At 36.9% G+C, this 144,179-nt stretch overlaps 1 protein-coding gene across 8 annotated transcripts; it reads left to right on the forward strand.

The window, feature by feature from the left end:
• Positions 1–16,277: 16,277 nt before the first annotated feature.
• Positions 16,278–117,785, forward strand: IL15 (interleukin 15). Of its 8 annotated transcripts, XM_033215340.1 has the most exons (9): positions 17,082–17,553; positions 18,679–18,742; positions 38,357–38,478; positions 103,698–103,808; positions 104,822–104,919; positions 106,280–106,364; positions 112,295–112,339; positions 114,182–114,319; positions 117,068–117,785. In XM_033215340.1, exons 4-9 carry the CDS (start codon positions 103,797–103,799, stop codon positions 117,176–117,178), a joined length of 489 nt encoding a protein of 162 aa, XP_033071231.1. In that variant the 5' UTR covers positions 17,082–17,553; positions 18,679–18,742; positions 38,357–38,478; positions 103,698–103,796; the 3' UTR covers positions 117,179–117,785. The 8 variants fall into 8 exon arrangements, with proteins under 8 accessions (XP_033071232.1, XP_033071230.1, XP_033071229.1 ...); XM_033215341.1 differs by lacking the exons at positions 17,082–17,553; positions 18,679–18,742 and adding an exon at positions 16,278–16,347; XM_033215339.1 differs by lacking the exon at positions 18,679–18,742 and having other exon boundaries at positions 16,457–17,553.
• The last annotated feature ends 26,394 nt before the right edge of the window (positions 117,786–144,179 follow it).

The raw sequence follows: 144,179 nt of genomic DNA on the forward strand, positions 1-144,179 counted from the left end.
AATTTTAGCTACAGACTTATAGCAATCAGCTATACAAAACATAAGCATTTTGTTAAAACCATTTTAGCTAAGGAAATTAGAGATTTTTGTTATGCCACTGTGCTTTTGCGGTCTTTTTAGTTATTTGTCCTGAGGTGACTGAAAACATTTTTTATATATATTTGCATAAATGTCATAACTGAGAGCACTACACCCAGGAGACTTTATTACCAGGTATCCGGATATCCTCTCAGTAATTTTTCTTCTAATTCAATGGGAAGCAGTGAATTCTTTACAATTGGGATGAACGGAAAGGGCCATGAAATATCCCAGGAGGTAAAGTCCCTCGTTTTGCCAGCTGTTTTGGCATCTGTTTGTCCTTGATTTGGGGGGCCTGGACTAATTCTGTCCCTCAAAATCGGCCGTTATGATCTCACATGCCCACATTTTCCATGACAGTTCCTGGATTTAGAGGGAGGGTGCTCAGATAGTTTTAGCAGCAGGGTGCTAACAATGAAAACAGATAAGGCCCAGTGGGATTTAAAAAAAAAAAAAAGGTAATCTTTGTTGTATTACCCAATTTTGCAGGCTATATATAGAATTAGCAACATTTTAAACAGAAAGGACATGACATAAGCCCTGCCTAAATCTGACAATGACAGGAAAAGGAAATACACGGGTAGCTAAACATTTAAATGATCTAATATTAAGGCATAAACAAATTATATTAATTTAGATAGAGGAAAAATTATTAAGTAAGTACTTATGTCTTTGCATATAGTTCTGGTCCAATGTCATATGGAAGCAAACTATTTTGACTGCCATCTTTTTCCCGGTTTGAAGATGAGGCTTTTGTAAACTTGAATTTGGTGCCAGGTACCAGAGTTGATGTTTGGGATTCAGTAAGGGTCAGTGCTCCCTTTTAGAGAAGATAGGGGTACCCAGGAATTAAAGTCCTACAACTTAGCAGCACAAAGGTTAGTTAAAAATATTTGATAAAAGAACCTTTTTATTGGAGCTGGAGAGAGTCTCAACTGATAGCTAATCATCAGTCTGGAAGTGGTAATACTGGAGTTAATGACTTAATTGGAAGCTGTAGGAAGATTTTATAACTTTCAGGTGATTAATTTTTATAGTTTCGATAAGTCTCCAACAATAAATCTAAATCAGAGACTAAATTTAGGATTTTCTTTTGAGGATGTTTGTTAAAGATGTTTAAAGGCCCAAAACAAATTTATTAAAATAGGTCATTGTAGAATAATAGCTATTCATTTAACTAAATGGATAATTGAAATACTTCAAAAGAGATAAAGGAAGTTCACATGGATATAAAACTTTAATCCTTTTAAAGTTTAGCTTTTTAATTAATTTTTAAAAACCTAATGAAAACAATACAGAAATTAATTTGATAAAATGTGAAATATTTCTTAGGCTAGTTACAAACAAACAAAAACCCTGCTGCAGTGATTGTTTTTCCTTATGGGAAGCCCATTTGGATAACCTGAAAGCCAAACTTGCTGAAAAGTAGGTAGGTTTGTATTTTCGTCTCTATTTTTTAAGTGGACCACTGAGCTCAGGGCAGAGCCCACAGAGAATTCTGGGTCACCCAAAAGAGAGAAAATGCCATAAGACCCGGCCATGTTATGTTCTTACAGTGCAATTTGTTATGAAGACATTTCTCTAAGTGTTTAAACTGCACCCTTTTTTTATTTTAAACATGCAAAGGGTACCCCCTGTAATAATAACTAAGCAATTGCCATTAGCTGTCTCTAAAAGCATATTTCTTACCTAGTTATTACACACACCAAGGTTAAACATTCTTTCATAATGCAAAGTAATTCCCAGTACCCTCAAAAGTAAAAATTATCATGTAATGCAGTACAAAAAGAGAGAAGTTTTTCTGTTTTGTTTTCTGTTTTTTTGCTTTTTCTGTGACCTCAGTGGAAATCTGTTTGCTTATAACTCTTGGTATCCCATGAGGAAAAACAGATTTCTCATAAGTAGAGGTGTCTAGCCGCCCACTGCTCCCACTGCCTCCTTTCCCTCCCAGCCCCCAAGGGATCCCAGGCTGTCAGAAATTCCTTTCTTCTTTCTAGAGCCCTCATGGGGTAGAGGTGGCAAGAGGGAGGAGAGACAGGTGGAAGTAAAAGGAAGAAATGGAGCCTAGTTGACTGAGATAAAAAAAGACCCAAGGAGACAAAAAAAGCATAAAGGAAAAAAGCATACACACACACACACACACACACACACACACACTGGATATTTGCTATTAATTAAGCTGACGTTTAACCCTAGAGCTCTTAAAAATAATCCTTTTAAATCTGTTACTATCTTATCTTAGCTGGGACAAACAGCTGATACTTCAAAAGTAGCACAAATATCAAACCAGCAAGGACTTGATGTAAGAACCAAACCTAGGCTGTCAGGGTGAAAAGGGCAAATCTTAGCTATTGAACTACAACATGAGGTGGCTGCCATTGCTCTTTCAGTTTAGGCTTGGCTAGCAAAAAGTGGCCTTGTTGGGTACATGAAGTCCCCCATGTAGTCTAATTTTTCTTTTTGCTGGACTTTTTTTTCCCTTCCCCCCGCCTTTGTTTTGCAGCTGTGGGAATGTCAACCAATTTAGAGGCCTTGTTCCCCCTAATTTGAGACTTTGCTTCAGATATGACCAAACCTGGTACAGTTGGTCAAACCCAACGAGAGAAGGGCTGAAACAACAAAAGGCAACAACAAAAACGGAAACATACAAATAAAAAATTTAAACTAAATAAGCAAATGATCACACAATGTATACAATTACTGAGCACTCTAAAAGTGAGGGAAAATTAAGACCCACTGATTACGAACCTAAACCTTTAGTCATTAAGGAGAAATTTCAAGCCCAGGTCCCAACTCGGCAACTTATCTAGGAATGGAACACAGGCTGAAGACTGCTCTCTACAATCTTAGAAGCAGGAAAAAAACTCAAACTTGCCTTCCTTGGTGGAAGCAAGTGGAAACTCCAGAAAAAAAGTTAAACTGCTCGTCATTGTCACGGAAGCAAGGACATTTGCTTTCCTTATTGGAAGATAGCAGAACTCCAGAAAAGGAGGGTTTTTTTTTTTTTTTTTTTGCTTTTCTATACAGCAAAATGAACCTTAGATTTCACTCCAAATTCGAGAGATTCTCTGGAGTGGGAAAGCTCTTTCATCCCAGCAGATTGTCCTCATGGTTTGAGCAATGAGGAGCCCGAACTGGTAATAAGCGGTGATAGAAGATTTGTGAAAAGTCAGGGCACCTCCACCCTGGGTCCCTTTCATTGATCACCAATTTGTAAACCAAAAGGTATCAGAGACAGGTCTCAAGTTAGAGATTTATCTGGCCAAAGTTAAGGACTGTGACCTGTGACACAGTCTCAGAAGGTGCTGAGAACCTGTGCCCAAGGTAGTTCAATTACAGCTTGATTTCATGCATTTTAGGGAGTCTCCCAACTTGAATAGATGCCTCTCTCTGCCTAGGGGTTTTCCAAGAAATCTGAAAAACTAGTTTAGACCATGATGGGATGGGAACGGGGGTTGGACATGCCTCATTATACCCTCTCCCTTTTGGAGTCTAGGTAAAACTGACCAATCGTTAACATTACAATAGAGATCCTAAGATTGTTTCCATGACAATGGAGAGCAATTTAACTCCTTTGTGGAGTTGTCACTTACTTCCATCAAGGAAGGTAAACTTGAGGTTTTTTTCCCTGCATCTAAGATTGTAGAGAGCAGTCTTCTGCCTGTGTCCCATTCCTAGATAAGTTGCTGAGTTGGGGGTTGGGCTACTCCAACCTGACTCTGGTATAATGTCACATGACAGATAGTGGGCCCTGAAGGAAATCAAAGTATTTTAATCCCAAAATTTTTTTTGGGATTAAGTTTGTTGATAAAAATCAACATATTTTTTAATAGCCCTGAAAAGCTATCTTTCATGGGGGAATTTACATTTTTTAGAGAATCTTCCTTAAGAAGTTCTTTCAAAGAGTATGATACCTTTTAATATCCAATAAAAGGCATGCATGTCTATCTTTCTGACACATGCTACTTGGAGGCTTCATCTACATGACAAGAATCTTGGCCTCCATAATCCCCTACTTACCTTTACTCAAGCTGACCTCATTTCTTTATGGAGAGCTTGAGCTTTCCAATGAATTGCCAACCAAGAAATCTTTAAATCCACCTATGACCTGGAAGCTTCCTGCTTCAAAATGTCTCATCTTTCCAGGCCAAACCTATGTAAACCTCAGATTTACTGATTTATGTCTTTGTCTGTAACTTCTGTCTCCCCAAAATGTATAAAATCAAGCTATAATCATATAGCTTTGCCCACATGTTCCCAGGACTTCCTGAGATTTTGTCACAGGTCATCATCCTTAACCCTGGCAAAATAAACTTCTAAATCGATTAAGACAGATCTCAGATACATTGTGGTTTACAATATAAATGTAAACAAGTGTATATTTTAAAAAGACCTTTATATATGTGGTGAGATGTGCAAATAAAATACCAAGGCTTTCAATATAACTTATATACCTTATAGTTCATTATTTTTGTATGAATGAAAGGATGTTCAAATATCATGCATGGCTATTTCCAATACCTTTTCAATTTTCACTATGCTTGAGCATCAAAGTAAACTTTGCAAACATAAGATTTTCCCTGCCTGCTCAATAATCTCATTTCTTATTCATGTTTCAAATAGAACAAAACTGCCAAACCTTACCTTTGAAAGCCATTTTTCAGAGAAATGGCCTTTCAGTATTGTGTGAACTTCTAACTTTATGCAATCAATAATAAACCTTTATATGCTTTCTTGGAATATAACACATTTTCCTGTTGTTTTGGATAAGAACCCAAATACTATATTACGTTCACCTAAAATTTATTTACTCTTTCAACTGCATGAGAATGGTTACTTCTGTGGTGTATTTTATTAATACACTATTTATTGACAACTCTTTCTTATGCTGGTTTTTGATTAATTCGTATTGGAGATGTATTGAAACTTAATCTTTATTGTCTCTTTTAATTTAACATGTACAGCTGAGAAACTTTAGTGTTATCCCCATCACTTGTCAAGACATCTGTTCTGCATTCTGCCATTACTTGAATTTTTCATTAGGTATGAATCACCTCGTTCCCCTATATTCCAGTTTCTCTCAAAATAAAGTGAAATCAAATAAGTTTCTTTCTAGGACTTTTAGGACTAAGACCTCTTCCTGGCAATGTCTTTTAGACCACTTTAATGAGTGTGACCTAAGTTTAAATTTTCAGATTCTCCAGCTGAATTTTATATGAGGATGTCTTGGTTAGAATAAAAAGTAAATAAAATTGTAAACACCTATTCATAGAGCAAGTGAATTAAATTGTACAGCTATTATAGAATGCTGTTTTAAAAAATATTTACTGCTGTTAAGAAATGTTTAGAAGCATTATAGTAAAATGTAAATGCATCAAATACAGCACATTCTGTGGTAAAAATAACTATTTGGCTGTTTTGGCTCTTCGCCCCTAAATTAGCCTTGCTAATAGTTTATTCCAAAAGAAAAGAAAATTTGTTTTCAATACCACTTTCTAAGTATGTTTTCTGTAATACAAGTTCTATAAAAGATTAATTGGTGTTCTGTTAAAGGGTTCTAAGGCCAATAAGTTTGAAAAATAAGTCAAATAAGATCAAATAGGATTTTTAAATTACATGAGACTCCAAAACTTTTAATGTATTGGTAGTCATTTTGGACCTTAAAGAGGGTAAAACAGCTTATATTGTGATGAAACCCAATTTTGTCATCTTTTTTTTCTTTCATCATTAGTACATTTTGTGTTCTGTCCAAGAAATCTTTGCCTACTCTAAGATTGTGAAGATTTTCTCCTATGCTTTTTTTAAAGAAGTTTTATCATTTTTAACTTTTGCATTTAGGTCTCTGAACCATTTTTAGTTAACTTTAAGTATGATGTAAGTTGGGGAATTTAGAGTATTTTTTCCACCAAAATACCAAGTTGTTTTTACATCATTTGTTGATAAGATTATTCTTTCATTCTCTTACCTAGGCACAATTGTCAAAATCAATTGGCCATATATGTGTGGGTTTATTTCTGGACTCTCTAGTCCGTTCTATTGATTTGTCTCTCTTTATGCCATGAATATACTACTTTGATTATTAAAGCTTCATATTAAGTCTTGATATCTGGTAGTACTAAGGGAGGAGACCACCCCTCATATCATCTTATGCCCGATTTCTGCCTCCAAAGAAAGAAGTAAAAACTAAAAGGCAGAAATGAAATCCACAGGCAGACAGCCCGGCGCCACACCCTGGGCCTGGTAGTTAAAGATCGACCCCTGACCTAATTGGTTCTGTTATCTATCGATTGCAGACATTGTATAGAAATGCACTGTGAAAATCCCTATCTTGTTTTGTTCCCATCTAATTACCGGTGCATGCAGTCCCCAGTCACGTACCCCCTGCTTGCTCAATCAATCACGACCCTCTCACATGCACCTCCTTAGAGTTGTGAGCCCTTAAAAGGGACAGGAATTGCCCACTTGGGGAGCTTGGCTCTTGAGACAGAAGTCTTGCCGATGCCCCCAGCCAGATAAACCCCTTCCTTCTTTAACTTGGTGTCTGAGGAGTTTTGTCTGTGGCTTGTTCTGCTACAGTACAGGTCTTACAACTTTGTTCTTTTTCAAATGTGTTTGCCTCTGCTAGGTTTCTCATTTGCATTTTACTTTTAGTATCCCTCCATCAAGTTGTACAGGAAAGCCTGCTGAGATTGCACTGAATCTACAGATATCTTTGGGAAGAACTGACATCTCACAGCATTAAATTTTCTAATTCATAAACATGGTATATCTCTCCAAGCATTTATGAGGGGTTGGCACACACTTTCTGTAAAGAGCAAAGCAATAAATATTTTAAGTTTTGCTAAATTATTTGGTCTCTCTTGCAACTTCTCAACTGCAAAAGCAGCCATAGCCATATGTAAACAAATGAGTATAGATGTATTCTAAAAACAAAAGCAGAGCATGAACCACAGGCCATAGTTTACCAATCTCTAATTTATGTCATCTTCAGTTTCTCTCACCAATACCGTAGTAGTCCCTCCTTACCTGTGGAGCATACATTCCAAGACCTCTGGTGGATGCCACAAACTGCAGATAGTACCAAACCCTGTAGATACTATGTTTCTTCCTATATATACCTATCCATGATTAAAGCTTAATTTACAAATTAAGCATAGTAAGAGCTTAACAATAATAACTAATAATAAAATAGCAAAATTACAACAATATGCTGCAATAAAAGTTATGTGAACGTGTTCTCTCTCAAAATATCTTATTATACCGTACTCACCTATTTTAAACTGTGGTTCACCTCGAGTAACAGAAACTTTGGAAAGCAAAACCACCAGTAAGGCAGAGGACTTCTGTATTTTGTAGTTTCAGTGTACATGATGTTAACTTTACACTTAAGTATTCTATATTGGATGCTTTTGTAAATAGTGGTTTTTAAATATTAATTTCTTATTAATGGCGTGAATAAGAAATTATCATTGATCTTTACACACTTATCTTGTATCCTGAGACACTACTAAATTCACTTATCATTCCAGAAATTTTTGGTAGGTTCCTCATAAATTTGTTGTCTGCAAATAAAGACAGTTTACCTATTTTTTCCCCAATATTAGTTATTTATTTAAATATTTATTTATTTTTGTTACACTGCGTTGTCTAAGATATCCAGTTCCAGTTGAATAGGAGTGATGAGAAGAGACATCTTTGCTTATAGCTAACTTTGGAGAAAGCATTAATCTTTCTCTATAAAATAAGGTGTTAGCTGTGACTTTATGTGGATGCCTTTTATCAGGTTGAGGGAGTTTCCATTTCTAGTTTGCTGAAATGTTCTATCATGGCTGAGCACTAAATTTTTTCAGATGGTTTTCTTCTTTATTCAAATAATATGGAAAATTACATTGACTGACTTTCAAATGTTAAATCAGCTACACATTGCATGGAAGATCTCTAGCTGCTCTTATTCCTTATGATACATTTTTGGATTAGATTTGCTGATACTTTGTTAAGAAGTTTTGTGCAATGTTCAGAAAAGATGTAACTATATCTGTAGGTTTATTTTCATGTAATATCTTCAGTTTTGGCAGAATAACTCTGGCCTTCTACATTAAGTTAGAAAGTGTTTTTCTTCTATTCCCTTAAAGAGTTTGTGTATAATTCGTATATTATTTTTTCCTTAACTGTTTAATAGAATTTGCCATTGAAACCATCTGGGCCTGGAGTTTCCTTTGTGGGAAGGACTTTAATTATAAATTTAATTTCTAAAATAGATATAGATCAATTTAAACTTTTTTTTATTGTGAGCTTTCATAAATTGTGGCTTTCAAGTTTGCCCTTTTTTATCAAGTTGTCAAATGTATTGCCATAAGGCTGTTTTTAATATTCCTTATTATTCTTTCATGTGTACAGTGTATTAGTAATGTCTACTCCTTCAGTGCTCATGCTGGTAATTTATATTTTCTCTCTTTTTCATTAATCAATTAGCTAAAAACAATTTAGCTAAAGATTTTCTAATTGTGTTGATCTTTTCAAATAAGTGACTTGTTTACTTTCCTTTTCTTCTTCCATTTCACCTTTTGTTTCCTGTAATTTGCTTTGTGTGTATTTTTCGTTTTCTAAAGGTAGAAGCTTATTCTATTGATTTTTATCTTTCTGTAAGGTATTTATAACTATAAATTTCTAAAAGCTGTTAGCTGCATCCCTCAAATATTGGTATGTTTTGTTTTCATTATCATTCAGTTCAAAGTATTTTACAGTTTCTTCTGTGATTTCTTCTTTGGTCCGTTGTTTATTTAGATAAAGACTTGTTGTTTATCTTGGAAACTTGTCAGAACATACCTTAGGAAATGTTAAGCACTGTTCTTGCTTACATTTAGAGTATAAGGCATGTTTAGAATATAAAGTATGAATAGAGAATAGACTCAGGATTGAATCTACGTATACACATGATCTATATTCCCCTACAGGTTATAGCAGATTTGATTTCATTTCAGAGATTTATTGAGATCCAAGATAGTATTACATTGGAGGGAGTGGCATAAATATGAAGGAGAAAGTTTCATTATCAGAGCAGACATGATGCTACAGGTCAGGAGAGTCTTGGGTTGAGGACATCAAGCTTGATGCATAACAAAAACTTATAAACGCAACAAAGTCAAAAAGCACACGTCTCAAATAAATAAAATAAGTAATCACAAAGAACTTCTATAATATGACTCTGCTATATAATTAGAGAATATTTAGCAAAAAATTATAGGATGTATGTTAAATATAAACAATGCAAAATTGAGTAGCTTATGTGGTATGGCAAAATTCATTAGATGTGTTAAAAATAGATGGTAAGTTTGTAGCCTGAAAGACATGTTAAAGGTAGAATAAATGAAATATATACTAGAATGAACAAGAATATTACATATAGTAGAAAAGGCTAGAAAGTTGTAGTTATGATCATGCCCTTTTCAGGCAGGCATTTTTATATATAATCTTTAAGTTGGCCATTATCAGTGACATCCAACATGGTCCCATTATAACTCATTCACGTGTTTTGTGTCTATGAGGTATGGATAAAACCCATAGTTGTTTAGGAGGCTAATTGAAATAGAATTTTGCTTCAAATTTTGCTCCTATGTCTCTCCGATATGGTTTGGATTTTTGTCCTCTTTGAATCTCATGTTGAAATGTAATCCCCAGTGTTGGAGATGGGTCCTGGTGAGAAGTCATGAAAGTCAAAGGGAAACCTTTGGGTCATGAGGCCGGATCCCTTATTATCGGGAGAACCCGTTCCCGATGTTTAACGTGGGTTCTTTTCTATTTCTTAAGTGTCTCAGCTGGGTTGAGAAATAAAGGGAAAGAGCACAAGAGAGAGAAATTTAAAGCTGGGTATCCAGGGGAGACATCACATGTCGGCAGGATCCCTGATGTTCCCCGAGCTGTAAAACCAGCAAGTTTTTACTAGCGATTTTCAAAAGGGTAGGAAGTGCACGAATAGCGTATGGGTCACAGAGATCACATACTTCACAAGGTAATAAAATATCACAAAGCAAGTGGAGGCAGGGCGAGATCACAGGACCACCAGAAGAGGAGAAATTAAAATTGCTAATGAAGTTTCGGTCGCATTGTCATTGATTACTCTTATCAGGAAACAGGGTTTGAGAGCAGATAACCTGTCTGACCACAATTTATTAGGTGGGAATTTTCCTCCACCTGATAAGCCTGGGAACACTATAGGAGACTGGGGCTTATTTCATCTCTTTGGCTTCCACCATAAAAGACAGGTTGCCTTAAAAGGGGCCGTCTATAGGCCTACCTTCAGGGCGCATTCTCTTTCTCAGGGATGTTCCTTGCTGAAAAAAAGAATTCAGCGATATTTCTCCTATTTGCTTATGAAAGAGGAGAAATATAGCTCTGTTCCGTCCGGCTCACCAGCGGCCAGTTCAAAGTTACCTCTCTTGTTCCCTGAACATCGCTGTTATCCTGTTCTTTTTTTAATATGCCCAGATTTCATATTGTTCAAACACACACGCGCTACAAACAATGTGTGCAGTTGACACAATCACGGGGTCCTGAGGTGACCTTCATCCTCCTCAGCTTACAAAGAAGATGACAGGATCAAGAGATTAAAGACAGGCATAGGAAATCACAAGAATATTCATTGGGGAAGTGATAAGTGTCCATGAAATCTTCATAATTTATGTTCAGAGATTACAGTAAAGACAGGTGTGAAAAATTACAAAAGTATTAATTTGGGGAACTAATAAATGTCCATGAAATCTTCACAATTTATGTTCTTCTGCTGTGGCTTCAGTCGGTCCTTCCGTTTGGGGTCCCTGATTTCCCGCAACACCTTATGAATGGCTTGGTGCCCTCCCCATGGTAATAAGTGAGTTCTCCAGAGTTCGTGTGAGATCTGGTTGTCTCAAGAGCCAGGCACTTCCTCTTTCCTCTCTCTTGCTCCTGCTCTCATCATGTGACACTCCTGCTCCCACTTCACCTTCTGCCATGAGTAAAACTTCCTGAGGTCTCTCCAAGAGCTGAGTAGAGGCCTTTGCCATGCTTCCTGTACAGCCTGCAGAACTATGAGTCAATTAAACTTGTTTTCTTTATAAATTACCCAGTCTTAAGTATTCCTTTATGGAAATGAAAACAGACTAACACACTCTCTGGTAGAGTGTGTGTTTTGGCCCCAGGTAACTTTCGTCCATGCATTCCATTCTTATTCAAACTTCAGCCTTGGTCCCCATCACAACAGCATCAGCAGAGAAGGTTGATATGGCAGAGACTGAGAAACATACAGAGGGAGATAACTGTGTTTATGTGAAAATTATATAATTCAGGATTTGGGTAGTGTGATCCTTTCACACACTTGTACCCTACACTTTGTGTTAACCTGGTGCCCCATTTCTTTTACATCTCATTGTGTGTTTTAGATTCATTTAATATATCATGTTATTTGGGCATCTTAATTTGGTCTGTAAGTTTTTCTATTCTGAGACTTTTCGAGTAGTAACTGGAGGCTACCATTTCATCAAGGTAATTTCCCACACAACCATAATAACAAAATCAATATTTAAACCAGTGATCAGAAACTTATATTGATATTTTACCAGTGATTACAGCTAATTTTAATATATATTATGAAGAAATTTTAGTTGAAAATTTAATAAAAAGTGATTGTAGGATTAAACACACATTAACCACAGAATGAAGTTACATAAATAAACAAATTATCAAATTATTTCATGAGCTTTTTTACATACATATATATACACATACATATATATACACATACATGTATATACACATACATACATACACACATACCTGTAAGTTCCTAGATTTTGATTCTAGCAAGTATTTAAACTATGAGACGAGGTGATTTTTATTTATTTATTTATTTATTTATTTATTTATTTATTTATTTATTTTCTGAGGCGGAGTCTCGCTCTGTCACCCAGCCTGGAGTGCAGTGGCCAGATCTCAGCTCACTGCAAGCTCCGCCTCCCGGGTTCACGCCATTCTCCTGCCTCAGCCTCCCGAGTAGCTGGGACTACAGGTGCCCACCACCACGCCCGGCTAGTTTTTTGTATTTTTTAGTAGAGACGGGGTTTCACCATGTTAGCCAGGATGGTCTCGATCTCCTGACCTCGTGATCCGCCCGTCTCGGCCTCCCAAAGTGCTGGGATTACAGGCTTGAGCCACCGCGCCCGGCCAAGAGGTGATTTTTTTTAACCAAGATTAATATAACAAATATTTATTGAAGGCCAACTATTTGTCAGCCATAGAGTCAAAACCAATGCCAGTTTAACTTTGTTGACATAAACATATTATTGGTATTGACTTGATTTACACTTTTTGTAAAGGTTATTATGTGTGGTAAAAAAATGTATGAATTTTAATCATAGAACAAATTCAAGGAAGGTGTATTTGCCATGTTTTAGCCAATGTATGTGAAGAGAAGTAAAATTCCTTTTTATAATTTGTCATTGAAATAAATGCTGACAAGATCCATTATATACATTTATAATAAACTCTCAGATTATAAATCTAAATAGGTTTATTAATGTTTTGTAACTTAAGATCAACATTAAATGACTGTTCAGAATAGTACTGTTAGCATATGAACCTGTCATTTCTTTCTACGTAAGCCCCTTTCCCCCACATTAAGTACCAATGCATTTAGGATAACATGTACTTTTAAATATATCAAAAATTAAGTATGTTATTCTGATGGTTAATATTGTCAACGTGATTGAATTGAAAGAAGCAAAGTATTATCCTTCTGTGTATCTGTGAGGGTGTTGACAAAGGAGATTAACATTTGAGTCTGTGAACTGAGAAAGGCAGATCCACCCTTAATGTGTAGGCACCATCTAAACAGATGCCAGCACAGCTAGAATAAAACATGCAGAAAAACAAGCAAGGATTATACTTGCTCAGTTTTCCAGCCTTCATCTCTCTCCCATGCTGGATGCCTCTTGCCCTCAAACATCAGACTCCAAGTTTTTCAGTTTTTGGACTCTTGGACTTACACCAGTGGTTTGCCAGAGTCTCTCAGACTTTTGGCCACAGGGTGAAGCCTGCACTGTTGTCTTCCCTACTTCTGAGGTTTTGGGATTTGGACTGATCCACCACTGGCTTCCTTGCTCCTCAGTTTGCAGACAGCCTGTCATGGAACATTACCTTGCGATCATGAGTCAATTCTCCTTAATAAACTTCCTTTCACATATACATATATTTTATTAGTTCTATCCCCATAGAGAACCCTGACTAATACAGTTATTATTGCTCTTAATCTCCAGCTTGAAACTAGGCGTCTTTTCTCCTTCTTTGTCATGGGTACACTCTGACATTTCAGTTCAAAGTCACCCATGTCTATTAGAATCTGCCAACTCCTAGTTCCTCTGTTTCAGACCTGCAGCAATGTTCTGCCAGCCTTTTGTCAGTCACTTTATTCAAATAACTTATGTTAGTAGCAGGTATGCAATACCTATTGCAGTTTCATTACAGAAACATAAGATGAGAAAGCAGAAATTCAAGGAAAACTGATGAGTTTCCTCCCTGGTGGTGACTAAATTTACCCTGAAGCAAACAAAATTGGACCAAGACATACTGTCTGAGGGCCCATGGCTTCTTTCCTTATGAACTCTGTTTTAGAAACAGTGGAGAATGGTTGCCAATTTAGAGGCACCGGAGAGTAGGAATGTGTATTCAAGCCAGACTGTTTGAGTTCAAATCCTTGCTGGGTTAGCCAATTTCCATGTGATGTTAGGCAAGCTGCATAATCTTTTGGGCCTTGGTTTTCCCATTTGTAAAATGGAGATAACAATAATTTATATCTCATAGATTTGCTGTGAGGATTTAATAAGTTAACATTTGTGTTTAGCACAGCACTGGAGAAATAGCAGATTGGAGGAACTACAGAAGTCCTAACTAATATTGCTGTGGTTCTGAAAAAGCAGAAACTTGAGGAGCTCTTGAAAACCTAAATAGCATTTAAGGCCAAGAGTATCCGTCTATTGTCAGGATCACCAGAAAAAAATGTGAGAAACAACTTCAAGGTAATGCTGCATTTCAGCACGCTTTACCCTGAATGGAAACATAGAGGATCCAGGCAGGCCATGTTTTCCAAAGAGCAGGGGATCAACTTGTTCTTGATGGGTGGTTTAAATATTAGGAAAACCATAAATAAGGCCACAGTCATGGACTTTGAACACTAAATCAGATGAAATAACTTGTAACTTCTTCCATGTAATCACAAAAGTTAGAAAACATTTATTAGTAATTTATTTTAAAGAAGATTACCCAATTGACATTGTCTTTGAAAAAAAGATATTAAAAATTTACTAAACTGTAATTTTAATGTTAATTATTTGAATTCAAGAAGATTATTATGGTCACTTCTGTGAGGTTTAGTTAATTTTCACTTCTTTCTACGTTGTAATTTTATTAGTCATCTTAAAGCAGTTTCAAATCATTTCATCAATCTTCAACTTTGCTTTTAATTTATGTAGTGGAATTTACTTGTTCATTGGTATGAGTAATTTTCAATATTTTGCCAAACAGCCTGTGGCAACTGAAAGCACAAGTTGCATACATTAGACTTTTCTGTTTGAGTGCAATGCAACAAAAACAAATTACGTGCAAACCCAACTTCATTGAACTGCAGGCACTCATAACTAATTAAAAATACTTTTAAAATATCTGCATTTACGAAAACAAATTTGACCAACATATTTGGGAGGCAAATAGTAGAGCAAAGCATATCTTATGATTATAACAATTTTTAGTTGTACTTTATTGTTATTTATGATTTTTATCTCCCTACTCCGACAAAATGCTTTATATATCATTCAGTCCATCTTGTTCTAGAATCTACTGTATTTGAAGCCCAATAAATAGTTGTAGACCAATTTTCTTACTGTTATATACTCAGATTATGCCTGGAAATTCACCCTACAAGTAAACTTTCCATCAATTTCATAGTGTTGTGAAAACTGTCTAGTAGCTCAGAACATTCTTGGTGGTCTCAATGTATTAAAAGTATGCAGTCAGATACTGATATCCCTCAGTCCTGCAGATAGCTAACAAAGCTGAAGTCCACAGGCTAGTGAGCACCAGCTGAGAGCAACTTTCTACAGATTTCGTGAGCAGCCCAAGAGGGACAGGATCTGAGATGTGATGATATGTCCTCTGGCAGCAGCAATATCTGATATCGAGCTCGGCTAGGTGGTGCTGAGTGTGGCCTCTGAGGTGTCTTATTGCCTGGGACACCTGCTTCCTTCACCGGCTGCAGAGAACACAGTATCCATTAAAGGAGCTGAAGGAGGTGCTAGAGGAGTTTACATGGCAGGAGTCCAAGAAGCTCTACAGCAGTCCAAAATGAGGTTGGGGCACACTTGTTCATCCCTATTCTCTATTTTCACACATATGCATGTCAGTCCTTCTGTGGCTGCGATATCCTTGTGATGGGATCCAATCCAGCTGCAGTCTTGCTCTCCCAGTGCATGCTCATTCTGCAAATCAGAGCTTCAATGTATTGCTACGAAAAATTCTATCTGGTCTTAAAATCCATTGACACCATCACAAGAAAATTCCACATGACATTGTCATGAACAGAAATAGATGATTGCTTCATATTCTTACATATAATTTCCACCTATGGTGAAACTTTGAATGATTGTAAAAACTGTTTTTGCATGTTTATACCTCACTTATTTTGTCGATGGAGACTATCTAGAGTTGGAATTCTCATCAAAAAGTCCATCAGTAATTATTTTAAATATAAAACTGATATCAAAAAATTGAGTTAATGAAAATAAACTCAAATTTTTCATAAAAAATATGAAATGATATTATATGGAACTTTATGTACATGGAAGTTGAATAATTGCTATTATTTTTCTATTTGATATTTATATTTATGTAATTAAAAAACATAATTAAATTTTAAACTAAATTAAACTGAGCTCCAGGAAGACTTATCATTTTCTCTGAGCCGTGACTCTGAACATTTGGAAAGCACCATACAATAGGGATTTTCAGTGATTCAGGGATTTCAGTGATTTGCAAGATTCTGCCAAGTACTTTCAAAACTGAGCATGAGGTCTTTGCTACTGCCTTTATGGCATGCAAATCACTCAGCCTCAACTCAGTTCCTTCCTCCAATGTAAAAAATACTACAAGAACAACATCTCACGGTTCCATCAAATGGGACCATGTGTGATATTTTACACTGGACTACACAACAGACTGGAAAAGTGATCCGCAGAGAGGCTCATTGCTGTAAGTTCACTCCATGTACGAACTGTCTTGCACAAAGCTGCCACCTTGGTGTCTTCTTCCAACTTTTCCTCTATTTGGACCTCAAAGTTTCCTTCTTCCAGTCTGTGCAGGGACCAAGAGGCCTGTCTAGAGTAGCCGCCCAGCATCCGGCTCCGGCACCCTTTCCCGTTCCTCTAGGAGACTTGGATGCGTGCCAGCCCAGCTCAGGTCTCCAGGTTCTGCTGCGGAAGCTTCCCACATGGTGCCCGTCGCTTGGGATGCGGCTGGTGAGCTCCCTCCAGTGTCCTTGTGTCTTCTCTACAGGTGTCCCGGCAGGTAGAGGAGGAGGCCGGTGGCTGGTGTTCCTGCAAGGCGGGGCTGGGACTCCTCGATGTCCTTACGCTCGCCCTGCAGGTTCTGCGCCCCAGGACCCGGCAGGGACGGCAACAGGCCGGGAAGTAGTGACACCTGGGGCAGTCAGTCATCCAGGAGCCGCCGCCACCCGCCCCACCCCCAGTCTCTGCAGGAGGTGTTTGTCTTCGCCTCTGCTCCCGGCTCTTTCTCTTTCACTTTTCTTTTCGCCAGTGGTTGGGACTCCGGGTGGAAGGCGCCCGGGGGAATCCCAGCTGACTCGCTCACTGCCTTCGAAGTCCGGCGTCCCCCGGGAGGGAACTGGGTGGCCGCACCCTCCCGGCTGCGGTGGCTGTCGTCCCCCACCCTGCAGCCAGGACTCGATGGAGGTACAGAGCTCGGCTTCTCTGCTTTGGGAAGGGAGTGGTGGTGGTTGAAAGGGCGATGGTATTTTCCCCGAAAGCCTACGCCCGGGGCCCCTCCCAGCTCCAGAGGTACCCTCTGGTCTACCCAACTGGCCCGGCTGCCCCGCCCTCTCCTGGGGAAAACTTAGTCGCAATTTCAGTTTTTGGTTTTTCCCCTAATGACACTTTAATGACACTTCCGAGGCTCTCCTCGCCATCCTCCCGCTTCCGGAGGAGCGCAGATCGCAGATCCCTTTGCCCCTGGCGTGCGACTCCCTGCTGCGCTGCGCTCTTACGGCATTCCAGCCTGCTGGCTAGCGCAAGGCGGGCCGGGCACCCTGCGCTCCCCTGGAAGGGTGAGGGACGCGCCTCTGGTGGCTCCAGCCAAGCTGCCGGTTTCTGAGAAGACGCTGTCCCGCAGCCCAGAGGGCTGAGTTCTGCACCCAGTCAAGCTCAGGAAGGCCAAGGAAAGGTACCACAGCTCCCCGCTTCTTAACTGCTCCCGCCCCAAACTCCCTGTGGGCCGGTGCAGATGTTTGTGCGTGCGCGTCTATCTCTACCTTTGCAAAATCAAATTATCGCCCTCTTCTTTGCTTGCACACGTCTTCTGGGAGAGAAATTTGCAGGAATGGATAGTGCTTGGCAGTCAGGCCTGGGTCTGTATTGGTTCCAACTCTGCGCCAGCCAGTTATCTATTAGAGAAGCAATAGTGTATCTAGAATGCCAAAGGAACTTGGAAAAAATACGAGCGAGCGAATTTCACTAAAATAAAATCGTTGTTCACGGTGGCTTTTAAATGAAAATCCAGCTAATTTTTTCAAGTGTTATTAAGACCGCATGTTACTAGGGTATACAGTTCATTTGACTTTATGTAATTCCATGCATTAAAAACTATGTTGACTTCAAAGTATGTGTAAACCAAACTAATTATTAAATGACCCTTACAGCAGATTGTTAAATAGGATGAGTCAGCAATTTCAAAACTGGAAGTGAAGTGGTGGTCACCAGCTAGTTTCCTTCACATATTTTAAAACTACTTTCTAATATTATGATACTGGTGGTGGCCAACTAAGTGGTCGTCATCCTTATCTTGTCAGTGTGGTGAAAGAGGCCATATTAGCTAGACTGAATTCTTGCTCTAGTATTACAGAATAAACTGGTGATTATGCATCCTGCCACGTAGAGGAGGCAAGGTGAACCACTCTACTGAAAGTATCAAGATACAATACACTTCTGGAAGGCTGAGGCGAGAATATAGCTTGAGACCAGGAGTTCCAGGTTATAGTGAGCTATGATCTGCCACTGCACTCCAGCCTGTCAAAAAAATAAATAAATAAAAAAGATATAATACAGGTTAAAAATTTAAACTCCTCTTGTTTTCGTGTTAAATAATGTGATCAACAGAGAAAGGAGATACAAGATACAAGGGAATGAACATAAAGATATATAAAAAGAAGAACTGAAAACACAGCGAACGCCATTTAGATTGAAAAAGTGAAGAAAAAGCTAGTTTTACTTAGAGTTAACAAGTATCGTAGTCTTAAGCTTCGTTATGATTGTCTTAGTTTCATATCCTTACGTTTCTGTTTTCTCACAGAATTTTAGTCAATCAGAAGAGCCTCTCCTGCGGTATCATCTGCTTTGCAACATGACAGAAAAGGGTCAGTTGGCCATTGGTCTGGAACTTCTGATAGGCAGGTGTTCCCATACTTTTGGTTTCACTGTTCCCTGCTGATTTGGAGTGGCAACTCCAGAACCTGATGGGAAGCTATAGTTCTGGTTGGAATTTTCCTGCAGACTACTGGTGATTAAAATGACGCTCTTTTGTTTTAATCCTTGAAATTAATGTAGCAAATATCAACAGCTATATTGCAAGGCACAATGTTTGTCAATGAAATATTTGTTTATACATTTCCTTGGGGGATGGAGAAAAACAGTGCCTTAAAGTTTATTGAAATAGCTTTTGGAAATGGAAGGTTTTAAAGCCTACGGGATACTCATCTCAGATTTGCTACCTCTGATGGATTTCAGAATAGCTAGAAAAGGAGCCCTGAAATGCTGGGTACATGTGGATTTTTCTCAGGAAAATATCCGCAACTTTGGTCAGCTTTTTAAATGCATCTCTGACCCAAAACAGTTTTAAATCTTTCAGAAATAGAGACTACTGTCCTTTTCTCCTCATCTCTCCTGGAGTTTAATGTTGAGTTCTGCTCATTGTGTTAACTATTTTTCTGAGGGTTAGCTAATGATAATACAGAGTTCTGTCTTCAGACCCATAACTTAAGTTATGAGAAACAGTATGAATAATAGCTAACGTTGAGTTCTTACTATGTATCAGACATTGTTCTAAAGATGTATTTTTTAAAAACATCATAATAAACTTATGTGGTAGGCAATATATTTTACAGCTGAGGAAATTCTCAAGGTCACAGAGCTAGAAAGTGGTAGAGCTGGAATTCCAACTCAGACAAGTTTAAGACTGTTGGTATTTATGGAGGATGGTATTATCTACATAAAAATATTTCCTACAATTTGACAGTGATAATCAATCCCTATGTATTTTCAGGCAGCGTTGTAATGGTAGAATGTTGGTTGTAAAATAATGTTTGTATGGTACTTGTGCAATTGACATTATTGTGTATTTAAGGATTATTTTTCTAATCAAATAATATTCATTTTTGTATCAATATGTGTTTGGTTCATTGGAGAAATTTCCTTTATGGTCCCCGAATGAAAACATTTGTCTGATTTGCATCACTTTTTGCTGAGAGAGCTTGACAAATAGTAGGCAAATGTGGACTGATCTAGATATCTGTCTCCGCCTATCTATGTATCCATTCATCCATACAACTAGAAGACTGGGATTCATGGAGAGGTCAGAGAAGACGAGTTTTCCATAATATCACAACTGGTGATGATAAGGTTAACCATTTGGGACATCCTCTTTTCAGAAGGCGTTATGGTAGAACGGTTGGCAAGAAGCCAGTTCTTTTACTCAATATTAGCTCTTTTATTTACTTACCCAGTGATTACAGTAACTGCATGAGACTACTGACACTAAACATTGCTTAAATACTTGCTGCTGTCCTATAGGAATGGGTTGGATGGAAACATTCCATAGAGGAGTTGAAGGAAAAATTGTTGTTTTAGTGAGTACTGGAATGCATTAACTAACACCTATTTGATGGTGAATTTCACTAATTAAATACTATCAAGTATATGTCTATATGTGTGCATATATGCCTATATATGTGTATATATACTGTATATGTGCATATATGTGTGTGTATGTATATTTTGTACTGTACCATTTGTTAACAGCTGTGGGCAGACAAGGGCTACTTTTTACTCAGCTTCCAGACTGTATTGACTAGGTAAACATAAGTAGCTAAGAAATCTTGACAGAAAGCCTGAAACACAAATTACTGTTATTAACAGTGCCATTCCAGCAGGAACCTAATGTGAATTTGAAAGTTACAAAGAGGAAGCCTGTGCTATGTTTCAGGCACCATACTGGCCCTTCATCTGTATGTCCTCACTGAATTTGAATAACCATTGCATTTTTATCCTGAATTTGCAAAGAAAAAAAAGGCATGCAGAGTTTCACTTGCATTAGGATACAACTGGGTAAGACAGACACTCCACTGAGATTTATCTTGATTCTAATGTTAATGCTCCTTTTCAGATATCATATGTATTCTCGTCTAAGAAAACTCAGGTGTTCAGTGTACTGAAAACTAAAATGCTGCTATCCTTACCTTGAAATAGACCCTGGTCACCATTTGGGGTGATTTAATGGTATTTGTTAATTTGCCTATGTAAAAGAATATTGCCTTATTTATTTATTTATTTATTTATTTTGGACACAGTCTTGCTCTGTCTCCCAGGCTGGAGTGCAGTGGTGCAATCTCGGCTCACTGCAACCTCCGCCTCCCGGATTCACGCCATTCTCCCACCTCAGCCTCCTGAGTAGCTGGGACTATAGATGCCTGCCACCAGGCCTGGCTAATTTTTTTTTTTGTATTTTTAGTAGATATGGGGTGGTCTCAATTTTTAGTAGATTTTTAGTAGATATGCCAGGATGGTCTCAATCTCCTGAAATCGTGATCCGCCCATCTCGGCCTCCCAAAGTGCCAGGATTACAGGCTTGAGCCACCGTGCCTGGCCAGAATATTGCCCTTTTTTAAATAAAAAAAAAAGTTGTTTAGTGCTGGAGTCAGAAAGAGAAGAAAAAGAGGCTCTTTGATCTCAGTTTAGTTCAATAATATTATTTGTCCACATTTCACATCCAGAGCCAGAGTATTTGTATGCACTTATTTTATAGTGTTTCATCCCACTGCAGGGGCAGACGACTCTGTGTAGACCATATAAAATTGGATTTTTTAAAAGTCTGCATGTAATACACAGTTGTTTCTTCTCTAAATGCTAATGGTTCCTCCAAGTGCTGACAGGATGCAGACAAGATGAGGAAAGTGACAAATTATTTTGTGAAATGAGGGAATTGAAACTGCAAATGGTTCTAGCACAGGAAAATATGATGGTTGTAAGGTTGATGGGGGGGGTGGCAGTGGGGGTGAGCTCTGCTTGCCATTGTGACACACCAAAGGAGGCCAGGGAGGGTCTTTGGTCCTTTATATCACTGAATGCTACTTCTCCTTCCCGGGTATTTTGCTCATGTGCCTTCTAATAGAAATTTGACAAAGTAGTCCTTTCACACTGTTAGCACTGACCTCTAAAATTATCAGATAATTATTTATTAATTGAACATTTGATAAAGATTTTATATTTTTAGGTCATTTGCTCTCCTGACTCATCTGCAACAAAAATAAGTACCTAAAACTTGATCTTTTATTTGAAGGATTTTTATTGTGAAAATTATTCTTGCTTATGTTATTTAAAATACTATCATTACAATATTAATCAAAGGAACCATTAATTTTTGGTCAGTGATTATTAAGCATAAAACTAAAACAACATTGGAAATACGTATCATACAAGTAGATATGTCAATGCTTTGATTAAAGATGTATCTTATATCAACTTTTCAGATCGCCCCTTTATTTGGCATCCTGGTGAGGCAAGACACATGTTAAGATTCTGGATAGGGAGAGATAGGCATTTTTTTCCTAAAGTGGGAGAAGGGTAATTATGAAAGAGGAAGTGAGGAAGGAGAACTTGCCAGAAATCTGCCTGCTTTGGGCACATATCAGGCATATCTCTGGTAAAAGGGGCTCCTGTGCAAGTAACGGATCTTGAAATTGGTTCCTTTAGAACCCTCTATGCCCACAAACCCCCGGGAAAGTTGTAGGGTACGCCAGAGGTGTGTGTTGTTCAGTTGGGATATATAGTTCAGCCTTCTTTCCCACACCCTCCCTTTGGCTTCTGGATTTCCATGGGTTACTGTGCTTAAAGCAAAGCACAGGGAGTTGGATGGGGAGCAGTAAAGAGCCTGGGCTAACTTCTGTAGAGGTTTCTCACTGGGGACTAGTGGGAAATAAGCTCTAAAAGGGCTTGGGTAGTCTCTGCAGTGAAGTCTCCTCTTCAGCTGCAGTCACCCTGCCTCAGTGTTCCAGACACACTTGCCAATCTTTGTCAGCCTTCCTGGGTCCTGCTCAAAATGTTAACCCTCTATAACATTTTCTGTCCCTACCTACTGCCCAGGGAGAATTATTTTCTCCCTAACATGAATTCTTCTGGTGCAGTCTGCATTCCCTCATAACAACTTTAATGTCTGTAAACTCATTTTTGTGTATCTGTCTCTACACTTACATTTTGAGTAAGGACAGTGTGCTCCATGTGCTTAGCAGAGGGTTGGTCAGAGTCTATTAGGATTGACTTCAGTAAGAGTCAGTCATCATTCAGGTGTTTGACAGCTAAGCAGACAACTGTAAAAGAGGTAGGAAACATAAGTAATATGGCAAAATAATGTTGGAATACTGTAATAAAAATAGCATTTTAGGGAAATTAGTTTGAGGTAGAATTTATTGAAGAAAAGACAATTAGAGATAAGGAAACCAGCTAAAAATCTCACAGCTAATTCAGGAGTGTAGTTTCATTCTCATTATCTGCTCAAGGACATGACTCTGGTAATTCATTCTTTCTCTCCATCACCATTTTTTTCTCTCTCTTATGGGTCTTTCCCAATACCATGTAGCCATACTATAATTTCTACCATTTTTAAAAAAGACTCGTGTTTTTCTCCTTATGCTTCTCCTCACTTCTGTATCTGTTTTTTTCTGCCCACATTTTACAGGAAAACTTACAGCATTGACTATATTCTCTGTTTCCAGTTTTCCTCTGTCCATTCTCTCTTGAACCAGGCAGGCTGTCATGTCCAGTGCTCCACTAGAAAGACACTGGTCGAAAGTACCAAGAACATCCCTTTTATTAAATCCAGTGGTTAGTTCTTGGGTCCCTTCCTATGTATCCTTTCCGCAGGACCTGAGAGATCTTCATGTGGCTTCCAAGCCACTCCCCTTCTCCTTATTTTCCTTTTACCTTACCAGCACCAATTTCAGTCTCCTTTTACTTTACCAGCAATAATTTCAGTCTCTGACTGGTTCCTAATTTCCCTAACATGTAAATATAGCAGTCTGGGGGCTCAGTCCTTAGGCCTGTTCTCTATCTGTACTCTCTGTCTTGGTGATCTCATCTAGTGTCATGGTTTTTAATCCCTTCTTACACTGATGATTCACAAATGTACATGTGAATCTAGCCATAACCTCTCCCCTGAACTCCAGACTCATTTAGCAGTCTATTTATCTGTTATTCACCCATCTCTGATTGGATGCCTAATACTCACTGGATTCCTGCCTTTACTGCCATATCTGCTTGCTCCGCCTTCTTCTTCATCTTACTTGATGGCAGTTTCATTCTCTTAGTTCCACAGATAATCAATCAATCTGTCTTGGATTTGTCCTTAACGTCTCTTTATGTCATATTCCACGTTGAATCTGCCACCAAATTATTTAGCTAGGCCTTCAAAATATATGCCACATCCTATCTCTTCTCACCCTTTTTTTCACTACTGTCACCTGGGTTCAAGTCGCTGTCATGTCTCACAGTATTATTGCAAAAGTGCCTGCTGCTTGTCCCCTCATCTCCACTACAGCCTGTTCTCAACGTGGCAGCCACAGTATTTCAGTTACCTGTCCCTGCATCAAAAGGATCAATAACCATAAAACAAGAACAAAACAAAACAACACCCCCAGAACTTAGTGACTTGAGTAACAATAATTTGTTGTTTATCATGATCTTGTAATCTGGGCTACTTTCGGCTGCTTGACTCCTCCTAGGCTGCTGGAGATGAGACATTCAAGAAGGCATCTTCCTTCACATGTCTAGAACATCAGCTTGGATAGCTGGAAAGCTCATGCTGGCCAGGCATCCATCTCTCTTTATGTGACCTCTATTCATGGCTAACTTGGACTTTACATCATGTTGGTCGCAAATAGTTGTACCATTGAACTAATTATTGACTTTCAGGATCCCCTATAGCTTGTCTTGTTATGGCATCAAACTCAGACTTTGAGTCTCTAAACTGGATCTCCAGATGAGGATAATATTTCTCTGATGTAGTTTCTTGAGTGCAGAAACCTGTAACTAAAAAGATAGGTTATCTGTGACCTTCCCCTTGTCCCAACATACAACGGTAAAACAAAAATAGGACAATTGCTTTAAACAATACAATTTCAAAACAAGACAATAGAAGGCATGTAACAGTCGCTAGTCCATAGCAAGTCTAAATAGAGCCGGCATATGTCCCAAGTTCTCGCTCTGGAAGCAATACATGTTCCTGATTAAGGTTTAAATTTGTTCCCTAGGAATCGTTCTCTGTGGCTTTTAACTTTACCTTTTGTACTTTGGGCTCCTTTTCTCATTCTTTCTTTCTTTTCTATGAGAAATAATTTTTGCGATTCGTTGCAGTGGTGTAGCCTGCTTCCTGATGTTAGAGCGTTAATAATTTAGAGACTTTTGTATACTCACTTTTTTTTTTAACTGCTTTTTGTTTTTAAGTTCAATGATATTTAAAATTTGGGGGGCTTCCTATGAATTTTATTGAGATTCATTCACTTCGTTAGATAAAAGACATAACCAGCAAATCCTTGAGACAAGTTCCACTTTAATTTGTTGGGAAATCGAGATGCCATAGAAACCCTTAGTATTTTTAGAAGCCCTTTGACTAGTTAGAAAGGTCTATGAGGCACTACTTTAAATCTTTCAGAGTTCTTAATGAAGGGCCTCCTTGCCATACAACTGATTTGATCTTCAACCTGAGAGCACATATAATAGTACACCATGGATTTGATCTTTGCCCTGAAACTACTTATTTCTTGGAGAATCTTTTACTGCCTGGAAAGGCAAGAATGAGAACAGTTGTTATTTTCCAATCTAGCAAGTCTTAGGTTGAACTATTTCATCACTGTGTTTCTGGCCTTCACTGACAGTGTCCTTGCCTCTCTCCAGGTGTCTTCCCACCACTCAGTCTCATAGTAGTTTCAATGTCGATTACTAATTTCCATATAATAAACTACTCCAAAACTTAGTGGTGTAAAATAAGAACCATTTGATTTTCTCAAACCTAAGAATTAGGAAAAGTTACAAAGAGAATGACTTGTATCTACACTGCAATGTATATGGCCTCAGCTGGTATGACTCAATGGTAAAGGGATGTCTGAGATGGCTCAGACATTAAGTCACATATAGAGAGCCTCAGTTCCGGCTGTTGTATGGGCCCCTTGGCTCTCCTTCTCTTAGTCTTGCCACATGGCTAAACTGGACTTTCTCACAGCATGATAGTTTCAGGGTTGTCAGACTCTTCACAACTTGACCAACTTCTATAAGAGAGGAAGTTGGAGCTGTAATCACTTAAGGCTTGGATATGCAATTTCCAGACTGTAACATTTGTTTTATTCTTTTGGGAAAAGTAAGTCAGAAGACCACCCAGATTGAAGGGGAGAGGACAAAGATTCCACCTCTTGATGAGTAGAGTGTCATGCATGTTCATGGGAGGAAGACATTGATTGATGGCAACTGTCTTTGGAGATTATCCACCACAAAGGATAATCTTGTTAAAATATTAATCAGGTTATGCCGTTCCTCTATTCCAACACCCCCATGGTTCTTTCGTCTCACTCTAATAAAAGCCAAACTCTGTTACAGTGGATATTAAGTCTCTAAGTGATTTGTACCCCTGATGTCTGCCATCTACTACTCTTTCCTTAGCTCACTGAGTCAGTTACACTGGCACCTTTTCTATTCATCAGCCATACCACTATGTTCTTGTCGAAGAGTCTTTTACCTTGCTGTTCCTTCTTCCTATAATGCTTTTCTCTCAGATATCACCCTCTTCCCCATACCTGCTTTGGAGTTTGGCTCAAATATCCCTGTTGCAATGAAGTAACCCTTGACTGATGTACTTCAAATTGCAGCCTCCCCAGCACTCCCTGTCCCAATCCTGTTTGGGAATTCAATTTATTTTTCAGATTTTGGAAAGTAATATAGTGTGTTTACTATATATCATGTAATGACCAAGCTTATTCAGGTACTTCCTCAAAAGGGAATAAATACAGCTTATACATAGTCTAATGTTAGTTCAGTTTGTGTTTTGTTAACCAGTGAATTAAGGAGAAACTTTCAGTTTTTAGAGTTTTTTTGATTTAATATTTTCATATAAGGAACTATGGACTTATATGTGTTATTGAATTATTTGATTATTAACATCTCCCTTCATTAGAATATGAATATGAAAGTCCAATTTATGCAGTTTTGTTATTTTATTCATTGTTATATCCCCATCACCTATTAGTGCCAGGCATATGGTAGTCTCTCAACAAATATTTGCTTGAATATTTAAAGCAATATTTAAAGCAAAAATGAATGAGGGAATGAATGGATTAATGGATGCTAAGTAGTAGGGTACTGTAAATAGAATGGAGAATAGAAAGACAAGCTAATTTCAAGGAAGATTTGATTTACCAGTGTTCTATTTATTCATTGAATTGATTCTGGCAATTCAGCAGTTAATAATTTTGAGTGCCTAATATGGGTTGGGCACCTACCTAAATACTTGACTGGTCTGGATTGAGTGGGAGAAGCAGAGCACAGGGAAGAGTCAGAGGATGCCCAAGATTTTAACCACGAGAGTCAGGAAAGATAAACATGTTAGGAACAGATGTATATTACAGCTAACACATGGGGCAAGGTAGGGGAATGGATGAACTTGATTTTAGAAATATCACAATAGAGCTAGAAGTGGAGCAAACTACTTAAAATGTCCTGTAAGTGACTAGAAGTGCTAGATTGAAGATTGGATGAACTAGTTGTACAAGAGATTTGAGTTTGTGAGTTAAGTAAAAATTATTGGTTAAGACAAGTGGTCAGGCTTTTTCCCCAGGAGGTAAATGTATATATAGATGGTTTAGGGTCACATAAGACAATCAGAAGGACTGTCACTGAGCTAAGCACCCTGAAAGAGGAGATGTTCGGGAAGGCCTTTGAGGAGGGATTGGCCAGCTCCCAGGTCTTCAAAAGAGAAGGCCAGGCTTTTTACACCTCCTATCCCTTGCCTGCCTGTCGTACTTGCTCTGCCTGCTGCTATCTAGAGGGATTTTAATCCCTTATGTGATTATTCTTACATATTCCTCTTTAAAGACTCACTTCCTCTGTGACATTTTCCTGGCCAGATGCCATCTTTACCTCCTGTCTTGCCTCACACATTTTCTTTGTGAGTTCTCCACCTGATAGATATTTCTCTCATAGTATCTGCAGTGTTTCACTGTATTTACCTGTGTTCATATTGCCTCTTCCACAGGTATATGCTAAAGGTCATAGATGACAAGAGTTGTGATGGTGGAGTTGGAAGGGCTGAAGTTTGAGAAACACTGCATCCTTATGTGTCACCTTGCCTGGCACAGAGTAGACCTATAATAACGTTATTCTTGTTGTCAGTGATCCAACATATATTCCCAAGGGGTCAAGTTAGATAAGGTTCTGAGAAAATGAGTTTGACTATATTTGACTCATAGTATATTACTGGTGATCACATGGCTTTTGGGAAACTATTCCCAGCATATTTCTTATTGTCAGGGTCAGAAAGGGAAATAGAATTTTCTGAGTGTGTACTTTGGCCAGGTAACAAATAGAATCTTTACTTTCCTTATTAGGAGTATGAACTTTAGAGAACTGAAAACAAATAGGTTTGTTTAATATTTTGTGCTAGTTTTAATATGGGGGGATAATTTTATAAATTTGCAAAGTAAATGCTTCAGTAAATGAAAGAAAATTGAAACAAGTCACACCCTATTCTCTAAATTCCTTCAAACAGAAATCCTTTCATTTTCTTAATTTTATTTTCTGAATATTTTGAGAAGTTATTTCAGTAGGACAAAAAAGAGACGAGAAATTGTGTGAAAATAATAGTATCGCTGAAATTTAATTTATTTAGTATCTCTTTTCCTGAGGGTTTAAGAGAAGAAATAATAGTTTCTTCTCTTGTTATGCTGTTAAAAAATTTGTAGTTACCTCAAATATCAGATTAAAATGTATTTGGTGTCTTTCGACTCTACCCCTGAAAAGCAAGATCCTTGCAAAGAACCTCTAAAACTGGAAAGATGTGGTTATGCTGATGGCTTATTTGACTTGATATTGAGGCATTCATCTTCTAAACCTTGACCTTTCTTAAGTCAAGCCATATTACTCTGAGCCACTGCAATTTATAAAACATGGCTTCCAGGCTAAGGTGTTTAATCCGAAGAAGCTAACAGCACACCAAGAGTTCTAAACAATAGTGGATACTTACTGTTCTGTACATGACTCCCTGCCAAGTGCTGTGAAGGATAAAAAGATGCAGCACACATGATTCTTTTTAGCAACTTATTATCTAGTGCAACAATTATTGTTTGCAAGTAAAGAGCTGAGTGTCCAGGGTACTGAACTACTGTCAGCCCCTGAACACAACACACTTTCTTTCATAGCTAAACATCTGGACACGTTTCTCTTATTGGAAATGCAGTACTTCATCCAGTGTCTGTCTCTTCCTTGCCCCCTTCTCCTCACTCGCCTCATCCAGAAGTCTCAGTCTGATAATGGCTTCTTTGGGAATATTGTCCTAAATGTCCGGAGTTGGGTTAGGTGTCTTTGATTCTTAACTTCACACCATGAATATTTAAATAGTTAACATTTATTTTCATCTATAGTTCCAAGTACGTTAACATATGTAGCCTTCTCAAACTCATGAGATACTTTCCTTTGCACTTTTCAGATAAGTAAACTGAAGCACCAGAAAGGGTGGTGACTGGTGCAGGGACTACCAGTAGGAAGTGGTGGAACTGAAGCTTGAACTCAGGTTTCTCTCCCGAGCATGCACACTTCCTATAGAGCTACCTTGCTGGTGCAATTAATAAGAATTATAAAGATTAAAAGAGAGGAGGTAAAATTTTCATTATAGATGAAAGCCATACAAATTAACAAGCTACTAAAACAAATGAGTTCAGCAAAGTTGCCAGACCAAGATTTTTAAAACTCAATAACATTTTTCAATACTAAGTAAAGCATTAGCTAACATAACACAACAGTAAAACAAACCAGCAACACAACCTTCCCCAGCAGGAGCCTGCTTGCTGCAATTAAATATGGTTTATTTGAGGATTGTCTAGATGGCTCAACATCAGAAAATCTATCAAAATAATCTTGACGATAGAGGAAAAGTTAATGTCAAGTTCTGAGAAGAATAAGAATAGATGGGATTTTCCAAAACTGACTAAAGTATATCTATGAAAAATCTATAGTAAACATCAAATTTAATACAGGGCTCAGAAAAACATTTTTTTGTTTTAAATTTTGGGAGATGATGAGGATGCCAGTGTTGGCACAGCTATTCAGTAAAGTAACGAAGACAAAAATAATAATGACCATTCATTTTTATTGAGTATTTACCTATGTGCCAAGCAGTATAAAAGCAAAAGTGTGATGGATTCCCATTGGTGCAAGGAGATGGTGAAACTCCCATCTTCTTACTCCTCCAAGGTAGAGGTGATAATTGAACTACAGTGAGCCAGGATGAAAAGGAGTTGTTGCAGAGCAATTGTAGGTAGGATGTTCAATTTATTGTTCTGACCCAGAATGTAGCTATTTGGACATAATGGAATGGAGCAAATTACAATGTAGTAGAATTTGGGTGGTAGTAGTGATGGTGTAGGATAGGTAGATCTAAGCTGTGAAATGAAAAAATCCCTCAATATCTACTAATAACTGCACTTTAGATATAGTCAATACATATGGAGGTGCAAGTACCAAACATACTGTAATCATGGATTTTTATGATTGAAGCAGAGCCCTTTTGAAATTAATATGGAGAAGCAGCACAATGCATAGCATATGCCTTGTGCTATGTTAGCTGAATGAACTTCTGGTGAAGAATTAAAGTGGGGATCCAAAACACATTGTTATATCTCAATTTAATCTCTTTATGTAAAATTGAATAATACATTTAATTTCTCTGCACTTATTATTCTCTTCTTGGAAATTAAGATGATTAGACCAGAGAAATTTCCTTCGGTGTTGAATCTGGTGGTTCAGGGAACCAACATAACATGGATGGATTCTATCATATGCTGAGGTTTTCAACCTGTGATCTTTATAGATGTTACTTAGGCACTGGAAAGGACTTTAGACACCTCCAATCTAATCTCCTTACTTTAAAGACAAGGTAACTAACACTTAAAGACATAACGTACTGTGCTAGTGTCACATGGCTGTTTAATGACAGAATCAAGCCTTGGGTCCAAGTCTCTAGACCCCAGTCCATTCCATGGTTCTGTTAAGATTAGGAAAGCTCCAAATTTCATTAAGAAGTTCTCAATCTGAATTTTACATGAACTATAGTTTTGGAAATTGTAATATGTTAATGATGAATAGATGGGAATGATGGTAGTCTGTATGGAGTATAAGAAAAGAATAGATGGTGAACACTTCCACCGTTATTTACACAACACATCCAAAGAGAGAGATTCTATGGTGTGCGTGTGTATATATACACACCATATATACATATACACACACACCATCTATATATATATATAAACACACACACATATATATATATACATATACACAATGAAATTCTATTCAGCAATAAAATAATAAAATCATGTCTTTTGCAGCAACACTGATGGAATTGGAGGCCATTATCTCAAGTGAAGCAAATTGAAACAGAAAGTGAAACGTGGTATATTGTCACTTAGAAGTGGGGGCTAAGTAATGTGTACACATGGACATGGAATGTGGAATACTAGTCATTGGAGAATCCCAAAGGTTTGGAGGATGGAAAGAGGTTGAGGGATGAGAGATTACTTAATGTGTACAATGTACATTATTCTGGTGATGGTTACACTAAAGGCCCAGACTTTACCTCTATGCAATATAGCCATGTAACAGCACTGCCTTTGTACTCCTTAAATGTATATTTTTTAATGAATGTTTGTGGTCCCACCACATGGCCACATTTAATGTTAATTGCCTAGAAGTATGTTTTATAACTGAATGGAGATAATTTTCTATATTGTATTCTAACCTAGATGATATATATATTCTGTAAGATTTTTCAGTTTTCTTTGTTCTCACTCTGTATTTGTCAAAAAAAAATTACTGGTAATTTGGTCATGTAAGCTAATAGTGCAGGCTTAGTTACTCAGGGACTGCTCTGGTGCAAGAAAAAAGTTACTCACTTCTGCCTTCTATACCGCTTCACTTTTCACTCCGTCACTGCCAAAAAAAGCCCTCCAAATAAATCTGACCTCTTAGACTACAAAAAATGCAGCATTCTTGGGAAACCTGCAACAAGTACACCCAGTAGAAAGGGTCAAAATCTTAAAGATTGTGACAAATCTGTAATCCCACAGAAGGGATGAGGCATGCCAAGTGTTGGATGATGTCTACAAAACCTATTTTCCTTAGACAAAAGCTGAAAGGTATAGAAGTGATATAAAGCAGAGAAAAATGAAAAGCAAAAATTATAAAGATAAGTATGGCAATCTATTTATAATAATGGTTTTGATAACTACCATTTAGATAAGAATAGTTCATGAGGCCAGTGAAATAGGAGATACAGTACTAAAACTGACCATTCTCCTATCGTGAGGACAGGATCTCTGTTAGCTCTGTCTCAGATAATTTGTACAGCCCAAGTGGAGAAGAAAGAACCAGCAGTGCTATAAAAGATAAGTTCTGTCCAATCTAGGGAGAAAAAAGCAACTACACTGACCACATTAAAGCTCAGGAGTCCAAACACTGCTAGTTGCCAAATAAACTTTATTAATAGAGACAACTTCCCCCTTAGCAGTTTTATAAACACTATTGCTTTTTCATATAGACTTGAGAAGGTTAGTTTACTTGTCAGAAAGTAGACTGGAAAGCAATGTTTTAGAAACAAGACGTTTGGGACTGCTACAGGGATCCAATGTTCAGGCTAAATCACTTGATACATTTCATATGAAGCTAAGTAGTTGGAACAAGAGATGCTAGAGGTCCAATCAGCAAGAATAATAAACAGAAGAACGACAGCCAAGTCTAGCGAAACTGTCTGGAGAAAGAGTACTGGAGGATTTGTGGTCTAATGTGCATTTGTGCTTAGTAAAAGATAAGCTGTTCCTCGATTTTTAAATTTAAGTGTTATTCCTGAGGATTATGGTCATCGCATCTCTTTGCTTCTGTAAGGGGCTGGTGAGATGCAATAGCAATGTTTGAATCCAGTTATTTGTGAGTGGGAGATGTGCTCTATCATTAGGCGTCCTTCTCACCGAATAGGTTATTATCAGCAGGTAATAAGAAATGTGCATCATTACAAATTCTCATGTGGTATTTTGTTCTAAAACAGACAAGGTATGTCTTCTGTGGCAGCGCTGAGTGAACACATAGAGACTGGTGTCAAAACGGCTGTTATAAATTACAGGATACATTTTAATAGTTAAACAATTATCTAAAGAGGCACCACTGGAAAATTGTTTAGTAATAATTGGCTGATTTTTATGATGAAGGATAATTCTTATGCAAATCTTTTTATATAAATACCTGAAGAATTCAAAAGAAGGACATTAATTTAAAAGCATTTCTGGGAACTTTCTGTTGTCTGGACTTATTTATCTTTAACTGCAAATGCTGGAACTATTCAGAAAACCATCAAAATAGCTTTCTATATCTATTTTTAGAGTTTAAAAGTATGACATACATATGTAGTCATAAGTAATTAATATATTTATAATATAAATAAAATATAATTTCTACTATATAATAATGGGACTTGAGAGGCCAAAATTGACCACTACTAAATTCAGGCCTAACAAATTCTGTTGTTGGAAGCTACCACTAAAAGAGAATGCCTTGGCCTATGGAATGAAAGGAAAATATTTCGTTATTCTTGAAGGGTTAAAGCTATAAGGCTTCTTCTCCTTCTTACTCTTTCCTTTGTCTTGGTATTATTTCTTTATCATTCTTCTTTACTTATCTTTCTTTCCCCATCATGGTTTTTATGTTTTCAAAACTTTGCTCAAATTTGCCAGCTGTAGAAACCTCACCTTGACTACCTCAGTTTGTCTCTGCCCCTTCAATGCTACTGTACTAGGCTTTACCCTTTTCATGGCAAAATATGACAGCCTTCCTTTTTGTGAAAATGTTCAAATCATATCAAGGAGTATGTCTTCCCAGTAAGACCACTACCATCCAAATATAAAAATGTTTGTTGCTAGTATTTGGCCTGATAAAGAGCTTGTACCAGAATATAAACTAGCCACATCCCTAACACAGGTTTAGTCCACGTGACTTTTTTTTCTCATAGCAAGACTTTCCTGAAATAGAAATTAGGGCAAGCTTTATTAATTGCAAACTGGCACTTTAATGAACTAGACTATAGGGATGTTAGTGGATACTTTTTTATCTTCCTGTGAGAAGAGTGAGTAGGATAATTGTGATAGATGAGGTGACTGGTTGGTAGTGAGCTGTGACATTCACAGTGGTGGATAATTGCTAATAAGAGGTGACAGTTTTGAGTGTTCACTGTGTGTCAAGGCCTGTTCTATGCAGCTTTTATGAATGAGCTCACTTACACCTCACAATTGCCATTTTCCCCATTCTACAGATGAAAAAAGTGTGGCCCTTGAGGCCAGGCACGGTGGCTCACACCTGTAATCCCAGCACTTTGGGAGGCCAAGGTGGGCAGATCACTTGAGGTCAGGAGTTTGAGACCAGCCTGGCCAACATGGTGAAACCCCGTCTCTGCTAAAAATACAAAAAGTTGCCAGGTTTGGTGGTGCACACCTGTAATCCCAGCTGCTTGGGAGGCTGAGGCACAAGAATCGCTTGAACCTAGGAGGTGGATGTTGTAGTGAGCCAAGATTGTGCCATTGCACTCCAGTGTGGGTGACAGAGCAAGGTTCCATCTCAAAAGAAAAAAAAAAAAAGAAGTGAGATCCTGAGAAATTAATTTGTCCCAAACCTTTCACTTAGTAAGGGGCTAATTCAGATTTCAAACCCAGATTTGTCTGAAACCAGAGTCTATACCTGGATCTATTCTGTCCCACAGAGCTTTCTGCAGTGAAAATGTTCTGTCTTCTGTTTTCAAAATCATAGCCATTTACCACATGTGGTTTTTGAATACTTGCAGTGTGTCTGGCTCAAGTGAGAAAGTGAATTTCTAGTTTTATTTTAGTTAATTTACAGATAAATTTAAATAGCCACATGTGGTTAATGGCTATTATGATCAACAACACAGGTCTGGAGACTTTAAAATGTTGCTAACTACAGGCTAATCACAGGAAACCCAGTCTAGGAAAGTATACTCATGTAAGGTCTAGTTTTTCTCCATTTCTAGAGTTTCTTAGACATTGTAAAAAAACAAAAAAACAACAACAGCAGGGGTACTATCTTAAATTGTTGCTGCATTGGAGGTAACAGAATTCAATTAAAAAAATTATTTACAGTCTCCTTTGGTTCAGAAACTGTGTCATGCTTTGGGCATTCTAAATGAATTTTGTCTTCCAAGAGTTCATCGTCTAAGTAGCTTTATAGAGAATGTCATAGTTCTTTTCCCAAAATTTCTTCATAAATGATTAGACAAAGTATTTAAAATCTGTGCTATATAATATTTTGTGGTATTTTGATTTTAATTTTATGAATAGATAATACATTCCCATGGTTTAAACTTCAAAAGGTTCAAAGCGCCTTCCAATTCCCTTCTATAGGTGCAACCAGTGCTGTCATTTTCTAGTGTATGTCCTTACAAATAACTGTTTTGTGCAGACACACAAAAGTGCACATATGTACTTAACCCCTTTCTGAAACCAAATAAACACTGTTGAGTTACCTTGTTCTTTTTACTTAAAAAATACACCTTGGATATATTTTCATGCTAGTATTAAAAAAAACTTCCCATTCTTGTCTATGGATGCATTATATTACATTGCATGCATGTATTATAATTTACTTAAACATTTCCCTACTGATGGACATTTAAGTTTTTTCCATTCTTTTGCTATTACAGAAAATATTCATATGAGTAATTTCAATACTTGTATTCTAAAGTGAGCTAGAGTGACTGCATTCCTGTTTCCCAGACCGTATTCCACAGAACACAAGTCTCATGAGATGTTCAATATTCAAAAGGGTTCTATAGCTAAGTAACTTTGGTTAACTCTGGGTATTTGTTGACGTTTCGTAGTGTACACTGTCAAATTAAAAGAAATCTTGTAATAATCTGCTTCGATGTAATCCAAGTGTTTCCCAACCTCATATTTTCTCAAGGAACAGAATACACTATTGTTTTGGGTCAGGTTCCTGGGAAGCAGACTGAGATAGAAATGTTCATGCGAGAGGCTTACTGGGGCATGTTCTAAAGAACAACACCTGGCCGGGCGCAGTGGCTCAAGCCTGTAATCCCAGCACTTTGGGAGGCCGAGACGGACGGATCACGAAGTCAGGAGATCGAGACCATCCTGGCTAACACGGTGAAACCCCGTCTCTACTAAAAAATACAAAAAACTAGCCGGGCGAGGTGGCAGATGCCTGTAGTCCCAGCTACTTGGGAGGCTGAGGCAGGAGAATGGCGTAAACCCGGGAGGTGGAGCTTGCAGTGAGCTGAGATCCAGCCACTGCACTCCAGCCTGGGTGACAGAGCAAGACTCCGTCTCAAAAAAAAAAAAAAAGAACAACACCTGATAGAAGTGAGAGCAGATCAAAACAGGGTGGGCAGAGGGAGAAGTTGGACTGTGATGCAGTTGCAACAGTGGCCTCACAGGATCCCATGGGGAGCCTTCTAGAGGCAGGATGTCCCTTTGGAGATGTTCCAACTCTGGAAGGGAAGCAGGCCAGATTCCTGGAAGGGAGAGCCACTCCCTGATGCTAGACAGCTTTCTTCCATTGGAAGCATTTCTCAGGAGGGGCTCAGCTGTGAGCTATCAACTGGAACAATGAATTTCATTGTTCACTACAACACTGTATAGAATCTTCAAGTTTTTAAAGGAAATGTTTATCAGTTCCTAGAGTATCTTGCTGGTCACAGCAAGTCATTCGGTCTCCCGGGACTCAGTTTCTTGCTGTATGAAATATGTATACTGAACTGAAAGTTCTTTAGAGTTTATAACATTCTTTGCATCTACTTCCATTTCAGTATGTGCTAATTAAATTCTAAGGTCAGACATAAGTTTTCCCAAAGACATACTTGGCCATAGAGAGGCCAATAATGTGGATAGATAAGCCCTAATTTTTTAATATTTCTGCTGTGCAGTGATGGAAAAAACGTGCATTGTTATAATGCTTTCAAGTATATGTTACTTAACTTGGGGCAGACTCTTGGGGCAAAATTGAATAAGAGAGCTAAATTAGAGCTTATTATTTTAAAAATATTTTGGTTACCTCTTGTTAGGTGTTTGCTGAAGAAGCTAGCCTGCTATCTTCCTAGGAACATTGGCCCATATTGATAAAATTGAAGGAATATACTGGCATGAGGTGTAAAAGAGAGAGGAGCGTAACTAACTTTAAAGCACATTCTTAGAAGCTCTTATTTATTCTCCCTTTAGAAGCTCAGGAAGCAAACAGGTGTAGATAAACAGCGATAGCAATTTCTCAAGGACCATCTGTTTGGGAATCAGATGGGTCTAAATGCCCATCCTATGTCTTTTACGGTACTTGCGAATTTCATTCTCATGCTCCTGCAGGATTCATCAATTGTGGTTGTTACTGATGGAAGCTTGTTTCCTGGCAGGAGAGGGAAAAGGGCTCAGGGAATGGGCCTCTGTTAAGTGTGCCTGGTAGAGTTGATGCAGGTTCATAAAGAGGATGGAAAATATATCCAAGAAAAAGAAAATGTTCTTTTTGGATAAGGAAATGGGAAGTGAAATCAAATTTAAAGCAGTGGGTATTATACAAATATGATGCAGAGAAGCAAACAAAAAGGAAAAAAAAGAAGAAGCAATTTTAAGATTGGTGGCTGTATGGGTGTAGGATCAACTTTTAAATTGAATGTAAGTTTTTCTAAAAAACCTTAATCTTTCTCTTCAACACAAAGCTTCACAAGGATTCTTGGATCATACTGAAATTTGGTTAAGATGTTTCTTAATTTATTTTATAAAATAAAAGTTATACTACTTTACTTTTTAAAATGGCATAAGTTGGATTACCCTTATAAAAACAGAAGTTATACTGTTTTTAGGTTTTCCAATCATATAGTCTGTTGACATGCTTATACCCCCCTCAAATCACATATACCTTAAAATATTATACTATATTGTGATGTTGTGGTTTACTACTTCGTATTTGAGTGGAGACTTTGCCACTTTACTTTTAGAGTATACGTTTACAACTCATTTTCAACACCTTCTTTAGACTTGGTCAGTAACTTGATATCAAACAAATACATTTGACATCACATGTGCTTTGTGATATCTTGTGATAAAGAGAAAAACATTTTGCTAAAGAGCTATATGAAGCATTATAGGTTTTAAAAAATGATATATGATTTTTTTCTCCAAAATTATATAAGATATGTTTTTCTCCAAAATGATGTAGTTCTAGTCAGCAAGGACATAAGTTAAATTGTGGGGAACTCTGAGGATTGTAGAAAAGATTTCCCTAAGAAGTTCAGTCTTGACTTATGTAGTTTTCTCCGTATGAGTCTTCCTGTTTTTTTATAGCATGATCAGGTATGTAGGTAACCATAAATCTGAGGAAGGGAGGATTACTCAATACATAATTATTAATCCTTTTATCCCTACCTTTGGCTCTTACAGAATCCATTCCAATATATGGCCGTGTGGCTCTTTGGAGCAGTGTTCCATCACGTTCCACGATGGTGACATCATACAGAGCACAGAAATCAATGTTAGCAGATAACCAGCCCATATAAAATCGAGTAAGTAAAGTTTTAAAAATTGTATCATGCAATATAGATACTTTTATGTAATAGCATAACTAAAAATAAGGAAGATGTGGAAAAACAGGTGAAGTTATATATACCTAGAACTTTTAAAATGAGCATCTTGGTTTAAAAAATATACCGTTTGTTATTGCATGCTTAAAGCATATATTTGAGGGCACAGAATATTGCACATAATTTTTTTTCTGAAAAGAGCCACTTAGTAAATATTATATGCTTTTGAGTCAAATGATCACTGTCACAACGTGTCAACTCTGCTCTATTGCTTGAAAGCAGCCATCATCGTGTATGGGCATGGCTGTGTCCCACCGGAACTATTTACAAAAACAGGCAGCAGATGGTGGTTGGCCTCTGGGTCATAGTTTGTCAATTCTAGGCATATAAAATGACAGAATTGTGCACATCACTTTCTGTATATTACTGGATTAATTTTGAAAGAACTTGGGTGCTTAAAATTAAATAATAAATGTAATCAAACCATCTAATTTTTGAATTAGTTTACTAATGTAAGGATATTAGAAGGTAATGTAGATTAGATTTTTAAAAAGACTAATTGAGACTTTTGAGGAGTATTTTAGAGAAATGTAAGGTCAAGTTCAATCTCAATAACTAACAAAATATAGTAAGGTATAACTTGATGATGGAGATATGTTCTAAGAAATGTATCATTGTGCAATTCTGTTGTGGGAACATCCTTGGCTGTACTGACACGAACCAAGATGGTATAATCTATACATGTCCAGTCTATATGGTATAGCCAATTGGTTCTAAGCTACAAACCTGTACAGCATGTTACTATACTGAATACTGTAGGCAATTGTAACACAATGGTATTTGTGTATCTAAACATAGAAAAGATACAGTAAAAATACGGTATAAAAGATAAAAAAAAATACCTGCATAGGACACTTAGGATAAATAAAGTTTACAATACTGGAAGTTGCTGTGGTTGATTCAATGAGTGAGTGGTGGGTGAATGTGAAGGCCTAGGACATTACTTGACACTACTGTAGACTTTATAAACACTGTACACTTAGGTCATGCAAAATTTATTAAAATATTTTTCTTCTTTTAATAAATTCACTTTAGATTATAATTTTTTAAAGAAACAAACATTTTCTTTAACTTTTTGACTTTTGTAATAACACAGCTTAAAACACAAACATATTATCCAGCTGTACAAAAATGTTTTTCTTTATATCCTTATTCTGTAAGCTTTTTCCTGTTTTTAAAATTTTTTAATTTTTACTTTTTAAATTTTTTTGTTAAAAACTAAGACACAAACCCACACATTAGCCTAGGTCTACACAGAGTCAGTATCATCAACATCACTGTCTTTCTCCTCCATATCTTATCTCACTGGAAGGTCTCCAGGGTCAGTAACACACATGGAGATGTTATCTCCTATAATGTCAATGCCCTCTTCCTGGAATATCTCTGGAAGGAACTTCCTGAGGCTGTTTTACAGTTAACTTTGTTTTATATAATGTTTTTCATTATACTTTAAGTTCTAGGGTACATGTGCACAGCGTGCAGGTTTGTTACATACATATACATGTGCCATGTCGTTGTGCTGCAGCCATTAACTCGTCAGTTACATTAGGTATACTTCCTAATGCTATGCCTCCTCCCTCCCCCGACCCCATGCCAGGCCCCGATGTGTGATGTTCCCCTTCCCTGTGTCCAAGTGTTCTCATTGTTCAATTCCCACCTATGAGTGAAAACATGTGGTGTTTGTTTTTATTGTCCTTGTGATAGTTTGATGAGAACGATGGTTTCCAGCTTCATCCATATCCCTACAAAGGACATGAACTCATTCTTTTTTATGGCTGCATAGTATTCCGTGGTGTATATGTGCCACATTTCCTTAATTCAGTCTATCACTGGTGGACATTCGGGTTGGTTCTAAGTCTTTGCTGTTGTGAATAGTGCCACAATAAACATATGTGTGCATGTGTCTTTATAGCAGCATGACTTATAATCCTTTGGGTATATACCCAATAATGGGATGGCTGGGTCAAATGGTATTTCTAGTTCTAGATCCTTGAGGAATCGCCACACTGTCTTCCACAATAGTTGAACTAGTTTACAGTCCCACCAACAGTGTAAAAGTTAACTTTTAAGAAAATATAAGTAAAAGGAGTACACCACACATAATGATTAAAAAAGTATAGTATAATGAATACATAAACCAGCAACATAGTTATAATCAAGTGTTATGTACTGTATATAATTTTATGTTATACTTTTATTTGACGGGCAGCACAGTAAGTGTGTTTCCACTAGCATCACCATAAATTGAGCAATGCACTTGTTATGACGTTATGATGTTGATGTGGTTTGGATTTGTGTCTCCATTGTTGGAGGAGGGGGCTGGTGGGAGGTAATTGGATCATGGGGAGAAACTTCCTCCTTGCTGTTCTCATGATAGTGAGTTCTCATGAGATTTGGTTGTCTAAAAGTATGTAGCACCTCCCCCTGCTCGCACTTCTTCCTGTTCTGACCATGTAAGACATGCCTGCTTCCCCTTCACCTTCTGCCATGATTTTGTTTCCTGAGGCCTCCCCAGTCATGCTTCCTGTATAGCCTGCAGAACTGGAGTCAATTAAACATTGCTTTTGTTTATACATTACCCAGTCTCAGGTAGTTTTTTATAGCAATGTGAGAATGGACTAATACAGACATCTTTGTCACCAGATGCTAGGAATTTTTCAGCTCCATTATAATCTTATGGGACCACTTCATTGTATATGCAGTCTATCATTGACTGAAACTTCCTTATGCGGTATGTGTGGCATTAAAGCCACAGAAATAAATCTAAGCATCTGGCTTCTTACTGGTAAAGTGAATCTATACATTTTATTTTCACTTCCAGTTATAATTTCTAATTAACATCCTCAGATAGAATTCTGTAGCATGTATAATAGATCAAGATAAACAGTAAAATAAGTAAAAGTTTAAGGAAATTGAAACATTTTATAAGAACTCTAAGAGGAAAAAGGCAGTTTCTTTATTTTTCCATCATTTTTAGTATGAGAAAATAAAATAACTATAAATTCAAAGAAGAAACACGGAAATCATGTTCTTTGACAGTAATTATTTATAAACTGAAACTTACCCCTTAACTTCATGAACTTCCTAGAAATTACTGTTTCTTGGAATTTTCATTAAGAATTCCCCAAACTCGGCCGGGCGCGGTGGCTCACGCCTGTAATCCCAGCACTTTGGGAGGCCGAGACGGGCGGATCACAAGGTCAGGAGATCGAGACCATGGTGAAACCCCGTCTCTACTAAAAACACAAAAAATTAGCCGGGCGCGGTGGTGGGTGCCTGTAGTCCCAGCTACTCAGGAGGCTGAGGCAGGAGAATGGCGTGAACCCGGGAGGCGGAGCTTGCAGTGAGCCGAGATCGCGTCACTGCACTCCAGCCTGGATGACAGAGCGAGACTCCGTCTCAAAAAAAAAAAAAAACAAAAACAAAAAAAAGAATTCCCCAAACTCAAGAACAAATTTACTGGTGGGTTTTTTTGTTTGTTTGTTTGTTTGTTTTGAGACGGAGTCTTGCTTGTTTGCCCAGGCTTGCATGCAATGCCATGATCTTGACTCACTGCAACCTCCGCCCCTGAGGTTCAAGTGATTCTCCTGCCTCAGCCTCCTGAGTAGCTGTAATTACAGACACATGCCACCATACCCAGATAATTTTTGCGTTTTTGGTAGAGACGGAGTTTCACCATGTTGGTTAGGTTGGTCTCGAACTCCTGACCTCGTGATTTGCCCACCTCGGCCTCTCAAAGTGCTGGGATTACAGGCGTGACTCACTGTGCCTGGCCGGTGTCTTACTGATCCACACAAATTAGGTATTGCTACCACTGAGGGGTTAAAAAAGAAGCAGGGGGAAATTTTGGGTATTGAGTGATAATATTTAAGACATTTTTAGTAATAACAAGGTAGTTGTAAAGTGTCTTGTCACTGAGATATTGATGGAATGAATAAACATTTTTTTTTAAAAAAATTATTCTGATCAGTTCTGTGGCAAATAAGCTATGGCAGGGGAATTTTGCTTAAATGAAATTACGCTTGAAATATGCAAGAGATTTAAACAGAGATCTCCCCTAGTATGTGAGTAGTAAATAAGTGTTTCAAAGTCATAAGAAGAGTGTAGTGTGCCTTCTGCTTTTCTTTTTATGAATTCTCTTTGATTCCTAGATTTTTAGGTTCAGCTTCCTTTGTCAGGATACTTAAAAACAGGGGCACTTTGATTGGTTATTTTTTGGTGGCCAATAATAGTTATTCATGTCAGGATTTAGGTTAGATGGAATTAAAGACCTCAAGTATCTCTTTCAATTTGCATAGTAAAACAGGCAAGTAAGTGTAATTTGTTCCTTGGTGAACTCTGCTCTTACTGTAACAAGAACCCAGAAAAGCACTATTTGTATCAGTTAATCCCTTGAAGTTACCTTTTATTTTGGATAGTCAACTGGGGTGTGTAATGGGCTCAAGGCTAAAGAAACTTTGAAACATTTCTGCCAACCGAATCTCACTTGTAGTCTTTATTATGATTTCTTTGCTATAATTTTTACATTCTGAAAATAAACACATTTATAAAGCAGAATTTGGGTATCAACTAAGTTACTAAAAACTTCACCAGTGCATGTTTTCACTCAAGGCCCCTCCTCTTTTATTTTAGCTAGGGATGCAGCTGACAAGCTGGGGTGGCCTTGAGTCACCGCTTTTAACTCAATTTAGTTAAAGTTTTTAATTTTATTTCTTCTTATCTCTTTGATTATCAGGGTAATATGTGCTCATTATAGAAGACTGAAAACTACAAAAAAGTTTAAAGTGGAAAAAATATCACCAGTTGCCGTACTTACTAGAAGGCAGCTAAACGCATGACTGTTAACAAGGTTATTTTGTTTACGTGATTGCTATAAAAAAGATTGAAAAATTGCATTGTGGTTTTGCTTGTTTAATGGGAAATTGTGACATTTCTCTGTGACATTACATAAGTAAACATTATTTTAATGTATATATAATACTTTAATTCAAAACAGGCTCCAACCCATCATTCCTTTCTCTAATTTTTGATTATTATAAATAATACTTCAGTGAATATGTTTTTGAATAAATTTTGTCCATATTTCTGATAATTTCATTAGGTACATTTCCTAGGAAGGGAACTAAGATGTCTAAAGTAATAAATATTTTAATGGTGCTCAGCTCTTATCCCAAAAATGATGTACAGATTGACACTTTTGTCATCCCTACACCTTCATCATCTCTATATGAGTCTTGGTGATACTGCATCCTCACCAGTGCTGATGTTTCACAATTCTTTCTGGTTCTATGAAGAATAGGGGCAGCAGTTTATGCCAAATGTAATTCTCATCTTAGAAACCACAGAGAAAATTATGAGAATGGGATTGAAGGGAATCCCACAAACTAGGTCTAGCAAAACCCAGAGACAGTGAGTAACCATAAAATCTAGAACATGTTACTGTAGATAGGCAAAAGCAACTGGAATTAGCAGAATTTGTGCAGGAAGCACTGCCAGGAGGAATGAGAGTGTGGAGGGGCCACAGTGATAGCAGATGTTGCTGACTGCCAGCAGGTAAGAAGGAAAGAGCCCTGTTTTGAGTGGGAGCTAAACTTAAATAGGGAGTCATCCCTGGGAGAATTGGAGAAAGATGTTTTTGTCCCCATAAGAGGCAGATCTCAGAAAGCACATCTTTTAAAAAGGAGAGAAATGCATTGGAAGGAAGGGGTTGTATCCCTTGGTGGCAGCTTCTAGTGAGGAAGCTGGAGGGAGCTCAGAGCTGGTGCATGTGCCTTTCTCGTAAGATCCAATGGACTTCACAAGGTGCATCCTGACAGGCAGAGTTGGATTCCTGCCTGCATTGTGCACTTAGTGCCTGGGACTGTTCTCCTTGTACGGAGATGTGGACAAGTTAATAGCCTATGTGGCTCATCTTTGACCAATGGGATACAGAAGTCAGCAACACATTCTTCCCCTTTTCTCTGCCTGGGTGTGACCTCTTAAAGTACAGTTTCTGTACCGCTGTGCACTTAGAAATGACGAGCTCTGTTGCATACCCTTATATTGGCTCCCTCCATCCTTCGTTTCTGTTTTGCTATTGTTGTCGTGGTTATTATTTTTTCTCCTTATTTTCACTTCTTTCTGCTTTCCTGGAATCATACCCCTCAATAAAATACTTTTTTCTGTGTCTAATGATGATGTCATACCCATCATACCTTTATTGTTTTTCTGATTTCTATTGGGATTTCTTTTTCTGTTCCATGGATTATTTAAAAATGTATTGCTTAATTTTCAAGCAATTGAAGATTCCCTAGTTGTCTTTTTCAGTTTTAGATTTCACAGCCAGGTTTCTTTTAGAGAATAAAACATTGAGTACTTTTAGTCCTTTTAGTTTTGTCATGACTTGCTTTAGGCCCAACATATGGTTAATTTTGGCAAATGTTCCAAGAGGACCTAACAAAAGTAAGTTTTGCCATTGAGTGCAATGCACCTTAGAGAACAGGTAGGTCAAATTTATTGTTTTGTCCACATCTACTCTGTCCTTGTTGACTTTTTCTTTTACTGTGTATTCTATCAGCTTTTGAAAGAGATGTTTTTAAATTACCCACAATGACGGTGAATTTGCCTATAAGATTTAAAGCTGTGATTTTAGAAGACTATAGATTCTGCAACGTGAGACCTTCCTGGTAGTTTGACCTTTTCATAGTTAAGAAATGCACACCATCATCTTTGTAATAAGGCTACCTGTCTTAAAGTCTGCTTTGTTATTAATGTAGCTTATTTCATTTAATATTGCATGATATATATTTTCTCATCCACTTGCTTTCAGCCCGTTTTTTTCTCCATGTTATACACGTGCATCTCTTGTAAACAGCAGGTAGCTGTGTTTTATGTTGTTGTTTTGAATTCAGCCTGACAATCTTAGTCTTTTACAGAGTATTTAGTTCATTTTTATTTAATGTAATTTGTGTTTGTATTCATCAACCTATTTTTTTTCTGTTTGACTCAGCTTTTATGTAGCTTTTCCTTCTTTTGTTGTTATTACTTAGCTATTACAACATGCATCCTTTGCATATTACATTCTATTTAATGATTTGTTTTAAGAAGAGATGCAGTTTGATTTAAACTCTTAGAGAAGAATACAAACTCCGAATTGTTTCCATGAAGTGAGAATGCCACTGATATCTAAGCTTGATACAAATTTCACAAGAAAACTATTTCCCAATTTTATTTATGAATATCAGTGCAAAACTCTTCTATTATTGGCAGAAAAAAAAATCCAGCAACTAATTAAAATGGTAATCATTAAAAAAGTAACTCATTAAAAAAGTAACATCATGACCAAGCAGGCAGGGTTCATTCTAGGAATGAAATATTATGAACTCTATGAAAATAATTTATCACATTAATTGATCTAAAAATCATATGCTAATTTCTATAGATGCTGAATATTTATTCGACAAAATTCAACAGCCATTGTGGTTATTTTTTAAAAAGACAACTCAATAAAATAAGAGTTAAAACATTTTATGAACATGGCGAACTGACAAACTATTTATGCTGTAGGGGCAGAAATGGGGTGATCCCTTCCTTCCCCATTATAAAGGTCACAGCCTACACCCTTCTAACAAAAGGCAAATTAACAAGAGAAATGCATAACACACGTATTTGATCATAGTTTCATGTGACACAGAAGCCTTCAAAAATGAAGACCCAAAGACTCAGGGTAAACTATCCATTTTCATACTTGTCTTTTTGGAACGTTTACGGAGACTTCATTAGCTAGGCATGATTGAAGCATAAACAGCTAATGTAGAACTGTACTTGGACACAAATGGCATGATCTGATCTAATGTTAATAGACCTGGTGGGGAAATCTCAATAAAGCCTGTTCGGATTCTTCTTGCCCTATCTATGCAGCTTTCCTTCCTCCCAGGTATGGGATATGGCCCCTCTGGAATGAGAGTCTTAATTTCTTTTTGGCCAACTGTTACATGGAAAGGTCAGGGAAGTTTAGAGTAATATTTTTAGGTTTTATGCCTGGCTTTGGTGAAAAGGGGTTCTGGCTCCTATGACCTGCCTTGAGGAAGAGGGCTTCTAGTTTCTATAGCTCTCCTTGGGGAAGAATGAGGCTGAGAGACACGAGAATAGAAGATCAGAGAGAAACTTGCTTCTGAGGCTGCTTCTGAGGCCTTCATTTTGAAATATTATGTTTTGAGCCCTAAGAATGCACACAAACAAACACAAACACACATGCACACAAACACACCATCTTGTCTCAAAGCCATTATTGTAATGAAAACAAACAAACAAACAAAAAACACTAGAGACATTTCTGCTTATTCAGTTAAAAGTATAAATCAGATAAGGATGCACAATTCTCAACCCTGCTACTAATGCTGTACCAGAGATTTTAGCCAACAAAGCAGATGCAAGAGACAAGTTAAGTCTTAAGCTCTAAGACCTAAGCAGGTGGAAGTAAAACCTTTATGTTTTTGTGACTTAATATTTAGAAAACCCCCAAATAACCTATGAAAGTTTCTAACCATTACTCAATTCCAGCATCTAAAATAGGAAAAACAGAGATACATCTGACTCATTAAAAAAATCCTTTGGTTGGAAGCAAAACACACACACACACACGCAAAAAGAACCAACAACAAAAACACCCTCTGGGGAAATTCAAGAATGATAAACTGAGAAAAATATTTACTTCTCCAATCACCAAGCACTTCCCCCCTAATATATTAAGAGCTTTTAGAAACTGGGGCATTTGGGGAAATATAAACTGTAGAGCTGTTGGCAAAGAACATAAATGAACAGTTTACATAAAAAGAATTGCAAATAGCATTTCAACTCAGAAAAAAGGTGTTCAACTCCACATAAGACGCTAGTTGTCATTTGATTTTATTTAAGAAATGAGAGAATATAAATATATATTTCTAAATTTGCTTGCGTTTTATAAAGAAACTTTCAAGGAAGCATAAGAATTAATAGAAATGGTTGCCTACAGAGACCAGAGTGGAGGGACAACAAATAGGGTGAATGAGACAGGAATCGAAGCCTAATTTTTACGTAAATACTTTCTCATATTGTTTTGTTTTTTAGCCATGTGAACATATTACTTTTATAGAAAAAAAATCAAAATACAAATTTGCAATTCCTTTATGTAAGGTGAAAAATTTCACCTCTTTCAATTACTGTGTAAGTTGAGTTATTTAAAGCATTCATGTGCTATTTGTATTTTTATTTCTTAAAATTATCTGTTCAAGTTCTTTAGAGATATTTTTGTTTTGTAGTTTTTTTTTAACCAAACTTTATAATTCCTTAATATATTAAGGAACAAGTACATTTTAATATTTTTATCTCACCTTTTAAAAGTCTGGTTATCCCATCATTTTGTTTATTATACATTAACTTAGAGAAATTAGTAATTCTTATTTTGTCAGATCTATCAATCTTCCTGTGCTGACTTTTAAAGAAACATTACTTTATTTTATTTTATTTTATTTTATTTTATTTTTTTTTATTTTTTTTTTGAGACGGAGTCTCGCTCTGTCGCCCAGGCTGGAGTGCAGTGGCCGGATCTCAGCTCACTGCAAGCTCCGCCTCCGGGTTTACGCCATTCTCCTGCCTCAGCCTCCCGAGTAGCTGGGACTACAGGCGCCCGCCATCTCGCCCGGCTAATTTTTTGTATTTTTTTTAGTAGAGACGGGGTTTCACCGTGTTAGCCAGGATGGTCTCGATCTCCTGACCTCATGATCCGCCCGTCTCGGCCTCCCAAGTGCTGGGATTACAGGCTTGAGCCACCGCGCCCGGCCACTTTATTTTATTTTTGAGATGACAACCGAATGCTAAATGTTTAATGAGAATCATATCCATTTTAAGGAAATTGATTATCACTGGCTGACCTTTCACTTCAAACTGCCCTAGTTTTAATAAATGCATAAAACATTTCAAAGGAATCATGACGGTGTATTTTACTTAATGGCCTTTAATCTTCTTCATGAAACCTTCATTTTGATGAATGACAAAAGGAGAAAATACAGAAAATGATTCTGGGTACTTTAATGACATCTCTTTGCATGAACTATGAGCCACAGTTACCAGTGCTATGAGACTGGAGGGTGTTGCTTGTTCATTAGAGATTCTTACAGTGATTAGGAAACAAAGACTAACTGTGAAATGATACTTCATGGTTTGGAAGATCTGGAAACATCAGGTGAAACTGAAGTTCTCCCACATGAACAAAACATTGTTCGTTAATTAGGACATCTGTAACTACTATTTGCTTTCTTGAAGGAAAGTATATTAGGTTGCAAACACTAAAGGGGAGATAGGTGGGCATGTTCCTTAATCTTAGGTGGAATTTAAAGACTACAAAGATCTGAATGTATGTGTGTTGGGAGATGGAGGAACAGGGAAGAAATGAAATGGGTTTAGATCATCCAAGATTTTAACAAACAAAAGTTTGAAATTTTCCAAGCACTATATTTACCTATGTTCCAGGTGCTCAGATTGCATAACAAATTATTCTCAGACTTCATGTAATAAAGACACCATTTATTATGCTCATGAATTCTGCAGATCAGGAATGTAGACAGGGCACAACAGGTATGGTTGTTTCTGCTCCAGGTGCATGGGGCTTCAATGGAAGACTTGAAGGCTGGGAGGCAGGAAACAGGACATTTTTCTCTAAAGAGCCAGAGAGTAAGTATTCTTGGCTTTGCAAGATTTAAGTACAGTCCCTGTCATTACTACATATTTCTGCTGTTTCACGATAGTAGACACCATTCATAATATATAAATGAATGAACATGGGTTCCAATAAACTTTATTTTCAAAAACAGGCAACTGGTTGGGTTTGGCTCCCTGAGGTACCTGAAGGATAATTTGTTTGCATGTCAGGTTGATAAGAAGTGTCAAGTGGAGGTGTCAGTTGTTCTTCATGTAGACCACTTCATGTAGGCTCATTCCTTTGGGATAGTTTGGGCTTCCTGTCCTCATGGAGGCTGGGATCTAATGATGTAAGTCTTCAGAAAGAGGCAATTAATACATACCCCAAATCCTCCTAAGAATCTCCTTAATGTATCTATGACACTTCCTCTTCTTAATAAACAATGGAAAAATGAATGAATGGAACTCAAGACATTGCCTCAAATGATTCATCCTTGCCCAAGGGTGTACTCACAGAGACTTGGCACATCAGGTAGGGCAGGTGTGTGAGTCTTGAATGATACCAGTTGATCTCTTTGCCACTGTAGTTAAGATGGGCTTCTGCTGTCACTGAGAAGTTCTAGAAATATTAGCGCTCATCTAGAAATTACGTATTTACTTTTTTTCTAGATGTCTTTTTTTAAACTAGAATTTATATGTCATAGGAGGTGAGATGAGAATATAAATCTCTTAAAGACCTAGATGAATGCTTCACAAACCCTTGTTAAGTAATAACTTGTCCCTTACCTGCTGCTTCAAGATTTAGACAGCGCTTCATTGAGTCATCTGTCAATACGTTAGTATTGATAGAACAAACTTGTTTTTATTTTGTGATAAATTTTAACATCTACTAGGTCTAGTTCCTCTTTATTCCTTTTCTATTTAAAAATTATTTTCACCAGTAGATGTATTTGGATGAACTTAAGGATCATAGTGTCAAGTTCGCTTCTTATGTCAATTCTTATATGTTAATTTCACTTCCGAATTTATTTCTTATGAAATAATTTAGAAAAATGATATCTCTGTAATATATAGTTTCCATCTAGGAATAAAGTATGCTTATCAAATTACTTAATTGTTCTTTCTGCCTTTCAATCTAGTTTTATTGATTTCTTTATATATTTCCATACATTACCATATTCATTCCTAACTATTGTATAATTTTGTTGCTAATATGGATTAGGTAATTTCCCCTACATACCGCTGAGACAAGTAATGATGAATATAAGAGTTGTTGATATTATGAGGTATATATTTTGGTTTCTGTCCATGGTTTCTGTCTCATAATTCCCATAGATCTTGTTTATCCTAGGTGACTAAAACAATAGGTATGTCTTTTGTTAAAGTATTTAGTCTTTTGTTCTTGATTTCTGAAGCAGCTCTAAACAGCTTTAGAGTAATAAAGGTGAAAGACAGCCTTTTGTCATAATGTTGGGGCTGCTTAGGGCTCAGAAGCAGGACTCAGAAAACAGAATCTCTCTCTGATCTTTTCCTGACACTTCCCTCCTTTTTTTTTTTTTTTTTTTTTTTTTTTTTGTGGCGGAGTCTCGCTCTGTCGCCCAGGCTAGAGTGCAGTGGCACAATCTCGGCTCACTGCAAACTCCGCCTCCTGGGTTCACACCTTTCTCCTGCCTCAGCCTCTCGAGTAGCTGGGACTACAGGCGCCCACCACTACATCCCCGGGCATGGTGGCTCATGCCTGTAATCCCAGCACTTTGGGAAGCTGAGGCAGGCAGATCACAAGGTCAAGAGATTGCTCCCCTCCTTTTAACTTAAAATTTTCAATTTTATAAGACAGGGTCTCACTCTATCAGCCAGCCTGGAGTGCAGTGGCACAATCTTGGCCCATTGCAACCTTGACCTCCGGGGCTCAGGTGATCCTCCCATCTCAACCTCCTGAGTAGCTGGAGCTACAGGTGCACACCATGTTGCCTGGCTAATTTTTTGTGTTCTTCTGTAGAGATTTGGTTTCACCGTGTTACCTATGCTGGTCTCAAGCTATGTATCCATCTCAGCCTCCCAAAGTGCTGGGATTACAGGCATGACCCACCCCACCTGGTCTTCCTGCCTCCCCTGCCACTTTTTTAAAACTTTCTCCTTTTTCTCCCCAAGGAAAGCTATAGAAATTAAAAATATACTCTCATCTTCCCTCCCTTTGTGTCTTGGAGCTGGCCGTAGAGAAGTTGTCTGATTGTAAGTCATAAGATCCCCATTTCTGAAGGGGTCCTCCTGCACCATACCCAGGAAGAAGGAATGCTGCACAGAGAGGCCAAGAAAAATCTCAACAGTCCTTGCTGGGTTGCCCCACTCAGTCTATTCATATTAGGCCATACTCTTTGTCCAGTCATATTTTTACATGGTTGTCCATGCTTCAATCATTCCTATCCAATGAATTTTCCATAAGAGGCCCAGAAAGATAGAATGTGGGGAGCCTCTGAATAGCTGAACTTGTGGAAGCTTGCAGAAAGGTAAAGAACTCATCCACGTGCCGGTGGGTGGCACATCCCACTTCCACAGGAATGGAAGCGCTTGTGCTCAGGACCCTTTAGACCTCACCCTATGTATCTCTTCATCTGACTGTTTATTTGTATTTTAAAAAATATCCTTTATAATAAAGTTGTAAATGTGTTTCTCTGAATTATGTGAGCCAATCTAACAAATTAATGAAACCCAAGGACCGGGCTATGGGAACTCTCATTTATAACTGGTCGGTTAGAAACCCAGGAAAAATAACCTGGGACTTGTAGGGACTGAGCCTCCAACCTGTGTGATCTGATGCTGTCTCCAGGTAGATAGTGTCAGGAGGCTATTTCCAGGTAGATAGTTGGGTGTCCACTGCAGAACTGACTGCTTGCTTGTTGGTTGGGAGAAATCCCCACACACTTGGTCACAGAAATTTTCCGTGTTGATTGTTGTGGCATGAGAGTAGAGAAAAACTGTTTTTCCCACCCAGTACCTATGGTTTAATTCATACCTTCTTTTTTCACTCTGTATGCCACTTACTTTAAAAAAATAAAAATGTGGCCAGGCGCGGTGGCTCAAGCCTGTAATCCCAGCACTTTGGGAGGCCGAGACGGGCGGATCACGAGGTCAGGAGATCGAGACCATCCTGGCTAACACGATGAAACCCCGTCTCTACTAAAAAATACAAAAAAAAAAAACTAGCCGGGCGAGGTGACAGGCGCCTGTAGTCCCAGCTACTCGGGAGGCTGAGGCAGGAGGATGGCGTAAACCCGGGAGGCGGAGCTTGCAGTGAGCTGAGATCCGGTCACTGCACTCCAGCCTGGGCGACAGAGCAAGACTCTGTCTCAAATAAATAAATAAATAAATAAAAATAAAATAAAAATGTGAGTTTTTTGTCTAGTCAGCAAGACTAAGAAATAAGTTTGTCTTCTGCTTTTTGGGGCTCTGTTTTTTTCAGTTATAGGAAGGAAGGGTAGAGTTGAATCAAACACTAATTCTTAAAGCATCTTTTTTTTTTAGTTCTCTTATAATGTGAGGTAATGTGGGGTGTATTTATGTTTTTCTTGGTATCCTAATGTATATAATACTTAGAAACTTGTCAGAACCCTCTAGGGATTAGATATATATGCATAGATAAATAAGCATGAACCTCACTGTCAGCATCTACCATTAGTGAGCTTATTTATTTAATTCTTTCTCTTATTTTAATTTTCTGGTACAATAGGTTATGTTAATATTCTGTGAAAACCAACCTGACATTGTTAACCTTTTCATGGGACATTAAACTTTGACTACTGTCACAGTTAGTAAAGTTCACTTTACAGAAATTTAATTTGTGCATTAAAAATGTATATATACAATTACCTTTTATTAACACATATTTTACAGTTGTGGTTAAATCACTGTATAATTTTATTAAAACGTATGAAATGATTGATTTTGAGATAGAGATCATACCTAGTGCCACATATGGTGGGAAATACATGCACATCCTTGTTGAGAGGTATTTTCTTTAGGATGGAAGGCCTTTTGAGAGAGACACTGCAGCTCTCCTGTGCATCAGCCTACCTCCCTGGGCCAGGCCTTTAAGCTGTCTCTGAGGTGGAGGGTTCAGCTGCCTTTATGCCATTTGGCCACTGCCTCTTCATGCAAGCCTCTGACTCTCTCTTCAGCTATCTTCCATGTTCCCTGTGGGTTTTGGCAGAAACTTCTGGATTCCTTCCAGAGAAGATGCTTAGATGAGCTGCCCAGGGTATTTCTGAGCCAAGGATAATGGCTGCATCATGTTGAATTTAGCAGAAATAGAGAGTTAAAAGAAGAGAATGTTGTCTGGGTAGAAAAGTTTTTATTTTAGATTTATTAAGTTTGAGGCAATAATAGGCTATTCAAGTGGAAGTATCCCAGGGGACAGGATTGGCAAACTTTTTCTGTAAAAGGCCAGATGGTAAATATTTTAGTTTTTGTGGACCGGATGTGATCTCTGTCACATCTTATTTTTTGTATTTTATTTTTATTTTTTTACTATTCTTTTAATATATATTTAAAACGCAAAAATGTAGGACAACAACAAAAAGCTACAATGTAACTTGGTTCATGACAGAGCCTTGACTGAGATATTGGGTCTAGAAATCTAGATTAATATTCACCATGTGGATAATTTGAAAACTCATGAGTAAGCATAGAGGTACAATATTCTAATTAAGATAGATTATTATTGTAAATTATATAAGTATTTACATTGAAAGTGTTTTGCCCAGAAATAGATTTTATAAAATCATGTCTTATTTTTTTGAGCCATGTAAAGTTACTAAGGACTTCCATCAACTAGATATAAAAATAGATTCAATAAAATTAATAAATTTTTTCAAATATTGATTAGGATTTAAGAAAAATCATTTCAGAAAATTTCTAATTTCATAATTCTGTGGAAATTAATGCAAAATAACATTTAGCTTACTGGATGTCACAGAGGCTAAAATTAATCTTTGGTTTATGAGAATATCATGATACATGATAGAATAAGACAGGCTATAAGAATTGTAGCCAGTTGTGTTGCCATCAAGGAATTATAATATTTATGCTTTAACTGTGGGATTAAAGGGGGTTATATCCTTTCAAATTTGACTGAAATAAATGCATTATAGGTAGAATTAAATAAAAACAACATGAGTTCTTTACTTCTGTCCAAATTAACCAAATGAATGGCACAAATTGAAGAAGTCTTTTAAACTAGCCATAATTAATGAGTTCATTTATTCCCTTAATTCAAGTAGATCACTAGAGTTTAAGTCTATTTTCCTAATGGAATTTTATTGATTGTAAGTTTAACCAACATGTTTTGCTTTTTGCAACAGATTTATAGAAAGATTCAATATTTTTACTAGTACAACCTAGAAATTATTTTACTTCTTTATTTAAGATGATACAGTGTTTCAGATAAACTTTTGAAATCTATAGAGTATGACTTTCACATATTAAATGCAGAGTGCAGAATACAGAAGTTAGTTTTAGATTCAACATTATGTCCAAGTTCCAGTACCTTTATACCTGAAGTGTTTGAGAGAAACATTGGCAAATTGGAGCTTACGTAGAAAGACATACCCAGGAATGTAACACATCTAAGTACTAATTCAAGTGAAAAATAGCTAAAACAACTAGTATGGAGAAGAAAGACCTTGGAGGGTCTGACCTCATGTATGCATTGCACAATGGGGTGTATATCACAGTTGTCTTAAATATTTAAAATGGCAGAAGAAGGAGCAGACTCATTTATCTATCCATTCATCCATCCGTCTAACCATTCACCCATCATTTCATATAGAAATAGCCTTCTATATGCTAATCTTAATGTATATACTAGAGACAGAAAGATGAGTAATATAACCCTTACCTGAAGTAGCTCATAGACTAATGAAGAAGCTCATATTTTGTGGGAACTCTTATTAGTTAGGTAAACCATTAGCTTTCTTTTCCTCCTCTATAAGTCCAGATAATAATAATAATAATGCATAACTCAGAGGATTATCTATGGGGGAAAATGAAATTGTGAAAAGTACTACAAAATGCTATAGAATGTTAGATGACATATTATTGACTGAGGAATTTCTGATAAGAGATTACTAACTCATGTTTTCTGAATCTCGTGATTTAAAATTTTATAGTAAATTAGTTATGTGTGGTGTGATAAACCATATAAAATTTAGTGTCTTAAAATCACAACACTTTATTATTTCTCATTATTTTACTGGTTGACTGAGTGATTTTCTCCCTGTCTTGTTTGGGCTCATTCGAGATCTCCTCACTCACCTGCCTGGTGCCTTGGTGATGGCTGTTGTGTGAGCTGCTTTCATCATGCAGTTTCTTCATTAGGTAGTCCAGCTGGATTTTCTTACATGACAGCAGAAACAGTCAAAGATGTAACAAACAGAATGGCAAGGCCTCTTGGGACCTAGAGTTGGAAGTCACACATTATTTTTGCCATATCCTGTTGGTCATAGCTAGTTATAAAGACATAGGACATAAATCATAGCTAGGACATAAATCATAGCTAGCCCAGATTTAAGGGGAGGGAAGATAGACTCCACCTTTCAATGGGAGAAGTGGCAAATTCACATTGCAGAAGGGCACATGGGATGGAAGAGGCTGTTGTGGCCATCTTTGCAACTATGTACTACATGTACACATGGCAGGTTTTTATTTCCCATTTGGTAAAATGTAAGTAATCTATTTTTCTGTGTACAGTGGCTAACAGTTGTACTTAGTTTTTTGTATTTCAATCATCATTGCTAGCAAGGAAATAATAGTATGAAAAGGCACAGTTTGAGTTGTCCTATATAGTTCATTCCATCATTGTTGTTTGTAATTAAAGAAATATTGCAGCAACTTCTAACCAATAGGTTATGAGTGAAGGATTTATCTGTGAAAAAATCTAGTAGTTTGAAGGTTCTTACTTCTTGTTACTTTATTATTACACTATCGTCAATTTTTTTAGCAATAAGAGGTCCATTTTTACTTTACTGCTTAATATCTGTCACTTTTATTCCTCCATAACAAGAAGATAAATATTTTAAGTCAGTTTTCCTCTTGTCTAAGTATATAACCAGTGGTTACAGAGCATGGAGTTGGGGTGAAGTGTGACTTTGTTTTCTTTTTATTTTAATCTAGTAGTTTCAATATCATTTCTAAGTAGATAGCCTTACTTTTCCAATGCCTCACCACAAAGTATTATGTTGCTGCATTGATTTATTTTTGTTGTTTTGAAGTCTCAGTGAATTTATAATTTATATCCCACACTATTTTGAGGGTATGTGTGCTAAAGCAGAAAACACGAACTTGTCCATTTTGGTGAAATAAAAGTATTCCAAACTTTTGACAGTTGCAAGAATCTTACTTTGAAAAATATTCAGTCTCCAGATGAACTGTAGACTTTAAATACATAAAAGCAGTTATAACAAAGAAAAATATACCAGTTTATAGCCAATGATGTATGTTGATCATAGACTCTAGCTATAGGAATGCCCTTCATTTTCTTGAAAATACAAGACAATTTCTTATCTTTTAACTTATAGATATGTTGCCCTCTCAGGTTGAAACACACCCTACTATTCTTTTGATGAGCGTCTCCCTACCCTGTAAGTCCCAGTTTCCATGTCACTTCCTCCAGAAAGTCTTCTGGCCAGGCACCTCTCTTGCATGTTTGCATAGCACCCTCCTCTAATGCCTCCCATTATCATCTAGCTGCTGTGGACTTTTCTTTCTTCCCACTAGATTATTAGCTCAATGAGGACAGGCATGATGCTGACCTTGAACATGTTTATGCCTTCACTTCTTAGCACAGCAGTTAGAACATTGTAGTGGGCAATTGATATTTGTTAAATGAATGAATTTGGGGTAGACCATAATAAAATTTCCCACTTTGTGCATTTTCATTCAGATAAAAATACAATAGAAAATCTCTTTTTTGAAGCAGGACTCGTAGTTGTTTGGCACTGAAATAGAAAAAGCATACAATGATCTATCTTTTCATTGTGTACAACAGATCAAACATTATGCCTTGTAAGTGTCTACATAGTCTCTCATTAAATGATTCTTTATATAATCAAAGATATGATTTTTCTTGTTACTTTTATTTTGTGGTTCCCTAGCAAATTACTATGGGAATTAAGGTCACACAAATCAAATACCGCAATTATGCCTTTGGTATCTTACTCATCACTATCCTACCTACTTTGCCTGTATCTTTCTGCTTCTTAAAATTTTCTACAGCTTCCTTTCACCCTCTGAAACAATAATGACCTCATTGCTCCACTGTTCTCAGAGGGCTCGCTATTAGATACAAGTTATTTGACTGTATCTGCCTCTTGGAACACATGTGAAATAATGTATTTATACTATCTGACAATATATTTCAACTCACCTTCTGTAGTTTGCCACCTTTCCTTAATTTTTCTCCATTTATATCACACATACAAACTACTTTATTCATTCTGACAGCAGTAGCATAGATTTCATTCTCTTTTAAATTCATTATATGGTTTGCTTCCTCTAAAAACAAACATTCTAATTTTTTATACCATTTCTAATATTCCAGCATAATTAATGATCTGCTCTCTTCACTCAACTCATATTTGTACTTTGATAACTATGAATTATTTGGGCCAGCTAAACAATGCAAGCAAATTGAACATTCACAGCATTTGATCATTCATAGCATTTGATCTGTTTTGTCTGAGTCTTGATATTTAGAAAGTTCAGCCAAAGTTGATATTAAAGTGTTACATTTGCAGGAATTTCAGGTAACTCTTCAGTTGGTCTTGATTGAAATAATGAACCACAGCCTAGAGCCCTTGTGCTTTTGTATGCTTACTAGGATTCCATAATTTTTAAGGATATCTAGTTGGAAATTTTGGGAAGTGGGGATTTGACTTTTGGTTTATTCTCAACTGAAGTGTAGCATGGATAGGATGCAAATACAGATCAACCAGACTGAACTTTCTGTGTGCTTTGTGAGGTCATTTGATTATTTGTGTGATATCTCACATGAGACTTAATTTTAATTTAAACAAATCTGTAAGTCTGTTCAAGGTACAGGGAAACCCAGGTAGAAGTAATACCCTAACATTTTGCAGAGAATTTCGGAAATATAAAATGTGTCAATACAAAAATTAGCCAGGTGTGGTGGCGCCTGCCTGTAATCCCAGCTACTCAGGAGGCTGAAGCAGGAGAATTGCTTGAACCCGGGAGGTGGAGGTTGCAGTGAGCCAAGATCACGCCACTGCACTCCAGTCTGGGTGACAGAGAAGACTTAGTCTCAAAAAAATAAAAAAATGAAATAAAAAATCTCTGAAGTTTCATAAAATAAAGAATTTAAAGGTACAGTAACAGCATAATAATTTATTACTGTATGCTAAATAGTGTGCTAGGCACATTACATACAAAATTATGTATGCAATATGTATGCAATGTACCTCCTAAAATGTGTTTATGATTTGTATTATTATCTCTGTTTTTTGGCAGCTCTGGAAGTTAAATAAATTGCCCCATGTATTAGTTTTCTATTGCTATGTAACACATCACCACAAACTTAGAGAATTAAAATAACACCATGACTTATATCATGGTTCTGTAGATCAGAAGGCCAAGCAAGCTGGACTGGATGTTCTACTTAGGGTCTCTGAAGGTAGAAATCAAGGTGTCAGCCAGGCTGGGCTCTTAGTTGACAGCTGGAAAGAATTCATTATCAAGCTCATTCAGGTTGTTGGCAGAATTAAATTATAATTGAACCTCAAACAACATGGATTTCAGCTGCACAGTTTCACTTACACTCGTATTTTTAAAATAATTATATTGGAATTCTTTTGGATATTTGAGACAATTTAAAAAAAACAAAAACAGATGAACAGTGTAGGCTAGAAATACTAAAAAAATCGGAAAAAGTTAAGTGTGACACTAACTAGTCTGGAGATACTAGTCTATTTTATCATTAGCTACCAAAAAATATATACAAATCTATTATTAAAAGTTAAAATGTATCAGAACTTACACATATAAGCACTTAGAGTTGACAGAAATGTAAACAAATATAAGGAGGCATAAAATTAATTGTGGAACATACTAAGCTACTGTAATCATTTTGTAACCCCCTCCTGTTGGTATTGAGGTGAACTCCAGTGCTGTGAGTCTCTGCATAAAATGCCCTGTGATGCTAATCAACCTGTGTGAGCAGTTTATTTCCAGTAAATTGCATACTGAAGTAAAAAGTTACCTTTTGCAGTTTTCGAGTATTTGTCATAGTGTTTAGTGTACTACCATAAACCTTGAATAACACCCATAGGAAGTGTCACTAGTGATGCTGGAAGTGCTTCCAAGAAACAGAAAAGTCATGACATTACAAGAAAAAGTTGGATTGCTTGATATGTACCATAAAACGAGGACTGCCACTTTGATTGCCCATCATTTCAAGATACATGAATCCATCCTAGGAAAAGGAAATTCCTGAAGTTGTAGCTGCAGCTACAACAGCAGGTGCAAAACCTTGCACATTTTGTGAAATATCTTTGTATTTCATATCAAAAATGTAGCTTTTATGTGGGTACAGGATTGCTATGAGTAAGTCATAGCTATAGACCAAGAGACAGCATACTAGTTTCCTAGACACCATTAAACAATAATTAAATAGAAAGGATATCTGCCTGAACAGGTTTTTAATACAGACAAAAGTGTCTACTCTGGGGAAAAAAGCCACAAAAGACATTTGTTAGTAAAAAATAGAAGCCAGCACCAGGAATTAAGGCAGGAAGGGATAGGCTAACTACACTGTTTTGTACAAATGTAGTCGGGTTTATGATCAACACCGCCCTCATCTATAAAGCTGCTAATCCAAGAGCCTTGAAGGGAAAAGATAAACACCAGTTGCCAGTCTTTTGCTTTTACAAGAAGACCTGGACAATGAGAAGCCCTATTCTGCATTTGTTTTATCAGTGCTTTGTCCCTAAAGTCAGGAGGTACCTTGCAAGTAAAATTCTTTTGATTTTGGACAATTCCCTTGGCCACCCAGAACTCCATGAATTCAAGATCGAAGGTGTCTAAGTTGTCTACTTGATTCCAGACACAACTTCTCTAATTCAGTCTCTAGATCAAGAGGTCACAAGGACTTTAAACTCATTACACATGGTACTTCATGGAAGTGATTGTCAGTGACATGAAAGACAGCCCTGATAGAAAGGACACCATGAAAGTCTGGAAGGATTACACCATTGAAAATGTCATTGTTATTGAAAAAGCCATGAAGGCCACTAGCCCAAAGCAATAAATTCCTACTGGAGAAAACTGTCCATATGTTGTGCATGACTTCACAGGATTTATGATGGGGCCAATCAAGGAAGTTATGGATGAGATTGTAGGTATGGCCAAAAAAAAAAAAAAAAAAAAAAGATGGAGTAAAGGATTTCAGGATATGGATCTTGGGGAAATTCAAGAGCTAATAGAAACCACACCAGAGGAATTAACAAAAGACAACTTAATGGAGATGAATGCTTTTGTACCAGTGCCACACTATGAGGAAGAAGACATATTATAAATGAAGCAGTGCCAGAAAACAAATTGACATTAGACAATCTGGCAGAAGGGTTATTGTTATTCAAGACCGCTTTCAACTTCTTTCATGACATGGACCCTTCTATGATACAGGCACTGAAACTAAAGTGAACAGTGGAAGAAAGATGCTACCACATAGAAGTATTTTTAAAGAAATGAAAAAGAGGCCGGGCGCGGTGGCTCAAGCCTGTAATCCCAGCACTTTGGGAGGCCGAGACGGGCGGATCATGAGGTCAGGAGATCGAGACCATCCTGGCTAACACGGTGAAACCCCGTCTCTACTAAAAATACAAAAACTAGCCAGGTGAGGTGGCGGGCGCCTGTAGTCCCAGCTACTCGGGAGGCTGAGGCAGGAGAATGGCGTAAACCCGGGAGGCGGAGCTTGCAGTGAGCTGAGATCCGGCCACTGCACTCTAGCCTGGGTGACAGAGCGAGACTCCGTCTCAAAAAAAAAAAAAAAAAAAAAAAAAGAAATGAAAAAGTAAAAGAGTCAGAAGTTACAATGTGTTTCCTCGAAGTTACACCAAGTGTGCCTGCCTCTTTCTCCCCTTCCACCTCCTCCACTTCTTCTGCCTCTGCCACCTGAGACAGCAAGACCAACCTCTCCTTTTCCTCCTCAGCTTACTCAGTTTGAAGACAATGAGGATGAAGACCTTTTATGATGATCCACTTCTACTTCATGAATAGTAATTATGTTTTATCTTATGACTTTCTTAATAACAATTTTTTCTACAGCTTGCTTTATTGTAAGAATACAGTATCTACTACATATGGAATACATTCAAAATATGTGTTAATTGGCTGTGTTATCAATAAGGCTTCTGGTCGAAAGAAGGCTATTAGTTTTGGAGGAATCAAAATTTATAGGTAGATTTTTGACTGTGCCAGGAATCAGTGCCCCAACCTGAGTTGTTCAAGGATCAGCTGTACTTGGAATTGTAGGAGTGAGGTACCAGTTTTCTTGCTGGCTGTCAACAGGGGCTGCTCACCACTCTGGGAAGCTACCTGTGCGCCTGCTCATGTGGCTCACTCGTTTCAAACCAGCAATGGCATGTTGAAACCTTCTTATGATTTGAGTCTTTCTGGGTTTCCCTTCTCCTACCAGCCAGATAATGTTCTCTGCTTTTAAGGGCTTGTGTGATTACATTAGTCACCCCTTCTACGTAAAATCTCTCTATGTTAAGGTTAACTATGCCTTGTAACATGAAACAGTCACAGGAGTGATACATTGTCACATGCACAGTTAGTGTGAGATATTCTGGGGGAGAAAGGGCACAATTCTGCTTACCATATCATATTGCTCAAAACAGAAATTGGCAGAGCTAGAGGTCAAGCCTGGGTTTGGTTGAACTTCAGAGCTTTTTTCTATACCACATTCATCAGAGGGCCTAATTTTATCTGTGGTGATACGGAAACCAGTCTTAGTCCTATATACCCAGGCTATGTTGGCTCCATATAGTGCTATAAATGTATTGCCTCAGAGGTCTCCAGCACAGTTTTACATACACACTGGTCCTGTAAAATAGGAGATCCAGATGGTCAGAAATGCATACATTAGGTTTTGTTATACACCTTATATTTCTGTGATTTGCACTTGTGTGTGTTTGTTTAGTCTGCGCTATTTTATTACAAGCTTTGATTTCTACTTTCTACCCTTTCTCCCTTCTGCTTACCTTATGAACATACTTTAAAAACTTGGTTAACTAAGAGTCAGGTTCATTGTAGTTTCTTTTGGAAATTTGTAGTCATATATGTATTTTTTCTGTTTAGTTAAATCCTTTCCAGAGGTGATTGAGTTGAGTGACCATAATGTGCTAAGGGAACTGCAAAAGATACAAAACCAATCAAGAGAAATCCCTTACTTGATCATACAAAGCTATCATTTAACTAGGGACCCCACAGATTTTTATGAAGTGGAATATTTGATCCGGTGCACACAATAGGAAAAAAAAAAAAAAAGCAAACGTGTGATTTCGTTGTTTTTTTTTTTTTTTTTTTTTTTTTTAAACAGAGTCTTGCTCTGTCACCAGGCTGGAGTGCAATGGCATGATCTCGGCTCTCTGCAACCTCTGCCTCCTGGGTTCAGGCGATTCTCCTGCCTCAGCCTCCTAAGTAGCTGGGACTACAGGTGCCCGCCACCATGCCCAGTTAATATTTGTCTTTTTAGTAGAGATGGGGTTTCTCCATATTGGCCAGGATGGTCTCGATCTCTTGACCTTGTGATCCACCCACCTTGGCCTCCCAAAGTGTTGGGATTACAGGTGTGAGCCACCGCGCCTGACTTCAGTGATTTTAAATAACATAAACAAATATATGCCGTATGTTTCTTAGGCTGTTAAGTGTAACATATTTTGAGATAACTATTAATTTCTTTGTTAACAGCTTTTGAATCTTGTTTGCTTGCCTCCATCAAGAAAATGACACAATCTTCTTTTTCCTCATGACTCACCAAGTCAGAGACAGCCTCCCAGATTACAGCTAGCTCAGTGGTATGAGGAGCAGTATGGATTGTGTATGAAACAAAGTCCAACTTTTATTTACTCAATGACTAAGTAATTTGGGACAAGTCATTAGATACAGCTGGACCTCATTATTCTCCATTATAAAAATAAGCAAACAGTTCCACAATTCTATTATTTTAAATGACATCTGCTGTGATATACTTTGCTTAGTATCCAAGAGGCTGGAAATATTTAATTTATTTCAGTTTGACCGCTAAAAAATTTGTTCTCTAGATCTCATGAAGACATGGAAACATTTTACAGGTCAATATATGTAAATATTATAGTAAAATTAATTTGAATATACATGGGGCTTGTCATACTTAATCAAGTTATAAGATTGTTTTTCCTTCTTTACACAATAAAATTCTTTCTTTGGTTTCAATTTTTTGTATACGCTTGTGTTCTCAAAGGTGTTCCTTTTATTCTCTTTCTTTTATTTAACCAGAAATATCTTTTATTTTGAATGTTATTTTGTCATAATTCATGCATGATTGTGCTTACTTTAAATGAGATATGATTATTTCTGCTGTCTAGGTTACATGACCAAAATATTAAAAAACAGACATGATGATTGCAGACTATGGCCAACATGGCTACACAATGTCTTAGAAAAGTTAGTTTTGCCTTTCTTTGTGAAATATATTGCATGAAACACTGATGTTATCATTTTGATGGATTCTCCCCAAAATTGATGGTCTGGTTTTTACAAGTCAAAGCATTCACATATTTTAAAGTGTTAAAGAAAATTAAATGAACAGTTAAATTAGAAATAGAGGATGAGCTATAACTTCTCTTCCTAGAAGGGAGGACATTATGAGCAACATGCACATAGAGAATGATTTTTCTGGTAATAAAGTTTGGAAAACAGCAACCAAAACAACAAAACTCTTCATGTTGTCATTCAGTACATAGAGAACAAAAAGGGTTTCCACTACACAAGAACCTATACTACTATATATTTGCAATGATGCTTAAATGCAGGGGAAAACAGCTGTTTATCTGTTTTTCTTTTGGTTTTATTTTCTTTTTACATTGCCATCCTATCAGTACATGGCTTCATAAAGCTGTAGGATTCTGATAGAGAAACTACCGATTCCATGTGCTTTGGAAGCCAATGCGCTGATTATCTAGCTTGATAGCAGTATTTTATTATAGCTGGAAGGAAAGTATGACTCTGTTTGTGAGAGGCAGGAAGGCAAACGCCACCAATACCATGTCCAGAAGTGAGCTATCCCCTGTGTTTTATGCATTTCATTCTACTGAATGAATATTGTATCACTGTTTTCATTTTTTTGTTTGAGTATCAGAGACTTTTCCAGTGGTTCTGTTTCTGTCGAACTCTTGATGGAAAGCCCTATTGTAAAGCTTCCTTCATGGAGATGGCTTTATGACTTGGCAATAAAGTTCCATAAAATTTGATCAGAAATTGTCTTTATGGGTTGCCATCCTGTGTGCTATTAAAAGCTCAGAACCTGGGTGTTAGTTTTCACTCAGAGCTACGCTTGCCTTTTGTATTTGGCAAGTGCAGCTCTGAGTTAAACACTTTCCTTCATTTTATCACTTTCTTCCTACGGAACATCTCTCCCACAAGCCTCCCTTTTGGGGCTCAATGGTCTTGTTCAACCCATCTTTACCGTACACTAGAACCAAGTTCTTTGGATGTTTTCCTAGGATATTTGCGACACCAAGGTCAAAATATTCTTTATGTTCAATAGTTCACCTCTTTCATTACCCCAGGTATAGCTCCTAAAAAGTACTTCACACCAAGAAGTCCTCAATAAATATTAATTATACATTTTTGAGAGATTTGTATTGCAATGAGCATGCTTCAGTGCCAGTTCTTCCTTATTAAAACTTCTTGTTCTCCACTTATATTTTGTGGCCATGTCATCCTGGTTTTGTATCCTTACCTGCTGACGTCTATATAATTCAGCCCAGCCAGTATGCATTTATATTCTCTCTGTAGTTCTGAGACTTATTAATGGTCCTCTTTTACCTTAATTGAGTACGGTCTGAGAGAATGCCTGTCTTCCATTACTGTACATTTTTCTTCTCACAGAACATCTTTTGATTCTTGCTCTGATCTCTTATATGAGATGCACTATGAAACACAATTTCTTTCCTTTTTTTTTTTTCTTATGAGTTGGTATGTTTAATTAACCTGTGTAAAAAAAAAAAAAGAAAGAAAAGAAAGAAAGAAAGAAAGAAAGAAAGAAAAGAGATGACTTTTTTTAAAGGGTAATAGAAGTCATAGTAATCTTTTGCTTTGCCTGGAAACAGCTTTCTCGGTGTCCAAAGGGATTCTAAACTATACATGTATTTCTTCACGTGCATTATTTATTTAAAAATAAATAAATAAGAGGGTAAGTGGCAGTCCAGACAGGCTGCTTCACTGTGTCTTGATGCCTCATGGTAGCACAGGTGCTAGAATGCTATGAGTGGGAAAACAATTTCTTTCATCTTCCTTTCTGATAATGTTGTTTGCATGATGTAAATATTCAGTTCTAGCATGCTAATGGGCACCTGAGGGAATTTAAAGTGAAATAACAGGATTGTTAACAAATTTTCATTCCCATATAATTTATGTTTCATATATTTCTACTGGAAAACTGAGAAAATGTTTTCTCCCAAAGGCAATTATTTTGCAAGGCCTTTTTACCCTATTATAAGACTGTCTTTCTTTTCAGTTAATAACCCACAGTATCTCTTCAGATACTCAAGTCAAGTCGTTAATTGGCTTGACTAAGTGGTTGTTGGTGCAGAAAGTTTATTCTCTCCGTTGGTTGTATATAACTCATAGACATTAAATGACCCACTTTGTTGTTCCTAAGGCAAAGAATCATTATTTTCTTTTGGCAGTATACTGTGGACTTTTAATTCACAAACTTATAGCTCAGGTTGAAGTAATTTCTGCTGAGAAGTGATGTTTCTAAACAATTGTTTAATGTTTTTGATTAGAAGTAAACATTAGATGCAACTTTTGAACTAGTATACTCTACTATAGAGATCACTAATGTAAGCTTTTGTTTTTGTAGTGTACCTGTCTCCCTTCAAAAATTGTTTATTCTAAACTGTGATCTTTTTTTCTAAACATTTGTTTAGAGTTAACAACAAGGTAAGTATAACCATTAAGTTCACATATAAATGATAAATACACAAATATTCAGCTTTGTTCTCTGCATAAATATCTCCCTCTCCTTAAACTAAAATTTGTAATTGTTGAAAGAAAATTTGAATACTAGGAACATTTTACTTAATTATGTCTGTGAATTTTATTTGCTGAGTGGGAAATAGTGATAATTGAATCTCATAAATAACTTTACCTAGAGTTACATAAACCTTTTGACCAAAATTATTTAAAAAATAAAGTACTAGCTAGAATATATCTGTCAGAAAGTCACTACTACTTACCTCTGCATGTCCATAACACACATAAGTAATATATACAGTCATATTTAAAAATGTGTCAACTCTATAAGAACGGAGACTTTTCTCTTTTGTTCTTTCAGTGGCACATGCACACGTATACATACATGTGTACACGTACACACACAATGGAAAGCCAACATTGGAACCTTCTCTGGGGAGTTGGGGAACGACGAGAGACAATGTGGTATAATAAAAAAAATAGGGGCTGGGTGTGGTGGCTCACACCTGTAATCCCAACACTTTGGGAGGCTAAGGCAGGCAGATCATGAGGTCAAGAGATCGAGACCATCATGGCCAATGTGGTGAAACCCTGTTTCTACTAAAAATACAAAAAATTAGCCCAGTGTGGTGGCTTGTGCCTGTATTCCCAGCTACTTGGGAGGCTGAGGCAGGAGAATCACTTGAACCTGGGAGGTGGCGGTTGCAGTGAGCCGAGATCATGCCACTGCACTCCAGCCTGGTGACAGAGAGAGACTCCATCTCAAAAACAAAAACAAACAAACAAGAAACAATAGACCGAGTGTGGTGGCTCACACCTGTAATCCTAGCACTTTGAGTGGGCAAGGTGGGTGGATTGCCTGAGCTCAGGAGTTCAAGACCACCCTGGGCAACACGGTGAAACCCAGTCTGTACTAAAATACAAAAAATCAGCCTGGCATGGCAGCGTGTGCCTGTAGACCCAGCTACTTGGAAGGCTGAGGCAGGAGAATTGCTTGACCCCAGGAGGCGGAAGTTGCAGTGAGCCAAGATCACGCCACTGCACTCCAGCCTGGGTGACAGAGCGAGACTCCGTCTCTGAAAAAAAAAAAGAAAAGAAAAAAGAAAGAAAGAAAAGAAAAACAATAGTGGACAGTGTCTCCTCTTGGTTGTTCTAGTAACTGCACTGTGGGAACCTGGAACGAGTCGTTGAATAACTTTTAGCTCACTTTTATCTTGTCCATATATTAGGAAAACATTCTCAAGTGTAATTTCACATTATTATTAGAATGACAGTTATTTGAAGATGGAGAAGATGATGTTAAAGATACAGAAAAGAGCTTTAGGTTGGAGAGCGAGCAGTACAGATGTTCTGGGGGAAAATGGCATTGCTCACATCTACTTTTATCTATCGCAAGGATTCTACAGGGATTTATAACCCAAACATACTGCAAATGGATTTGTAGAGAGATTAATGACTAGCGTTAGTAGACAGACTGAAATGTAGACACAATATGAATACTTGATACATAGCAGGGTTTTCTTCCCCAAAAATACACTTATGGAAGCAACAGTAACAAAGAGTGCTACAGTGCAGGTGAAAGCCCCTGTTGGGGATATGTGTTGGAGAAGCTGGGAGATGTCATGCTATGACCTCAACTAATTATGACCCAGCCTGTACCCAGACAGCTGAAAATTAACACAGAAGTTTAGCATGTAATCCACTATAAATTCTCACTCCTCAGTACTCAACAGTCTTTTTTTTTCTGTTAAAGGAATGACCACTGATGACCAGGAATTGTAAACGAATTTATTCAAGTAGAAGGGCTATTTATCAGATTAGGGTCTTAGTTTATCTAACAGGTAAACGACTGGTCTGAGTTTTCACACTAGCTGATGTTAAAAGTAATGTGTAAATTTTTTTTCTCTTCAGTTATGCATTTAATTACCGACTAATCTCTGTCAAGTATAATTATTAGGCAGCACCACTGTCTAAGAATCTAAAGTGATATCCCATTGCTGAGCAAATCATATCAGATTCCTCAGTCTGGCTTTGAAGGACGCATGCAATCTGGCTTCAAGCTGCCTATCCACATGTATTTCCTTTGCCTTCCTTCAATACTTTTCATTCAGTGGCACCTCTTAGGTTTTCTCATACCTGCTATTATTTTTTATGCTAGGCCTATATTAGCTTGGAATATCCTCCTTCTTTCTTTCTTTTTTTTTTTTGAGACGGAGTCTTGCTCTGCCACCCAGGCTGGAGTGCAGTGGCCGGATCTCAGCTCACTGCAAGCTCCGCCTCCCGGGTTTCCGCCATTCTCCTGCCTCGGCCTTCCGAGTAGCTGGGACTACAGGCGCCCGCCTCGTCCCCCGGCTAGTTTTTTGTACTTTTAAGTAGAGACAGGGTTTCACCGTATTAGCCAGGACGGTCTCGATCTCCTGACCTCGTGATCCGCCCGTCTCGGCCTCCCAAAGTGCTGGGATTACAGGCTTGAGCCACCGCGCCCGGCCATATCCTCCTTCTTTCTCTTCAAACTTTATCCACTCTTCAAAACTGACCTCAGTTACCACCCATTCCAAGACCTTCTCCATTTGCAGCAGTGTTTATTCAGTATTATTTATTATTCATTTTTTCATATATTCACAATAACTCAACAAATATTTATTGAGTGACTTCTATGTTACAGATGCTGTCCTCACCTAAACATGAATTTTTATTTCATGTAGAGTCATAACCAAGTAGTATACTGAGTTTGTAGTTTAATATTTATTGTGTCACCTCTATAAAACTGAGCCTACAGTGGCAGTGATTATGTCTTTTTTTTTTTTCTTTAACAAAGAGGTCATGAAATAGTGTAAGACAAAACCAAGTAGTGAATTATAAGGCTGATTTGTATTTCCTCTTGGCTACTACTTAGTCATTGGATAATTCAAATCGATGGACATTTATTAAACTTCTATAATATAAATTGCAATGTTATACACTATAGGAGATATACAGACAATCACTTAATAGTCAGTATTCCAAAAGAGAGAGCCTCTATTTGAGGTCCTAAGACCCCCACAGAGAATTCTATATTTTAACTTCAGAGGATTGTATCTAAAGTTTGGATATGTGCTTATATTCATTTTTCTGAGGAGAGGGCACGTGGTTTTTAGATGTTAAAGATGTAATTGATTATTTTTTAAAAAGGTTGAAGAGCTCATGATCTCAGTATGTATGAAATAAGTACACAATTAAAGAACAAGAGTCATGAAAGAGCAACAAACCCTACGCTGCGTTTAGAGAAAGGTAAACTGATATCTGACTATGGTCATTTAAGGAAAAACTTCTTGAAAGAGATGACTTTTGGAATATATGCCATGCAGTTTTTGACCTAAGCTCCCTCATGAAAAGAAAGGATAGATTATAAAATCTCTGCTATTTTTCCCAGATATAAATTTATTTCTTGATTCAATCACCAAATGCTCTTCAGAATGCCAGTGACATCATAGGCACTCAAAAAACATCTGTTAATTGGTAAATCTGAAATTAAACTTTAAAATTTTATAGCCCCAAATATATCTATTATGTTGAGTTGAAATTTTAGAATATGATTGCATTAGCTTCCTAATGTTTCATGAATGAATAGATTTATCAGATGTTTATATACCATTAATCACAATCTTCCACTTGGCAGATCAGAATGTTTAATTCATTATTTCTCTTTCATTTCTTCATAACATTAAAAAAACTTTGTATTTTGTTATTCTTACTGTTACAGCCATTGGGGTCTCCTCATTAGTCTTTATGATTTGGAGGGGCAGGAACTCTCTTAGACCTGTTTGATATTATTTAGAACCTAGCACATCCCCCTAATCAAAAAGGGACGCTGTAGGCTATGCCTGTAATCCCAGCACTTTGGGAGGTCGAGGTGGGCAGATCACGAGATCAGGAGTTTGAGACCCGTCTGGTCAACATGGCAAAACCCTGTCTACTAAAAACACAAAAATTAGCCAGGCATGGTGGTGGGCACCTGTAATCCCAGCTACTCAGGAGACTGAGGCAGGAGAATCGCTTGAACCCAGTAGGCAGCAGTTGCAGTGAGCCGAGATCGTGCCATTGCACTCCAGCCTGAGCAACAAGAGCAAGAGTTCATCTCAAAAAAATAAAAATTAAAAAATAAATAAAAGGTGGGGGAGGGGCACAGTAAATATTTAATCATAAATGAAAGGCTGCATATCAAGGTGCATCAAAATAATAAATTTCCTATTTCATTATCGCCCAGAATTTAAAGAGCATGAGCCCAGGAGTGAGACCACATGTTCAAATCCTGACACTGCCTGGTCCTCTGTGAGTCACCTTTGACACGTTCCTTAAATTTGTCACTCAGCTTTCTTGTCTGTGAAGTGCAGTAATGGCAGTGCCTACCTCATAGGGTCATTGTGAGCATCAAATTTAGCACTTGGCAAAGTGCCTAACACATCATAGGGAAGAGAGAATCCAGGTTTGTAGGGCCTTAAGCTTTTACAGTGTCTGAGCTCTCTTTAAGAAAATGAATTTCAATCTATGAATTCAAAATTAGTTAATTAGAACATTTTAAAGGTATTTCTTTGGAGTGGGAAATTATAGGCAGCAAAGGTCTGAAAAATACCCCAGTTATCATCAAGTATTATTGTTACTAGTAACTTCCTGGCTCATTATAATACTTTATTTCCTATATATTTTCAGAGGCATACACTCAGATTTCCTTTTTCAATTAATTATTTTAAATAATTTCTATAAAGAGAATAGAAAGAAAATTCATTCTTTAGCAAAGTGGATTGTTATTTATTTATTTTTTATTGTTGCTGGTTTAGGAAGTATTCATTTACTTAATTCATAATGTATTACTGGAAATGCCACATTCTGACTTCCTCCATGGCTTTTTGACCAGTAAGTTCTTGTTTGGAAGGAAGCCTCAGAGAAGTTCAGGTTATGGGTCTCACTTGGCATCGTCTCAGACAGGCCAGTGCCTTGGCAGCGGCTCCATCCTGGCAGCCTTCTCTTGATTCCCCATCTTCATCCCTGTGAGCAGGGCAGGTCTTTCTGTGAGAGATGAGGGGAGGAAGTAGAAAGTAGCCAAGAGCCTGGGAGAGAGTGGTCACAAAGCTTTGCATTTACATTATTAGGGTCACTAAGGTAAGGTCCAAAATCTCCCTGAAGTCCATTGGGGTTAGGTTGTCATTGAAGTGTAGATAGATTGAAGGAAATGCTGGCAGCCTGCCTCCTGATAGCATCTGCTGCAAACCCAGGATGATTTTCAGGAAGTAGAAGGTGAGGACCAGCCTAGGACCACTCTCCACACCTCCACTACAGGCCTGAGGCTATTACTTCCTCACTATAGAAAATGCAGATGAGGAGCTCTGAAGCCTCAACTCCATTAATTCCCTAGTAAATCTTCTTCTGACTCTTAAGTGCTCAGTAAATTAGCACTTACCCAAATTATTTTACTGTTTCATTGGCAAATTATTTTTCATTAAAACCCTAGGAATTTTGTAATGAATGCCTTTTTTAATTCTATTTTATTTTTTAAAAAACTTAGCATTAATTGTGTTTCTCCACTTTATTCCAAACAGGACAGAATTCTAAATAACTCAGCCTTTTACTAAAGTGAATTTGAAATGAGTTGTGATAGAGCAAATTTGTTTAATACCTCATGATCATGTTAAGATCTAATCATATTGAGAAAAAAAATGCCGTATTCATTTCATTCTTTTTTTTTTTTTTTGAGACGGAGTCTCGCTCTGTCGCCCAGGCTGGAGTGCAGTGGCCGGATCTCAGCTCACTGCAAGCTCCGCCTCCTGGGTTTACGCCATTCTCCTGCCTCAGCCTCCCGAGTAGCTGGGACTACGGGCGCCCGCCACCTCGCCCGGCTAGTTTTTTGTATTTTTTTTTTTTTTTTTAAGTAGAGACGGGGTTTCACCATGTTAGCCAGGATGGTCTCGATCTCCTGACCTCGTGATCTGCCCGTCTCGGCCTCCCAAAGTGCTGGGATTACAGGCTTGAGCCACCGCGCCCGGCCTCATTTCATTCTTAAATATCATTTGTAGTGGACACCGTTCTGTGTCCATAGATCCTTTCAGAGATGAAGAATTTGTTATCCCAGTTGTTGGGAGTGCTGCTTGCTACTTGTTAAGATGACAGTTCTCTCTGGGACAAACTCTTTTTGTGCAAGATCACAGCCACTCCCTAAGGGCAGCTAACACCCAGTGTTTCTTTGACAGGAGTGGGGTAGGGTTGTTTACAAAGACCCTGGTCTAGTTCACCCAACTTGGCATAATTCTGAAGGATCATCCTAGCTTCAGAGCTCCACAAGGTCTGGCTAGTGACAGAATAGTGACTTTACTTCTCCTCCCTCTGACCGATTTACCTATCCTCCCTTCCCTGACAGGTAGTGACCCTGAAAACATTTTCCAGTATACCTTGTGTACGTAAATCATTCTCAGAGTCTCATTCTTAGAGACCACTACCTGAAGCATTTTCACAATTTTTAAGAGGCATCATGTGTTAAATAATAGCTTCTCTGGGGACAAGGGTGGAGATTGATTTGTTTTTCTAAGACCACCAGAGAGAGCACAAAAGAACCAGCGAGTAGGCAAGGCTAAAAGCAAAACTGCAAATTTATTCTTTGTTCATCTAGCTCCAGGGAAAAAGGTGTGTAAGGTGAGGTCTGTTGGCCTCCGGCAAAGGAGGCCAAGAGAGTCACCCAGGCGGAGTTCCTAATGCAGTCCCGACAAGAGTCGGGGCTGAGAAAGCCCACCATGCGCGTCTGCCAGGAGAGGCTTTTCTAGGAGTGGAAGGGCAATAGACGGGGCACGGACGTGTCGGGGAGGGGGAGGGGCTCCGCAGGTGCCACCAGGTAAGTATTGGTCTCTTCGGATTGACATCACCTGGCGCATGTCTGGTTGATCTGCACCTTCCCGGGCCCCAGCTGCATTTTCGCCCACACGGGAAAAGTTGGTGATGAAGAACCCGGAAATGCGCCATCTTGCCTCCGTTCGTCCAAACAGAGATCACTTTAAAAATGTGATCCAATTCCAAAAACGTTCAAGTTGAAAAAAATCTTACATTCAAGACAGTGTGCTATCAGAGTATACAGGAGTGCTATAACTGTTTGCTGTATGTTAGCTGTGACCAATAACCTGAAGCAATGAGAAGCCTTTCACTGAAGCCATTTTCTATAGAAAGGTTAAAGATTGTTGTTCTTTTCTTTTCCCAGTGCAATTTTCTCTTTATATGCTCTCTTGGCTTGATCTCTTTTGAACTCATGGTTTTTGACCATTGCAGTACATCTCTAGTTCTGCCATCTCTTGAGCTTCCGATTTACATATTCATCTGTCTGCCAGAGCCCTTTTGTTGATATCTCACCAGCCTCCCAAACTTAACATGTCCAACATTGAGTTAACTTTCCCTCAGATCAGTCCTGTCTTGTTTACAGTTTCAATTAGTGGCCCCACTACCCTGAGATTTCAAATAATAAAACCTATTCATCATCCTAGATTCTTTCTTCTCCCTTATCCTGCATATCCAGACAGTCAACAAGACCTGCTAATTTTTCTATGAAGTATTATTCCAATCAGCTTCCTCTTTGCAATTCCTATTGCTACTTTCTCGGTTTAGGTTCTTATGAGGACTACTACAATAATAATTGACTTGTTTTCCTACCCTAAGCCTGGCTTCCTTTAAGCCCTCTGCATAGTGGTCCAGATACTCTACATCAAATACAAATTTGATCATGCCATTACATTCATGAACACAATGAACAGCAACTTCTCCTGTCAAGAAAGGCTCTCTATGACATACTCCTATTTTTTTCATTTTCCATATTACCACCACTCCCTTTGTCCAACTTTATGTACTAGTAAAATTGAACTGCTTGGAGTCTACTGGTGTGCTTCATATTTCATGCCTCTGTGCCGTTGCCCATTATTTCCACTCTTCCAGGAAAGCACTTTTCTTCTTTATTAGATTAACTAATTTTAATCATTCTTTAAGATGATTTATTTTTATTATCTCTAGGATGTTTCTTGCACCTCAAAATCCTATAATACTGTATTAATCCATTTTCTTACTGCTATAAAGATACTACCTGAGACTGGGTAATTTATAAACTTAAGAGGTTTAATTGACTTGCAGTTCTGTGTGACTGGAGAGGCCTCAGGAAACTTACAATTATTGTGGAAGGTGAAGGGGAAGCAGACACCTTCTTCACAAAGTGGCAGGAGAGAGAGAGCATGCAGGAGAAACTGCCAATTTTAAACCATCAGATCTCATGAGAATTCCATCACTGTCATGAGAACAGCATGGGGGAAATGGCCCCTATGATCCAGTCACCTCATACCAGGTTCCTCCCTCCACATGTGGGACTTATAATTCAAGACGAGATTTGGGTGGGGCACAGAGCCAAACATTATCATTCTTCCCCTGGCACTGCCCAAATCTCATATCCTTTTCCATCTTGAAACCAATCACACCTTCCCAACAGTTCCCCAATGTCTGAACTCATTCTGGCATTAGCCCAAAAGTCCAAGTCCAAAGTCTCATCTGAGACAAGATAAGTCCATTCTGCCTATGAGCCTGTAAAATCAAAAACAAATTAGTTATTTCCAAGATAAAATGGGGGTTCAGGCATTGGGTAAATGTTCCCATTCCAAATGGGAGAAACTGGACAAAACAAAGGGGCCACAGGCTCCATGCAAGTCCAAAATCCAATAGGGCAATCATTAACTCTTAAAGCTGCAAAATGATCTCCTTTGACTCCATGTCTCATATCCCTGGCAGGCTAATGCAAACGGTGGGCTCCCAAGGCCTTGGGCATCCCTACCCCTGTGGGTCTGCAGCATACAGTCCCTTTAGTTGCTTTCATGGGCTGGCATTCAGCGCCCGTGGGTTTTCCAGGATTATGTTGCAAGCTGTCAGTGGATCTATCTTTCTGGGGTCTGGATGTCAGTGGCTGTCTTCTCATAGCTTCACTAGGCAGTGCCTCAGTGGGGACTCTGTGTGGGGGCTCCAACTCCACGATTCCCCTCCACACTGCTCCAGCAGAGGTTCTCCAGGGGCCTTGCCCCTGCAGCAGACTTCTTCCTGTATATCTAGGCATTTTCATATATCCTCTAAAATCTAGGCAGATGCTCCCAAAGCTCAACTCTCATCTTCTGTGCACCTGCAGGCTCAACACCACATGGAAACCATCAAGGCTTGAGGCTTGCACCCTTTAAAGCATGGCCCAAGCTGTGACTTGGTCCCTTTTAGCCCCAGCTGGAGCTGGAGTGGCTGGAACACAGGGTGCCATTTCCTGAGGCTGCACAAAGGAGCTGGGCCCTGGGCCTGGCCCACAAAACTGTTTTATTTTCCTAGGCCTCCAGGCCTTAATGGGAGCGGCTGCCTTGAAGATCTCTGAAATGCCCTGGGGACGTTTTCCCCATTGTCTCAGCAATTAACTTTTGGATCTTTGTTACTTAGGCAAATTTCTGCAGGCTTGAATTTCTCCACAGAAAGTAGGTTTTTCTTTTCTACCAAATGGTCAGGCTACAGATTTTCCAAACTTTTATACTTTGTTTCCCCTTGAAACATAAGTTCAATTTCAAACTATCTCTTTGAGAGCACTTAAAAACACTTACAGGAAAAGCCAGGTCACCTTTTGAATGCTTTGCTGTTTAGAAATTTCTTCTGCCAGATACCCTTAATCAACTCTCTCAAGTTCAGAGTCCCACAGATCTTTAGGTCAGGGGGAAAATGCCACCAGCTTCTTTGCTAAAGCGTAGCAAAAGTGACCTTTACTCCAGTTCTCAACAAGTTCCTCACCTCCATCTAAGACCACCTCAAGCCTGGACTTCATTGTCCATATCACTATCAGTATTTTGGTCAAAATTATACAAGTCTCTAAGAAGTTCCAAACTTTTCCACATCTGCCTGTCTTCTGAGCCTCCACACTGTTCCAACGTCTGCCTGTTACCAGTTCAAAAGTCACTTCCACATTTTCAGATTATCTTTGCATCAGTACCCCACTCTGCCAATTCTCTGTATTAGTCCATTTTCACACTTCTATAAAGATACTACTTGAGCACCACTGCACTCCAGCCTCAGCCAGGGCAACAGAGCAAGACTCCGACTCAAAAAAAAAAAAAAAAGAAAAGAAAAGAAAGATACTACCTGAGACTGGGTAGTTTATAAACAAGAGGTTTAACTGACTCCCAGTTCTACATGGCTGGAGAGGCCTCAGGAAACTTACAATCATGGCAGAAGGCGATGGCAGAAGGCGAAGGGGGAGCAGGCATCTTCTTCACAAGGCGGCAATAGAGACAATGCAGGAGAAACTGCCACTTTTAAACCATCAAATCTTGTGAGAGCTACCTCACTATCCTGAGAATAGCATGGGGGAAACTGCCTTCATGGTCCAATCACCACCTACTGGATCCCTCCCTCCACACATAGGGATTACGGTTCGAGATGAGATTTGGGTGGGAACACAGAACCAAATCATATCAAATACTATAACAGAAGTATGTGTTGTTTTTCTATAAATTCCTAAAGGACAGGAACCATGCTCATTCACTTTTGTAACTATAGTGCCTGACAGGGGATACTCAGTAAATGTCTGCTGAACAGTTCTGGATAGTTAACACTAATAGGTCCCTAGATCTCTTTGCACGTACTGACTTATTTCTTATTTGGTATATTATCAGTTTTTCCATGATTGTTTCTTTAAAAATTAATGAATTTATGATTTATTTATACAGTAAATATTTATTGAGTGGCAATCTATGAAAGATACTTCTAGATAGTGGGAAAACAGGAATAAATTAGTATTAAGTGATTTAGATACACATTTATTGGATAAATAAGACAATTTCATTAGTCATTTGAAACAAAAAAATTAGTGAGCACGTACTGTGTTCCAGGCACTATTCTGGAAGGAAGAAAATTCTGGGAAGAGAGGAAGGAGGTAGCACATATAGATTATTTTTAAGAGTTTTTTTTTTATTGTACTGAAGACAGAAAACTTAGGCAGTAGTTGGAGGAATTGGTGAGGTCAAAAGTCTTTCTATATGAGAATAATAATTATATATAGGTATGCCTGATATAAATGATCCAGCAGTGTCAGAAAAACTGGTGATATGGGAGACAGTGGATTCAATGAATAGAACAATGGTGTTAAGAAAGTTTAAAAAGTCAAGTATTTACTGCACCAGTGGATGGTTTTACCTTAGGTAGTGACACAGTTTATCTATGGTTGTAAAGGGAAAACAGAGCAGATGGACACAGATATAAGGAGATGGAAGATGTGGAAGTCCTCTGGTGAATCCTGTTTTCTAGGTGAAATAAGCAAGTGATCATCTACCTGTGAACATGGAGAGTACTGGTTTAAGGAAAAAAGAGAAGCAGAGCAACAGTCACCTGAGAAAATTACTAGACTATCAAACATAATAAAATAGCTGGGCATTATTAAGGGTGGGTTCTCTTGAGGTTAGAGATCACGAATTGAAAGTGAGCTTCACCATTCAATATATGGTATTTCTCTAGGTACAGTCTGATGTAGGGGTGAAGTCACAGTGGGCAGAGAGGTGAACTTAACCAGGTCAGATACTTTATCAAGTAATTTCAGTGAAGGAAAAAAGATGCAGTATTGTTGAATCTGGTTGCAATGGAGGTGGTACATGCTTATATTTAAGATCATGGAAGGCCTGCAACAGAAAGAATTGGGGAAGCCCAGGTCTCAATTCTCAGGCCCTCTTTATCCTCCTTCCTTTGCTAGATGATCTCATCCAGCCTTGAGGCCCTGTTGCAAGTCTATTCCAAATTTATATCTCCAGCCTGGACCTCTATCCTGAAACACAGTCCCCTTCTCAACGTCTTGAAAAAATTGGTCATCTAAGAGGCATGAAACTTTCAAAAAACTCTGCACTTTTCCCACAGACCTGGTACTTCCACAGTTTCACCCATCTTAATAGATGGCAGCCCTGCTCTATTGGTATCTCAAGCCAAAACCTTTGGAGCCATCCTTGAGGCTTCCATTTCAAATGTAATGTCCAATTCATCAGCAAATCCTATACCATCAGAATATACACCTCTCTCTGTGTCCATTAGTATTTACTTTGGATTACTGTAGCACCTTCCCATTTGTCTTCCTGTGCCCATGCTTGTCCACACAAATAATTCCTCAATATGGTAGCCCTGGTGTGCCTTTTAAAATTTAACCCAATTTGCATTCTCTCCACCTCAACATGCTTCAAATGGGTTTCCAATTAAATCCCAGGTTCTTACCTGATGGCATACCTCCTGCCACCCCATCTGATTTTAACTTTATACTCTTTGCCCAATTTCTCCCAATCCTTCTAAGCCTCTTCTCCTCCCTAGTCTCTCTTCTGCTCTGCTTCTATGATACCTTTTTTTTTTTTTTTTTTGAGATTCCACATATGATTATGTAGTACTTGTCTTTCTGTGTCTGGCTTATTTCACTTAACACGATGTCCTACAAGTTCACCTGTTCTCATAAATGACAACACTCTATTCTTTTTATGACTGAATAGTATTCCATTGTGAATATATACCACATTATATTTATCCATTCATTTGTTGTTGGATACTTAAGGTTGTTTCCACATTTTGGGTTTTGGAAATAGTGCTGCAATAAACATGGGACTTCAGATATCTCTTTGATATATTTATTTCATTTTCTTTGGATGTATACCCATTAGTTGGATTGCTGGATCCTGTGGTAGTTCTGTTTTTAATTGTTTGAGGAATCTCTATACTATTTTCTGTAATGGTTGTGCTAGTTAACAATCTAACCAACAATGCATAAGCTGTGGCCTCTCTTCACATCCTCACTAACACTTGTTTTGTCTTTTTGATAATTAGAGACTTTTGTCCATTTTTCAAGTTGTATTGTTTCTTCAAAGTTGAGTTGTTTAAATTCACGATATATTCAGGATATATACACTATATATTCAGATGGATAGTTTGCAAATATTAATATTTTCTCCTATTCTGTATGTTATCTCTTCACTCTGTTAATAGTTTCCTTTGCTGTTCAAAAACTTTTTAGTTTGATATAATCTCATTTTCCTATTTTTGCTGCTTATGATTTTGAAGTTATTTAAAAATTATCTTTGCCAAGCCAAATGTCATGAAACATTTCCCCTATATTTTCTTCTAGTAGTTTCGTCATTTTAGGCTTTAAATTTAAGTATTTAATTCATTTTGATTTGACTTTTGCATATAGTCTAATTTTCTGCATGTGATGATGCAATATTCCAGCACAATTTATCTAAAGACTGTCTTTTACCCAATATATATTCTTGGCACCCTTGTTGAATATCCACTTATTTCTGTGTGAACTTATTTCTGGGTTTTCTTTGCTGTTCAACTGGTCTATGTGTCTGTTTTTTTATGCCAGTATCATGCTGTTTTGGTGACTAGAGCTTTGTAGCATATTTCAGGTAATATGATGCTTCCTACATTATTCTTTTTGCTCTGAATTTTTTTTGCTATTTGGGGTGTTTAGTAGTTCCACATGAATTTTAGGATTTCTTTTATATTTATGTGAAAAACGTCATTGGTATTTTGATAGGTATTCCATTAAATCTGTAGATTGCTTTGGGTAGTGTGGTCATTTTAACAATATGAATTATTCTACTTCATGAACGCTGGATAGCTTTCCATTTTTTCGATGTCTTCACATTCGTTCAGAAAAGGTTTATAGTTCTTAGTGTATGGAATTTTATTACTTTTTATTTTTATTTAAATAGAGTTTAGGTAACTGTGGTTTTTGGTTACAATGATAAGTTCATTGGTGGTGATTTCTGAGATTTTCGTGTACCCATCACCAGAGTAGCGTACACTGAACCCAATATGTAGTCTTTTATTCCTCACTCTCCTCCCAGCCTTTCTCCCTGAGTCCCCAAAGTTGATTATATAATTTTTATGTTTTTATGTACTCACAGCTTCACTCTCATTTACAAGTGAGAATATATAACATTTGGTTTTCCATTCTTGAGTTAGGTCACTTACAATAATGGCCTCCAGCTCCATCCAAGTTGTTGCAAAATACATTATTTCATTTCTTTTTATGGTTGAGTAGTATTCCATGCTGTAGATATATGAGATTTTTTTTAATCCACTCGATTGATGGGCATTTAGGTTGGTGCCATATCTTTGCAACTGTGAATTGTGCTGCTATAAACATGTGTTTTTTAAATATAACGACTTATTTTCCTTTGGGCGGATACCAAGTAGTGGGATTGCTGGATCCAGTGGTAGTTCTACTTTTAGTTCTTTAAAGAGTCACTGTACCTGCTTTCCATAGTGGTTGTACTAGCTTACATTCCCACCAGCAATGTAAAAGTGTTCCCTTTTCACCACATCCACACCAGCATCTATTGTTTTTTGACTTTTTATTATGCCCATTCTTGCAGGAGTAAGGTGGTATCTCGTTGTGGTTTTAATTTGCATTTCCCTGACGATTAGTGATGTTGAATTTTTTTCATGTTTGTTGGCCATTTGTATATCTTCTTTTGAGAATTATTTATTTATGTCCTTTGCCCACTTTTTGATGTGATTGTTTTTTTCTTGCTGATTTATTTGAGGTCCTTGTACATTATGGATATTAGTCTTTTGTCAGTACGTAGTTTGCAAATATTTTCTCTCAATTTGTGAGTTGTGCATTTACTCTGCTAATTATTTCTCTTGCTGTGCAGAAACTTTTTAATGAGGTTCCATTTATTTATTTTTGTTTTTGTTGCATTTGCTTTTGGGATCTTAGTCATAAATTCTTTGCCTAAGCCAATGTCTAGAGGAGTTTTCCCAATGTTATCTTCTAGAATTTTTATGGTTTCAGTTCTTAGATTTAACTCTTTGATCCATCTTGAGTTGATTTTTGTATAAGGTGAGAGATGAGGATCCAGTTTCATCCTTCTATATGTAGTTTGCCAGTTTTCCCAACACTATTTATTGAGTAGGATGTTCTTTCCCCAATTTATGTTTTTGTGTACTTTGACAAAGATCAGATTGCTTTAACTATCTGGCTTTATTTATGGGTTCTCTATTCTGTTCCATTGGTCTACATGCCTATTTTCATACCAGTACCATGCTGTTTGGTAACTATATTCTTGAAGTGTAATTTGAAGTCAGATAATGTGATGCCTACAGATTTGTTCTTTTTGCTTTGTCTTGCTTTCGCTATGTGGGTTCCTTTTTGGTTCCATATGAATTTTAGGATTGTTTTTTCTAGTTCTGTGAAGAATGATGATGGTATTTTGATGGGAATTGCATTGAATGACCAGATTGCTTTTGGCAATACGGTCACTTTCACAATATTGATTCCACCCATCCATGAGAATGGGACCTGTTTCCATTTGTTTGTATCATCTATGATTTCTTTCAGCAGTGTTTTGTAGTTTTTCTTGTAGAGGTCTTTCGCCTCCTTAGTTAGGTATATTCCTTTATTTCTTTTTTTTTCAGCTATTATAAAAAGGGGTTGAATGACAGTTCAATCAATTTCTACTTTACCGATATGAACGTCCTTTATTTCTTTCTCTTGTCTGATTGCTCTGGTTAGGACTTCCAGTACTATGTTGAATAGAAATGGTGAAAGTGAGCATCCTTGTCTTGTTCCAATTCTCAGGGGGAATGCTCTCAACTCTTGCCCATTCAGTATTATATGTGGGTTTGTCATATATGGCTTTTATACTTTGAAGTAAGTCCCTTTTATGCCTATTTTGTTGAGGGTTTTGATTATAAAGGGATGCTGGATTATATCAAATGCTTTTTCTGTGTCTATTGAGATGATCATATGGTTTTGTTTTCAATTATGTTTATATGATGTATCATATTTATTGACTTGCATGTGTTAAACCATCCCTGCAACCCTGGTATGAAACTCACTCGATCATGATGTATTATCTTTTTGATATGCTGTTCAATTTGGTTAGCTAGTATTTTATTAAGGATTTTTGCATCTATGTTCATCAGGGATATTGGCCTGTGGTTTTCTTTTTTTGTTTTGTTCTTTCTGTTTTTGGTATTAGGGTGATACTGGCTTTATAGAATGATTTAGGGAGGATTCTCTCTTTATCTTTTGGAATAGTTTTGGTAGGATTGGTACCAATTCTTCTTTGAGTGTCTGATAGAATTCAACTATGAATCCATCTGGTCCTGGACTTTTTTTTGGTTGGCAACTTTTTTATTAGTGATTCAACCTGGCTGCTTGTTATTGGTCTGCTCAGGGTTTCTATTTCTCCCTGATTTAATCTAAGAGGGTTGTATATTTTCAGGAATTTATCAATTTCCTGTAGGTTTTCTTGTTTGTATGCATAAAGTTGTTGATAGTGGCCCTGAATGATCTTTTGTATTTCTGTGGTTTTGGTTGTAAAGTATCTCGTCTCATTTCTAATTGAGCTTAATTTGATCTTCTCTCTTCTTGCTTAATCATACCAATGGTCTATTCATTTTGTTTATTTTTTCAAAGAACCAGCTTTTTGTTTCATTTATCTTTTGTTTTATTTTATTTCATTTATCTTTTATTTATTTATTTATTTTTGTTTCATTTTCATTTAGTTCTGCTCTGATCTTTGTTATTTTTTTTCTTCTGCTATGTTTGGGTTTAGTTTGTTTCTATCTTTAAGTTCCTTGAGGTGTGATATTAAGTTGTTTATTTGTGCTTTTTCACTTTTTCGTGTAGGCATTTAATGCGATTAACTTTCTTCTTAACACTGCTTTTGCTGTATCCCTGAGGTTTTGATAAGTTGTGCCACTATTATAATTCTTTTCGAAGGATTTTAAAATTTCCATCTTGATTTCATTGTTAAGCCAAAAATCATTCAAGAGCAGATTATTTAATTTCCATGTATTTAGAAAGTCTTGAGGTTCTTTTTAGAGTTGATTTCCAGTTTTATTCTACTGTGGTCTGAGAAGATATTTGATATGATTTTGATTTTCTTAAATTTAATGAGAATTGTTTTGTGGTTTATCATATGGTCTATCTTGTAGAATGCTCCATGTGCTGATGAGAAGAATGTATATTCTATAGCTATTAGGAAGAATTTTCTGTAAATGTCTGTTAAGTCCATTTGTTCTGTGGTATAGTTTAAGTCTATTCTTTCTTTGTTGACTTTCTACCTTCATGATCTATCTGGTGCTGTCAGAGGAGTATTGAAGTCCCCCACTGTTATTATGTTGCTGTTTAACTCATTTCTGAGGTCTAGTAGCTATTGTTTTATAAATTTAGGAGCTCTAGTGTTAGGTGTATATAAATTTAGGATTGTGATATCTTTCTGTTGGACTAATCTTTTATCGTTATATAATATCCTTCTTTGTCTTGTTTTACTGTTGTTGCTTTAAAGTCTGTTTTGTCTGATGTAAAAATAACTACTCTTGTTTTGTGTTTCCACTTGCATGGAATATCTTTTTCCACCTCTTTCCCTTAAGTTTATTTGAGTCCTTATGTGTTAGCTGCATCTCTTGACAACAGCAGATATTTGGTTATTGGCTCTTTTATCCATTCTGCTATTCTGTATCTTTTAGGTGGAGCATTTAGGCCATTTACATTCAACATTAATATTGAGATGTGAAGTACTGTTCTTTTCATCATGTTAATTGTTTCCTAGATGCTTTGCTTTTATCGTGTTATTGTTTTATATACTCTATGAGAGTTATTTATTTATTTTGAGATGGAGTCTCCCCTTGTCACCCAGGCTGAGGTGCAATGGTGCATTCTCGGTTCACTGCAATCCCCACCTCCCAGGTTCAGGCGATTCTCCTGCCTCAGTCTCCTGAGTAGCTGGGATTACAAGCACCCACCACCATGCCTGGCTAATTTTTGCATTTTTAGTAGAGATAGGGTGTCACCATGTTGGCCAGGCTGGTCTCAAGCTCCTGACCTCAGGTGATCCACCTGCCTCAACCTACCAAAGTGCTGGGATTACAGGAGTGAGCCACTGTGCCTGGCCGAGATTTATTCTTTAAGGAAGTTCTATTCTTTAAGGAGGTTATACTGAACTTTTGTTTTAAGATTTAGAACTTCTTTTAGGATTTCTTGTAGTGCTGGGTTGGCAGGGGCAAATTCCCTTGGTGTGTGTTTGTCTGAAAAATACTTGCCCTCTCCTTCATTTATGAAGCTTAGTTTTGCTGGATAAAAAAAGTCTTAGCTGACAATTATTTTGTTTAAGGAGGTTTAAAGATAGGGCCCCAATCCCTTCTGGCTTGCAAGGTTTCTGATGATTTATCTGCTGTTAATCTGATAGGTTTGACTTTATAGGTTGTCTGATGCTGTTTTCTCACAGTTCTTAAGATTCTTTCCTTTGTCTTGACTTTAAATAGCTTGATGATGATGGGCCTCAGTGACGATCTTTGTGCAATTAATTTTCCAGGAGTTTTTAAAGCTTTTTGTATTTGGATGTCTAGATCTCTAACAAGGTCAGGGAAGTTTTCCTCAATTATTCCCTCACATAAGGTTTTCAAACTTTTAGACTTCTGTTCTCCATCTGAAACACTAATTATTCTTACGTTTGGCCATTTTACATAATCCCCATATTTCTTGGAGACTGTGTTCATTGAAGAAAAATTGTTTTTGTCTTTGTCTGATTGATTTATTTGAAAGCCTTGTCTTTGAGCTCTGAAATTCATTCTTCTACTTGTGCTGCTTCTACTTGTTCTAGTCTATTGTTGAACCTTTCCACTGCATTTTGTATTTCCATAGCATGTCTTTCATTTTCAGAAGTTCTGATTTTTTTATATAATATCTATTTCTCTAGAAAAATTTTCATCCATATTCTGGATTATTTTTTAAATTTCTTTAGGTTGCTTTTTGCCTTCTCTGGTTTCTCCTTGAGTAGCTGAATAGACAACCTTCTGAATTCTTTATCTGGCATTTCAGAGATTTCTTCTTGGTTTGGATCCATTGCTGGGGAGCTAATGTGATCTTTTGGGAGTGTTATAGAACCTTGTCGTATTACCAGAATTACTTTTCTAGTTCCTTCTCATTTGGGTAGACTATTTCTTCAAATTGTTCTTGAATTTAGTTTTGATGGGATTGAGTTTTTTAAATATATTTTTTCTCTTGAGGATCTGACTTAAGATCCTTTTTTGTACTTTATTTTATTTTTATATATAAAAATTTATATAACATATAATATATAATTATATATTATATAATTACATATATACAATTATACATATTATGTATATTATATATTATATAGTATATTTTATATTAAATCTTATATATTAATTATATATTATATTACATATAAATTATATATAATTTATATTACATACCAATTATTAATATAAAATAAAGTTTATACTTTATTTTAGCCTAATTGAATTCTTGGTGCTTTTAGGGTGAAGACTTTATATGAGTTCTTTAGTTATAGAGGGACTTCGTGTGCTGGTTTTTCTAAATGTTGTTTGTAGTAGTTATGTACTTGGTGTGTGGGCAAGTTCACTGTCTCCTATGGAGTTGGAATGGCTGGGATCTCTTGAATTTTATTTCATTCTCTTGTGATGTACACTTTATTTATTTAATTTTACTCCAGTATTTTATTTACTGAGTTGATGATTCAGGCTTCAATCCAATAGGAGAGGTAGCCCTTAGTAGTCACTGGCTGTAGCTAAGGCAGGTGGGTACACGTAATACTCAGTGGTGGGCAGGGATCCCAGCCTTGATGAAGGTGGCTAGGGGAGTTCTCAATTAGATGTGCAGAGGTTGTACCAGGATGAAGGGTGTGAGCTACCTCAGTTCCCCTGCCAGGCCAGCAGAAAAACTATCCACTTCACAGCCTCACTTCTGTACCAGTGTTCTGGCTATTCAGATCATACTGGCACCTCTTTTCATGCGTAGGAATGTTGGTGTTCCAAGTAGGGGGGAATTGTGACCCTGCCTCTCATACAGGCCTGAATATAGGGTGTACCCCCTCTGTTGGGCTGCAATCACTATGAAGTGTTCCAGAAAGGCTGTCTATACATGCATCCACACTGCATTCTTATGGTAGAAACTCTAGTTGTGTCTGCAGTGATGTACCAGGGTTGAACAAGGATCTCTTCTCCAAGACCCTTCATGATCACAGAGGCTGCCTGCCTGTTTGGGTAGAGGTGCTGACTGTCTCTATTGTGTCCAGCTCTGTACTTGGGTCACTGCTGTAAGAAACATTCCACCAGTGGAAAGATCTGGGACTCAAGCCTGCTGTTCAGACTCTTTTGTCCCATGGGTGTTCTCTTGATATGGTGTTCTCCCCCTTCCCCTAAAAATGGGACTTCTTGAGAGCCGGACTGCAGTGATTACTATTGATCTTCTTGGTCTGGCCACCCAGTAGGGCTACCAGACTCTGGGCTGGTGATGGAGAATGTCTGCAAAGGATCCAGTGATGGGACTTCTTGAGAGCCGGACTGCAGTGATTACTATTGATCTTCTTGGTCTAGCCACCCAGTAGGGCTACCAGACTCTGGGCTGGTGATGGAGAATGTCTGCAATGGATCCAGTGATGTGACCTGTCTTCAAGTCTCCCAGCAATGGATACCAGCGCCTGCTTTGAATGGAGGTGGCAGGGGAGTGACATAGACTCTGAGATTCCTTGGTTGTCAAGTGTGCTGGCTTTCTTAAATGCTGGTTATACTAATAGTGAACTTGTCATGTGGACAGACTCAGGACCCCTGGATAGCCAGGGTATTGCAGGCAGTGGTGTAAGCTGAGATCACACAGCCGTTTTCTCCTTCCTGAGAGCAGTGATATTCTGCTGAGAGGTATTGTAATGGCCTGAGTTGGCTGGCCTCCAGCTGGAGGTGGTGCTTGCAAGACAGCACCAGCTGTAGTAGCAGCAGTGGGATTTGAGCTTGCTCTAAGTTGCTCAGGGGAATTATTCTGGTTTCTCAGGTGATGGATAGGGCCGTAGAGCTCCCAAAAGTTTGTTATTTGCGTTAATCTACTAGGGTGAGTGGAGAAATATCACCAGGTGGGGGCAGGGTTAGGTGGATCTGAGCTCAGATTCCCCTTGGCTGGGGCCTGCCACAGTCACTGTAAGAGGCATGGGGTGGTTTGCAGGCCAATAGAGTAATAATATTCCAGAGGTGAGTATAACTGCCTCTGCTATGCAGAAGATTTCACAAAGGGAGGGGGGAGTAGCAGGCAGCAGTAAGCCTCATCCAGCTTCAATGCAGTTGGCAAGGTCAGTCTCGTTTCTGAAGTGCCATGCTATTAGCACCAGGTTTAGGTCCACATAGCCTGTGCACAGAACTCAGACTTGCCTGAGGCCATATGTTCCCTACAGAAATAGCAAGCATGACTTTCGGGTCATGTCCCTCCTCGTTTGCCCTCAAGGCTGGTCGGCAGTGCTCTTCCCACTCGCCACCAAGTTCTGTTGAGGGGTGTTCGTCCCTACTCAAAATTATATCACAAATTCAGCTGGGAGCTTATTTCACCCTGTGACCCCTCCCTGAGCTCATTGGCTAACTTGCTTGAGGGCTCCTGTGAGATATAGTCAGGAATGGCTTCCCTTGGTTCACACTAGAGACTCGGAATACCTGCAAGGCACTTCCTGCGACTGCTTCTGCTTTTATTTTCACGAGGCTCCCTAAATTTGTTCCAGCTCTGGGTAGCCTTAAGGCCTTCTCCTGTGGCCTGGATTTTCAGATTCCTTAGTGGGGATATGTGCTCAAAGGCAGAATCTCCCCCTCGTATACTCTGGGAACTTTTATTTTTTTTTCCTATCTCATGGAGTAGGCTGCAGCCTACCGCTTCTTTCAAAAGGTCTGTGGATTTTTCCAGTTTTCCCAGTGGGAGAGACATGCTAACACTGCCTCCTGTCTGCTATCTTGAAAAAAAAAAAAAAAAAAGGTGTATGGATCATTCACTTCCTTCGTTAAGTTTATTTCTAGGTATATGATTTTTAAAAATTTTTTGTAGCTATTGTAAATAGGATTGCTTTTTGATTTCCATGTTAGCTAATTCATTATTGGTGTATAAAAATGCTGGTGATTTTTATATGTTGATTTTCTATCCTGCAACTTTGCTGAATTTGATAATTTTAAAAGTTTTTTGATGAAGTCTTTAGGGTTTTTAATACATAAAGTTTTGTCATCTGCAAACTGGGACAATTTGACTTCCTCCTTTCCAATTTGGATGCCTTTTATTTATCTAGCCTAATTGTTCTGGGTAAGATTTCCAGTACTATGTTGAATAGAAGTGATGGATAGGCATCCTTGTCTTGTCTTTAATCTTAGAAGAAAAGCTTTCAGCTCTTCCTTCTTCTGTATGATGTTAGCTGTTGTTTTGTCATATATGACCTACCAAGATACATTCCTTGTATGTCTAATATTTTTGTGAGTTCTTCACATGAAGGAATGTTGAATATTTTTCAAATGCTTTTCTGCATATTATCATCTGTATTTTGTCTTTCTTCCAGTTAACGTGTTGTACCATATTTATTGATTAGCTTGTTATGCCATGCTTACCATGCTTGCATCTCTGGGATGAATTCCTCTTACTCACACTAAGTGATCTTTTTAATATGCTGTTGGATTCAGTTTGCTACTATCTTAAGAATCTTGTATCTATATTCATCATCAATATTGACCTATAGTTTTATGTTTTTGTTGTGTCCTTGTCTGGTTTTGGAATCAGATTAATGCAGGCATTATAAAATAAGTTTAAAAGTTTTCTCCCATCTTCAATTTTCTTCAGTAGCTTGAGGAGAATTGGTATTAGTTCTTTATATATTTGGTGGAATTCAGCAGTGAAGCTTTCAGGTCCTGGTCTTTTCTTTGATGATGGAAGACTTATTAGTGACAATAATAAATAATAATTTATATTAATTGTTATTAATTTCTTTACTCATTATCAGTCTGTTCATATTTTATTTTTCTTGGTAGATTTTATATTTTAATTTTGATAGGTTGCATGTGTTCAGAAATTTATTCATTTCTTCCATGTCATCAATTATTTTGGTGTATACTTGTTCATAATAGTCTCTCAGGATCCTTTGCATTTTTGCAGTATCAGTTATGTCTCATTTTTCATCCCTTATTTTATTTACTTGAATCTCTCTCTTATTTTTTAGCTTAGGTAAAGGTTTGTTGATTTTCATCTTTTTAAAAAGCCAAATCTTTGTTTTGGTTTTTATATGAATTTTTTTTTTAGTCTATATTTTATTTATGTTTTAAATTTTATCATTTCCGTCCTTCCTTCTACCAATTTAGGGTTTACTTGTTCTTGTTATTTTTAGTTCCTTGAGGTGAATCATTGGATTGTTTACTAGAAATCTTTCTTCTTTTTTGGTGCAGGCATTTACTGTTATAAACTTCCCTCTCAGAGCTACTTTCACCATGTCCCTTAGGTTTTGATATGATGTGTTTTCATTCTTGTTTGTCTGAAGAAAATAGTTTTTCACTTTTAATTTCCTCATTAACCCATTGGTTATTTAAGAATAAGTTGTTTAATTTCTATATATTTTTAAATTTTCTGACGTTTTAATTTTAGTATTGATTTCTAGTTTTATTGCATTATGGTTAGGAAAGATAGTTGATATGATCTCTATCTTCTTAAAATTTTTAAGAATTGTTTTGTGGCCTAATGTGATCTAGCCTAAAAAACTGTTCCATATGCAGTTGAGAAGAATGCGTACTCTGTTGGATGCAGCGTTCTGTAAATGTCTGTTAGGTCCATTTGGTCTATGGTATAATTTAAGTCCAATGTTTCTATGTTGATTTTTTGTCTAGATGATCTGTTCATTGTTGAAAGTGGTATATTGAAGTCCTCTACTATTACTGTATTGCCCTCTATTTCTCCTGTTAGGTCTAATAATATTTGCTTTAGATATCTGGGTGCTCTGGTGTTGGGTGCATAAATATTTATAGTTGTTACATCCTCTTACAGAATTGATTTCTTTATTTTTACATAATGACCTTCTTTACCTCTTTTTACAGTTTTTGACTTGATGCCTATTTTATCTGATATAAGTATGGCTATTACTGCTTGCTTTTTGTTTCTGTTTGCGTGAAATATCTTCTATCCCTCCACTTTCAGTCTGTGTTGCACTTGTTGTCAGCATAGAGTTGGTTCCTTTTAAAAATTTATTTAGCCACTCTCATATCTCTTCACTGGAGAATTTAGTCCACTTACATTATTATTGATAGATAATAACTTACTCCTGACATTAAAAAAAATTACTTTCTGGTTATTTCGCAAATATTGTGTTCCTTTCTTCCTCTTTTATTGTTTATCTCTGTGGTTTAGTGGTTTTATGTGGTACTAAGCTTGGTTTCTTTTCTCCTTGCTTGTATATGTTATATATGTTGTATCTTCCTTTGTGGTTATTATGAGAATAAACAGTCTTATGGTTTATTTAAATCTGATAGCAAGTTAATTTTGGTCACATAAAAATACTCCAGATGTTTTCTCTTTTCTTCACTATTTATATATCTGTTTCCTTAATTTACTTCTTTATCCATTATGTAGCTGTTGTAATTTTTGATGACTTTGACTTTAAACCTTCATACTAGAGGATTAAAAGATTTGCACAACATTAGAGTGCTCAGATATTCTGAGTTTGAATGAATTTACCTATACTGGTGAGCTTTATGTTTTCACAAGTTTTTATTATAGTAATCAGCCTTTCATTTCCAATTGTAGCACTCCTTTAAACATTTCTTTTAGTATCAGTTGAGTGGTGATGAATCCCATCAGTGTTTGTTTGTCTGGGAATGTCTTCATTTCTCCTTCATTTTTGAAGGGCTAGCTTTACTGAATATAGTATTCTTGGCTGATTTTTTTTTTTTTTAATTTTCAGCACTTTGAATATATCATGCCATTCTCTCCTAGTCTACTGAAAAATCTGATAGTCTAATAGAGATCCTTTTGTATGTGAGTTAACACATCTGTCTTGCAGCTTTCAGAATTCTTTCTTTGTCTTTGACTTTTGACAGTTTGATAATCATGTGCCTCAGAAAGGATCTTTTGGGGTTCAATTTAATTAGGGACTTTTCAGCTTCAATCTAGATGTTTATATCTCTCCTCATACTTGGGAAGCCTAAAGCTATTATTTCATTAAATACGTTTCCTATGCCTTTTTAAAAAATTTCTTCTTCATCTGGCATTTCTATCATGTGAATATTTGTTTGCTTAATTGTATCCCATGTATTCTGTAGACTTTCTTCATTCTCTTTTGTTCTTATTTCTGTGCTTTTCATCTGACTGGGTTATTTCAAAGACCTGTTTTCTAGTTCAGAAATTCCTTCATGAAAGATCTAGTCTATTGTCAAATTTTTCACTTGTATTTTTAAGATTTTCACTTATCGAATTTTTCAGCTCCCAGATTTCTGTTTGGTTCTTTTAAAATTATACTTGCATATTATGAATTTCTCATTCCAATTATTGTTTGTGTTCTATTGTATCTCACTGAGTTTTTTAAAGATTATAATTTTTAATTATTTTTTAGGCATTTCATAAGTATCATTTTACTTGGGGCCTTCTACTAGGATTTATTGTGTTCCTTTGTGGGTATCATGTTTTCTTGCTTTTATTATATTTCCTTTGTCTCTGCATTGATATTTGTTCATGTAGTAGAATAGTTTTTGTTTCCAATTTTATGCAGTAGCTTTTTTAGGGAGAGACATTTCCTGTAGATAAGTCCTAGGGTGTAAGTTCAGTATGGAGAATGGCTTTGATTCTGGGTGGACTCAGTAGCATGGTATCTGTGCAGTTTCTTTGGCTATAATACTCATCAGTGATGTCTGTGATTGCCTCAGTGGCCTACGCTGTGAGAGCTTTTGAGGCAGTGGCATAATTTTCTTGGGGTGGGAGCACTGGGTTGGTTTTCAGGTTGGGCATGTGTGGGCACAGTGAGCTGACAAGCTGTCTGGCTACCTCTCCAGAGAGTCAGTGGCTACTGCTGTGCTGGCTGTTGGGCCAGACTTGAGCTTACAGAGATGCTGCCAGCAAAGTAGCTGTGTGACTTTCTTTTCAGGGAGGCAGGGCTGCCACCAAACTAGATGAGCACAGCAATGCCAAGCATCCCTGTGGCAGTCTGTTGGAGAGGCAGAGCTGCTGCAGGACTGGATATCAGGCTGCATGTGAATGTCTGCGGGTGCAATAAGGCCAGGCAACTCTGCAGTTGTCTTTCACAGGAGTGGACTGCCACACGACCACTTGCCAGGCTGGGTGCAGACACTTACATGCTCAGTGTGCTTGCTGGCTGTGAAGCACAGGTATGTGTTGGTAACATGGCTAGTGGCTGTTTCGAAGCTTCCCTGCTGTGCATATCTGCCTGTTCCCTGAGATGGTGGTGTGCCATGTGAGTTTGGACACTGGGGTCTTGGTCATCATGACAGGCCTATGCTCTAGGTAGCTGAGTTTGTGGAGTTGCAAGCATTCATGTGAACATCGTGGAATGAGAGCAGGGCCTCAGGATGGAGACAGTCAGTTGCTATTGGCCCTTAGTACCGGGTCTGGTTTTAAGAAGCCATTGAGCTGTATCATATTAGGTCCTAAGGGTGGGAGGTGTTCAAGGTGGGCTCCTACTCTAAGGCAGTGCAGCTGTACAAACTTCTGGCTAATCTCCAAACTGGATTCAAAACCTGTAAGGACCAGGAAACTCCTGCAGCAAGGATTTCTGGCATGTGTAGTAACAATTGGGACTGCTGGGGATTTACAGTTTACCTTTACCTCATAAGAAGAAGTCTCCCTGATTCTGAGCTAATTCTGGTGAAGATGACACTGTGGCAGAAGCAGATTACTTGCTCTCCTCTCTATGGTGCTATTCTCGCCTTCTGCGCTTCCCAGGGATGTTGCCACTTCCCTGGTGCTCTCCATCATACTTCCTCAGTCACTCCAGTCAAATTATAGATGTTTAGTCATTGTTTTGATCCCTTTTAGTTGGGGGAACAAGCACCAGGTAACTATAGTCAGTCATCTTTCTGACTTCACTTGGACAGGTATTTTAATTAAGTGTCATTTTCAGATTGACTTCCTCTTTTATTTAGGATTACTTTAAATGATAATTTTATATTTATAAGTGGACAGGATTTTTTATTGGCTAGTCTTTTATTATTAATTTGTAATTCAATATTATTGAAATTTTTGGAATTCAATATTCCATTTAATAGTTCAATATTATTAATTTTTTGGATTTTTTGGATCATATAATGTAACAAGTATGAATTTAGATTTCTGTAATGTTTGATACTTTATTTTAGATCTAGGACATAAACACTTTAGGTCTAGGTCATGGATGACCTTTTACGAATATTCTGTATGTTTATTTTTAATGTACTATCACTGTGGTGTAGGATGTCATGTATCTATTCTGTTTAATCAAATGTACATATATACTACATAAAAAGGTTGTTCATTGTGTTTTTAAAATTTACCCTAGGCATTGGTTTGCTGGAGCCAGCTCTAATTGGCTCATTAGGGCCAATGGTTAAATAGTTAGGAATTTTATGAGCCAGCTTTTAAACCATTGGTATTTTGAAGTCAGTATAGGGAGGTTTTTATACAACAAAAATTGGCAAATGCTACAAAGTAACGATTTTTTTTTGAGAGCTCATTTATTGGCATATCAATGCTAGCCTCACTGATTTCTGTATATGTTTAAATTTCTAAAAAACTAGGTTAAAATATTTTTAACTTATTTTTCCTATTCATTTTTCTCTGTATAATTTGAAGCTATACTATTAGGCACATAAACATTCATAGCTATTATATCTTCTCAGAGGGTCTTATTTATTTATTTTCTCAACATTTATTTTAGGTTCAGGGCGTATATGTGCAGGTTAGTTACATGAGTGAATTGTGTGTTGCTGCGGTTTGGTGTATGAATGATGCCATCACCCAGCTAGTGAGCACAGTAATTAATGAGTAGTTTTTCAGCCCTTGTTCTCCTCCCACCCCCCCCAACACTAACTCAGTGCCCAGTTTCTATTTACCCCCACTTATAAATGAGAAGATGTAGTATTTGATTTTCAATAGAAAATCATTAAAAATCATTATTTTGCCTATGATAATGGCTTCCAGCTGTATCCATGCTGCTGCAAAGGATGTGATTTCCTTCTTTTTATAACTGCATAGTATTCCAAGGTGTATATATACCACATTTTAAAAATTCAGTCCATTGTTAATGTGGAATGACAGCAGGGCCCCAGCGATGGAGAGCTATTGGCCCCTGGGCAGGATACCCTCTATTAGTGGGTCTGGTATCAAGAAACCATTGAGCTGTATCATCTTAGGTCTTAGGAGTGGGAGGTGTTCAAGAGTCAGTGTTAATGAACATTCTCAGAGAGTTTTAACTTTTATCCATGTGCGTTATCCATTATATTGTTTAGTACTTCTCACTTGAATTCTACTTTTTCTCTATTCTTGTTACTACAGTCATATTTACTTGACATATCCTTTTTTTGTAATTTTTAAGCATTTTGTGTCATTTTATTTTTGTTTCATTTCTTATAAACTCATATTTTAAAATTTATCTGTGTCTACTTTTTAACTAATCTTAGTATCCATCTCTTAGTAGTCAAATATAGTTTATTTACATCTTAGTTTGCATGAGTGAATGATTATTGGTATGTTTAGACTTACTACTGCCACATTGCTTTTTCTGTATATTTTTACTGCACTTTCTTTTTTTCTTCTCTCTTTCTGCCTGTCCCCACTACCTCTACTGCTATTACAACCTTCTGTTAGATTCTTTGAATTTTGTCTGTTCATTTTATTTTATTTTGGTTTGGAAATTATACATGTCTGGCTTGGTTTTTTTTTTCGTAGTTAAATTTTCTCTTGACGTTTTGCAATTAATCAGCATAAGTGTATTTCAAATTCCACAAATAAAATAATCATCACAGTATGAGTTTACTTCCTCTTCTTCCTTTCCCTACACCATTTCCCCCAGGGAGATTATCCATGATTTTCTTGGCACATTGCTACTTGAAAAAGTACATGGCTAAATCAGTAGTTGCCTAGCATTGGGACTGATGATACAGTGACCAAAAAGGAGGATGAGATAATTTTTTATAATTACAAATATTTTCTATATCATGGTTGTGGTAGTAATTTCATGAGTGTATACTGTCATCAGAAGTGCATACTGTATGCTTAAAACAAGTGTATATTTTATTATCTTAAAATTGTATCTCAATAAAGTTTATTTAAAAGTATGGTACAGAATGTCAGAGAGAGTAAGAAAGAATCAGCAGGATGTAGAGAAAGCCCATTGCAAGTTACATCTCATGAAATTATACTGGCATGGTTTTTCCAGAAATACTTAGCAGTTTGGAACTTGAAATTGGTGGGATGAATGCAGCAGAGAGATAAAATGTGGGGTAAAGTTAGTGTGCTATTTAGGATAGTATTTATTACAGTGACTGGCTGGGCCACCTTCTGGTTAGGGAAGCTAGTGCAGCTAAGATGCTGATAGTTGTGAGAATAAGGACAATCTATTTATAATATAAACAAATTAAAAATCAAATCCAGTAAATACGTCATATGTGCTTATTATATGCTTAGCATGCTTATAGGTGTTGTAGGTACTGTAGGTACAGTAATTAGTAAGATACACAAGGTTTCTGACCACAAGAATTTCACATTTTTGAAAAATGAATGATGTCAAAAATGTACTTTAATGAATTAGTGATTTAGACTCAAATGTAAGTGTTACTAATTCTGCATTTTTTCTTATATCCCACATCTTTTTTGGATAACTTTTTAATTTTTCTGGAATGCATTTTTTACATAATTATTTCATGGACATTCTGTGGGTCTTATATTTTCTAAGATGTGCTATGAAAGAATGTGTTTGCCCTCTTTTTCAAATACTAATAGCTTTCTAGGTTCAAACTCATACTCACTTAGAACCTTGAAGATGAATTCTCTTGTCTTGTAAGTACCATGATCAGATTCATTCTGATTTTTGTCCTTAATTAGCTTTGTATTTCATTATCCTGGAATCAGGAAATTCAATTTAAATTGCTGTGTTTTTCAATTATCCCTTTTATGCCCTGTCAATGTGAAAGCTTGTGTTCTACTTCAGCTCTGTAAACTTTTATTTTATGACTGTTTTGATTATTTCATTCTGTCTGTTGTCTCTTTGCTGTCTGTTTATGGAACTCCTTTTGGATACTATGTTGGAATTTCTAGACCTAGCTATCTCATAATTTCTTCACTTTAGCAAGTGTTTGAATGAAGTGCTTTTGGAAACTGACCAGAGGAACAGATGTCATTGATTGTTTCTGGAGAGTACGTTAAATATATCTGTGCTGCCCCGAGGAAGCTGTCCATTGTTCCTGCCCTAGAGAATTATACTAGCTGGGATTTTTCAAAAACATTTATACCAAACATTTTCCAAAACATTTGCACCAAATGACAACAGCCCATGAACATAGTGCTACAGAAAACTATGATCAGAGAATGGTAAGAGAATCTATCATATATCCCCTCCAGCCACATAAATGAGTATCCCTTGTTACCTTAAATGATAAACTACCTGAGGTGTTCCTATATTTATTTTTTATCTTTCTATAAATATATTGTTTAAATATATATTAAATATTGTTTAAATATATATTTCTATATATAAATATATTGTTTAAATATAGTGTTTCTATATTTACCCACTATTTGTTTAATTAATGCTTTTTGATACTAAGATGTCCAAATCTTACTGCTACCTCTGTCCGTGGCAGTTCAAAGAATATTTATATAGATTATTGTTTGGTTTGGAAACATTTCAATACAATTAACACATTTGTCTTATTTTAAGCATTCCAAAGGACTTAAAGATATCTCATTTAAAAAGATACATATATTTGTATACCTTTGTATGAAGTAGTTACCTAATCTTTTTTTTTGTTTTGATAAACTGAAATTTATAGGCCTTATAAACATGTTGGGTAGTCTTACAGGAGAATTAATACCAACCTCAGGTCTTATATTTGTATGAATGGATTTTTAAAAATCATTATAGTAACCCAAATTACTATAGTTTGTATTGGGGTTTATTTAGCCTTGATATTGAACACAGATTAAGTTTAAGGAAATTTCTTATTTGAAAATCTCACATTGCTGTCAATTTAAAACAGCTTGAAAGCAATTACTGAAAATGTCTTAATGCAATTAATGATAGGAAGATTGGACATATTTAAAGATATCACTTTCTCAGCTGTGCTTAAATTAGGACTGATTAAGAGAGCTGTAGCGGTCAAGAGCTGGCAAACCAACTGTTTATTTATCAAAACCGACTACTTATTTGTCAAAGCAGGTGGTTGGTGATTCAAATCCATCAACCACCTGTTTTTATAAATAAAGTTGTATTGGAACACAGCCATACCCATTTGTTTATGTGTTGTCTATAGCTGCTCTTACACTAGAGTGGATGAGTTAATCACTGGCGACAAAGTCTGCAAGACTTGAAAAGCATGAAACATTATCTGGCCCTCTACACAAAGTGTTAACAGTTGCTGCATTAAACAATGATGACAGTTTTGTGGAGTCCTGCCGACCACTACTTTCACACTGTTAGGAAAATGGCTCACAGTCATCTGCAAACACGCTATACTTGTTTGCATATGGCCTTGCTTGGGTTCTGCCTTCTGCCTCAATGCTGTTTTTCTCCTTTCACTCATGGCTAGAATATATCCGACCTTCAAGGTGTGATTCAAGTAACACTACCTTTATGAAGTCCTATAATAAAGAAATGAAGTAAAATTTCCTGGACAAATCTCCCAATCGCTCCCTTACATATAGTCTGAAATCCCTTGCCCCTCTATTCCTTGTACTAGCTTGATATACACACAACAGGTTTAAATCCAGTAATCTACCTATTCCAGGTTTTCTTTCCCTTTCAGCTTACTGTGGCTGGAGAAAACACATACAGCCCTAATGACTAATCTCACTCTACAGCCATTCACAACATTGATCCTTCAATAGGCCAGGCTCTCATACTATTCTCCCAGTTACCTAAATGGCTATTTTGTGTGTCTTCTTCCCTGTCATCCTCCTCCTTTCCCCATCCTCCTCCAATCTTCACTTTCTGCTCATGACTTTTTATCTTAATTCACTGAGAAAATGGAAGTAATAGTAGAAAACTTATACCTAGCTACCAGCCCCACCCGCCTTATAACTCAGCATTCCTTCCTGTGACAGAAGATGACTCAGCCCTCACCCCCTCTTGGAAGTGAGCTAACATCCTCATCCTCACTTGCTTGTTAGAGAACATTGCTCTCGCACTTCCTACCCTCACCAACATCCTTAATTCCCCCTCTCTAATAAGTCATTCTCATCAGCATGCAAACGTGTTGTTATTTCCACCACTTTCTACCACTTGCTACAACCCCCTTTCCTTCCACCCTTTTGGAGCAAGATTCTTAAAAACATTTCCTGCACTAGCATTTACAAAATCTTTTCTTGCCACTTTCTCGTCAATCATCCCATGCAGGCTTCCCCTTAAACATGCTATTGTCAGAGTCATCTGACATGACCTCTGAGTTGCCAAGCCCACTGGTCAGTGCTAAAACTGTGTCTTGCTTGGCCTATCAGTGCATTTGATGTGTCCATCATTCTCTTTTGCTGGATATACTTCCCTTGACTGACTTCTAGAATATGATACTCTTCATTTTCCCCTTTTTCAGTAGTCATTCCTTTTGATTTTTCTTTCCTGGTCCTTCTTTTATAATCCCTGACCTAATTGATACTGAGGTATCCCATGCTTAGGTTTTGGTCCTTTTCTCTACCTACACCACTCCCTCATGAGCACTCTCATGAGTCGCATATCTATTTCCAGTTCAGTAACATCCCTGAACTCCAGATTTATGTATCCCATGGCGTATTTGACATTTCCTTGCGCATCTCTAATGAGCCTTTCAAACTCAGCATGTCCAGAACAGATACTCCTGACCTGTCCCCTCTTCTCAAGGCATCAGCTCTGTCCAAGGCTTGCTTGTTTCAGTTGATGGCAGCTCCATCTTCTCAGGTGTTCAAAGGAAAAGACTCAGAGTCATTCTCATTCTCTTGTTTCCTCCTGTACCCTACAATCTGTCAGGAAATTCTACTAGTCCTGTCGTAAAAATTGTTTCCAGACTCTAACCGCATGTCTCTATCTCCACTGCCGCCCGAAGCAGATTCAGGTCCTCCTCTCCTCCACCTTTCTGACCTCATCTCAGACTACTCTTGCCCTTGCTCACTCCACTGGCTTCTTTTCTGTCCCTTAGACTCAGAGCCACACAGTTGCCTCTGCCCTATCTTTTCCCTCTGCTTCAAATAGTCTTCACTGAGATACCACCAGGGTTCACGCCCTTGCTATCTTCACCCTGACCACCCAGAATTTCAACTTCACCCTTCTTTCCTTTTTTCCTTTTTCCTAGATAATTTTTCACTCTCTAATAAAATACAAAATTATAATAACTCATTTGTGCATTTTCTATATAGTCCATCTTTCTTTCTGAAATCAAAATTGTGTTCTGCCATCATTGATGTATTCCAAGGTCATAAAAAATGCCTAGCCTTTAGTGAATGTTCAGTGAATAGTTACTAGATGAATCAAGGAAAGTGATGCTGTCTTATAATCTCTATATTCTATTCAGCCTTGTCGTGTTTCTAGTGGTTTGAATGAATGGATGATGTATTTAACCCAATACACCAATACTTGTAAATCTTTTATTCTTGTATGTTTAATTAATTTTAAATGTGTGATTAGACAAGTTAATAAGCAGAATAAAACAAAACATCAAGTATGTCAGATCATCTTTCCTCACTGGGAAGAACTATAATATTGGTATAGAATGTAAGATGTTTACAGTTATTTTCACAAGCAATTATTTGCTTGGGAAACAGCAACGGCGTGAGCCCCAACAGTATCTGAGTGAAGAATATTTGAAGCAGGAGGAAAAGCTAGAGCAGAGGCAACTGTATGACTACGAGTCTAAGGCACAGTTTTCACTTCAGAATGAACACAAAGAGATGCCTGGCTGTGTGAACTTGCTCACCTCACGATGTACTTTCCCTGGGCAGTACCACCCTGCTGCGATTTCAGTGCTGCCGTGAGTCACCAGTCACCCTGCAGTGAGACCCGGTCACAAGATTCCAAACAGTTCCTACCCTGTGAGCTCCTTGAGGACAGGGCTGGGATTTAGTCTCTTTTATTTCACAGGTCCAGAGTTCTAGGATGGCAGAATGGTTTCAGGTGCCAGGCCCCGCCTGGTTGCTCTCCATGGGCTTACTGCCCAGGGCTGCCTTGGGACTTGACTCCCTACTTTCTGGTGCAACACTCTTTGGCCACTCCAACTATGGCTTAAGTGGCCCCAGCTACAGCTTGACCCACTGCTTCATGACATACAGATGTTAAGCCTTGGTGAAATTCATGTGGTGTTAAGTCTGCAGTCTCACAGAATACAAGAACTGAGGGGGCATGGCTTCCTCCACCTTGACTTCAAAAGATGATGCTGACTTCTTTGGGGCACAGGCAGAGACTTTGCACAGGGGCAGAACCACCACAGAGAACCCCCAACATGGCAGTGCCTCGTGAAGCCAAGGAAATGGGGTTGCCACCAAAATACCAGAACTATGGTTAACAATGTAGAGTTGTAGTCTGGAGAAGTTTCAGGCATGAGACTCCAACCCATGACAACTGAAGCACAGGCTGAGCCTAGGAAAGCCGTGGGATCTGACCTGCTTGAGGCTTTAGGGGTCCAACACCCACTCAGTGCCCAGGATGCAGAGTATGAAGTGAAAGGAAATTATTCTCCAACTTTAAGATTTTATATTGTTCTCCTTGTTGGGTTTTGGACTTGTTTCAGATGAGTTATCCCTCTTTTCTTGCTTATTTCCTCATTTTAGAATGGGAATGTCTATTCTATACCTTTGCACATTGTATTTTGGAAGCAGATAACTTATTTTGATTTCATAGGCTCGTGGTTACAGAACATTTGCTTTCAGGATGAAATCTCACCCATATTTGATTTAGATAAGTATTAGCTAGATGACTAGGTTAACTAGATAACTAGGTTAACTAGATTTACATAAGTATTAACTAACAGTATTAACTTTAGAATTAATACTGGAGTGATTTTGAGCCTACTAGGATGGAATGAATATACTTTGCATTGTATGAAAGGCATGAATTTGGCAGAGAGGGGAGGGTAGGGGCAGAATGCTATGGTTTGAATGCCTCCACCAAATCTCGTGTTGACATTTAATTGTGATTGTGACAGTGTTAAGAAGTGGGATCTTTAACAGGTAATTAGGTATGTCTTTAGGCACTTTCATTAGACAGGGCCCTCACAAATGGATTAATGCAGTTACGGAGGGAGTGAGTTTGTTATTGCCTGAGTGGGCTCCTTGTTAAAGGGTGATTTTGGCTCAATTTCCTCTCTGTATTGTGTGCTTGCTTTCACCTTGTACCCTTCCGCCACAAGATGACCTGTAGCAGATGTCAGTGCCATGCTCATGTACTTCCCATCCTGCAGAACTGTGAGCCAAATGAGCTTGTGTCCCTTATAAATTAAGTCTGTGGTGTTCTCTTCTAGCAGCAGATAATGGATTCAGGCAGCAAGCAGAGCTATAAAATACTTCCTTTTTTTTTTTTTTTTGAGATGGAGTTTCATTTTTGTCGCCCAGGCTGTAGTGCAATGGCATGATCTCGGCTCACCACAACCTCCGCCTCCTGGGTTCAAGCAATTCTCCGGTCTCAGCCTCCCGAGTAGCTGGGATTACAGGAATGCACCATCACACTTGGCTAGTTTTATATTTTTTTACTAGAAATGGGATTTCTCCATGTTGGTCAGGCTGATCTCGAACTTCAGGTGTTAGGCGATCCGCCTGCTTCGGCTTCCCAAAGTTCTGGGATTACAGTCATGAGCCACCGCGCCCGGCCAATACTTCTTTTCATCTGCACTGGCTTCCAATATCATGATTTGGTTAGATACCTTTGTGGACATTTTCTATTGCATTCCTCCATGTTTGGCAATCACACTCTATTGTGGAGTATTCTGGCTAAACACTTAGTTTTCTTTTACTTATGCCAGCAGGATGTAGTTGAGCAGGGTAGTGAAAATCCATTGTGATGTTGTAAAGGCTCACTGCTATAAGAGGCCAGGAATGAAATTGTTTACAAAAGTAGCTTAGTAAGGCCTAATTAAAAATTATATCACCCACAGCATTGCTCAATCCCAAGTCAATATTATTGCTTTTTGAAAAATGTGGATTTGAGCACACCACAACTAAAAGGGAGGTAGGGAATTTAAGAGACTTTGGATGAAATGATGAAGATAAATGTAAAGTTCTATAAAAAATTTGAAGCACTGAGATAATATAGACAAAGGGAATAATTATAAAATGAGAGTGATAAGGAAGGTTTGCTTTAAATAAACCAATCAATGAGTGATTTAGATCATATGTAACAGGAAGATTAGATTTGATACATTCTGGTGGACAAAAAGGTATTTCTATTAGATACACCTTTATATCTTGCTTAACACCTAAATAAGTGTTAGCTTTTTCTTTCTGTGAGTTATACATAATATATTTTAAAGCAGCCATTTTTATATTTCAGAAACATCTGAAAAGTATAATAATTTAATTATTTGAGTGTATGGAACTTAATTCAGTGAATATTTGTGTCATGGGTTGTGGAAGATTTTGATTTTTTTGTGGAAGAGGTCACCACATATATACTATTTTAAAGGGCAGAAAATAGTTGTTTGTATTTTTGTATATTTTGGTTATAAACTGCTTTTAATGACATAGAGTTGAATTTAGGAATGTTTAATCTTCACATTCTTCACTTGATTTGAGTGAGAAAAATAAAATTTTCTTGGTTACAAAATTCTCAAATAATTAACAGTGGTTTATTTAAAAGACTGAAGATACATATTCAGTGACTGTAGAAATGACCACTGCTGTTGTAAACTAACAATCAGTACTTCTATAAATCTAAGTATTTGTTTTTTCTTTTTACTAGTATGACTCTGGAATTTTTCAATGCAGGGACATAATATAATAGAAAAGTTTTGCAAAGTCTTTGTAATTAGACAGACCTGGTCTCAAATGCTGGCTGTCATGTACTTGCTGTGGACCTAGAGCAGCTTACCCAAATGCTACTAACCTTCCTCCATAGGATTATTGTTAAGATTAAAGGTGATGCATCTGTTAAGTAACTAATAGAATGCTTATTAAAAGGCAGGCGTTCAATAAGTATTAATTCCCTCCCTTTCTTTTTCTCACTAGTCCACTTGTGTTTTTAATGGATCATACCTTACCCTAGGTTGTATTGTAGGAAGCATCGTGGATGGATGGCTGTTGGAAATCCCCTGCCATAGCCAACACTTCTTCAATACCTGAGGATTTACTGTGGCTTTGAGTAATGAGAATTTCGGTAAGAAAAAAAAAAAATAGATGAAAATAGCATATGGAATTTCCCTAAAAGGTCGTTTGAATCTCAGAGTCTTTGCGATAAGTTATATGGTTATTCTCTAAAGATCTTGGGATATCATAGATGTATGTTCACATTTGGATTGTTCTTATTTTGAAAATAAATTAAATCGGTTTTTAAAAACTCTATTGACCATCTTGAGGCTCTTCTAGTCATTATAAATGTGTTATTTCACTTATCCCACTCTTGTGTTCTCTAAATGTCTTTGTACACACTAAATTGTGTAGTCTTAGAAGGCAGGGTGTGGGTATCATTCATCTTTTCAGTGTAAACAGAAGGAAGCATGAACAATCAGTGGTTAAGGTGGCAGTTAACACTGCTTTCTGAAACTATAAAAGCTTTGACAACACAAAAGAGGCAGGTGAAAGTATCAAAACTCTGGTAAGTTCTAGGATAAATGATTTTCCTAAATCACCAAGAAAAATTATTAGATAGTCACTCTCGAGATGGAATACAGGATCTGTAGTTGGTTCCATTTTATCCAATTTTTCACCAAATAATATTGATATAATTCATTTTCATAATTTATGTGAAGTTAATATAACTAGTGCATCTCTGTTATTAATGCATGTTATTAACCTGTGCTTTATAAAATATTTTGGCCTGTTAAAACAGAGAGAAGGATGAGGAGGAGGTCAAAGATAATATAAAAACATTAAGTGGTAACATTGGTATGTATGTAAATTAACAAATATGTCAACTTTGTTAAATTATCTTTGACATGCATCTGCAGAAATATCTGTTAAGGAATTTTGTGCATAAGACACAGAGTTGGAGGTAGGAGAGAAAGAAAAAAAAAGATAAATTATAGTTTTATTATTTTTTGATAAGGAGCATTAATTATGAAAATATGAAAAAAATTACATCTGTAGACCTAAAAATATGTTGACATGTTATTTTAAACCTCACTTTTTAACTAAAAAATGTAACCATTTGTCTATGATTATATTTTTCAGAAACCACATTTGAGAAGTAGTTCCATCCAGTGCTACTTGTGTTTACTTCTAAACAGTCATTTTCTAACTGAAGCTGGCATTCATGTCTTCATTTTGGGGTAATTTTATCTTTAGGCATAAATAATATTATGTTCATGGTCATTATGACTGTCCTTGGATATCTTTTCCATTAAGTTAGTTTATGTTCAGTTTGCTTATATCTCTAGGTACTCAGTATCTGGGGGATAGAAGGCAGACTATAGAGATTCAGAGGAGGTTGGGTAAACACCTAACTGAGCGTTTTTCTACATTGTGGTAATAGTACAAATGAGCATTATAGCCCTCAAATAAATTGGGCCTTTTGATATTTAACTGAACTTGGAAATGTACCACTTACTGATAGACTACATATTTTTCACAGCAATTAAAAGTAGATATTTAGAATTTGCTTATGTTACTTCTTATCTGTCCCTGACACTGACTCCTCCTATCCCTTGATCCTTATTCTAGTTCAGTTGAAAACATTTCTTTCTTTATTTAAGCCTTTTGTTGTTTCCTTCTAATAAAATTCATATGTTTCCATGACTATTAACTTTTTTCTTCTCTCTTAGATGCAGCTAATATACCCAGTTGACCCAAAGCACCTAACCTATAGTTACATAATCTGACTCTCATTTCAGTTTTATTCTACTAATGCCTTCATGGTATTGGGAACCATAGATTTGTGCAGGTAATTCTCTATCATAAGACAGATTAGTGTTGACTATCATGCTTCTGTGTAAGATCCATCAGGAAGTGAGGGATTATTTTTCCTCAAGTTGTAAGAATCATTCCAATGTTACTTGGTCAGTATAAGTGTATTTTGTCTGGATATTACATTTTAATTTTTTATGAAATTTATGAAAGTGAGTAAGTATATGATCATTCAGCCTACACTGGGATGAAGTCTGTAATGTTTATGGAGAAAGCTGCTGCAAGCATAGTAAGAGCATGAGCAACATGAAAGGGGCATGTTTAATGTTTTGTAAAAAAGCATTTACTGTCAAAATCATTACATGAAAATAATTATTACTTATTTTAAGAATTTTACCTATTTATTAGACTTCAAAGTCTCAGTACATCTCTACTTAAAGGAAACTAGTAATTCATTAAAAATCATTTACTGAGCCTTGCCACACATCTGGCACTGTTTCTGTTTCACTGTGATAAATTGAGCCAGTTTATTTATAAAGTATGCCTACAATTAGGCTTTTCTCTAATCCAGGTTGGTGAAGCGTCAAGTTATCATAAAATGTCAAAGTTGTACTATATGCTCAATGTTTATGTTCAGCTACAAGGCTATTGAATGCACAGAGGCAAGGATAACACTGATTTTTTCACTAGTCAGAATAAAAAAAATATTGATTGCTCTTTTGCTTATAGTATTCATCAAGATGAACAGGCTCCTTCAAAATGCTTTGCTCATGGTTTTTCTTTCAGCTGTTTCAGTGCAGGGCTCCCTAAAACAGAAGCCAACTGGGTGAATGTAATAAGTGATTTGAAAAAAATTGAAGATCTTATTCAAGTGAGTACTCATTTTTCCATATAATGCCTGGTAGAACTGCTATGGAGTTTGTCTCTCTCTGTGTTTTTCTGTCTGTCTTAAAGAAACCACACTTGAAACAATAAGATTTTTGTAGAAATTGATGATCTTATAAAGCTCAAAAAAAAAAATCTTTTCTTTACTGTTTTATAATCTAATTATCTTTAAATCTTAATTTATAAGTGGCCCAGCCTGATAAGTTCTAGTCTGCACAGGTGAGGTATTCTCTTCCTGTATCTGGAGAAGCCAGATATCTTGGTGGCACCTGCAGGGAGAATGGCTTGACCCAGAGAAGAGCTGTTGTTGCTTGTGGACTAAAGGCCCTCTTCTCTCACCTTGAGAAAACAGATTGCCTGACCTAAGGAAGTGCTTCCTGCCATAGAAGGTAATACCAGCTTCAGTGGAAGTCTCAATGGCACCAAGCATACCAAAATAGCAGCACAAAGTTCTGAAAACTAAATTGTCATTGGATTCACAGCATTAAAAAGTAGGTTAGAACTTGCATGCTAAAGCCAAACAGGCTGACTGCATGCTAAAATAGAAGATTTAAATAGGACCAGAGTGTCCTAACATAATAGACATGAAGCCAAGATACAATTGAAAATCACCCATTGTACCAAGAAATAGGAAAGTTACAACTTGAATGAGAAAATATAGTCAACAGACTACAAAAATGAAGGGGATCAGATGTTGGAATTCTCTGACATGGATTTGAAAGCAGACATTATATAAAGTGCTTCAAAAACCAATTACAAATGCCCTTGAAGCAAATGAAAAACTAAATGCCTTAACAAAGAAATAGAAGATATGAAAGGAACCATATAGAAATTATAGAACTGAAAATACAACTGAAATATAAAGCAAACTGTAAAGGCTCATTAGCAGAATGAATAACAGAGGAATGATAGTTAATTTGACAACAGAATACTAGAGAGACAATTGACTTAAAAAAAGAGAAAGCATCACTGATCTTGAGAACAGTAACAAAAGATCCAGCATTCCAGTGGTTAGTATCATGGGAGAGAATCAGAATACACCAAGTAAAAGAGAGAGATTGGCTGAGTTGATAACAAAACACCACCCATCTATACTATCTATAAGCAGTTTAGTTCTGGTACAATGACATACATTGGTTGAAATTTAAAAAGACAGAAAAAGATATACCATACTACAATGGGTTGAATAGTGTCCCCCCAAATTTCACATCCACTTGGAACCTTAAAATGTGATCTTATTTCAAAATAATATCTTTGCAAATATAATTAATGAAATTAAGATGAGATCATACTAGAGTGAGGTGGGCCCTAAATTCAGTGACTAGTGTCTTTATTGGAAAAGGAAAGGACACAGAGGAACTCACTGGGAAGAAAGCCATGTGAAGACATTGAGGAAGAGATCAGAGTGATGCCCCTATAAGCCACGGAAGGCCAGGGATTGCCAGGATCCACCAGAACCTTGGGAAAGTCAAGAAAGGATTCTTCTCTAGAACCCTCAGAAGGAACATAGCCCTACGAACATCTTGACTTTGGACTTCCAGTCTCCAGACCTGTAAATGAATAAATTTCTGTTGTTTTAAACCACCCACCTTGTGGTAGTTTATTACAGCAGCTCTAGACTGATACACATGCATACATTAATTATAAAAAGCAGAAGTGGCTAGATTAACATCAAATAAAGTAAACATCACAGAAAATAAAGTTACTAGAATCCAGAGGGACACTGCATAATGATAAAAAACAAATCCATGAGGAAAGCATAATGTTCTTAAATGTATACACATCAAACAACAAAGCCTCAAACTTTGTGAAGCAAAAAATAATAGGGCTAAAAGAGAAACAGACAAATTCACAATTATTCTTGAGGATTTCACCGCCTCCTCCTCCATAACTAATGGAAGTACTAGACAGAAAATCAGCAAGGGCATAAAAATACAACATAACCAACCAACAGGATCTAATTTAATACATAGACCACTACACTCAACAACAGCAGAATATACTTTCTTTTATCAAGACTGAATATATACTGAGCCATAAAAGAAACTTTAAAAATTTTTTCAGAACTTAAATCATGCAGAATTTGTTCTCAAACCACAGTGGCATCAAACCAGAAATCAGGAAATTAAATACAACGGGCAAATCTCCAAATGCTTGGAAATTAAATACTATACCTCTGTATAATACATGGGTCAAAGAGTAAATCTCAAAGGATATTCATAATACATACAATGAAAAAAATGAAATACAGCATATCAAGGTATATGCAATGCAGCTAAAGCAATACTAACAGGGACATTTTTTAAAATCAGATGAATACATGAGAAAAAAAGGAGAAATATCAAATCAAAAATCTATGTTACCACTTCAAGAAACTAGAAGAAGTAGAGCAAAACAAATTCAATACAAGCAAAACAAAGAAAATATTTAAATGTAAGAGCCAAAATTAATGAAATTGAAATCAAGAAAACAATAGAAAAAAGTAATGAAATATAAAACTGGTTATTTGGAAAATCAATACAATTAATCTTTAATAAGACTGACAGAAATAAAAAGAGAGAAGACACAGATCTCAGGAATGAAATTTGAGGCTGTCACTACAGAATCTGCAGTCATTAGAAGGATAATAAGAAAAACTATCAACAGTTTTATGCTCACAAATCTGACAACTTAGAGGAAATGGACCAATTCTTCAGAAACCACAAGCTACCAAAACATATGAAGATGAAATGGACAATCCAAGCACTCCTGTAATCACTATATACATTGAATTCATCATACACAAGCTCCCAAAAAGGGATCTCCAAGCCTGCTGGTTACACTGAAACATTCTATCAAATATTTAGAGAAGCACTAACAACAATTGTACAGTTTCTTCTAGAAAATAGAAGAGGAAGGAGCATTTTCCAGTTGATTTTAGGAGGGCAGTATTGCTCTGATGCTAAAACCAAATAGAGACGTTACTAAAAAAGACAACTACAAAAATATCACCCATTAACTTAGACATTAAAATGCCCAATAAAATATTAACAAATCAAATTCAGCAATGTATAAAAAGAATTATACACCATGATTGAGTGAGATTTATTTCAGGTACGCAAGTCTTGCTCAATTATTTGAAAATCAAGCAATGTAATCTACCATATCGACAGGCTAAAGAAGAAAATTATATGTAGAAAAGGTATCTGATAAAATACAACACCTCTCATGGTCTGTGTCCCTCCATATGCCACCTGGATTTATATGTTGAAGTACTAATTGCCAGTATCTCAAAATGTGACTGTATTTTGAGATAGGGTCAGTTAATAGAGGTCATTAGGGCAGGTCCTAATCCAATATGACTGGTGTCTTTAGAAAAACAGATAAGGATATAAATACACAGAGACAGAAAACCATGTGAAGACACTGGGAGAAAATGGCCACCTATAAACCAAGGAGAGAGGACTCCGAAGAAACCAACCCTGCTGGTACCCTGATTTCAGACCTCTAGCCTCCTGAATTGTGAGAAAATAAAGTTCTATTATTTAAGTCATCAAGTCCTTGGTACTTTTTATGGCAGCCCTGGCAGACTGATATAACATCTATCGAAGATAAAATTTCTTAGCAAAGTAGGTATGGAGAACTGCCTCAACTTGATACAAAACGTGTTCAAAAAGTATAGAGCTACCATACTTAATGGTGAGTACAAGACTGAATGCTTTTCTGCTGGGACTGGAAACTAGGCAGGGATATCTTCTCTCACCACTTTTACTCAACATAATTGTCTGAGTTTTCTGTTGCTTATAACAGAATACCTGAAATGGGTAATTTATAAAGAAAATAATTTATGTCTTATGGTTATGAGACTGAAAAGTTCAAGGTTGAGAAGTCACATCTGGTGAGGGCCTTCCTGCTGGTGGAGGCTCTCTGGAGTCCAGAGGTGACACAAAGCATCACATGCAAGGGACTGAATGTGCTATTGTGCTAGCTCAGGTCTCTCTTCCTCTTCTCATAAAACTACCAGTTCCCCTTCCATAATAACCCATTGATACTTTAATCCATGAGTGGAATCATCCGTTCATGAGGGCAGAGCCATTGTGATCCAATTACCTCTGAATACTGCCATCCTGGGGATTAAGTTTCAACCTGAAATTTGCAGGGGACATTCAAACCATAGCAATAATATTGGAAGATTAGTCAAATTATAAAGCAGGAGAGAAAAACTATATGAGAAAAATAAATAAATAAAAGGCATGCAGATTGGAAAGGAAAATTATACATTGCCCCAAGTTTTTTGGAGGGAAAGTACTAAAAATGGGTATATTTTGTTTAGAAAATAATTCAAATTAAAACTACAATGACATATTATTACATGCAACTATAAGCATGTACAAAATAAAAAAAAAGTAATGATGCTAAGTAAATATAAGTAAACAAGGGTGATAATGCTGGCAAGGATGTGGAGAAACTGGATCATTCATACATTGCTGGTGATGATGTAAAATGATACAGTCACTGTATAAAATAGTTTGGCAGCATCCTATGAAACAAAACATGCATTTGCCTTACAATCCAACAACTGTCCTCTTAGACATTCATCCTCAATAAATGAAAACTTATGTGCACACAAAAATACGTACATGAATGTTCATAGAGATTTTTTCATGACTGCCAAAAACTGGAAACAAATGTGCTTTAGTTGTAAAAACTGTGGCTTATCATGTCAGGGAATACTACAGAGTAATAAAAAGGAACAAATTAGTGATACCCACAAGGTGGGTGGATCTCCACGGTATTATGATGAGTGAAAAAAGCCAATCTTCATAAAGAAACTGTGGTACATTTATAAAACAGAATATTATCCATTGATAAAAAGAAATAAGCTATCAGGCCATGAAAATAAATGGAGAAATCTTCAAAGCCATATTGTTAAGTGAAAGGTAGGGATGCCAATCCGAAAAGGCTTCACACTGTATGATCCCAACTATGACATTTTGAAAAAGGCAAAGCTATGGAGACAATAAAAAGATCAGTGGTTGCCAAGGGTTCGGAGGGAGGGAGAAATGGCTAGGCAGAGCACAGACTACTTTTAAAGCAGTGAAAATGTTAATATATGATGATGGGTGGCATTATACATTTGTCAAAACCTGTAGAACATACAACACAAATAATGAGCCCTAATATTCTATATAGCTAAGATCATAATAGTGACTCACCAAGTATAACAAACACACCACACTAATGTAAGATATTAACAATAGGGAAACTGGGGTGGAGGACAAAGGGGTGTATAAGTCTTTGTACTTTCTGCTAGTTTTTCTGTAAACCTAAATGACTCATAAAAATGTCTATCAATTCTTTTAAAAGCTAATTTCAGAAGGTTACATACGATATGAGTCCCTTTACGTAACATTCTTGAAATGATAAAATTATAGGAATGGAGAGCTGAGAAGTGGTTGCCAGAATTTAGAGAGATTGGGTGATGATGAGGTATGTATGAGGAGAAAGGTGACTTTGGTTATGGAAGAATAGCAGGATAATCCTTGTGGTGATGGAACTATTTTGTGTCTTAACTGTGGTGGTGGTGATGTGAATCTATGCAAGTGATAAAATTGAATAAAACTTCACACATATGCATGCACACACACTGTGGCACATAAAACTTGTGAAATCTGAACAAGGTGACTGCATTGTATTAATGCCATTTTTCTGATTGTAATACTGTACTGTGGTTATAGAAGATATTACCACTGGGGGAAGCTTGTTGAAGAGTACACAAGATCTCTCTGTATTTACTCTTACAGTTTCATATAAATTTTAAATTATCTCAAAATAAATAAATGAATTAAAAACAATTTAATGTTTTCAGTAGGTTGTGCTCTTAATATTTAAAGCAGAGCATAGTTTTTAATATTGTCTAATTTTGTTTCCTTCCAGTCTATGCATATTGATGCTACTTTATATACAGAAAGTGATGTTCACGTGAGTATACTTTTTTCAAAATTGCTATTTGTCTCATTATCAAAGTTTTTAAAAGTATATTTTTAACAACTAAAATATGTGTAGTTTTAAAATCTAACTTTTGGTGTGTTTCTATAATATATGATCAATGAGTTTTATTAGTGATTGTTGAGATGGGACTTGGGGGCAGATAGCTACATAAACGATATTTTTGTAATGGTGCCAAATCAAAATATTAAAAAAGTCTTTTCCCTCAATGTCAAACAAGATGCATTATAAGTTTTTGTGATACAGTTGCATCATAATAATGCAATTAGATGCAAAAATCAGATTAACTTATTCAATTTAAGAGTAGCCAACATACCAGTTATTTCCAATGCTATAATGTATCACCATCTGCAATCAGATTTTCCATAAATTGCTTAAAGTCGTCCATGTTCTGCATTTTACATGGTCCTCTACATTTGTCAGAAAAAGATTCTGATTAATTATTCTTTATGTGAGAAAAGAAACATAACCCATGAAACTTATTAGAATTGAAAAGTGATTTTGAACTTATTTCATTAATACATTGACATTTACTAAGGCATGTAGGATTTGTCATTTTGGTGGTGGTCCTTCCCTTCGGGATTGTTACTAAAACCAAGAAATGAATCCCCGACTTCACCTCACGGAAAACAAACTCTATGTCCTCCCTCCATTATTCTTCAATTAGAACTTCTCTTACATAGATTACTTTCTAAGCATTGGAAAGAAACCATAGCCAGAAACTAGAAAAAAGAGATATTCACCAACCAATTGGGTCATGCTGCTGCACAAAGAAATTGTCTCCCTCCTCTGGCTACAGCATGTATTGTTTTTCTCTGCATTTTTTGTAAAACGGAAAGTGGTCAATTAACCACCAAATTCAGCATCCTGAGATTGCTATTTTGCAATAAGATAACTTTGCAACCCATGGGTTATAGAAACAACCTTAGACTGAAGTTTAGATTTAAAAACTGACTCCACCACTTTTTACTTGTGTTACCTTGGAAATTGCTAAACATTTCTGAAGCTCAGTTTTATTATTGCTGATACGGTGACAGTATTTGTCTTTCAATCCTAAGCAGTGACTGTCGGGGTGAAGGAATATTACCCGTGCTGGGCACATGGGTGTATTTCTTCATTTTTTCATCCATTCGGTAAGCATTTGTGAAGTGCGTGCAGGCTCCCAGGCACTGTGCAAGGTATTGAGAACACAAAGTCAAATAATGGTCAAATCCCTAGATATTCCTTGTTTCCTTTCTTTAAGTTCTTGTTAAAGTAAATGTTGTGGAAAACATATTTTTGTGGCACCTAAGAGCTTTTTCTGATTTGGCCAGCCTGTGAGTGGACATTAGTCCTGCTTTGATTTTCCTAATAAATTTCTTGGAATTGCTTCTCTCCCTCTGGAACTTTGGAACTTGAAAGAATAGTATAATTAGCAGCTACCACTATTTAAAATGTTAACAACACAATTTGATTCTAAAACTTCTTACAAATGCACTGTCTATGTTGATATTTTCAGAGTCTAAGGCCAGTATTATTACCCTTTCCACAGGGGAAATGTGCTCAGTGAGAAAAACGGGCCACTATTTCTACATTTTCTAGTTTCATGTTCTGTACAATATTGCCATCCTTCTTGATTGTGTTTTGTTGGTTTGTTTTGGTTTTTATTTCAAAGCCAAAAGAAAAAAAATTAAGCTGCCTCCTGTGTAAAATTTCTTAAGGATATTGTGTATCTTTATAAAATATTTGGATTAACTTTTTGAAAATCAAAATTACATCAGTATGAAAATTAATAATCACAAAAAATTAATTGTTCTTTTTAACTTTTATTTTTAGCCCAGTTGCAAAGTAACAGCAATGAAGTGCTTTCTCTTGGAGTTGCAAGTTATTTCACATGAGTCTGTAGATACAGATATTCATGATACAGTAGAAAATCTTATCATCCTAGCAAACAACATCTTGTCTTCTAATGGGGTGAGTTTTCCAACAGTTGCTCAGAGTTGCATCTTATGTTTTGGGCCTGATTTGGAGAAGTCGTTCATGGACAAGCAGATCCTCCTAAGGGGCACTTAGGAGAAGGAGTCCTTTTCCAGTGGAATGGCATCCAAAAGTGGCACCAACTCCAGCATGCACACAATGCTAAACTGTTCAATGATTTATTCAGTAGACAAACATTTACAGAATCATGCCAGGTAGTGTGCTTCGGTGCTAGAATTATAGTTGTAAACCAGACAGACAGGTCACTGACCTCAAGGTGTTTATTGTCAGGTGCAGTGGATAGACATTAATCTAATTACATACTCAAGTGTCTAACATCAATAATAGTAACTCACATTTATTGAGTTATTACAGTGTGGCAGACACTGTTCTTTGAGCTTTAAATTGTTAATTCATTTAATTCTCATGATAAATCTGTGAGATAGTTATCTTAATTTCTATTTGAATGTTGAAGAAATTGTAGCACTGAGAGCTTGAATCACTTGCTCCAGTTTATACACCTAGCAAAATGAGGAGCCACAATTCTTACCCGAGCAGTCTGTCTTCAGAGTCTGTTATCTCATGAGAAGATAAATGCTTTAAAAGGATAACAATGAAAATATTAATAATTTGAGTATAATCCGGGACATTCCAGGCAACTTTAGCAGTAGAGGGTTCCAGGAGAGCAAATTCTAGGTACTCACATGATAGGCTGGGGCATCAGCTGTGCAAAGGCCCTAAAGTGCAAAGAATTATGACTTTCATGGCAAAACACCAGTGGCCAAAGCAAGGTAGAGAGAAAGCAGTTTTGTAACGAAGAGGCATAATCAAATTAGTTCATTTCACAAATACTTTTTAGCCCACAGGAGACAGTATGAAAAAATACCCATAATCCCTGCTGTTAAAGAGGGAGGAAACAGAAATAAACCAACCACTCAGCAAATGAGTAATAAGTTAGTTATTTATGAAGTCCAGTGGTGAAAAAGGAGGCAGGGTAGGGGGACTGGGGCTCCAGTTAGGGTAGGCTGAACTAATAAGCTGCCATTTGACAAAGATGTGAGGGAATGAGCCTTAACGGTATCTAGGGACATATGTTCAGGCAGACACAACTGAAAGTGCAAAGACCCTGAACTTGTGTAGGTGGACACCTTGACTTTTCTCTAAAAATACAATGCTGCTTTATGTCTTTGCTTCAGTGTAACCTTCTCAGTGATTTACCTATTTACAATTGTAATTCCTTCCCTATTTGAGTACTCCCTGTCCTCTTGTCTGCATGTTCCATATCTGGAATACGATATATTTTATATACTGAGTATTGTCTGTTTTTCCCTATGAGAATGTCAGCTTAAAAGGGACAAGTGTTTTTGTTTTTTATTAGTACTATATCCAAATTCCCAGAACAGTGTCTCATACATATTAAATACTTTATATATGTATGAAATGAATTTATTAAGGTTTATAATACTCTTACGATGTTATCTCCATCTTATTGGTGGAAAGAGTGAGCCATGCAACAGATAACTCATGGCAAAATAAATGATGAGCTCTTTAATGTGAATGCTGATAGTCACCCTCATCATGGCAGAGTGCGATATACATGCTGGAATGGGTGGGCAGGACTGCACAGTCAGAAGACCTGGATGTGAAGAATTTCAGTTGATTATGTCAGTTGAGATGAGTCAATATCTCTGTCTTCCTAGCTGACATGATTATTTTCAGGATCAAATAGGACAGCATTATATGAAATATGACAGTGCTTGGCATAGAGGATGTGCTTGATAAATGTTAGTGATGCTGAATTCCAAATAGTTAATGGATATAAAATCTAATTTTTATTTTTGCTGGCACAGCCTTCATGGTTCAGATGATCTCTAAAAAGTTTATTCTTAATTGCTACATTTGGAACATTCTAGTTATCCATAAAACTGTGTTTGAATTACAACAATTTGTGGCATTCACCTAAATGGCTCAATTCAACCAGTGGGTGATTACAGTGCATCAGGCCCTGTGCTGAATGCTAGGGAAATAAACATACTGGCTTTGCTCTTCTGGTAGAGAGCTTAGAGAATAGTATTATAGTATAAAAAGAGTAAAACTTCATAATATGAATAGAATACATGAGATGTTGTGAGAGAGGTCTAAATAAGAGGTTCTGAGATGTAAAGATGGGACATTGAGTCCAGCCCTGGGAACCCAGGGGTTCAGAGAAGCCTTCCTAAATGAGTACCTGAATAATCTTAAGTGTAAGTAGCAGCAGCTAAAATATGGAAGAATGTAACAGAAAGAAAAGCAAAGGCAGAGAGGCATCTAATAGTAAGCTGTGCATGGCAAGGAAAGCCAGATGCTCACTCAGTGTTCCTAGAGCATAACATGAGGCACGGGGTATATGTGAAATAAATAGGTAAGGAAGAGCTCATGAAGAGCCTGTGTGCTATGCAGGGAGGCATGGTCTTTATGCTAGAAGCAGATGATAGGAAACCATTGAAGGGCTCAAAGCAGGAACTCCATGGTCTGACAGACACAGCTTATTTTTCTCAATGTCCTTAACCCATTATTGGAAAAATAAACATATATCAAATCTCCCAGTTCTCTTTTCTCATAATTCTTCCTAATATGCTATTTATTTGCTAAAGTTTTCATATCTCAAGACCTCACCATATGGTTCAAACAATATGATATTCCCATTCCCATGAATGTATATTTAATTTAATTATAAATTGCCAATTTAATCTTTATATTTTGCAGAATATAACAGAATCTGGATGCAAAGAATGTGAGGAACTAGAGGAAAAAAATATTAAAGAATTTTTGCAGAGTTTTGTACATATTGTCCAAATGTTCATCAATACTTCTTGATTGCAACTGATTCTTTATAAAGTGTTTCTGTTACTAATGAACATCACTCTGCTGCTTAGACATAACAAAACACTCGGCATTTCAAATGTGCTGTCAAAACAAGTTTTTCTGTCAAGAAGATGATCAGACTTTGGATCAGATGAACTCTTAGAAATGAAGGCAGAAAAATGTCATTAAGTAATATAGTGACTATGAACTTCTCTCAGACTTACTTTACTCATTTGTTTTTAATTTATTATTGAAATTGTACATATTTGTGGAATAATGTAAAATGTTGAATAAAACGTGTACAAGTGTTGTTATTTGAAGTTGCACTGATATTTTACCTATTATCGCAAAATAGCATTTGTTTAAGGGTCAAATTATGTAGTGGCGGGGATGGGTACCAATGCTGCAGGTCAACAGCTATGTTGGTATGCTCCTGCCAGTGTGGAACCACTGACTACTGGCTCTCATTGACTTCCTCACTAAGCATTGCAAACAGAGGAAGAATTTGTTCTCAATAAGAAAAAGAAGAACTATATGTGAATCCTCTTCTTTACACTGTAATTTAGTTATTGATCTATAAAGCAACTGTTATGAAATAAAGAAATTGCAATAACCGGCATATAATGTCCATCAGTAAATCTTGGTGGTGGTGGCAATAATAAACTTCTACTGATAGGCAGAATGGTGTGCAAGCTTGTCCAGCCCATGGATTGCAGGCCATATGCGGCCCAGGACAACTTTGAATGTGGCCCAACACAAATTCATAAATCTCATTTTTAGCTCATCAGCTGTCATTAGTGGTAGTGTATTTAAAGTGCAGCCCAAGACAAGTCTTCTTATTCCAATGTGGCCCAGGGAAATCAAAAGATTGGATGCCCCTGGTATAGAAAACTAAGAGTGACAGTGTTTATATTTCATGCTTTCCCAAATACAGGTATTTTATTTTCACATTCTTTTTGCCATGTTTATATAATTTTTAAAAAGCCCTGTTGATTTGTTGGAGCCATTGTTATCTGACAGAAAATAATTGTTTATATTTTTTGGACTACACTGTCTAAAATTAGCAAGCTCTCTTCTAAAGGAACTATGATAAAGATGGAATATTTTTGTTTTATTATACATTTATTTCATCTTAATTCAATTCTGGTAATACTCACTGAGTGACTGTGGGATGGGAAATTATCTCTTAAGAATTCGATTTCTCTCCATTCCACAGTAAAAACTTGTTCTCTGTTGAAACATTCTTCTATCACCCCAGTGTCTTATCCATATACATGGGTCTTATTGCTCTAGTCAAATGGTGCTTATAAATACCTTCTGAGAAAGTTTAGAAGAAATCTGTATCCTATTTGACTTTCAATTATCATGTATTGGCTCTCAGCTTCTTACCTAATCTCAGTCTAGAAAAAATAGTACTTGGCAGCCACTCTTAAAAGTCTTGGATTGTGGAAGTTTATTTATTTATTTTTATTTCAATTGAGATAGTATTTTTTAATATACCTGTATTTTTGTTTTGCTTTATGTATCTTTTTCTATTAGAGAGAGGAGGAAAAGTGTACCATTTTCATCTCTAAGTTTCCAGTTCAGTCTTTAAGGGAATGTTAGTCTTCCTGAGAATGGGGGAAGGAAAATCATAATGCCAGTCACGTTACAAATAATATTTTATAGTGATCAATAATTCATTTTGGTTACATAGGCATACAAGTGGGCTTAAAACTTGGAATTCACCAGGGCTCAAAATTTTAATTCTTACATTAGTTACTCGATATGGATCACTTCAGTTGATCTTAGAAAACTCAAAGCATAGATCTGCAACTACTTTAAAATACTATTAGTTAACTGAAGAAACAAAATAATAGTGTAAAACAATCTAAATTTTATTTTTCATGCTTGTATTCTTTACAAAATCAGTCTTTCCTTTGGATTCAGAATCTGCCTGTTTGAACTATCTTCCTTAATTAACCAACCCAATGTCATTTGCCTAGAGGATACTGTGTTTATGTCTCATTTACTGCCTTAAATGCTGAAAATATCTTCCATATGGAACATATAATAAAGGAAGCACAGAAACATATACTTAGAAACTCAAATAGTAAAGATAACCATAACAATATGACATACAGTCCAAAGTTATATTGATGAATTTTGTTTTTATCTTTTCTTAATTTCGGGAAAGAAAAAGACATATGAAAGAATATTATCTCTACATTCTCCCTGACAATGAACAAAAGGGCTAGAAGGCAGAGGGCATGGAAATGTAAACAGAACCAATATATAATTGTTGAGCCCAGGCCAGGCACGGTGGCTCACACCTGTAATCCCAGCACTTTGGGAGGCCGAGACGGGTGGATCACGAGGTCAGAAGATCAAGACCATCCTGACTAACATGGTGAAACCTCATCTGTACTAACAGTACAAAAAACTAGCCAGGCGTGGTGGCGGGGGCCTGTAGTCCCAGCTACTGGGGATACTGAGGCAGGAGAATGGTATGAACCCGGAAGGCGGAGCTTGCAGTAAACCGAGATCAGGCCACTGCACTCCAGCCTGGGGGACACAGCGAGACTCTGTCTCAAAATGAAATGAAATGAAATGAAATAAAATAAAATAAAATAAAATATTGTTGAGCCCAGAGAATTTTAAAACTTAATCACAAAGCTAGTATTATATACTCTCATTTTTTTTATCTTAGAAGAGTAAGTCACAGAATTACTTTTCTTCTTTTGCTACTGTTTTTGTGAGAGGGGATCACGTGTTTTGATGTGCTACTGTTTATGGCCATCAAATTCAATAACTCATAAGGTCAACCAACATATACAATACGAAAATCAAGTAGTGTGGTTGTTCCCTCCCTTCTCCCCCAACTTAGCACAAAAATACTAGAGAATGCATTTTAGTTCCTTCATCTGTGTTATGTCAGGCTTAGCTTAAGTTCTTTGCATTCCTTGTGAGCCATGGTTAATGTATGCATGCCATATATAAATATTTTGCACAGAGAATATCTCATTTCCATAGAGGTTTGGTTCAATATTTCTGAATGTGTCTGATGACTGAATTGTGTCCTTAGTAAGAAATTGATTATGCAAGGTAAACTTTAGCTTAATTAAACAGTATCCTAATTGTAATTGTATAATCTATCAGATGACACACAGAAGAATAATTAATGAATTATTAATAAAGACTAATTATTTTATTCTATATTTTACTTCTTTAATCCTGTACTTTAAAATGACAATTAGAGGAACTGAAGAGGAAATTGTTAGACAAGTAGAATTGAAAATTCTACCTGTAATTTATACAAAGGTGTCAACACTTTCAGAATATTGTCATCAGAGAGTCCAGGGTCACCCAACAGGTTATTTGTCTTCATTGTCATCATCACTTTTTTTTTTTATTAACAAATTCTCTCCTTTAGTCATACTGAAAGCATCTTTCTTGAAAACCTACTTTATGTGAACATTATTTTAGATGCTACAGTTCAGGCTGTGAATATAAAGCATAGTCTCAGCCCTCATAGAGATTTCATTTCAGCAGAAGAGCCATATTATCAAACTAATAACTTGAGAATTTATTCACTTACCATCATTTCTAATGAACACCACCAGAAGAACATATAATGGGAGGATCTGATTCATTCAAGGAATCAGAATCTCTTTGAGAAAGTGATATCTGAGGTCAACTATGAATTATGATTAGGACTTATCTGGGGTGAAGTGGGAAGAGTCCATCAGCAAAACAGCCTACCAAAACCTTCAGTCAGGAAGGATCATGGCATTTTCATAGAGTTGAAGGAATGACAGTACAGCAAGGCTAAATGAAGGAACTAAAAGAGGAAGCCGATAAGAAAAGTATCAACTGGTTAGGCACTAGTAAGAATTTGCTGTCTGAACAAAAGAAATGAGACTTACTCTGACATGCATAAAACATACAGAATGTATTATTCTACTGTCAAGAAAAGAGGTGAAGTCAAAATTCCCTTACCACTAAATCCCAAGTTAATAAAACAATTTCTAATAACAACATCTTACATGGGCCTCATCATCGCACTCATTTAATGAATTCTTTTCAACTTAATGGGCATAAACTTCAGCAAGTAATTACCTGCTCACTGTCCAAAACAACAAGCCTTTTAGTAGTGTATATAATTTGAGAGGCTGAAGTCAGGACAATTAACATACGAATCCATAACTGGGGAGGAGAGCTGAGGAAGATAATGGAATAGCTCTCTTCAGGGATTGCCTCTGTCCACAGAAAGATCAATTTGAACAACTATCCATGCATGAAAGTACCTTCAAAATGGCTAAGGAAACCAGGTGAGAGATTACAGTGTCTGATTATAGCATAATAATAAGAAAAGATGCATCAAAGAGAGTAGAAAGAATGATTTTATATTATTTGCATTACCCACACACCCTCACCAACCCTAGGCACATAGCACAGAGAGATACCATCTGCTTGTGAGAAAGAGAAAGAAATGAGCATATAATTTTTCACTGATACCTAACATCAGAGTCAATCCAAACAAGACTATCCCAATACATACTATAAGCAAACTGTTAAAGAGCAAAGACAAAGAGAGGATCCTGAAATCAAGAGAAAAGGAACAAATAACATGTAAAGAAGTTTCAGTACACCTAGCAGCAGACTTCTCAGCATAAAACTTACAGGTCAGGAAGGAGTGGGATGATTCAAAATACTTAAAGAAAAAATATTATTAACCAAGAATATTGTACCCAGAAAAGCTGCCCTTCGGAAATGAAGACAATATAAAAACTCCCAACCAAAGAAAAACTAAATGAGTTAATCACCACCAGACCTGTCTTACAAGAAATGATAAAATGAGTTCATCAAGCTGAAAGAAAAGGATATTAATGAGTACCACAAAAATATCTGAAAGTATAAAACTTACTGGTAAAAGTAAGTATGCAGTCAAATTTAGCATACTCTAATACTATAATGGTGGTGTGCAAATCATTTATATCTGTAGTATGAAGGTTAAAAGATAAAAGTAGTAAAAATAATAGCTACAATATTAACTAAGGGATATGGAATATAAAAAGATGTAAACTGTAACATCAAAAATTCAAAATCAAAGGGGATGGAGTGAAAGTGTAGAGTTTTGTGTGTGTGTGTGTGTGACCAAAGGTAAGTTGTTAGCTTAAAATAACCTTCATAAGATTTTTGGTCAACCTTTTGGGAACCACAAGACAAAAACCCATAATAGAGAAATTAAAAATAGAATTAAAGGAATCAAAACATACTACTAGCAAAAAAATCACTTAATCACAAAGAAAGATAGTAAGAGAGGGAGAAAAGATCTACAAAAAGAAAGGCAATTAACAAAATGGAAATAATAAGTCCTAACCCAATAATTAGTCCTAATAATAAGTCCTAACTCAATATTTACCTTGAACGTGAATTGATTAAATTCTACAATCAAAAGACACAGAATGGATAAATGATACAAAACCAAAACCCAATTATATGGTACCTAAAAGAGATTCACTTCACCTATAAGGACACACAGTGAAGAGATCTAAAAAAATATTCTTCACAAATGGAAACTAAAAGAAAGTAAAAGTTACTATACTTACATCAGATAAAATAGACATTAAGACAAAAACTGTAAAAAGTGCCAAGAAAGTCACTATATAATGATAAAGGATTCAACAAGAGGATACAAAAATTGTAAATATATATGCACCCAACATCAGAGCAACTAATATATAAAGCAAATGTTAATAGCTTTGAAGGAAGAGATAAACTACAATACAACAATAATAAGGAACTTCAACACTTCACTTTCAGCATGGATGGAGCATCCAGACAGAAAATCCAAAAGGAAACATTGGATTTAGACTACACTCTAGACCAACTGGACCTATCAGACATAAAAAAGAACATCCTACCCAATAGTTGTAGAATACACCTTCTTCTCAACGGAACATAGAGCATTCTCCAAAATAGATTATATAATATGTTAGGCCATAAAACAAGTCTTGTCAAATTTAACAAGGTTGATATAATATCAAGTATCTTTTCTGATCACAATGATATACAACAAGAAATCAATAATGAGAAATTTGCAAAATTTACAAATTCACAAATTAAACAACATGTTTTTGAACAATTGATGAGTCAATAAAAAAATTAAAAATTTCTTAAGACAAATATAAATGGAAACTTATGAGACACAGCAAAAACTTATGAGACACTTTTTATTGATAAAGAGCTTTTATCAATAAATATCAATATCAAAAAAGAGAAAGATTTCAAATAAACTATGTTGCACCTTAAGAAATTAGAGAAACAATAACTAACTCAAAATTACTCAAAGGAAGGAAATAATAAAGATAGAGGAGAAATTAAAAATAATGGAAACAGGAAAAAAAAGTAGAAAAGATGAATAAAGAGTTGAGTTTTTAAAAAGATAAGCAAATTCAACAAGCCTTTCACCAGACCAAACGAAAAAAGAGAGAACACTCAGAATCAGAGATGAAAAAGGAGACATTACAACTGATACCACAGAAATGAAAAGGATCATAGGACATTATTGTGAACAATTACCAACAGATTGGGTAATCTAGAAGAAACGGATAAATTATTGAACATATACCACCTAGCAAGACTATGTTATGAGGAAAGAAAATCTCAACAGATCAATAATGAGTAAGGAGATTGAAACACCCATAAAAAGCCTCCCATAACAGAAAAGTCCACTCTTCACTGCTGAATTCTGCCAAACACTGAAACAATAACTAACAGCAATTCTTCGCAAACTCTTCAAAAAAATTGAAGAGGAGAGAATCCTTCCAAACTCATTTTATAAGGTAAACATTATCTTTATTCCAAAACCAGACAAAAACAGAACAACAATAACAACAACAACAAAAACCATAGGTCAATATCTTTGATGAATACATATGCAAAATCCTCAACAAAACACCAGCACATTAAAAAGATTATTCATCATGATCAAGTGGGATTCATTCTAAGGATGAAAGGATGGTTCAACTTAAGCAAATCGAAAGACATGATACATCACATTAATGGAAATAAGGACAAAAACCATATGATTTCCATTGATGCAGAAAAATCATTTGACAAAATTCAACATTCCTTCACTTAAAAAAAAAAACTCAAAAAATTAGATACTAAAGGAATGTACCACAACACAATAAACACCATATACAAAACATCTACATCTAATATTACACTAAAAGGGGGAAGTTGAAATGTTTTTCTCCAAGGTTAGAAACAAGGAAAGGACTCCCGACCTGCCTCTTCTATTCAACATAGTACTGGAAATTCTAACCAGAGCAGTTAGGACAGAGAAAGAGATAAAAGGGACAAAAGGCATTCAAATTGAAAAGGAAGAAGTTAAATTATCTATTCTTGTAGAAGGTGTAATTTTATATGTAGAGAACCCTAAAGACTCCACCAAAACACTATTATGACTAATAAACAAATTCAGTAAAATTGCACAATACAAAATCAACATGCAAAAACAATTAACATGTTTATACATGAAAGCAAACTATCTGAAAAAGAAATCAAGCAGTCTCATTTATAATAGCTCAAAAGTAAAAATGAAATGCTTAGAAATACCTTAACCAAAGAAATGAAAGTGCTACACTAACTACACTATCCAAAGTGATCTACAGACTTAATGCAATGTCCATTGAAATAGAAATGTTATTCTTCACAGAAACAGAATTCCAAATTCATAAGGAATCCCAAAAGACCTTGAATAGCCAAAGAAGTCTTGTGCAAAAAGAACAAAGCTGGAGGCATTACTCTACCTGCCTTCAAAATTCACTAAAAAGCTATAATAGTACCAAATACAATAACCAATAACAGTACAGCTTTCTGACAGTACCAAAACAGCATGGTATAATTAAAAAAAAAAAAAAAGACACAGAAATTAATGGAACAGAAGAATCAAGATCAATAGTGCCACAAACACACAATGGGAAAGGATGACTTCTTCAAAAAATGTTGTTGAGAAAATGAATACCCACACACAAAAAAATAGACTTTTATCCCACATCACATCAAAAAATCAACTGAAAATGGATTACAGACTACAGACTTAAATGTGAGAATCAAAACTATGAAACTGCCAAAAGAAAACACAGAGTGAAAACTCCATGACATTTGGTCTGGGAAATTATTTTATTTTCTGGATATGATCTCAAAAAGGACAGACAACAAAATAAAAAGTAGACAAATGGGATTTAAAAGCTGTACAGCGAAACAATCAACAGAGTTTGAGAACTCCTACATAACAGTAGAAGTTATTTGCAAACTGTATGTCTGATAAGGGAATAATATCCAAAATATATAGGAAACTCAACTCAATCACAAGAAATCAAGTAACCCAATTAATAAATGAACAAAAGACCTGAACAGAGATCTATTTCTTTCTTTTCTTTTCCTTTTTTCTTTATTCTTTTCTTTTCTTTCTTTCTTTTTTTTTTTTTGTAGACAGAGTTTCATTCTTGTTGCCAAGGCTGGAGTGCAATGGCGTGATCTCAGCTCATGGCAACCTCCGCCTCCTGGGTTCAAGCAATTCTCCTGCTTCAGCCTCCTGAGAAGCTATGATTACAGGCATGCGCCACCATGCCCAACTAATTTTTGTATTTTTAGTAGAGATGGGGTTCCCCCATGTTGGTCAGGCTGGTCTCCGGTTCCTGACCTCAGCTGATCCGCCCACTTTGGCCTCTGAAAGTGCTGGGATTACAGGCGTGAGCCACCGTGCCCAGCTAGAGATCTGTTTCTTAAAGGAAGACATACAAATGACCAAGAGATATATGAAAAAAATGCTCAACATCACTAACCAAAATCTCAACGAGTTATACTCTCACATCTGTTAGAATGAGTATTATTTTTTTAAAAGTTAACAAAAGTTACAAAGATGTAAAGAAAGGGGAACTCTGCCACTCTGTAGGTGAGAATGTAAATTAGTTATAACCATTATGTAAAACTTTATGGAGGTTCCTCAGAAAATTAAAAGTAGAATTACCTTTTGATACAACAATCCCATTGCTTTGAATATATACCCAAAGGAAATAAAATCAGTGAAAGAAATGTCAGCACTCTGATGTCTTATCACAGCATTATTCATGATAGCCAAGATACGGAATCAGTCCATCAGCAGATGAATGGATAAAGAAATGTGGTGTATACACAAAATGCAATATTATTTAGCCATAATAAAGAATTCTTTGTAATTCACTACAACATGGATGAACCTGGAAGACATTAGGTTAAGTGAAATAATCCAGGCACATAAAGGCAAATACTGCATGATTTCACTCATATGTGGGATATTAATAAATTGATCTCAGGAAGTAGTGAATACAGTGGTGGTTACCAGGGGCTGGGGCATTTATGCAGGGAGGGAGGGTTAGGGAGATGTTGGTCAAACGATATGTATTTATAGTTAGGTGGGAGGAATAATTTCAAGACATTTATTGTACTGTATGGTGACTATGGTTAATGGCAACATATTGTACTCTTGACAAATGCTAAGAAAATGGATATTAGGTGTTCCCATCACAGAAATGACACCCAAGTAAGGTAGTGTATTTGTTAATTACCTAGATTTATCCATTCCACAATGTATATGTATTTCAAAACATCATATTGTACACAATAAATACATAAAATTTAATATATCAATTTGAATAAATTTTTAAAAATAAATAAATCTAGGATTGAATTCTGAAGACTGACAGAATTTATCTGTCATCAAAATCTTAACATAGGGATGGCTTCTTGAAAAAAGGACTTTCTAGATTACTTTTCAATAATAACAAGTTTTTTGCTTTTGTTTGCTTTTTTAAATGACAAATAAAATTATATATATTTATCATGCACAACATGACATTCCAAAACACATCTATCAGAATGACCAAACCAAACCAACCAACATGTACATTTCCTCACGCAGTTGTTGTGAGAACACATAAAATGTGCTCTCTTATTATTTTTCAAGAATAAAATATAACATCATGGTCTCCATGTTTTATGATCTATCCCTTGAATTTGGTTTTACTATTAATTGAAATTTTGCAAGCTTTTACCAACATCTCCCCAATCTGCTCCCCCACCACTACCTTATCTCCTGATGATCACCATTTTACATTCTACTTCTTAAGAACAGCTTTTTTAGATTACATACATGAATGAGATAATGAAGTATTTGTTTTTACATGCCTGACTTACTTCACGTAACATAATGTCTTCCAGGTTCACCCATGTTGTTGCAAATGACAAGATCTTCCTTTTTTATGGATGAATAATGTTCCATTGTATAGATATACCATATTTGCCTTATCCATTTCTCTGTTGATGGACTGTTAGGTCGATTCTATATCTTGGCTGTTGTGAATAATACTGCAATAAACATAGGGGTGCAGATATTTCTTTGATATACTGAGTTCATTTCCTTTGACTATATATCCTCAACTGGGATGGCTGGATCATGTGGTAGTTCTATTTTTTTTTTTTATTATACTTTAAGTTCTAGGGTACATGTGCATAACGTGCAGGTTTGTTACATATGTATACTTGTGTCATGTTGGTGTGCTGCACCCATCAACTCATCAGCACCCATCAATTCGTCATTTATATCAGGTATAACTCCCAATGCAATCCCTCCCCCCTTCCCCCTCTCCATGATAGGCCCCGGTGTGTGATGTTCCCCTTCCCGAGTCCAAGTGATCTCATTGTTCAGTTCCCACCTATGAGTGAGAACATGCGGTGTTTGGTTTTCTCTTCTTGTGATACTTTGCTAAGAATGATGGTTTCCAGCTGCATCCATGTCCCTACAAAGGATGCAAACTCATCCTTTTTGATGGCTGCATAGTATTCCATGGTGTATATGTGCCACATTTTCTTCATCCAGTCTGTCACAGATGGACATTTGGGTTGATTCCAAGTCTTTGCTATTGTGAATAGTGCCGCAATAAACATACGTGTGCATGTGTCTTTATAGCAGCATGATTTATAATCCTTTGGGTATATACCCAGTAGTGGGATGGCTGGGTCATATGGTACATCTAGTTCTAGATCCTTGAGGAATTGCCATACTGTTTTCCATAATGGTTGAACTAGTTTACAATCCCACCAACAGTGTAAAAGTGTTCCGATTTCTCCACATCCTCTCCAGCACCTGTTGTTTCCTGATTTTTTAATGATTGCCATTCTAACTGGTGTGAGATGGTATCTCATTGTGGTTTTGATTTGCATTTCTCTGATGGTGAGTGATGATGAACATTTTTTCATGTGTCTGTTGGCTGTATGAATGTCTTCTTTTGAGAAATGTCTGTTCATATCCTTTGCCCAATTTTTGATGGGGTTGTTTGTTTTTTCTTGTAAATTTGTTTGAGTTCTTTGTAGGTTCTGGATATCAGCCCTTTGTCAGATAAGTAGATTGCAAAAATTTTCTCCCATTCTGTAGGTTGCCTTGTTCACTCTGATGGTAGTTTCTTTTGCTGTGCAGAAGCTCTTTAGTTTAATTAGATCCCATTTGTCAATTTTGGCTTTTGCTGCCATTGCTTTTGGTGTTTTAGACATGAAGTCCTTGCCCATGCCTATGTCCTGAATGGTACTACCTAGGTTTTCTTCTAGGGTTTTTATGGTATTAGGTCTAACATTTAAGTCTCTAATCCATCTTGAATTAATTTTCGTATAAGGAGTAAGGAAAGGATCCAGTTTCAGCTTTCTACTTATGGCTAGCCAATTTTCCCAGCACCATTTATTAAATAGGGAATCCTTTCCCCATTTCTTGTTTCTCTCAGGTTTGTCAAAGATCAGATGGCTGTAGATGTGTGGTATTATTTCTGAGGACTCTGTTCTGTTCCACTGGTCTATATCTCTGTTTTGGTACCAGTACCATGCTGTTTTGGTTACTGTAGCCTTGTAGGATAGTTTGAAGTCAGGTAGCGTGATGCCTCCAGCTTTGTTCTTTTGACTTAGGACTGTCTTGGCAATGCAGGCTCTTTTTTGGTTCCATATGAACTTTAAAGCTGTTTTTTCCAATTCTGTGAAGAAACTCATTGGTAGCTTGATGGGGATGGCATTGAATCTATAAATAACCTTGGGCAGTATGGCCATTTTCACGATATTGATTCTTCCTATCCATGAGCATGGTATGTTCTTCCATTTGTTTGTGTCCTCTTTTATTTCACTGAGCAGTGGTTTGTAGTTCTCCTTGAAGAGGTCCTTGACATCCCTTGTAAGTTGGATTCCTAGGTATTTTATTCTCTTTGAAGCAATTGTGAATGGAAGTTCATTCATGATTTGGCTCTCTGTTTGTCTGTTACTGGTGTATAAGAATGCTTGTGATTTTTGCACATTGATTTTGTATCCTGAGACTTTGCTGAAGTTGCTTATCAGCTTAAGGAGATTTTGGGCTGAGACAATGGGGTTTTCTAAATATACAATCATGTCATCTGCAAACAGGGACAATTTGACTTCTTCTTTTCCTAACTGAATACCCTTTATTTCTTTCTCTTGCCTGATTGCCCTAGCCAGAACTTCCAGCACTATGTTGAATAGCAGTGGTGAGAGAGGGCATCCCTGTCTTGTGCCAGTTTTCAAAGGGAATTTTTCCAGTTTTTGCCCATTCAGTATGATATTGTCTATGGGTTTGTCATAAATAGTTCTTATTATTTTGAGGTATGTTCCATCAATACCGAATTTATTGAGCGTTTTTAGCATGAAGGGCAGTTGAATTTTATCAAAAGCCTTGTCTGCATCTATTGAGATAATCATGTGGTTCTTGTCTTTGTTTCTGTTTCTATGCTGGATTACATTTATTGATTTGCGAATGTTGAACCAACCTTGAATCCCAGGGATGAAGCCCACTTGATCATGGTGGATAAGCTTTTTGATGTGCTGCTGAATCCAGTTTGCCAGTATTTTATTGAGAATTTTTGCATCGATGTTCATCAGGGATATTGGTCTAAAATTCTCTTTTTTTGTTGTGTCTCTGCCAGGCTTTGGTATCAGGATGATGTTGGCCTCATAAAATGAGTTAGGGAGGATTCCCTCTTTGTCTATTGATTGGAATAGTTTCAGAAGGAATGGTACCAGCTCCTCCTTGTACCTCTGGTAGAATTCAGCTGTGAATCCATCTGGTCCTAGACTTTTTTTGGTTGGTAGGCTATTAATTATTGCCTCAATGTCAGAGCCTGCTATTGGTCTATTTAGGGATTCAACTTCTTCCTGGTTTAGTCTTGGAAGAGTGTAAGTGTCCAGGAAATTATCCATTTCTTCTAGATTTTCTAGTTTATTTGTGTAGAGGTGTTTATAGTATTCTCTGATGGTAGTTTGTATTTCTGTGGGGTCGGTGGTGATATCCCCTTTATCATTTTTTATTGCGTCTATTTGATTCTTCTCTCTTTTCTTCTTTATTAGTCTTGCTAGCGGTCTGTCAATTTTGTTGATCTTTTCAAAAAACCAACTTCTGGATTCATTGATTTTTTGGAGGTTTTTTGTGTCTCTATCTCCTTCAGTTCTGCTCTGATCTTAGTTATTTCTTGCCTTCTGCTAGCTTTTGAATGTGTTTGCTCTTGCCTCTCTAGTTCTTTTAATTGTGATGTTAGAGTGTCAATTTTAGATCTTTCCTGCTTTCTCTTGTGGGCATTTAGTGCTATAAATTTCCCTCTACACACTGCTTTAAATGTGTCCCAGAGATTCTGGTATGTTGTATCTTTGTTCTTATTGCTTTCTAAGAACATCTTTATTTCTGCCTTCATTTTGTTATGTACCCAGTAGTCATTCAGGAGCAGGTTGTTCAGTTTCCATGTAGTTGAGTGGTTTTGATTGAGTTTCTTAGTCCTGAGTTCTAGTTTGATTGCACTGTGATCTGAGAGACAGTTTGTTATAATTTCTGTTCTTTTACATTTGCTGAGGAGTGCTTTACTTCCAATTATATGGTCAATTTTGGAATAAGTGCGATGTGGTGCTGAGAAGAATGTATATTCTGTTGATTTGGGGTGGAGAGTTCTATAGATATCTATTAGGTCCGCTTGGTGCAGAGATGAGTTCAATTCCTGGATATCCTTGTTAACTTTCTGTCTCGTTGATCTGTCTAATGTTGACAGTGGAGTGTTGAAGTCTCCCATTATTATTGTATGGGAGTCTAAGTCTCTTTGTAAGTCTCTAAGGACTTGCTTTATGAATCTGGGTGCTCCTGTATTGGGGGCATATATATTTAGGAGAGTTAGCTCTTCCTGTTGAATTGATCCCTTTACCATTATGTAATGGCCTTCTTTGTCTCTTTTGATCTTTGATGGTTTTATCAGACACTAGTATTGCAACCCCTGCTTTTTTTGTTCTCCATTTGCTTGGTAGATCTTCCTCCATCCCTTTATTTTGAGCCTATGTATGTCTCTGCATGTGAGATGGGTCTCCTGAATACAGCAGACTGATGGGTCTTGACTCTTTATCCAGTTTGCCAGTCTGTGTCTTTTAATTGGAGCATTTAGTCCATTAACATTAAGGTTAATATTGTTATGTGTGAACTTGATCCTGCCATTATGATATTACTGGTTATTTTGCTCGTTAGTTGATGCAGTTTCTTCCTAGCCTCGATGGTCTTTACATTTTGGCATGTTTTTGCAATGGCTGGTACCGCTTGTTCCTTTCCATGTTTAGGGCTTCCTTCAGGGTCTCTTGTAAGGCAGGCCTGGTGGTGACAAAATCTCTAAGCATTTGCTTATCTGTAAAGCATTTTATTTCTCCTTCACTGATGAAACTTAGTTTGGCTGGATATGAAATTCTGGGTTTAAAATTATTTTCTTCAAGAATGTTGAATATTGGCCCTCACTCTCTTCTGGCTTGTAGAGTTTCTGCCGAGAGAGCTGCTGTTAGTCTGATGGGCTTCCCTTTGTGGGTAACCCAACCTTTCTCTCTGGCTGCCCTTAAGATTTTTTCCTTCATTTCAACTTTAGTGAATCTGGCAATTATGTGTCTTGGAGTTGCTCTTCTGGAGGAGTATCTTTGTGGCATTCTCTGTATTTCCTGAATTTGAATGTTGGCCTGCTCTACTAGGTTGGGGAACTTCTCCTGGATGATATCCTGAAGAGTGTTTTCCAATTGGTTCCATTTTCCCCCTCACTTTCAGGCACCCGAATCAGATGTAGATTTGGTCTTTTTACATAATCCCATACTTCTTGCAGGCTTTGTTCATTTCTTTTTCTTCTTTCTTCTTTTGGTTTCTCTTCTCACTTCATTTCACTCATTTGATCCTCAATCGCTGATACTCTTTCTTCCAGTTGATCGAGTCGGTTACTGAAGCTTGTGCATTTGTCACGTATTTCTCGTGTCATGGTTTTCATCTCTGTCATTTCATTTATGACCTTCTCTGCATTAATTATTCTAGCTGTCAATTCTTCCACTCTTTTTTCAAGATTTTTAGTTTCTTTGTGCTGGGTACGTAATTCCTCCTTTAGCTCTGAGAAGTTGGATGGACTGTAGCTTTCTTCTCTCATCTCGTCAAAGTCATTCCCTGACCAGCTTCGATCCGTTGCTGGCAATGAGCTGCGCTCCTTTGCAGGGGGAGATGTGCTCTTATTTTTTGAATTTCCAGCGTTTCTGCCCTGCTTTTTCCCCATCTTTGTGGTTTTATCTGCCTCTGGTCTTTGATGATGGTGACGTACTGATGGGGTTTTGGTTTAGGTGTCCTTCCTGTTTGATAGTTTTCCTTCTAACAGTCAGGACCCTCAGCTGTAGGTCTGTTGGAGATTGCTTGAGGTCCACTCCAGACCCTGTTTGCCTGGGTATCAGCAGCAGAGGTTGCAGAAGATAGAATATTGCTGAACAGTGAGTGTACCTGTCTGATTCTTACTTTGAAAGCTTCCTCTCAGGGGTGTACTCCACCCTGTGAGGTGTGGGGTGTCAGACTGCTCCTAGTGGGGGATGTCTCCCAGTTAGGCTACTCAGGGGTCAGGGACCCACTTGAGCAGGCAGTCTGTCCCTTCTCAGATCTCAACCTCCATGTGGGGAGATCCACTGCTCTCTTCAAAGCTGTCAGACAGAGTCGTTTGCATCTGCAGAGGTTTCTGCTGCTTTTTTTTGTTGTTGTTGTTTAGCTGTGCCCTGTCCCCAGAGGTGGAGTCTACAGAGACAGGCAGGCTTCCTTGAGCTGCTGTGAGCTCCACCCAGTTCGAGCTTCCCAGCGGCTTTGTTTACCTACTTAAGCCTCAGCAATGGCGGGCGCCCCTCCCCCAGCCTCGCTGCTGCCTTGCGGTTAGATCGCAGACTGCTGTGCTAGCAATGAGGGAGGCTCCATGGCCATGGGACCTTCCCGGCCAGGTGTGGGATATAATCTCCTGGTGTGCCAGTTAAAGCGCAGCATTGGGGTGGGAGTTAACCGATTTTCCAGGTGTTGTGTGTCTCAGTTCCCCTGGCTAGGAAAAGGGATTCCCTTCCCCCTTGCGCTTCCCAGGTGAGTCGATGCCTCGCCCTGCTTCAGCTCTCGCTGGTCAGGCTTCAGCAGCTGACCAGCACCGATTGTCCGGCACTCCCTAGTGAGATGACCCCAGTACCTCAGTTGAAAATGAAGAAATCACCAGTCTTCTGTGTCGCTCGTGCTGGGAGTTGGAGACTGGAGCTGTTCCTATTCGGCCATCTTGCTCTGCCCCCGTTCAATTTTTTTTTTGGCAGGGACCTCCAAAAAGTTTTCCATAATGGATATACTAATTTACATTCCCACCAACAATGCATATTCCTTTTTCTCTGCATCCTCTCCAATTCTTGTTATCTTTTCTTTTTCATTATGGTTTAATTTGCATTTCTCTGAATATTAGTGATGTTGGACATTTTCTCATATATCTGTTGTACATTTATGTTTTCCTTTTAAAAATATCTATGCAGGTACTTGCCCATTTTATAATCAAGCTATTTGTTTACTTGCTATTGAGTTGTCTGAGTTTTTACATATTTTTCATATTACTTCCTTATCATATATGTGGTTTGCAAATATTTCTTCTTTACTCTGGTGATTTCTTTTTTTTTAGCTCATGTCATCCAATTTGTGTATTTTTGCTTTTGTTGCTATTGGGATTATAGCCAGAAAATCATTGCCCAGACCGACAACATAGAGCTGTTATCCATTGGTTTCTTTGGTGGTAGTTTTATAAGTTCAAGCTTTACATTTAAGTCTTTAATTGGTTTTGAGTTGATTTTCATATACGGTGTGAGATAAGATTCTTCTGCATGTAGATATATGGTTTTCTCAACATGACTTATTGAAGAAATTGTCTTTTCTCCATTATGTGTTCTTAACTCCTTTGTCAAAATTCAGTTAGTATAAATGTGTGGATTTATTTCTGGGCTCTTTACTTTGTTTCACTTGTATGTGTGTTTGTTTCTATACAAGTATCATACTGTTTTAATTACTATAGCTTTGTAGCATATTTTGAAGTCAGGTAATATGATGCCTTCAGCTTTGTTCTTCTTGCTCAATATTTCTTTGACTGTTTCAGATTTTCAGCGAAAACTTTTTGTATAAGGGGGGCTAATTATTCTCTGTAAGAAAAATGAGGTAGAGGAACGCACAGGAGCATGCTGATGGTGCTCTGCTGAGTGATGACAGGGTACAGTTAAAACGGGAAATGAATAAAGGCAAGGTAGGTGTGGCTGGGTAGAGAGAGAGAAAGATTTTGAGGCACAATTATGCTACATACAATCAGGGACTCAGAAAGTTAGGCTATACATTAGCTTCGAAGAGATAAAAGTTGATATGTTTAAGGGGAGGATAAGAAAGAAGCAACATTTTTGAATAAGTGACAGCTAAAAGCCTACAGGTAAGGATAGAATGTCACTGTGTTGGTTGTGCATGACAAGCACCATCTTTTCAAGAGTTTTAAAGATTATGATCATCAACCACATTCAGTTTTTAACAAAGGCAAAACCCTCAATGTGTCTATGAATTCTGCTAAGGACACACCAGGTTGATGGTAATGACAATTGTCTTATACATTTATGATTCTTTAAAGTTCACAAAGTACTTTTATCTACATTATTTTAATTGGTAAGGGTTTCTGTCCCTCATGGGTAAAGACAAGAAGATATGCAGGTCCTGGAAAATCTTTTTATATATATCAGTGACATATAAAAATAATAAAAGAAGACACTATCTGAAATTTTATCCGAGCTGAACTGTGTATTTTTCTATGCCTTATTGCCTTTTATATTTATTTTCAAATGAGCATGAGCATAATACTTATGGTAGAAAATTATTTGTTGTTCAAGAAATCAAAATAAAGTTTATCATATATTTTTATTTCATATTTTGATTATTTTTTCTTCACACAATTTAATACTGGTGTTTTGTTTGCTTTGCCCAGATGGCAAATGCACCATTAAGTTTATCCAGCCTGAATTAATTATCTTTTTATAGTAGAAGAAAATCCTTTCCTTTTGACAAGTAAGATGTTTGTGCTGTATTTGTGAATAAATAAAGACAGCTTTTATACACAGCATTATTAATAGCAATGCTTTAAACATCTCATCTGAAAAGAAATCTACTCTTAACAATATAATGTAAGCTCTTGGTGTTCTAGATTTTATCAAATGAATGAAAACCACAGACTTGTTATCCATGCTACAGCATAATAAGAAAAAATATCATGCTTTCTATGAGACACTCAATTCAAAATAGCAAACATAAGGCAGTACTCTTTTAAATGGTTGTTGTCTTTGCTGGTCATTTTTTCCCGATTCTTCAATACTTCACATGTTAAAAATCTGGAGACCAGCAACACTTCTCTCCCTGGAAACACACAGTTAACATGTAGCCACAGACTTCATTTAAATGGCCACAGTGATGCTGCTCCCTGTTTTCCATTGAATGGCTTTCTGATAGATGATATGGCCATTATAAAAGGGATTTTTTATCTTTAGTAGGAGAGAGTATGTTTGCAACACAGAGGTACCCTTTTCCCTCACTGACAGGTCTTTGTAACTCTAAGCCAGAAAAGGTAAGATGAAGTATAACCCCTTGTCACCATGATGAGATTACAGCTCTCTGGAGTATGTCACTGAACTTCAGACGTTCCCTATTTGAAGGAACTTGGTTTCTCATAAGGCCACTGTTTCTCGGCAGTGCCAACTTGTTTCTAACAATTTAGTTTTCTTTTTAGTCATCTTTAGTTTTACTTAAAATAACAAAGATAAAATATGTTCAAAGGAACACATATTTACAAGTTCTGGCACCAAGGTCCAGCAGCAGAACTCCCAGGTGCAGGCTTGAAGGAAATGCATTGTTTGTACGGAATTTAGAAACAATAATGAAACTGAGTAAACATCTGTCTGCCTTTATGATGACTACATCAACAATTACTATGTGTAAACAATACCCTTGGTAAAACACTCTTCTCTAAAAACATTTCTTTGGTCTAAATTTTAAACAATTGCTCAGGTTTTGGTTGTTCTTCATAGCACACATATAATCTTCTAACTAGCACATATTTATTATGTCTCCTTCAAAAAACACTGTACTCTACATGGATGTTATTTTACAGACCTTGGTTATGCAGGCAGCCCATCAACTCTAGTGGACTCAGTTGACCGTGACTTCCAGGGTTCAGACTTCTTCACACCAGCTTTGGGCACAGATGGCACTATTTTGACTGCTCTGGTCCTACATAGTCTTGTGTTTAAACAGGTCGAAATAAGCAGTGACAGCCTAATGATGGTAAGGATGATAGCCTAATGATGGTAAGGATGACAATTACCTCAATTTTGTTTTTTTCTGTGACTGCTTGGGATTTTGATTTGTGTTTCACATGTAAAATGGTGAGAAAGAGAGGGCAAACTTTGAGATGCAATGGTTTAGCATGCTCAAACTTTATTTTACCCCAAAAATAGTTTATTGAATATAATTTAGTATCTTGACTTTGAAATTTGTTCTTTTTAAATTGTTGCTTGCTTTAAAATTAAAAAGAAAGAATATAAAATGTTACATCAGTGGTACAGTTTAGTAGTTATCTAAATTGCATCTTTTGCAGATGTTTTAGTGTTACTAAATTTATTTACTAGTTACTGGTAGTTATTTACATGAAATATTATTTTATCAGATTGCTACTAAAGGATAAATGTCTAAACTGTTATGGTAATATAAATAATTTAAAAAGTTGCGCTTTCTGTCCTCCATAAACTTGTAAGAACTTACAATTTTTGTACTAGTTTTGTAAAACTAAATAGTACAACTGATTCATAATTATTCTGAATTTTGTAAAGAAATTTACATGGGGAATCCATATCAACATGTAGCTATATTGATGGTGAGGAAAAGATAAAGGAAGAGGGAGGTGTTAGCAAAATTAAGAATCATAAATTCTTGGATACATACATCCTCCCAAGACTGAACCAGGAAGAAATTGAATCCCTTAACAGACCAATAACAAAGATTCAAAATTGAATCAGTAATTAATAGCCTACCAACCAAAAAGCCCAGGACCAGACCAAGTCACAGCTCAATTCTTCCAGATGTACAAATCTGGTAGAACCAAAAAAGAGCTGATACCATTCCTACTGAAGCTATTCCAAGAAACTGATGGATTCCTTCCGAAATCATTCTATGAGGTTAGCATCATCCTGATGCCAAAACCTGACAGAGACACAGCAAAAACAAAAAAAAAGAAAGAAAGAAAACTTCAGGTCAGTATCCTTAATGAACATGGGTACAAAAATCCTCAACAAAATACTAGCAAGTCAAATCTAGCAGCACATCTAAAAGCTAGTCCACCATGATCAAGTAGGCTTTATCCCTGGGATGCAAGGTTGGTTCAACATAAGCAAATCAATAAATATGATTCATCACATAAACAGAAGTAAAGACAAAACCACATGATTATCTCAGTAGACGCAGAAAAAGCTTTTGGTAAAATTCAACATCCCTTCATGCTAAAAACCCTCAATAAACTAGGCATTGAATGAACATACTTCAAAATAATAAGAGTCATCTATGACAAACCCACAGCCAACATCACACTGAATGGGCAAAAGCTAAAAGCATTTCCCTTGAAAACTGGAACAAGACAAGGATATGCACTCTCACCACTCTTATTCAACATAGTATTGGAAGTCTTGGCCAGAGCAAACATTCAAGGGAAAGAAATAAAAGGAATCCAAATGGGAAGAGAGAAAGTAAAAGTATCCCTGTATGCAGATGACATGATTCTGTATCTAGAAAACCCCATAGTCTCTGCCCCAAAACTCCTGGAAATGGTAAGCAACTTCAACAAAGCGCCAGGATACAAAATTAATGTACAAACATCTGTAGCATTCCTACATGCTAATAGCACCCAAGCCAAGAGCCAAATCAGGAATGCAGTCCCATTCACAATTGCCATGAGAGGAATAAAATATTTAGGAATACTAGCCAGGAGGTGAAAGATCTCTACAATACGAATTACAAAACATTGCTTAAAGAAATCAGAGATGACATAAACGAATGAGAGAACATTCTATGCTCATGAATAGGAAGAATAAATATCATTAAAATGACCATAGTGCCCAGAGCAATTTAGAGACTCAATGCTATTCTTATCAAACTACCAATGACATTCTTCACAGAGCTGGAAAAAAAAAAAAAAACTATTCTATAATTCATACAGAACCAAATAAGAGCCTGAATAGCCTAGGCAATCCTAAGCAAAAAGAACAAAGCTGGAGTAATCACATTGCCTGACTTCAAACTGTAGTACAAGGCTACAGTAACCAAAATAGCCTGGTACTGTTTCAAAAGCAGACAAGTAGACAAGTAGAACAGAATAGAGAGCCCAGAAAAAAAGCTACACGCCTACCATCATCTGATCTTTGACAAAACTGACAAAAGCAAGAATGGAGAAAGGATTCTCTATTCAATAAATGGTGCTGGGATAACTGACTAGCCATATGCAGAAGACTGAAACTGGACCCCTTACTTACACCGTATACAAAATTTAACTCAAGATGGATTAAAGACTTAAATGTAAAATCTAAAACTGTAAAAGCCCTCGAAGGTAACCTAGGAAATATTAATACTATGTGGACCTAGGAACTGGCAACAATTTCATGATGAAAATGCCAAAAGCAATTGCAACAAAGGCAATTAAATTAAACTAAATTAAACTAATTAAACTAAAGAGCTTCTGCAGAGAAAAAAAAAGCAAACAAATGAACAACAACAACAAACAACCCTATCAACAAATCGGAAACCTACAGAATGAGAGGAAATATTTGGAAACTATACATCAGACAAATATCTAATATCCAGAATCTACAAGGAACTTAAACAAGTTTATAAGAAAAAAAAAAAATCCCATTAAAAAGTGAGCAAAGCACATGAAGAGACACTTTTCAAAAGAAGACATACATGCTGCCAACAAGCGTATCAACATCAGTAATCTTAGAGAAATGCAAATCGAAAGCAAAGTGAGATACTGTTTCATACCAGTCAGAATGGCTATGATTAAAAAGTCAAAAAATAACATGCTGGCAAACTTGTAGAGAAAAGGGAACACTTTACACACTGTTGGTGAGAGTTTAACCATTGTAGAAAGCAGTATGATGAATCCTCAAAGAGCTAAAAGCAGAACTACCCAGCAATTCTACTACTGACCCTCAGGGAGTTTCTAACCCTCTATATACCTAGAGGAATGTAAATCATTCTACCATAAAGATACATGCACACATATGTTCACTGCAGAACTATTCACAATATCAAAGACATGCGATGGGCAACCTAAATGCCCATTAACAGTATACTGGTTAAAGAAAATTTGGTACATATGCACCATGGAATATGCAGCCATAAAAATGAATAAGGTCATGTCATTTGCAGGAACATGGATGGAACTGGAGGCCAACTTCATTAGCAAACTAAAGCAGGAACAAAAAGCCAAATACCGTATGTTCTTATTGATAAGTGAGCTAAATAATGAGAACACACGGAACAACAGACACGGAGGCCTACTTGAGGGTGGAGGGTGGGAGAAGGGTAGAGGTTCAGATAAAAAAGAAAAACAAAAAAAAAAAACTGTTGGGTTCTAGCCTTAGTACCCGGGTGACAAAGTAATCTGTACACCAGACCCCTGAGTCATACGTTTACCTAATTAACAAACTTCACATGTACCCCTGAACCCATAATTAAAGATTTTTTAAATTTAAAAAATTATAGAAATAAAAATAAATTTTAAAAAAATCAACAATATTTTTAAATAATGGAAAAGAGAAAGACCCTACTAAAGACCAAGTAAGATTAGACCAAAGCGCTAATAGACTTGAGCAAGACCAAGACTTTATTAAAGAAGAGTAGACGAGTGATAATTTAATCAATTTTTCTATCATGAATTGTCCACAACTGCTTCCAGGTGACTTGAGAATTAATCTAATTAGGAAAAAAATGAATCTCTTCTCAATAAAGATAGACTTCCCTTCAAAATCCAAGGAGAGGGAAAAGGGGGCAAAGGAAGCAGTCAGTATTGATGATGTTACAACGTTAAAAATTTTACTGAATGGTGAAAAGGGTTGAGAATGTGGGTATTTTATTCAAAATCCATTTTTTAAAATTTTCCTTTTGCTTCAGACTTTACAGTTCATAAGGTAAAAATTGAAATGCACAGCTTTACAACTAGCTGAATAGTTAAAGTTATTGAAATAGTCTTTGAAAACATAGTTGAAAATATATCTTAACATCCCTAAGAATGAGGTATCCAAACATTATTTTAGAAAAAAATTTTTATCAATGAGGAAAATACTGGAATTGGGACCGAAACTCCAAATAACTATCGATAAAGTCCATGGAGAAGTAGTAAGTAGAGAAATAAAAAGAGAGAAAATTTCTAGGGAAATGTATTACGTCCATATAAGTCCATATAGTGTATACACATAAAAAAATGTTCTGCTATTTTCTAAGGATGCATATATGGCTGAGCTTGTATAATTATAGTCATGTTTGCTTAACGATGGGGATATTTTCTTTTTTTATTATTATTATACTTTAAGTACTCGGGTACATGTGCATAACATGCAGGTTTGTTACATAGGTATACATGTGCCATGCTGGTTTGCTGCACCCATCAACTCATCATTTACATTAGATGTTTTTCCTAATGTTATCCTTCCCCTAGCCCCCGACCCCCCAACAGGTCCAGTGTGTGATGTTTCTCTCCCTGTGTCCATGTGTTCTCATTGTTAACTCCCACTTATGAGTGAGAACATGCAATTTGGTTTTCTGTCCTTGTGATAGTTTGCTGAGAACAATGGTTTCCAGTTTCATCCATGTGTCCCTGAAAAGGACATAAACTCACCCTTTTTATGGCTGCATACTATTCTGTGGTGTATATGTGCCACATTTTCTTTATCCAGTCTATTATTGATGGACATTTGGGTTGATTCCAAGTATTTGCTATTGTGAATCGTGCCACAATAAACATATGTGTGCATGTGTCTTTATAGTAGCATGATTTATAATCCTTTGGGATCACTGGGTAAAATGGTATTTCTATTTCTAGATCCTTGAGGAATTGCCACACTGTCTTCCATAATGGTTGAACTAATTTACATCCCACCAACAGTGTAAACTCATTCCTATTTCTCCACATCCTCTCCAGCATCTGTTGTTTCCTGACTTTTGAATGATTGCCATTCTAACTGGTGTGAGATGGTATCTCATTGTGGTTTTGATTTGCATTTCTCTGATGAGCAGTGAATATGTATGTTGGTTGCATAAATATCTTCTTTTGAGAAGAGTCTGTTCATATCTTTTGCCCTGGTGTGAGATGGTATCTCATTGTGGTTTTGATTTGCATTTCTCTGATGACCAGTGAATATGTCTGTTGGTTGCATAAATATCTTCTTTTGAGAAGAGTCTGTTCATATCCTTTGCCCACTTTTTGATGGGGTTGTTTGTTTTTTTCTTATAAATTTGTTTGAGTTATTTGTAGATTCTGGATATTAGCCCTTTGTCAGATGTGTAGATTGCAAAAATTTTCTCCCATTCTGTAGGTTACCTGTTCACTCTGCTGATAATTTCTTTTGCTGTGCAGAAGCTCTTTAGTTTAATTAGATCCCATGTTTCTATTTTGGCTTTTGTTGCCATTGCTTTTGGTGTTTTAGTCATGAAGTCTTTGCCCATGCCTATGTACTGAATGGTATTATCTAGGTTTTATTCTAGGGTTTTTATGGTTTTAGGTCTTAAATTTAAGTCTTTAATCCATCTTAAGTTAATTTTTGTATAAGGTGTAAGGAAGGGATCCAGTTTCAGCTTCCTACATATGGCTAGCCAGTTTTCCCAGCACCATTTATTAAATAGATAATCCTTTCCAACTATGGGGATACTTTCTAAGAAATGCATCCTTAGACAATTTTGTCTTTGTGCTTACATTATATAGCCTATCACTCCTAGGCTAGAAACTTGTACAGCGTGTTACTATACTGAACACTGTAGGCAAATGTAACACAATGTAAGGATTTGTGTATCTACCTAAAAATAGAAAAGACATAGTAAAACTATGGCATACAGGATTTAAAAATGGTACACTTTTAAAGGGCAGCTCCATTATAATCTCATGGAGCCACCACCATGTATATGGTTCATCTTTGACGGTAATGTTACGTAATGCATGACTCTACGGTGCTGCTAATGGAAAGAGTTCAGTTTTTTTCTTTCACTATGGTTTTTCACTTTCCAAACTTTTTATACAGATTTTGTATTTCTCCACTACCATAATCACCTCCCAAAGGCACTTTTAACCTGGAGTCTACAGATAACTAGTTTGTCCATACATAGGTTTCAGGGAGCTTATAACCCTCAGAAAATAAATAAAAGTTTGTGTAACAATGTGCTTACTTTATTCAGGAGAAGGTTCATAGTTTTAATCAGACTTTTAAGAGTGTTCCATGAAACAAAAAAGGTTTAAGAATGCCTCTTTAATAATCTTCACTTTTCCTGTTAAGTCAAGGGGCTAAGGAGTGTTGGATCTTGTAAATTGTGTATATGTACTTGATGGTGCATCTTAGGGTCTTGTTAAAATGCAGATTCTGACTCAGTAGCTCCCAGGAGACATGATGCTGTTGATCCAGGGCTCACACTTTGAGCATCATAGGCGTAAAACTCTTAAAGTTTGACGTTAGAGAGCTTTTGCCTCTGAACTGTTCCAGTAAGCCACAACGATTACTGGAAGGATACCATCCAGAGAGACATGGGACTAGATGTGGTCTTAGTTATCTGATCATGGATAAGTCACTCTAAGCTTATTTTCTTGAGTCTAAAAAGGCAGTAATTATATTATTGACTAGCAGGATTGTTACAAGTTAGATGTCAACTGCATTTCTTGGTACAGAGTAACTACTAAACTTTTTTCCTAATTTCATCCTCTGAAGCACTTTCTGATTTTCTTTGACTCTAGTGAGGTGATTACTTAGGAATTACAATCAGCATAACTGAGGATAGCCCCAGGTTTAAAATGAGTACAGTATGACATATGCCAAGAGTTTCCTTAGGAAAGTTGCCACTTAATAACTCCTGCTTCCAAGCAGAATTCGAGTTCCAGCCTTTTCTACCCATCAACTTTCACCAGTAGTCTGCCAATACAAGTTGGCTGTTTACTGCTCTTTTTGGTTTAGCTGCTCACTGTTTTGGGGAATGCTGCCTTTAAGCCAATATGACCACTCATTCTCTCACTCTTATTCCAACTTCAACACTTATTTGCACCAGTTACATTGGTTGTCATCTTCTGTAGTGAATACTGCAATATTCCCATATTTCTATTTTCTATCCCCAACTTAATTTTCAAGCAGTTCTGTCTGCCAGATTTCACTTACCTCACTACAACAAAACTTCAACGTTTATCTAATTACCACTGCTGAATGTAACTGCTTAAATTATTTATATTAATTATTGATTTGATGTATGACCTTGGTTACTCATCTTCTCACTTTGCCCTTCTCAGATTTTCAAGAATCAAATATGTATAGGTTTGAATTGCATCACAACACTCAAGTGTCACAT

This window comes from Trachypithecus francoisi, unplaced genomic scaffold, assembly GCF_009764315.1.
Source record: "Trachypithecus francoisi isolate TF-2019V2 unplaced genomic scaffold, Tfra_2.0 Lachesis_group1, whole genome shotgun sequence".
NCBI lineage: Eukaryota > Metazoa > Chordata > Mammalia > Primates > Cercopithecidae > Trachypithecus > Trachypithecus francoisi.

Bases quoted from the DNA above. Each gene is read 5' to 3' on its own strand.
- IL15 (XM_033215341.1), top strand. The intron at 104,920-106,279 runs GTAATTTTATCT...TTTTTCTTTCAG, and splicing joins ATTCATGTCTTCATTTTGGG to CTGTTTCAGTGCAGGGCTCC. The intron at 114,320-117,067 runs GTGAGTTTTCCA...TATATTTTGCAG, and splicing joins ACATCTTGTCTTCTAATGGG to AATATAACAGAATCTGGATG.